The sequence below is a fragment of the Oreochromis niloticus genome, linkage group LG19 (genome assembly GCF_001858045.2).
Source record: "Oreochromis niloticus isolate F11D_XX linkage group LG19, O_niloticus_UMD_NMBU, whole genome shotgun sequence".
Taxonomy (NCBI): Eukaryota; Metazoa; Chordata; class Actinopteri; order Cichliformes; family Cichlidae; genus Oreochromis; species Oreochromis niloticus.
Genome location: NC_031983.2, coordinates 12,665,753 through 12,809,931, shown reverse-complemented (window position 1 = coordinate 12,809,931; position 144,179 = coordinate 12,665,753). Strand labels below are relative to the sequence as shown.

Genomic DNA, 144,179 nt, shown 5'->3' with positions numbered 1-144,179 from the left:
ATAAAACTTAACACGCATATTTTGGTAACATTTTTAATAACATCAGCGTAAATTCAGGTTTTGCAGCAACTCTAACGTGTCAAACTCAAAAGCACAATCTTCCCACTTCCCACAGGTGAGAAGAGATCCTGTGGGCCCACAACGGGTCCAACAGGTTCAGGCTGACAGTCAAACAACCTTCAGGCCCCCCTCGCCTTCACACCAGAAAAAGAATTCACGGATGCAAACAACACCTGTCCTGATGATGTCATGCTCTCACCAGTATCCCATACTCACCTGAAGACATGTTCTGCTTTTAACCTTTTTCTCCCCATCACCCCTCCCTTCCCGCCCCGAAACTAAATACATCCCGATCTCATTGTTTACCAACACAAAAAGTCACATGTATGAAATAAACGAATAATATTAACCCGTTAAATCCTTCTATCTAAACTTGCTTCTGTGAACAGAAGGTGTGTTGCGGTAGCAAGCCGGTCTTTCATTTGAGAGCACGGCGCTGTCAGTGGTGAGCACAACGACATCACACACTAAACGTGCTCGGCACACGCAAACACACACAGAGAAACGCACAACCCTAGCAGCGGGAAACAAGAGAGGAGCAGCTGTGAGTTGCACTCATCAGTTCAGATTGAGGGAGACACAGGCAGGCTGGTAAACAGACACAGATGTACGGAGCTGAGCAGAACAGAGAGTGGGAGAAAGAGGAAGGTCACCCTTTCACAATAGGAAGCTAGTGACAAAGTCAACAACACTGGCTGCGTGACTAAACTACTGTAAATAATAAAATAATAAAAACAGTCAAAGTTAAAAACTGTCTGTGATTGAGTTCGCTGTCATCTGAGATATCTGTCCTCTCAGATGTTTTAATAAATAATAAGTAAATAAGAACAATTAAAGTCTTGTCTTTAATTATGACTTCTTTTCCTAACTTTCCTATTTTTCCGCAACAGTGACCGCAGTTTGAATCACTCGGATGCATGTCAAATTGTCATAACGACGTCTCGCGAAACCCCAGAATCTGCGCAGCCTTCTAATGAGCAATACCTGAGGAAATTCACCTGTCAAGACCTTCTCATGTGATACGCACGCAGCTTTGTCAGCAATTGTTGCCTCCCCATGAGGGTGACACCCCACCTGGGAGCTCAATCCTGTCAATGCTCACTATCTCAGTTTCCCTTTCAGTATCGTGCACTTTCTCGAGTTACACCTGTTCCCAGAGTTCTCTCGCTCCACCCAGGGTGACTATCAGCGCCTAAATACATAAGAAGAGAGCAACAAAATGGCACAACCATTCCTTAACATGAATAACTCATTTTGGCGAGAAATGGAAGGATTGAAGATGTCTTTGTCACCTACATTATGGCTGAGATGGGGTGACTTGTTCTCCTCATAAAGCTATTTACAAAAAATGTACTAGTGATTTTGTGAATTTTGTTTGCCCATATTTCCAAACTAGGTTTATAATTTGTACCTTTGTTGGAGGACAGGCTACCAGCCAATCTCTGGCATTTGCTTTTTCTTTATATCAAAGAAAAGCACCACTGTAATTCTCTTCTCTCACATCTCTTTACATGAGATGAAACAAATCCCATGTTTTTACTGGAAGCACAATACTTTAGAGAGTGAATTCCATAAACTATCTTTCCTTTTAATCGTGGACTATAACAGATAGTTCCCAGAAATGTATTTGCTTTTGTTTCCCATAACACGGTGTGACAACATTTCCAAGAAACCGGTGCCATTTTCGTTCGCACTTTTTCCTTTGTTTAAACAAGCAAATGAGTAACTTGAATTAATAACTTGTTCCAAACTGTTACAAATACTTCCAGAAAAAGACTTAATGATCCAAGCCTCTAAGCTCACGTAACATGTAACCAGTCTGAGATAAACATTTACTTGCATAACCGACCAGACATTAAGAGCTGATCAGCACCTGGAGCCGATTCACTTTCCAGTTCCTGACTTAAAATGCTAATAAGTTATCTAGGTGTGTGCATGCGTACACACAAGCCTGGCTGTTTGTAGCCCGCGGGAGGTAGAAGTGAAAGACCACCAACTGAACAACAAACCAGGTGGTGAAATCAAAGAGAAGACAAGACGGTCCAGCAACTGTTATCCTCAAACAGCCAAACTAAAACTTCAGGGGGTTGAATCTTTGCAGCTGCAGCTAAAAACATCCGAGGTTCTCAGAGATAAACAGCGTTTGCAGGGTTTTCCACATATTTGATTAATTTGAGCAGCCCTTTTTGATTGTACAGATTTGTCATGATTTCGGATGTTTGGCATTTATGTGAAAAAGCGTTTGAATTTTTTTAAAAAGACTGAAAAATGTTTTCTGACATCTTCTATAGCTCTGGAAAGAGTCTAAAAAAGGAAACAGACAATGTAATTATTGTTATTTCTATTGAGTGGCTTTGTAAGCGTCCTGACCCAAGAGGTTTTCTGTCAGTTTTGACCGTTTTTTGTTTGTTTTTTAAATTCCCATTATTATTGAAATGCCAAAACTAAGTCTTAATTATTTAAATTTCTATTTTAATTATAGTTAAGATAATGCAGCATACAGTGCTTAGCAAATTAAGTTTGACCACCTGTCATAAAAATAGGAAAACACAAATATTTTAGAAATCTGTCAAAAACTTGTTAAAAACTAAAAGAATATTGAATTTTATACCCAATTTTGAGTCTGCTGGATTTCTCTGAGACGTCCGAAATTATTCGAGCATAACATTAACTGACACTAATATTTTCAGCTCAGGAATGTAAGTAAATAACTGTAATTGGGCATCTTACTCAAAAAAGAATTTTATTTTATACTTTCATAAGCTTTACTGCTTTTTTCTGCTTTTTTTTTGTATAAAATTAAAACTAATATTTTAAAATTCATGGCTAACAACAGTAATCATATTTTAGCATGAAAATGTCATTTTAATTAAAGACTGGTGGATTACCCATTACAGAAGCATAAAAAATTATGTTGGTAATTACCAATACTGTTAGTTTAGGGCAGCTTGTACCCTGACACTTGGTGATGGTTAAATAAATTTGTCAAACACTGTATGTACCAAGTAAGGTGCATACAAAAATATTAATACTCAGATACTAATCGATACAAAAATTTCTATCAGTTTAGATTGTCATTCACAATAGTATTGATACTAAGAGTCCCGTCTTCGCCTGTTGCAGTTGCACACAACTTCACACACAGCCCCTCCCCTCACTAGCACCTGAACACATGAACAGTAGCACAGCAAACACTGACAGTCTTTTCAAAGAATTGCATGATGTAAGTAAAGCTACATTTTCAGCAACACTGAAGTATTAAACAGTTGTCATAAATGTTAACCAGACCAGTGAATATGTTAATGTTAGCCATTTAACTTTTAGCAACTACCAATATTAGCCATCTGTTAGGCTATTGTTAAAGTAGCTGCTTATGGCTATGGCTAACAATAACATGATAACATTATTTATGAAGCTAAACAGCATCATCAGTCCTGCCCCTCTGTAACATTAATAAACAGTGTTATCTCCATTCTGAGATGGCTATTGAGCAGCTTTGTAGCCTAACCCAATTATTTGTGTCTAAAATGTTTTATGATTCTCTTAAAGTCTTGAAAAGAAGTTGAGAAAAATCTACAAGCAACTAGACAGAAACATTGGCAATCTACCTTAGCAACTCTGTGATTAGCAATGGATATATGGTACCAGGTTGTGACCTTTTCAGAGGTTACCTCTCTTCCACCATCTGATACAACTTATAGTCTAACCAAGAAGACAAGTAAACTTAATCTACGCTTTTTTAGCACCGGAAAGGAAGCACTAATTCTTTCCCGTTTGTGGTCAGGTAAAGATTAATGTTGCACACCTTAAACAAAATGTAATTACTAGCCTAAACTCTACAACATACTTGATAAATGAGCTTCAGAAGCTAAGTGAACACTGCAGGACTTTCTAATTCTATTGAGTTTTTCTTAACTTCCTGACAGTCTTTCATAACTAACACAATAGCACATCCTCACATTCATACCTACAGCTAATATAGAACCACAAATTAACCTCACCTGCATGTCTGCACTGTACTTCAATGATAACATTTAAATCCTCTTAGTATAGTCTGAATTCTAATTACAATACCAAGTGCTCAAGCTGTAAACGCTGATGATTACACCAGGAGTTGGACGGGAAATCCACACCTTTGCTTGAAAAATGTCAAGCATGTCAAGTCCTGAGGCATCCATTGAAATACTAGTACTAATTCCTAGGCTGGGACCACCATAAATTTCTAGAGTTCAAAAAACTCTGTTTTCAGTTGTCAAGACTGGACAAGTTAGCCAAGTTAGCTAAGAGAGGCAAGTTCTCCTTCACTCCTACCATCACCTTGAAAGCAAAACAAGCTTTGAGACTCTGGTGGACCCACAACATATTCTCATTTAGCAGCTTCACTGTTGTGGGATGTCATGGCTATTAATTCTATCTGAGCTTCATTAATCCACATTTTCCCATTCAGCCCCCTGTCCTTAATCATCATTTCAGCTTTTGCCAGCATGGCCTCTGGTGGCCAAATGCAACGAGGGTCACAATGTGTTCCCCCAGCACTCAGGGGGTATATTCATGCATGCACATACATAGAAAACACAGATAATAAAACAGGTCATCCATCTCAATCACACAGTATTGGACCCATGTCATTACATCCCTCTCAGTGGGTTGAGTCACATACACTTGCAGACAACAGCTACAGTGCAGAAACATTGATTAAAGTCATAACACTTGCCAGGTTTTGACATTCAGTAGACACAGTTCTTCTTGTATAGCACTTCTGAGTGGTATCTGATTTGCAAGGGAGCTGAAGGTCAATCAGCAATGAAGGGAGGCGAAAATGGAATCAGAGGAGACACTTTAGAAAAGCTAGCTTTGGAAGAAGGAAGGGCCTACCCTGTCAACTGACGAGCAGCAAAGCTCAGTCCAGGTGGGCGATTGGTTGGAAACTGCTTATTGTTCCAGTAGATCTGAGCTGTTTGCCATTATCTGAATACCAAATGGTTCCAATTTAGTCTGTATGTGTGAGTGTGTGTGTGGAGGGGGGGGGCATGAATACCAAGGAGGGAGCCAACACACACAATGGAAACTGGAGAGGGCAATCTGATGGAAATCTCTGAGTGTTCCTCTCCCTCCTCGCTAAAGGTTAGCTTGCTTAACTGCCTGTCTGCTGGGTGGTTGCTTGTTATTTATTCAGTAACACAGACACATGAGAATGAGCTTGTAAGAGGGAATTACACGGTCATGAGTGTTTTCATCAGTTTCAAATGGAAAAAAAATCATTTCGCCTTCTTTGTTTGATACCTAGGATTTGATTGTTGAAGGTCTTCCCTCTGTTTTTCTTTTTTAGACTTTTGACTCAACATCACAAGAACCTCTGACCTCCAGATCCAACAAAACCTCGAAACAACTCAGCCTACCTCTCCAATCAGATCTTCTACTTTTCTCTCGCTCACACACCAGCATGAACAAATCACCCCAGCATAAGGCTCCCACTCATATAAAAGCCATTTCATCTCTCCAATGCAGATAGCACATAAAGAGAGAAGGCGATGGCGGAGTGGTAGGGGGGATTGAGGGGGGATCTGTCTGCATCGCAGGACTGTAAGCACATAGAATAACTGTCGCACAGCCCAGCCAAAAGCCTTTAGCATTCTGACAGAGCAGATGTTAAGAGTAATGACAGTGGAGATTACCCAATAATTGTAGCAGCATAAATCATTTGAGAGAGGGTGAGAAAGAAGAAGAGAAGGGAAAAAGGGGAGGGATGGAACAAAGGAGGATAAACCCCAGCTAAAGCGAGGAACGCCGTATTGTTCGTGTGAAAATGTAAAATAGGGCAGTTTATGTGCTGCGTTAGTTCCTTTTCCTAAATGTTTTTCAGCAGATAGTTCATCTGTAGCTGCGTTTCAGAAACGAGCGAACGCCATGTTTTGCAGTGATGGTTTTTGGTGGTGGTGCTCATAGTCGGGGGGTAATGGCAATTATGACAATGTGGCTGCTGGTGTTACTGTCTATGTTCTGGAGTTAATCACTGTGATGCAAGCTGCTGCCCGAGGCCAAAGATAGAAGATAGAGGTTCCCTTCCATCTAAGAGTGTGATGATATATTTCTCTCTAACATCCTGTAACAATATTGTCTGACTCAGAGTTCAGCGAAGCTTGTACCGCGAGCCCTAACACCCACTACAACGAGCTCCTGTGTATATGTGTGTGCGTACGCACTTTTAAGTGTGTTCCTCTCACTCTGTTGATGCCTTGATTGTGTAATAAACTTTATTCAGTTAAGCGTGAATTATTGTTAATTGAACTAAAAAGTAATTTTCTTAATTGAAACAGAGGGGGGAGGGGCAGACCAGATTAACAATGTAAAGGAGCGTTTTGCTCCCTCGCTCGTACTCTCCCGCCGTCTTCAGACTTTTTTCTCACGTAATTCTTTTTCCCATTGCAGCTTTCACCTTTTTTGTTTTTTCATCCTGCAACTGCAGTAAAAGACCAGTAATCTACTTAGCCTCACGCCCATCATAAAATCAAGGGATGCCTGTGCTGAAATACTCAGGAATATATATCACTGTTTGTCTTCTGCCTGCGTTATAACAGAAACCAATTTCTCAAAAGCCAGAAATTAAAACTGTTAGCAATTAACACTTCTGTATGCAAGTGGTGGGCCGCTGTTGATCTTATTTACCATAACAGGAAGTGATACGTCATATGATATATTATTTGTGTGGTTTCTGACAAATGGGTCCATGCTAGGTAAGCTAAATGTAACAGGGTGGGCTTTGCCACCTATGTGTGGCTGAACACATGAGTGTGTGGTTGTATTACAAATACATTTCCACTAACACATCAGCAGTCCTGGGTTGTATTTGCAATGGCCAATAGGAAGCTTTCACCACAGTGAATAATTTTACTTGTGATAGGTCAATATTTTCCAAAAATTTGACCTAACTGATAATTGTTTGTTTTGTTCCAAATTCTAGGAAATTAAGGCTGAACGTGCATATTTGGCTCATGTACTCCTACAGGTAATAATGCATGCATCAGGATAGTCAGGATCATGCACTTAAGTAGTGCCCGTTGTAGACTGTTTAAATTCTCCCGCAACCCGCAATTCACCAACACTGACTAATTATTATTAACAGTTAATTAATGGATCCAGTTATTTTCAGTCTCTTGAGCATTCCTCCTACATCCTCCTGGGGCTGTTTCATATCATATCATCCACGATAATATTGGTATAGGTTTGTCTGTGATATAAAAATATTATATTGCGATATCATTGCCAAGAAAGTACAGTATTTTTTTTAAAAATGCAAGAAAATTGTTCCCAATAAAGGTGGAAACAAAAAATTTGCTCCACCACTCGAGACAAAAACACACCACTGAGTACCACCAGGAGGAGATGCTAAATACAGTTAGTGATTCGTGACCCAAATGTAAATGAATGACTCAACCAAGCATAGCTAGAGCACTGGCTAGCTGCACTCCATATGACAGGAAGAGCAAACGGTGGATGGAAGTGGGTGATTGAAAAGCAGGGCAACCATACTTGTATGCTTAGGTTGGAAAGTGTCCTTTGTTTATTTGCACTTCTGAATACTTCTGTCTGCAAGCATCGGTAAAATTTTGTTCACTATTTTTTGTCTGAATCATCAAAAATTATCGTGAATGCAAATTTTCTTGAAACACTGTGATATAATTTTGAGTCTATGTCACTGAGCCCTATGTGGGTTTTCTTTTATCCAAGCATTATTTATGTTTTACCTGATTTTAAATTTCATAACAGTTAAAGAAATTTAAAGTCACCCCCTTCGATTCCCTCTCCCTCTACCTGGGAGAGGGAAATACACCACAAAGAAGGGAGCAATGTTCTGGAATTTAACCAACATATCAAAGCTACTGCAGAGCTTCAGGAAACAGTCACATTCCACTAAACACACGTGGATTTACCAGAGCAAGAGCTCCTGGTCACACGCCTAGCCAAATATTATCTCATACAGAACAATATCACCATCCTACACAGCAGTTATTGGCTGAGAGGGAGGAAGTGATGTATATTGACTTTTCATTTGTGTCTTGCTGACTCTGCTGACAAAAGGACCAAACTACTTCCAGCTGCTGAAACTAGAGCAAACAGTCACATTCAGCTGAACATGATTCAGCTGCATTTTGTTTCCCAAATTAGGATTTTTGGTGTTTTTTTCCATCAAGCTCTTCTGTTTCCCAACAGCCACGATTGTGAGTCATCCACCGGTTAAAGCAGCTAAATGACACTTGCACTATTATCACAGTAATATTCCTCTAAAATGATTAGTACATTACATGTAATATAACCAAATGAGGCCTACAAATGGCATAGCCGCTCATGTTAATGAGATCCATGTACACAATAAAATAAACATTATCCATCTATTCCCGCTGATCTCCCTGCATTAACACATGACCTTTGTAACATGAACATTCTTGTCTAACAATGCTAGCCATCCTCCACTATTTGTCTATCTATAGAGAATGGCTGAGCCATCTAGCACCTTGTCAGTCATAAAAGCAGTGGGAGGGTGGAAGGAGAGGTGGGGGAGGGGCTAGGAAAAGTGCCATTACCAATGTTCTGGACCCGTGTGTTCCCAGGGTGAATAATTACTCGTGACATGTCGTGAATAGGAAAGGACATTATCGCAGTGATCCTCCAAACCCCCTTGGTGTGTTCCCTTGCACACACACACACACGCACACACACACACATTAGGGCCCCTCTGAATGATTTAGGGGGTCTGTTAATAATGCAGGGACTCCTAGAGCTAATTAGGTAAGTAGCAGAGGGCGCCGGCTGTGACGCCTCAGCTCACTGATACAAGCTGTAAAGGAATGAAGCATCAAATACGTGCACATACTCACACAGTGTTTACACTATGCACATGTCGCCATCCTCTAACTTCTTAAACTGTGTGTATTTTTAAATGGGATAGGTACAATGTGACAGTTACGCTTTGTTATTGATCTTGTCACAAACTGATGGGCTGATCCTGCAGTAACTCTGCTATTCTATGTATTTCACAGGCATAAATTATGTACTGCATGGTAATACGTAGCAGGTTGGTACGACGTGGCTCTGAGATATTTTGACAAGCAGTCTAAAGAGAGGTTGAAAGGTAACAGGGATATGTGCGCTCCAGGAAAATCAATAGAAAGTGATTATCTTGAGAGGGAACAAATGGAGAGCCAAGGTGGGCCTTGTCACGTGTACAATCTCTCCCTCCCTCTCCCTGGCGCCATAGCTGTCAGCCCTGTAAGTGCAGTGTCAGGGTGATTAGAGAGCATTGCAGCCCAGACGGAGCGCAGCCAGCCTTCAGACAAGCCCTCCAGAGACGCAGCGCCACAACAAGCCTCAGTCCAGGGTCAAGTCTACTTTGTCAAGCCTCCCTGCTTGCAAGACTTGCCCTTTTAGTGCATAACCAGGAATCATCTTGTTTGACTGCAGTCAGTGATATACAGCTGGTTTATGGAGCCTCTGGGCTAAAAGCAATCATATTTAAAAGGCTGGTTTACCCAAATTACAAAAACACAGATTTTCACAGTGGTATGTAGACATATAGGTTATATATTTGCCAAAGTTTGGGATCTCTGCCTCCAGCTAGATACTTTAAAGGTTAACTGCTCTCTACCGAGGAAATTATCGACGTGAAAACAGGTGAGCTCTGTGAATTATATGGAGTCCTTTCCCAAGTGCAATTGTTCAAAGCTGTTTGCAGAGCAGCTAAGCAGGTCTCAGCTCCACTTTATTGGAGTTTTGAATCTTGCAGCTTTTCTCAATCGATTCTCACAGCAGAAAAGTCATTCACATCACTCTTCATGCAGTTTTTCATAACACAGAGTCACCTATGCAACACAATCAAAACCTTTTTCCACATTTGTCAAAATGTATGTTTTATACTATTGCATTCACTTCACCTCTGTGATGAATGAAGTAAAACCTTTCAACACCCCTTAAAGAGTCATCAAAATGTTTGTTTTTTTCTCAAAACCTTACCGATTTACGATACTGTTCTATGTATAGTAAAAAAAAATCTGAAAAAATAGAAATGTAAAGAATTTTTTTTTGCCACTGATGAAATTGAGAAAAGCAAAATAATACTAGCGAATTTATATGGATCAGAAAACAGACAGAAAAATATACAGTTTGAGAACACAGCATCAGCTACTGTACAGTCCAGTAAAGTCACGCTGCATGCATTCAGCAACCACTTTATTAGGTACGCCTGTTCTACTGCACCTTACAGTAATCCAAATATCTAATCAGCCTTTCACATCAGCAGCAGTGCATTTAGGCATGTAGACATGGTCATAACAGCCTGATGAAGTTCAAACTGAGCATCAGAATGAGGAATAAAGATGACTGAACGCAGCACGATTGTTGATGTGAGACGGGCTGGTGTGAGTATTTCACACACTGTTCGTGTACTGGGATTTTCCAACACAACCATCTCCAGGTTTTACAGGGAAAGGTCTCCAGTGAGTGGGAGTTGTCTGGGTGAAAATACCTTGCTAATGTCAGAGGTCAGAGAAAAATGAACAGACTACTTTGAGCTGATAGGAAGGCAAGAATAGAAGAGCATCTTTAAAAGCACAACATACTTGACCTTGAAGCAGACAGCTACAGCAGCAGAAGACCACACATACATTTCACACACACTCACAAAAATTAGACAACATAACACTTAAAAAAAAACCTTTGATGGCCTCCACTGTCACCAGATCTCAGTCCAGTAGAGCTTCCTTGGGATGTGCTTGAAAGAGAAATTTTGATGAGCGGCTATGACGCAAAATTGAAAGTTTGTATTTCTATTTGTTGCAAGGGTAACTGTGACAGTGTGCTTACATACATATTTGAAAAAAGTGAAACAGTTTTCAGGAAAGTGAGAGATCTAGAGTTGTCAGCAACAAAAGTACAAACTGTTATAATGACTTGAAGTGCATCAGCACAGTAACAAATATCTTTAGCAGGGAAGTATGTGTAGAAACAACAGCAGTGTATGTGAAAACTATGAGAATATCTAATGTGAGTGGGGATAAGAGTGATGACAATGACTTTTCTTGCTGCGAGAAACTGCAGGTTTAAACCTTTTAGATAACTCAAACTTTTCACTTTTTTTTCCAAAATCTTGGCATTCAAAAAAAATTCTCAGTGGCAGAAACAAGCTTCCATAGCTCAAGCTTTGAACATTTAAGCCCATGTATAAGCAGAAATTGTACATTTGTTTCTGATTATGTGGATTAAATAAACACGACGGGTATCAGTCATCTCATTAAGCCTCTGGAGAAAAACAAATCAGTGCAGAACCAAAAAAAACTGACAGCCACCAGTAATCTTCACACTGAAACATAGAAGGCTTGTTAGCAAGAAAGAAGCATAACATCCCAAAACTACATTAGAAGAGGATTATTTTGGAATTTTTGTGTCTTGGGGGATGGTATACAAAAGGAGGGGAAGTCATGCAAGGATTTCCGCCATATACAATCTAGATTTTTTCAGTGGTGTCTTTTTTTCCTTCCCTGTAGCGCACACTTGTTGACAGACTGCTCATTAGTGTGACACAAACTTTCAGCACCGTCTGCGGTTTCTGGAGTTCAGCAGCTCTCTCCCGTCACACAGCAGAAGGGGAAAGCTATAGCCCGACTCTGCTCTACCTGTATGTGATAGTTGTGGCCTGAGGGTTAACGGTATCTAATCACAGCCTCAACAGGTGAGGAGAAGAGATGGTGCAGACAGCATGGCACCACATGGAATTCCTCCACTATCATCATGTAGATCAAACCACACACACACACACTGTATCCAGGATTTACAGTGACTGCATGCAGCCCTCTGCTCTGACTCGAAATCCGCTGAATAATGCACGTATATCCCGCCACGCATGTGTTTATATGTGTTATTGTGCATCATACTGTATTACATTACAGTGTGGAAGCATGTAGTGCCAATGTCTTACTAACAGCATCAAATCCACAGGGATTTTTAAAAGAGGCGGGACAAAAACCACAGTGTTCAGGCACTTGTTCAAGTGTAGTCAAACATTATTGAATTAATCTTCATTTACAGTGGGATGTTCTTGGGCACTGTTTGAAAGCGTTTGACCTCATCCTCACCTCAACCGCACCAAACCTCATCAGACATAAAAGCAGTCCGGGAGGGGCTGAAGAAGCCAAACCTCCCCCGGGGGAAGGAAAAGCAGAAGAGTGGGAGGAGACGGAGGAGGAGAAGGAGGAGGGTGGGTGTCACTGTCTCTACAAAGCCCTCTTATCCTCTTGATATCAAAGCGCTGCACTGTGTTCGCACCATAAAATATTGTCAGGATGATATGACTCATGACCAGAGAAGCTTGGAAAGAAAGAAACTGATGTTCTGATATCATGTAAAGAAGGTATTTTGCTAAATGAACTCAGTGTTGCACAAGTGATAAAGACAGAGAAGACAGGATGCAAAGCAACTGAATGTTGGTCTTTCCTCGCACAAACACCTAGATTGTGCCAGCAGTGCTCTCAAATGATGAATAAATGATGTGACAACTTCCTAAATAGTGGCCAATATGCTACAGATTCATTCCCGTAACTTTGCAGAGCAGTCACTTACTTCTGACGTGTTTGAAAGGAACAAGTGTTAGCGCTCATTTCTTTTTTTATTTGCTTTATAAAGAGGAAGTATTTAGGATCTAGGCCAGATGGGTACACAGCACTATTGTATAGTTGACAGAGAGATGACCTTGTTGCGCCTGTGTGTGTGTGTGTGTGTGTGTGTGTGTGTGTGTGTGTGTGTGTGTGTGTGTGTGTGTGTGTGTTTAATCAGACAGAGAGGGGGGATTAAAGGCACCTGGCAGGTGGAAACAGTCTGTACTCATCTGATGCCCTCCTGTCCTTCTGCACTCTCGCTCACAAACACATACGTGATGTGGAACTTGCCTAAAACCATATTCTGATGCCATAAATTGCCATCTTTGTTTTGGAGTGAGATGCTTTGCAGCTATTAGAAACGACACTGTACTGTTGAGAAACGTGTAGCAGGAACACTCAAAAGAAATGTTTCATTATTAACTTTACACTGCAGGCTGGGAGTTTCCTAATTTAAGAACTGCAGCAAATTATAAGTTGGGTAAGTTTTATGTAGGTCAGTGGCTCCCAATCTCAGAGTCAGGACTTCCACAACAAGTTTCAAGTCGAATGTAGTGCAATCCAAAGTAAAGTGTTACTGTAATCATGTTACACCAACAAAGTAATATAGCTTAATTCAGCAATCAGATAATGGGTTTTTCAGTAGTTACATCATGTCTTAAAACATATTTATTTAGCTTGGCTTTCAGCACAGCAGGACTTTAATTTTAAGATATTTTATATGTAATTTAAACTGTTTTCTCTCTGTTTTATATTTGTAGCACTTTGGTCAACATTGTTGGATGTAAAGTGCGTTATAAATAAAGATGCTGTGCTATAAGTTCTCCAATATGTGCAAGCTATGAGTGGATAAGAAAAATTATAAACGTGCCTTCTCATACACACTTCCATGATAATAACTTGATGTCAGATCATGTGGGACAACGGCAGAGCCATCTCCAACTTTTAAGGAGTGGCAATATGCAAATTAGTACTAAGGCATTGCATGAAGGGATGCAAATGTGAAATTCTGCAGAAACCCCTACAGACCCCTGTGAAAGATGCTCATCCTCCTTCATACACAACCTGTGTTGTGAACTTATATCTAGCAAAGAAGACACAATAACTGCAGAACTTATATCAACCAAGTACAGCCAGGTAGCCAAATGTCATATTTAATTGTGGTTACAACCCAGCCAAATTTGCCTTTGAAATAAAGCTATTTCTGGTTTACATTTGCCTATTTACATTAAGATCCTTTGTCCTTAAATGAAAATGTGTAGAACGAACTACAGTTAAGCAGTTTTGCAAGGTAAATTAGTCTGACAAATATGAAGCTCCAAAATCAGCTTCATCCTGATTCCTGTCAGCCTTCCCTAAAGAGTACTAAGCACCCCATCTGTTAGGGCCTCCTCAAAGATAGTAGCGCAAGTGGAGTCATCAGTGTTACGTTAAAAAACAAACACAGTAATTACCCTAATTGAGATCTGGCAGATTCCTTTAGATTAATAGTAGCCTCCGTGAAATGCTGGAGAGTTTATATCAGAGAAGAGAAAAGATGTTTAGAAACAAATGCTAAGAAAGAAAAATTTTAAAAAGAAGAGGAATGCTAAAAACAGAAATCGGGGACTAAAAATTGATCATTTGTAAAGCAAAAGAATAGTGGCACCTCAAAGAAATGTTTTGTAGAGGATGTAAGAAAAGGAGAGGAAGAAATTCTGGAGAAAGAATAAGGAAGTAAGGAAAGTATGCGATTGCATTGCCGTGTGAAAGACAATGATCGAGGAGGGCTTCTTTTGACTGCAGCAGGAGTAAATGGCTCTGCAGGCGCCTGTCACTCTAAGGGCCAGCATGGGATGATCAGCGATGATGACAGGGGCACAGACCTATGTCAAGATGCTGAACCCAGCTGTCAATCCAGCCACTCTGCCCTGTGGGATGACAAGAACGGGCCTTAATATCACTAAAGTGAGCCGGAGAGAAGACGAGGAGGAGAAGTAAGAGTGATGGACAGGCAGGGGAGAGAAATTAGACAGGGAAAAACGTAAGAAAACATGAGCGGGACAGGAAGGGTGTACTTATTTATTTATTCAACCGTTTAGATTTAGGGAAACTAAAGCCAACGGGTGGTTTTCCAACCTTGTGGGATGTGCACTGTTTTGCGTCGAACAGCGAAAAACTGCAGCCGCTCTTTTTTCATTTTGGGCTTCACTGTGGTAGCGTCTATCTTGGGAAATGAAAAGAAAATGATGTCCCTCTCCTTAGTAGGCAACATGAAACTGTGCGAACTTGTCATTTGACAGCCAGAATGAGTCATCTTCCAGCTATCTTGGACTGTAACCGCACAGGCCTCCTGGGATGTCAGAGGAATGACCAGAGAACCAGTGCATTAAAACACAATAGAATAAGAGCGTATCCCACAGTCGTATTCGCTGGAACTTTGGCAAGCTGTTTTCAATTAGTGCTTGCTGATTCTCAGTGTTGGTCTACCACATCATTTAAAGTAAATGCAGCTATAACTTAAAACCACAATGTTTGGTTTGGCCACGAGGAGGTTCGTGCTCCTCTCCTTTCGCTTGTCAGTGGTAGTCCTCTAACATGCTGTGAACTCTTTTGTTGAGCTGCATATATCCTTCAAAAGTAGTGAAAGTGTGATTCAAAACTCAAAACAACTACAAGACCACAGATGATGTCAGTGCCTAAAAGGAAGACAAATTACTTTGTGCTAAAAGCTCGGCAAATTTTAAAACTTCGGGGGGGGGGCTACCTACAGAAGTGCCGTAACTCTTCATGACATTGATTCAACAAGGTGCTGGAAACGTTTCACGGAGATTTTGGTCCATATTGATGTGATAGCTTCACACTGTTGCTGCAGATTTGGCAGCAGCACACCCATGATGTGAATCTCATATTTCACCACAATTCCAATGTGCTCTGCTAGACTGAGATCTGGCGACTGTGGAGGCCATTTGAGTACAGTGAACTTATTGTCATGTTTAACAACCCAGTTTGAGATGATCTGAGTTTTTTTGAGATGTTGAATCATGCAAATATGAAACATGAAAATATCCACCACACCTCCACCACCAATGTAAACTGTTAATACATGGCAAGATGTATCCATGCTTTCATGTTGCTTGCACCAAAATCTGATCATACCTTCAAGAATAATCAGATCCTTGGTGCCATTTTTCCAGTCTCCTGTTGTCCAGTTTGTAAGGTTCTCAGATGACAGGAGTGGCACCGGGTGTGGTCTTATGGTTGTCGTTGCATCAGTTCGAAACAGTCTGGCCTTTCTCCTTTGACCTCTGGTCTCATCAAGGCATTTTCACACAAAGAACTGAGCCTCACTGGATATTTTCTCTTCTTTCGGAAAAATTCTCTGTAAACCCTAAAGATAGTTGTGTGGGAAAATCCCAGTAAATCAACAATTTTTGAAATACTCAGACCAGCCTGTCTGACGCCAATAACCACACCACATTCAAAGTCTTTTTAATCGCCTTTCTTCTTCATTCTGAACCTCAGTTTAAACTTCAGAAGGTCTTCTTTGCCGTGTCAACATGTCCAAATGCATTGTCATTGGTTGATTAAATCTTTTTACTGATTAGATATTGGTTATATCTGTGATGACAAGCAGACAAATAGCTCTACCTAAGAAATAGGCCAGTGAGTGTACTTTTCTTGCATGCAATATAAATGGTCTGTATTTATATAAGGCTTTTTAGCCTATATATCATTACAAAGTTTTTAACAGTGTATGTTTCTAAATCACCTTTTATACATTCATGGTAAAGCACTGGCATACCATTGGGAGCAACTTAGGGTTTGATGTCTTGCATTCAGTATGTGGAGCAATTAGTGCACAACATGTATCATCCGAGTCCACATCTGACTGGACATTAAAACCCTAAAGTTATAACAGGATAACTCCCTGTGAATAAGCAGTTTTATCCTTGTACTGTAGGAGAAAGCCAGACTGCCTGGAGGAAAGTTCAAAGACTGTATGTAAAGTTAATGGATTATTCTAAATTTTCTGTTGGCGTCGATGTGAAAGTGTGTGTGGTTGTCTGGCTCTCAGTGCTCGCCCAGTGATGGGCTGGTTACCTGTCCAGACATCCAGACAACCTAAAAAGGACGGATCAGTGTGTGTTGCAAGGCCAAAAAACAATCAAAACAAAAAGATAAAATAGTTGGACAAAACAGAAATAATTTGAGATTATAAATGAGTCCCTTGTAAATGAAAATTATTCCCTGGAAGCTTGATTGTGTGTGTGTGTGTGTGTGTGTGTGTGTGTGTGTGTGTGTGTGTGTGTGTGTGTGTGTGTGTGTGTGTGTGTGTGTGTGTGGTTATTATTCAGACACTTTCAATTAACTGCTCTAAAGCTGACAATTCTCACACATTGGGTTCAGATCATTTCTAGTTTTAGATTAATTTAGATCTACTTATCAATAACATGTACATCTCCTAGATGTGCTCTCTGCAGCTCTAACTACATGCAGTATACTGCCATCGTGTACTGAGGTGACCTGAAAATGAATGGTATTCAGAACCCAGCTGCTTGCACAGAGAAGTGGGTTTAGAAATGGCAAAGATGCCACATACGCATAACTATAAGATTAGTGCAGATTGATATGCAACTCGTTTCCAGGGCTTCAGTTTGATATCCCTATCACAGTGCTGTAGAAATGAGCGTTCACATTTAGCCGTCCAAAAACTGGTCAGTCTGGGTCACAATCCAAAAGGGTAGTTTGGCCAAAACCTTTGATCTGGAGATCAGAGTCTGAAACTTGCACTTTATGCCAGAAATATTTGTATTTTGTACAAAGTGTGTATGTGTGTTATGAAAGCATGGTAGAGAGAGAGAGACGCGCAGGTAAAGAGTAAAAGAAGGCAGACACAGCTTTTAGAGGTAAAAGTGAACCAAGAGAAAAAGGCAGTGATCTTTCAGGGACGGAGACGTACAGCATCACTGAGGTGATCAGAGCCGTGACCTGACACGCCGATGTCCCAGCATGCTCGGCAGATGTGGGTCAACTGACATCTGTTTCTCACTGCAGCCTGGGCTCAGCTCAGCTCGGCCTGACCCAACCCTGCTGCCATATTCATCCTAATAACCACTCCCATAATCACCAGGGATTATTCTAATATTAGTGAGCGCGCACACACAAAAACACACAGGCTCTCTCTCTCTCTCTCACACACACACACACACACACACACACACACACAGACAGTGACTGCTCTGATTAAGGTATAGTGCTCCATATGGTTTTTCTGAAGGGTTTTGGGGGGGGATTTGTATGTTTTTAGCCTTTCAGTGAAAAGCCTTGAAAAAGCCAGCTTAGTGGGGACTAAAGAGAGCCTCTGCATAAATAATATTGGAAAATAGCCTGGGATGGTGTTTGGGGGGGTCAGGCTGGGGTGAGATGTGCTCCACAAGCAGAGGTGCTCTAACAATGACCATGCATCATGAGGTTACTGAAGCCTCGAGGTTAGGCACTGAAGAGAGACAGCGGTGCGCTGTTCGGTCTCCATAAAGGAGGGATTATGAACCACTGACAGGATGTGTGAATCAAGATGGCACACTCACCACACAACAGGACTAGAAAGAGACACTGCAGGGGGCTGTCAAGACAGAGCTAGAGTGAGCTGGGAGGATTACCATATAATGATGAAAGATGATGAAGACTGATGAATGGATTGTTGGCGTTTTAGCAATGGGGGGAGGGAGGACGGCGTGCTCCTGTGAGGTATTTCAAGGATGGATGCCAGAGCTCGGGATTTCCACTGCAAATTCTTTTAATTGCATAGATTTGTTTCAGTTTTACTTCTGTGTTTCTTTGATGTGAGCACATTTTTTTACTTGCCTCATAATATTACAGACGCATCGTGCGCATTTATGCGATACAAGTCTTTGTTGTGTGTGAAATAATCTTTCTCCCCTCTTTTGGAGGCTCTCATTTTTCTCTAAGAGGTCTATTTGTGGAAGTCATGGCCTGCTGGTGTTTATGGCTCTCCCTGGGCCCGTACTGCTGCTGTTTTTTTCCCCGCACAAACACACACACACACACACACACACACACACACAGTGGGCCCTTACTGCTGACACTCAACTTCATTCTTTGCTGCAGTTGCATCTGTTGTCACCATGGAGACCTTGTTTACGACTTAACCCCCCTTGCTCGCAAACACGCACACACTCACTGTAACAGAGAAATAGACAGGCTGCGTCTCCCTCTGTGTTTGATTTGGTGTTATAGGACCCATCGGATCACAGCCCCCAGCAAGCCCAGGCCCATATGCATAAACACACACACACAGCAGTTGGCCTGGATGGTTGCAGCAGACCCATGCTAAACACAGAGCCATAAGCGCCACACTACCTAATCACCTCCAGGCTGGTCTGGATAATGACATTTGTTAAGGCTTTGACTCAACCTGCGTGAGTCAGAAGGCCAGTCTGTCTACCTCTGCTCTCACACATCACTGGTATGAAAAGAGAAGCTAACAAATAGCCACACAAATTATGCAAATCAAAGCAGTAGAAGCATTTTGGTGAAGAGGCTTAACTTGAATGCGCAAAGTGTTGGGTGTGTTCATAGATACGTGTCTGTGTGTGAGTGTAGAGGCCGTCCTGCTTAGCAGGCGGCATCATGCAGGCAGGTTTTTCATGAGATGGGGGAATCTGTTATGCAACATGTGAGAGCCTGCTAATCTTGCTGAACAGCCTGCTCCTCCTGGCCACCTCTCGGCCCGTACACACACAAGCGTGCAATCGCTCACACACACACCTTCTGGCCATCTTTCTAGCCATGCATGGCTACACACCCAGGTGGCCTTAATGGGTTTAAGAGCAGTCTAAGATCCTCCTGCACTTGTGCCCAGACCTGAAACCTCCTGTCGCTGCATGTGACTGCGCAGAAAGGCGCGTGAGAAGTCAAGAAGCCAAGGAGGAAAAAAATGATACACATTATTGCAGTAGCATGTTTAAAGTTCAGTGGAATACACCTTAAATGAAATACTTAAACTTTACTCTCAGTCAGGGATAATAAATGATGGCTTGTGAGGGCAATGATAAAAGTATTTAAATGTTATGGTGTCCAAAAGGTTATCACATCACTGGCATTTGGCAATTTGCAATTTTGTTGTTTGTCTGCAGCTCAGCCTCTAAAGGTCAAAAGGTGGCCCATTGGGGTCAGGTGGCTTCACTCACTAAACTAATTCTGAGCAGCATTACTCAGCTTGCTGGCATATGTTCACAGGTTCCCAGCCGACTGGCTAAATCTGCAACAGACAAACACATGCACGTGGAACATGTACACACACCTATCAGCCGTGACGACACCAGCCAGAGGTCTTGCCTCAAATCACCTCCAGGGGGTAGGCATCCTGCTGTAATTCCCTGAACTCACATGTGCCGCTGCACGGGGCTCCTCTGATGAGCAGAGAAGTAGAGCAAGGCCCGAGTTTGTTATTATTCTTTTAGATTGGCAGAGGAATCATTCCAAGTTCAGCTTATTAATCAGTTGCTTATCATTGTTCTGCAATGCCAAGCTTCTTTCCAATTAGTTCACCCTTTGAACATGCGAATCACGCTAAACTCAGTTGTGCCGAAAAGTCACCAGAGTGATAGAAGTGTGAGAATATTAACCAGTAGCTCGAACTCGCAAGGCGCAATCAACAGTGAGAGAGCTTTTAAAAGTCGCTTCTTATCAGCTGCAGTTCTGGCTTATTTCATTTGTGCCCACAGCATTTCTTTCCATTTGGCCCCTGCTCCACATTTATGACAGCTTTGATGTGCTGCAAGGCTTCGGGCCCTCTCGGCATCCACAACTGCAGCGCAATGGTACAATAAATACTTTGATAACAGCGCAATCTGTAACTCAGGCAAAAACAAATAACACAGCGGTCCTTACAAGACTTCTTTTGTCAGGGTTTGGTTCTGGATTCATGAACCGAACAAAACAATTGGTTCCAGATTGAGGCGGGCTTCTGTTCTCCCCAGGGGGATGGTTTAAATATATCAGAGCAGAGAGGAGAAGGAATAACAGTGGAAATGGTGAGAAAGCAACTGAGAGAGGAGGAATGAGAGAAATGGAAAAGAATTCAACCGTGGTCAATGTGGGAACAATTAAAGGGGATGGATGGGAAGAAGCATTAATGGATGGTACATTAAATATATATACAATGAAACAAATCAAAATAGAAAATAGCAAAAAGAATTTACATGACGACTCATACGAAGTATAACACATCGCAAAAATGTGCTTAACCTGAAAATGAGTTCTGGGAGAAACGGAAAACATTTATAACAGCAAATTAAGTTCTGTTCACACCGAGGGACAACGACAATATTAATACAGATGAAAATATCTGAAATATCTTCCACTTTGCATTAATACCACTTCTATCCGATTACTGAATATCTTGGATGGAAAAACTTCCCAAACTGACTTGTTGCATCCTAGACGTCATGGCTAGGTACTCGATTTTCTACACCTGTGGCCACGGGACTGAAAACACCTGAATACACAGATAAAGCAGTGTGGTCCAGTGCCTTTATCCATGTAGTCCATGTGTAAATGCTTTAAAGCATTGAAAACCGTAATGAAAGCAAAAATTAGTCCATGTTGGATTTATGGATTGTATGGGAAAAGTAAATTGGGGGTTATACCTGTTGACTAACAGCTGCTGTGGCGGTGTGGATCCTTAAAAGAGTCTGTTAAATTGTGTCAGCAATGGAGGAAGTGATGAATATCATAGTTTAACCAAGTAAAGGCTCTTTTTTTAGCTTCATAAGTAAACTCCAACTATAAGAGGGGACTTGAGTGGTTTTAGTATATGCTGATTGGCTGACTTGAACACATGAAAACTTCATAAATGAAACAACTGCTACCACCCAGCTATTGGATCATTTCAGTGTTAGGCGTGTGTTCTCAGCTCTCCACAGTGTGGTTACCCTCACTGTGTCTACAGAATATTTTAGTCCGAAAACTGATTTCCTGTTTTGTCTCATTCACTTAGCGACCTATAAGGAAGTAAAGGAAATATGAATGGCTTCCAGACGGTTATGAGTTATGAATCAGTGACTTCTTCTTTTTCTTCTTCATTTGGCTGATCCCTTTAAGGGTCGCCACGGCAGATCATCTGCTTCCAGCTCACTCTATCCCTTACATCCTCTTATGTCACACCAGCCAGCTGCACGTCCTTCTTCACCGAACTTATCTAAATAAACTGAGTAAACTTATCACTTTAAGTGCTAGGCTAACTCGCTCGCCGAGCTTCTAGACTTGGTGGTTTTTCTCTGTTCTTCTTCACATGTGATGATTCATGTGATGACTCACCAAGAAAATGTTAGGGGTGGAGTAAACATCACAGTTGAGACCAAAGAACAAAGCTCAGGGAGCTACTAAAAGTACAGTGGCCTGCAAAAGTATTCGGCCCCCTTGAACTTTCCCACATTTTGTCACATTACAGCCACAAACATGAATCAATTTTATTGGAATTCCACGTGAAAGACCAACACAAAGTGGTGTACACGTGAGAAGTGGAACGAAAATCATACATGATTCCAAACATTTTTTACAAATAAATAACTGAAAAGTGGGCTGTGCGTAATTATTCAGCCCCCTGAGTCAATACTTTGTAGAACCACCTTTTGCTGCACTTACAGCTGCCAGTCTTTTAGGGTATGTCTCTACCAGCTTTGCACATCTAGAGACTGAAATCCTTGCCCATTCTTTGCAAAACAGCTCCAGCTCAGTCAGATTAGATGGACAGCGTTTGTGAACAGCAGTTTTCAGATCTTACCACAGATTCTCGATTGGATTTAGATCTGGACTTTGACTGGGCCATTCTAACACATGGATATGTTTTGTTTTAAACCATTCCATTGTTGCCCGGGCTTTATGTTTAGGGTCGTTGTCCCGCTGGAAGGTGAACCTCCGCCCCAGTCTCAAGTCTTTTGCAGACTCCAAGAGGTTTTCTTCCAAGATTGCCCTGTATTTGGCTCCATCCATCTTCCCATCAACTCTGACCAGCTTCCCTGTCCCTGCTGAAGAGAAGCACCCCCAGAGCATGATGCTGCCACCACCATATTTGACAGTGGGGATGGTGTGTTCAGAGTGATGTGCAGTGTTAGTTTTCCACCACACATAGCGTTTTGCATTTTGGCCAAAAAGTTCCATTTGGTCTCATCTGACCAGAGCACCTTCTTCCACATGTTTGCTGTGTCCCCCACATGGCTTGTGGCAAACTGCAAACAGGACTTCTTATGGTTTTCTGTTAACAATGGCTTTCTTCTTGCCACTCTTCCATAAAGGCCAACTTTGTGCAGTGCACGACTAATAGTTGTCCTATGGACAGATTCCCCCACCTGAGCTGTAGATCTCTGCAGCTTGTCCAGAGTCACCATGGGCCTCTTGGCTGCATTTCTGATCAGCGCTCTCCTTGTTCGGCCTGTGAGTTTAGGTGGACGGCCTTGTCTTGGTAGGTTTACAGTTGTGCCATACTCCTTCCATTTCTGAATGATGGCTTGAACAGTGCTCCGTGAGATGTTCAAGGCTTGGGAAATCTTTTTGTAGCCTAAGCCTGCTTTAAATTTCTCAATAACTTTATCCCTGACCTGTCTGGTGTGTTCTTTGGACTTCATGGTGTTGTTGCTCCCAATATTCTCTTAGACAACCTCTGAGGCCGTCACAGAGCAGCTGTATTTGTACTGAGATTAGATTACACACAGGTGCACTCTATTTAGTCATTAGCACTCATCAGGCAATGTCTATGGGCAACTGACTGCACTCAGACCAAAGGGGGCTGAATAATTACGCACACCCCACTTTGCAGTTATTTATTTGTAAAAAATGTTTGGAATCATGTATGATTTTCGTTCCACTTCTCACGTGTACACCACTTTGTATTGGTCTTTCACGTGGAATTCCAATAAAATTGATTCATGTTTGTGGCTGTAATGTGACAAAATGTGGAAAAGTTCAAGGGGGCCGAATACTTTTGCAAGCCACTGTATGTTTCTGACGTCACAAAACATTAGCCGCGAGCTTTCGAGCTACGGTAGTTCACCGCTACCTTTGGAAATCGACACTCTAGCACCAAAGGGAGGCCCACAGGTGAATTTCATCGTGTGAGTTTCTCATGCGGCGGGTGTTTACTGAAAGTGAAAATTAGAGCCAAAGTTTGTACATAAGGAATTTCTTTTAAGTCAGGGAAAAAGCCCCTGCCTGCAGACTGTGCTGACCTCTTGGCAACCCTTGGCAACACAGCTTACCATGAGTGCACAAGAGTGTCCTCTGCATTTTTGAACTGCTTCATCTATATGCTAGCTGGGTGCTGGAGGGGCAGAGAGTTGGTGCATAATAGGGTTCTGTAGGGGGGTACTTTCCCTTCTAGATCTATGCCTGTATTGGGCCTACTACAGTCAGTCACAAAAAGATCAACAAGGATTTCCTATTATCCAGCTCCACACCCACTCTCATCATTTAACAAAGCTGTGGCGTAGTAGTGTCAAATATGACAGGGGAAGAAGAGATGACATTTTCTTGATGTTAATTATAAGACTCTCAGTGCTCTCTCTCGCTCATACGCGCATACGCAGAATCACTCTAACAAGTGCGTGCTTCATTCTTGAGAGGACGTAGCAAAAAGGACCTGGCAAGGGTTTGGCTAAGGTCCAGCTGCCTTCACACACATGCAAACACATACACACACACTTAGTTCTCATCTTGGGTGATTACATAGCCTTTCAAACTCATTTACACATGCACGCAGTCAAGCTGAAAACTAATTTGTCCCAACATACGCAAATACAAGCACACACTCATGCCCTGACACACACATTCAACCCCAAAGCATAAACATAAAAAAACCCGAGCCAAACAAAAAGGTGGAACATTGTGAAGAAAGGCGAAAAAAAAAAAAGGACAACACACACATTCATGCTCACGCAAACATGCACCGTAACTATGCCCAATCTCAATTTCAGATGCTGAAAAGTGTGAAAAGTGACAATAATTTGACATGACAGCCGTGAATTGTAATATCAGACAAAAAGAATCTGATCCCATGAAAGGATTCATACACTGGATGATGAAAGAGGAAGTTTCCTGCTGTTCCATCCCTCCTTCCTCCCGGATTCAATACTGCAGCCTCAGTCATCAGGTGAAGCAGTACCTGTTTGGTCAGCTAATTACTCATCATCAAAGCTTTCACAGGTGTGGTTATGGATTTGCAAGTGTGTGTGTGTGTGTGTGCGTGTGCGTGTGCGTGTGTGTGCGCGCTCCTACAGATGCAAACAGAAGGCAAAGAGACACTCGGCAGGAAGGAGGCTGGTGTTGACTGAGCATCCATGCAGGGTGCAGAGGGAATGAAGACAAACTGCTGCTGTGACGTACAGATAAAAGTGTGCATGTGTGAAAGACAGTTCTCCAGTTGTTGTGTCCCAGAGATGCAACCTCAGGTCATCTGACACCTCTTCCATTTTGGACATAAGGGCCCTGAAGACACACACACACAAACACACCCCAGTGTCGTCTTATATCAGCCTTGTTGGTGACACATTCGGCTTTTCGTGTGTGACCAGCAGCCCGAGGTCACATGACGGATCTTACAGCAGCTGTGAGGGGAACATACAGAGGAGCATCTGTGTGTACACATGGGGGGTGGGGTGCGGTTTACATATATAAATGCATGCGTGCATCCTCCAGTCAGCTTAGTCAGAGCTAAGCAAGTTTCCTCTGACACCACCTTGTCATCGCTGTGAAACTGCGCTAACCATAAAAAGACTGCAGCATAAGAAAAGCAATAAATGAGTGCCAAACCACAGCTGAATCTCTGAGCAGGTGGGAATCAGCTGTCACAAAATATAGACACACACAAAAAAAGCTTCTTTAAAATGTCGTATGTTCTCCACCGTCTTCAGTGTTTTTAGCATCAGATGTGAAACTGATGCACATTTTATGGCCAAAAGCAGAAGCACTCCTGTCCACTTACTTTTGGTCTGTGGCTGTTCATCATGGTTCATGTCAAGTTCATCAGGTTTAAAAAAAAATAAAAATCATGATAACACCACATACTATGATATTTTAGACAGCTGTGTGCTTTGAAGTTTGGGGAAACCCAATTTCTGTTTCAACTTTGTAACAAATTGCCCGTGATGCACTTTTGAAGTCCATAACTGGGAGAAGGGGCCAAGAAACCATTGGAGGCTCCAGGAAAGTAAATGATCCTAAGCTGTTTTCACACATGAAATCTGGGCAATGCAGAGAAAATGAAGTCAGGTCATTGCCCATACTTGCCCTTTCTCTCATGTAGCATGCAGCAGGAGATAGTGCATATCGATACGAGCCGGGCTTGCTTCTTGTTTTCAGTCTGCACACTGAACAGTGCAACCAGCTCCTGGAGGCGGCTTCATATTTAGCATTGAGCTATGACATAGGTAGCAATCTAATCATTAAGAAAGAATGTCAGGTAACCGTTAAAGAAGCATGATGTAGCGTAACGTTTTGGGCAACTTCTTGATGATAAAAATCTCCTTGTTATTATATTGCTCTTGTCTTAGATTAATCCTCTTTAATAAACTGTGTTTGAGAATCTCTAATATACCTAACTGAACTCCAGGGTTCTCTGTTCACCTAAATAATAATAATAATAATAAAAATAAAACCTTTATGTCGGTAGGTTTTTTAGTATCTACGTACACTGTAGGCTTAAAAGTATTTAATTTAAGATAATTTTAGTTCATTTATAGGTTGTGAGCCCAGGTTTGGCTCTTTAGTTTTATCTGTTGTGACATCATAATGGCTACCCATATGATCATTTTAGGAAATAGCATGTCAGCAACAGCACTTTTACATTTTACAGCTTTGCACTGTAAAAAAATTGATTAAACTACTAAAACAAAGATCAAGTTATGGTTCTAGAAATTTTCCATAATTAAAATGCAGAATTATTTCTATATTTTTTACAGGAAGGTTAACTGAAATACAGTTGTGGTATGTTTAGATTTATATAAAATTTGTGTATTTCCACAATTTCGTTATGGAGTTTGTTTTTTTACAGTGTGAGAATACAAATATGAGCCGGTGCCTGTTCAGATTTACAAGAGCATTTCTGCCCAACTTCTGGTGTCAGCAAGCTTTGGTGTCGTTTTAGCCTTGGGCACTTTCTAGCATGCCGTAGCATTTTATCCCAGCCACACAAGCTCTGATAACAGAGAAGACATGGCGCATTAGTGTAGCATCCTAGCCACCAATGCTAGTAATTCCTGCTTCGATATGAGCGAACCTGAGAAAGATGAGTGAAATATCTTACCCAGCCATGCCTTGATACGGGACTTGACGTATGTGGGAGATAGAGGAAGAATACAGAGACTCTGCGCCTCATCTCTGGGCAGCAGGATTAGAATGTTTACCCACTAATGTGTTTAGCTACGCCGGGGCAAGTAACACACACAAATTCGTGCATACTCTACACATGATATACAGACATAAATGCAGGAACAAACATGTCTTGTGTGTGCCTAATTTCACATATATACACAAAAACACTCTCTCACACATGTATAGATCCAGTACATTCAGCTGGTCTGGCCTTGTTTTGTGTATTTGTGGGTGCTGAGGTCTGCACCCATCTGCTCTTGTGTGTGTGTAATCTGCCTCAGACAGGCTACAGTGCTTAGAGGGGCCAGACTGCAAACACTGCACTGGGATGAGACACCTGCCACAGGGCTAAGACCAGAGCCCTGACGCACAAACACACACACAGATGGAGAGGCCACGGTTACCAGGGACAAAGCTGTCCACAGTCACTCAATTACTGCCCAAGCGGTGTAGCATTCAGGTGCTTTGTGCCGTTTCAAACCATCGGTTGTTTTGTTTTTTTAATCACAAACTATGTTTTTTTTTTTATCCTGCAGTGTGTGGATTTTCTGTCCCTATGTTGCAACCATCAGTCTAATTGGTTGGTATTAATCGGAGGCACACTTGACAGTTCCATAACTACGGCGTTCATAATGCTCCTGTTGAGGAGGGAAAAATCTGTACTTATCCTCGTCTTGAAGTCTAGCTTTGAGCATCTGCTGTCAGAGTGTCACGTCTGAATTTAGCAAATGCCCAGGCACGAGGTGGCTGCGTTCTAAACGCCCAATGCTCAAAGGAGTGTCTGTCGTGCCGCGGCTCGGCGTGCCAAATCAGAGCTGGCTAGGAGCTCCCTATAGGCGAACAGATGGCCATTACTATCATTTATAACTTATTAGTGCCTATAATCCTACCTGCGTCAAACACGCCCCAACGCTTAGGACTGGCTCTCTTTTTTGCCTCATTTAAAACAGTTCTATGTGCCAGAAAAGTCCTTGTCACGATTTTCTCTTCAATCTTTCTGTATTTATAATCTGCAAACTGCGCGGATGACACACGTGCAGAAATATTATGATACGCGGCTATCTCTCGTTTAAAATCCACAGTCAACAGATTGCCCCGTGATGGCGCAGAGCTGGAAACCGACAGTACTGAATGGAAATGCAGGCACAACATGTGGTGTGCGGTAATTTTCACCAACTGTAAAGGCTTACAGTGATATTTATTTTCATAACAATGCACCGTTGTCGCCTATATAATGGAATCATTGGGCTAATACGCAGCTCTCCATTTGAAGGCATATGCTGCGAGTGTATGTTACGGATGCCTACAGACGCGCTCATTTCTGCTGATTGATGAATTAGCCGACGTTCATCTTTAACGTGGTGCTTATAGTGCTGAAAAAATTGCTTTCTAGCAGATAGCAGCATCCTAACAAAGTCCTTCCTCCTACTTTGTCAGTCTCTCAGTCTGGCTCCACCGAGGCAATCATCAGTGATGCCTCACATTCACCACCCAAGCAGGTGTGGGCATTGACGTTTCTACTGTGAACAGGCTGCATCTGTCATGTGGCAAAGAAGAAATAGCTCCAATCAATGTCCCCCTCGGACACACGCACACACACAGATACACGTTTGCGCGCGCGGAGATACGCACACACACGCTCCACATGCATACACCCCAGGCACCACTGTTCTCCAGCAAACAAGGATATGTGGAACAATCATTGTAAACCATCCCGGCCGGCGGTGTGGGCGATCGATGAGACCGCCGTGTATAGAAAGTCAACACGGCCCTTTGCTTCGTCCCTGGACTTCAAAACAGTCGCCGCCCGGAAAGGCCAGAGAAATGCCGAAACCTTTGACTCAGTGTCACACCTCCCATCTGTCGCCATTTTGAGTCAGACACTTTGTTGCAGCCATTTTGTGTCCCAGCCATTTAGCACTCTATTGAGCTTCAGATGGGGATGCCAAATGGCGCGTGTGAACCCCCTCCACCCCCCCTCCATCATTTGTGACCGGTTTGGATGACAGACAAATAGATGGGCAGACACGCAGGCAGACAGAGAGACAGAAGGAAGGCAGATGACTGGCTTTGATGAGCTTTATGGGGATGTGTGCGGAAAGACAGACAGACGAATGTGTGTCGGCAAACAGACAGACAGATAGACAGACAGAAGGTATACATACATGTGTGTTTGCGTGTGTGTGTGTGTGTGTGTGTGTGCACGTTGTGTGTGAGCGGATGTCAGACCAGGTTGTGTGTTCCTGCAGTGGCAGAGATGAGAGGGAGAGAACAGGAAGCTGCTCTCCTGGAGACAGATGGACTGCCATGCTGTGGACACTCTCTCACACACACACACACACACACACACACACACACACACACACACACACACAGTCGCACAAACTCACACACACTCAGAGTGACACACAACAGTACAGCCAACAAGAGAACATATCAGAGCACGACTGCTGAAAACAGAAAAACACACCAACATGCTAGCCTAAACAGGCATCGCGGACACAGATGACGCACATTTGAGATAAAACGGACGAAATATGCAAACTCTAGAAATTGACTTAACAATAAATCACCAGAATTAGCCGCAGCCATTGTCTATTTATGTAGCCAAGAACTTCTTCAAGGGAGTGAGCCTCGTTTGATTGGCTCGTTGGAAGTTTCTTCGCAGAAAAAAAAAAAAAAGACTCCCAATGAATGCAGTGAGATGCTCATTGACAAACATACATGACACACTCGAGCTCATAACAGGTGTTAATCCTGCGAGCTTCAGGTATGTGGTGACAACCTTCTCACACCCAACTTGAGAGCTCTGGCGGATCTAGGCTACGCCAGGTTGTCACACAGGATGTGTTGTGTGTACAGACACATGTACACACACACATTCTGCTTCTTCTCTTCACTTTTTTTCTGTCTCTCTTTTGAACAGCGACACACAGGAAAAGGAAGGAACAAGAGAGTGAGGGAGTGAAGATGAGAGAGAGTCTTCACAGACATCGACTCCAGCGGCGACAACAGCAGTATCACACCGTGTGTTTGGGTGTTTCTGCGAGTGTGTGTGTGTGAGCATCTGTGAATGTGTGTGTGTGTGTGTGTAACCGGGCGCGTGTGTTAGGTGTGTTTCACAGGATTGCCAACACATCTCCTCGCAGCGAGAGCCCTATAGGAACAGAGACATCTGTGGAGTGAAAGGACGCCAGCTTGCATGGTCGTCTCTGGAGAAAGGAAAAGATGGGGAGAGGAGAGGAGAGGAGAGGAAAGGAGAGGAGAGGAGAGGAGAGGAGAGGAGAGGAGTCAACAGGAGCTCCAAACCTTGTCTGTCAGCTGATAATTAGAGGCGAGACGCTGTCTAATATAAAATTGTTTAATCTGACCACATTCCTTAATCATGAATTGAGTCTTCCAATTAAGCAAGTGAGCAAATCTACTTTAAATCTGCACCTGCTAAGCCTCACACCAAATCTTTCAAGGGTAAAGTTGCAAAAAATCAGGTCAAAATCATGTTCTGCACTTTCTTCAAAGCTGATAGTGAGTGAGCTAATCTAAAGTCATGTGACATGTGTGGTGACTCAGCAGAGAACATCCTTACCATTAAAGCTAACCCTTGACTAAAAGAAGGTGCTGTGTCATTCTTTCAGGATAAAATTGCTCACGGTGAATATCAGCAGATCAGTGAATAAATATCGAAGGTGCTGGCCTTCTTCTGTGATTCATCCATAACCCTGCAGCCGGGGACTTCCACTGCAAATGGAGTTGATGACAATACAAGCAAATGTCCTCCTTGTGTGTACAAGCAAGAGCACTCAAGCAGATGTGCACTGCAGACCTTGGGAGTATGAGCCAGGGAACGGGACACAGGTGCACCTGCTCTCTGCTCTCGACGAAAGGTCAGCCAGATTCAGAGAGGGATGCAGCCTTCCAGTGTTCGGGAGCCAGTGACAAAAAAAGTCGGAGAGAGCGAGCTAGACTGACACAGGAATAATCACAGCAACGGTAAAGTCAAGGCAAGATGAAGAAATATTAAACTTTAATTTTTTGCAGAATTAGTGATACAAACTATTCGCTGTGGCCCTTTTTTTTTTTTTTCCAAACCCACTTTCAAAACCATCTTTTTTTTTCCTAAACAGCCATCATTGCCACACGTGGCTCCGTGTCGGTTGCCAAAGTGCATTTCCAGCGATCTGAGCAGGTATACAGGAGAAAACATGTGCAGCCGGACCGGTGCCAGAAGAGACAGAAGGTCCGCAATGATGTTTCACTACATAGATTATGCAGATACCGCGGTCAGAACGAGGAACAGACAGAGCGAGGGAAACAGAGAGAGCGAAAGAGAGGGAGGGAGAAAGGGAGCACGAAAAACAGAGAGTAGGCGACAAACAAATACAGACAGAAAGAGAGGACAGCGACGGCGGCGAACACAGAAAAACGGAGCAAGTGTAAGCATGAGAGGGGGAACATGAGAGACAGAGAGAGGGAAGTGAAGCAGGGAGGGGTGTGTGTGTGTGTGTGCAGGCTACAGCTGGCAGAGGGATTCCCAGAGCCAACTGCCAGTGTAGTGGAGCTCCTTAACAACTTCACAGGCCTCTCAGAAAGGAGCTTTAAAGTGGCCACATGGCCTGGCCAGCACAGCAGAGCAGAGCAGCAGGCTTTACTTGGGCTATGTGCACACACACATTTGTGCACATGCATTCATACACACACAAGCTCAAACAAGACTCAGCCCGCCAGCTGCTGACAGGGACAAGAGTGTCCAGAGCGATAAATCTGCAAGTGTGTGTGTGTGTGAGGGAAGGAGGGGTGGGGGGGTTAAGCAAGAAATAGCAGGAGAGCAAAAATCCTCATCTAGCTTTAGATACTCCACAGAAGTCGCTGCATAGTTTCAAGTCACACTTTTCAGTAAAAATATGAAGCCAGCCTCATATTTTGATATTCTGACCAAAGAGGCCATGTCAGGTTTTGCCTCATTCGCACCTGCAAGCTGATTTTATCTTTTACAGAGCTGCCTCTTTGCACAAATACAAAAATGCATTTCCCAGACTGCTGCGTTCATCCTCGTCCGTGCTCGTAGGGGTGAAAAAAAACGTGGTACACGCCACTCAGCAAAGCAGCTTTGCCTTTCGCCGTTTGATTCCTCCGATAACAGTAAGCACCAGCTCATTGTGAAATGTTCTCAACAAGTTAAGCCTCCTAATTTCAAAATCGTTCCCTGATCCTTTAAACGCTTGGTGCAAAGCAGAAATTGGTTCTTTTATCGCTCTCTTTATATGCACGATTATCATTATCCCTCTTTGGAGCTGAACTTTGAGGAAGGGATGGATGAGGTTTGGGGGAGGGAGTGGATGAGATGCCATCACACGACCCAGCTGTGTGTGTGGTGAGATGGATATCCCCCCTTTCTTGCTTTCTCTCTCTCGCACCTCCACTGGACGTTTGTCCGTCTGGATCGGCACAGTTGATTTTTCCAGGGGTTGTCCAGTCACAAAGGTTTTTCAGTCAGGATCGCGGTCTCTCCCTTTTTTCCCACCATCACTATGCTAGACCACCACTATACTAATGGTGGGGCATTAGCATTTCAAGGAGCCTCCATTAAGGAGGGCAAGAAAAGCTGCTCTCGGCGGGGGGAAATCCATTTTGTCCCAGGCTCCAACATCTGCTGCAGCCGTCCCAGCCAGAAGGACGCTCGGATAAAGCCCGAAGAGCCCTCTGATTTACTGTAATGACAGACAGACAGATAGACAGGCAGAACGGATGACCATATGCAGAAGAGAGGGAGAAAAAGGAAAAAGATAAAAACAACTTCTGTCTCACTGTCTGTCATTTTCTGGTGCTTTCTGTGTGCATGTGCCGGTGGTGGTGGGGAAGAGGGGAGGGGGCTGGGGGGGGTCATGGGAAAGGCAGGTTGCCAGATTAGGCTCTCTGGGTAAAATCCTTTATGCCCAAAGTAATGTGAAAAAAAAAAATTTTTTAATTCTTAGAAGCAGAATGTCATAGTATCATGGCCGTGGTATTATAATAACAGTTTAAGAGAAGCAGTAAGAGGACATCTGTAGTCATAATTAGAGGAGCTCACAGGCTGGTTGTCATCTGGCCCCACATAACGGCTGAAAGACCTGAACCAGAAACAGAAGACAAGTCAAGAGAGCGGCAGAGGGACGGAGGGACACGGGGCCTTGATCCCTTCCCCATCTGTCCCGTTTCTCGCGGCTCCTTCTAACTTCTTCATCCTGCCCTCCCTCTGTAGTGGTCTCCTGTTTGCGTTGGTCTAAACCTACTAAGTCCCTCAGAAGCCTAAAGCCCGAACAGCACGGAGGTGAGCTGAATCACACGCCGGCCAGCTGGGATGTCAAAGCTTTTAGCAGCTATACAGACAGGAAGCAGAAAACACGCGCAGTAGCAGCAGTAACATGAGGCCGAAGCAGGAGAAGAATGTGGGTTTGTTTTGGGTTTCTTTTTTTTAATCCTTACAATAACTCATGTAATATAATGACACCGTGCCCTTCTAATGATAGAGCATATTGCAATTACATGACTTTTTCCCCACCCAAAGGGAGCGTCTGTGATGTCATGGCGCCACAGTGCAGATATTTTTGTCCGTCTGCACCGAGCATGCTTGATAATGGCACATTCTCCGAGATGAACGCCGCAGCATTAGTGGCGGGCGTTTAACAACCTCTGGGTTGTTGTGACACAACACACCACCGCGATGATGGATACTGGCTGTTGCCGTGCACAAAAATAAGAAACTTGCTCCAGCTGATAAATGCTGTATTTTTTTATTTTTATTTTTTTACAGCAGCAGCACATCTGACTGTCTGGCAGGATAATAACACGAGTTCATCTGTCTCTTTTCTTGTACCATCTTCTAGGAGTAAAGACACAGATACAAAGTGTCTGCGGGAGTTTAAACAGATGGAGGGCCTCTACTGGGAAGGAGTTTCTCGCCATAAAAAAGAGGGGGAAAATGAGGCAAAAAATGTCTTAACAAGGCATTTATTCTCATATTCTGTCTTAAAATATTTATTGTTCCATCTCTAAATGTTTAATTTCGACATAAAACAGTACTATTAGGGGGAGAACATGGTTTCCAAAGCATTTTCTCTTCAGCAGGGGTGGAAATATGAAATGCTTCAAGATATCGTGAAGCTAATTTTTACGTATGCATATCAGAAAAAAATGAAATTATCTGTTAGTTAGCTTTTGGAAAAATTTCCAAAATGTCGGGTTTTTTTAATATTCTCGGTAGATTTAATGTCTTAGTTTTCGCACTGCAAACACACTCGCACACACATATGAGAAGTAGGGCGATGATGTCATCAAGTCAAGTCTGTGTCTCACATCATCAGCTGACCCGGTGATGTCGCCTGCGGTGAGCACCTGGCTGCTTTCACCACAAGAGAGCCATTACATGTCAGAAGGTTGTTTAGAGCGCAGTCATTATGCACAAATACACGCACACACATACAGTACATAGAGCCAGCAGCTGGTATGCAACTCCAACTGGACAAAACAATAAAACTTGGAACTCTGCAGCCCATTGGATGCTACAGAAACCTGGTGAATTTGGAAAGAGCTCTTTCTGGTTGACTGTCTGTCTGTCTGTGTTTCTGTCTGCTTCTCTCTCTCTTTATCTCTCTGTCGTTCTCTTACTTTGGTGCCACCCAGCCTTGACGCCATAGCTTTTATGCAACACCAGCCTGACGGATGCCTTTTGCTCTGTGTGGTCCAGACGTAAGCCATCCAGGCCACTTGGTTGACTGTGTTTGTGTGTGTGGGTTACTTTTCTCTCTCTCTCTTACACACACATATACACACACACACACACACACACACGTCATCTCTTGCTCTGTCTCCACAGGTCTGGTTCTGAGCTCCATCACTCCTAACAATTATCTTTGGCTCACAGATCAGGCACCTCAGAGTCTGGGGCTGTTACAGACGAAGCACATGCCGGCTTAGAGATGTGTTTACAAGAACTGGGGGGTAAAGTAAGAGTGTGCGTGCGTGTGTGTGTGAGTGTGTGTGTGTGTTCATGACAGAGAAAAGAAAGAAAATGTACGACGTTAGAGCAGAAGGCTAGCGTATAGTGCGCTACAGTCATCAAGACTCTAAAAGGAACGCTTGTAGTGCTCTTCCCACTACCGGATCATGTCCAGTGTGCGCACACATACACACACAAACACACACACACAGCCAAACATGCACATACACATGCGCAGAGCCAGATGGACAGCAGTGCTAAGGCTTAGTTTAATGACAAAAGGACCCTCAATCTGGACATGGATTTATCACTCACTTTAAAGTCCATCTGCGAGAAGTTTGGACAGAAAACACAACTGCTCAATCTCACTGCCTTCCCCAGCTTGTGTTTGAGCAACTTAGCAACTCTCTCTTTTAGACCGCACTCACACACTTCGCCACACAACGCGTCCCGCACCTCTCCTGTATCTTTAACAAATCTGAATGATAAATGTTTGAAGAGAGGGGCGGCTGCGCTACTTAGATTCCCGGGCCGGTGGCCCTATCGTACAGGCATGCAACCATAGGCTTTTATTTCCTGGGTTTAGTGGTGTCCAGGGGCCTGGCAGCATGTGGGGTGGTGTGAGGGGAAGCTGAGAGGCAGATAGACAAGAAGAGTGACAGCACGGAGATAGACTAGCTACCTATTTATAGCCCGGGCCATCTGCAGAGCTCCCTCTTGTCTTTGGTCATCCTGTTCACAAAGGCTTGGAGGCAGATTCCAGCAGCCCAGCGCCCAGCCGCTCCATTCACTATTCATTCCAGAGCCGGCAGCACCATATGGATCCGGCCCCACTGCTGGGCCCTGGCCGGCCTGTTTCTCCCTCTCTATCTCTCTCTCTTCAGATTGACATGGTAATGAAGCCTGGGTGGCTTGCAAAGCGTTCTCCTTTCTTTTCCCCCCTCTTTCTTCCAGTGTCTTTCCCCTCTTCTCTCTCAAAGACGCCGGGCTTGAGCATGACCGGACACCCCCTCCTCCTTCCCTCCTGTTCTCTTCCTATTACTCTCCCTCCTCCTCCTTTTGCAGCACTCGCCTTCTGTCTTTCTTTACAAGCAGCCCAGACACTCTCCTCTCCTCCCCGTAGCCACTCTCAGACATTCAAATGATCTCATTTGATTCCCTCACACCTGTGAGGAGCTAATGTGACCTTAAGTGGCCAAGATGTTCGCTTGCCAGTTTCGCGCTACACGTAGAGATCTCCATCTCTGTCAGGGCTGACGCTCAAACAGAAATGAGTCAAAGTGTGTCACTTTTAAATCACCAGTGTCACATGGCAGCAGGGACACTGGATACTCCCAGACACCACATCCTCTTTTTCAGCTCACATCCCTTTTCCAGCTTGACCATCTCACTTTAATGAGGCATAAAAGGCGATAAAGCGGAAATAGAATCAGAGAAGGGGATTCCACGCAAGGAAACTGTTAATGAAGCTACAAAACACAGCCCCTTGGGGGAAGTAAGACGACTGTGAAACTAAACCCAAACAGAGCTACTGTCAGGCTCTCGCAGCCCCGCTTGGTCCTTCGTCATTGGCCGATAGGAAACATAAAAGGCTTTAAAATGAAATGTCTTAGTCTATAAACACCACATGCTTTCAAAAAGCCCTACTGAACAACCTGACACCATACCGCTGCAAATTTTTCTCAGAGACTTTGTCTTGCAAATATTAACTACAATCACAAGACTTTTCATCTGCCTTTCCCAAACATAAGATCAGAGCTCTAAGGTACTCTACAGTACTATCATCCAGAGCAGTTTTATTTTGAAGTGGCCACTAACTGGTGCGTTTATAATCTGATATTCTGACTGCTACTTTCAGCTGTTATTACTGCTAGAAGAGCTAAAAAAAGAAGAACCTAATGATAGCAGAAAAAAGAAAAAGTTTAGCAGCTGTTTCATGCAAATATTTTTTAAGAGGATCTGTAACTCTGGTAGATCAAACTTTTGTGCTTTCTTGAGTGTTTCCCTCTAATTGCAGAAGGGCATGGAGAATAACGGTGTCCATGTGTATTTATTGCCGTAATATTTTTAGAAGATGGATAACGTTAAAAGTACATTAGTAGACCGAGGTATTATTCCCGCTGTAGTGTGCCAGTCACCTTGGGATCTGTGGAGCCCGAGGCCTAGGCCAGCCTAGTTAACCATGCATGCTGTGCTGGGCCTAACCTAATTAGGTGCCATCCCAATGTCAACACTGCTGCGTTCAGAGCATGATAAAAGACAAGGCTTCTCTTCCTCCTCTCAAACTGTGACAGGGCTACAAAGAGCCGGGTAGGAGAGACCCTACCATCTGCAAGCTCCGTGTGTGTATTTGTGTATGCATGACTTTGTGTGATACTCGCATGCTGTCATTTTGCTTTAAAACACTCGCTGGGAAAGAAAACAGCTACAGGTTCTCTGCGCAATTGCTTCATCTTATTGTGAAACTGGTGTGGACTGGTGGGTTTTTTCTTAATTAAATTTAGAGCTTTTTCTGTGATAAACCTTCAAAAGTGCATCCTGCAGCCAGCGGTGCTTCATACATACATCTACATACATCTGTAGGCCTTTCATCTGCAGTTTCATGAATCCACTTTTACTTTAGTCTAGCTGCACTATGATTTCAATGCCTTTGTTTTTTTTATTCTTTTTTGGGGGGGGATTTTTCATCACATCCAGAGCATCATTAAAGCAAAGACAGATTTTTGCACTGAAATCCCAATTAGGGTCGATCAAATATGGCTCCCCGAGCACAGAGGCGCGCACGCACACGAACTCAACGTTGCCTTTGTAATGTGTCGTCAAACCAGCCACTAATTCCATTTATACGGATAAAACACTCTCACAAATAGATTACCTGCTACATACGATCCTCTCTTTCACTGTGAAATTGTGGCACGGAGCCACATCCTCCCACTGCTTCTTAGTCCATTAAAATACAGATGAGAGCGTTTTACAGCCTGGGCCAACAGCAACGCCTCCCAGCTAATCCACCAACAAACACAAACATCAGATGAATTATCTGTAATGGAGAGGACTCTGTTCTGGCACAGCTGACGGAGAAATGAAACAAAACACGAGTTTATTTTGGTAAATATTTGGATTTCATTTTGATTCTGCTTTTCATGTACGTAATTAGCTGGCAAATATAGATCTGTATAGAAACCTTTGCTCGTCTATGGAGGGTGTTGGTGTCTTTAGGTGTGCTTCCAGCAGTTCCTTTCAGAGCCGCTTCGTGCCTTTGCGTTCTGAAAGCTACATGTGAGAGGAAAAGTTTCTTTGCTCTCAGCATTTGAAGAGTTTGTCAACTTCAGCTTCTAAAAATGCACTTTAAGAAGAGAAATCCGCTTTCTGAATCCTCCATCCATCCATCTATCCGTGGCCAGCAGCACACTTGACAGTTTCACTGGCTCAGGAGCCAAGCAAACAATGCTGCTCTGACAAGCGAATCTCTGCCGTGTCGGAATCTCATCTACTTAAAGCACTATTTATTCAGCACACATCCTTTTAATGCTGAATCTTGGCAACGGTGCATGAAATCCAGCACCTTAATTCCATTAGCTTGTTACTCCAATAAGTCCCAATAATCTAAACCTAACTGCAACACATACACAAACCCTGGAAATACACAAGCCATAGCTGCTCCCTCTGGGGCATTTTTAATAACAGTAATAGCCTTTAAAGGTTGATTCATTCTGCTGAGATAAAAGTAAATGGCCACATTAACCTGTTGGCTGGGACTAGCTGTGCTGGAGCTTGTCATATAGAGGAAGTAAAAACTAGTGGCAATGTGAAACACAGCAGGTTTTTTGAGGATTTAATGTAATTACATCACAAAGACGTAAAGATGCCACAGCTTAAGGAAGTTCTCATTCAAACGCTTTCTCTCGGCTGCTTTTTTTGGTTAGTTTCCCACCATCCTGAATGAAACGCCTTATGCTTGATCATAGTCGACACACAGGGGTGAAGCTATTGTCGATAAGAGACTGAAACTTCTCTTCAAATGGGGCTTAGCGAGTGTCATTCAAAGACTTTGCTCTTCATTTCAAAAGTGACTCAGCTTTTGTTAGTCAAAGGGTAAAGAGGGTCCTTTAAGACCCAGATGCCCTTGGTGGGAAAGAAGCGATAAAATTGTGAAAGAGAGAAAAAAGATTTTTTTCAAAAGGCGAAGACAGCGTCAGCGTCGCGAGATAGATAATCTAAGAGGAACGAGAACGAGAAAGTGATGGGGATATTAAGAGTACACCAAAAGAGAAAGGCATGAGAAAGTCCGCTGGTAGGTCTGATCCTGTGTGAGCCGATGAGATGGGTGACGGGTGAGGAGGGGTGAGAGATAAGAGCCAAAGAGGATTAGGGCTGTGAGAACCTTTGTTGTTGTGATCAGTTAAAAGCACTGGCTCTCAATGATCCACCTGACCACTTCAGTGTGCTTACAGCAGCAAATCTGCATGTGAGGCATGACAAGACAACGTCAGCAGCCCACTGAAACACGGGGACCCACGACCTCAGGTCCACAGCCCTGCAGACAGATGTTTAACACAGCTGACGTCTGCTTTCTTTAAGCATCTCTACAAATCTTAAATCAAAGCGTCAGATACCAATATGAGTGGAGAACACAAGCATGAGTTATGTGAATCCAAGATGTGTCCAAAAGCATTCGCCACATATTTTCCCATGTGTTGTCTACAGCATTGCTCACACTGTTTTATCAAAGTATGTGGACAATTATGACCTGTACCACAATATAATTGCCTCAAATATATACATACTGTGACAAAGTGGATGAGCAGTTGAAATACTCTCCACTTGTCCCAGAAGTGACTTTTTGCACATTATTCTCTCTATATATTTATTCGCTATGATTTGTTATTGTCAAAGTAACATTGCTGCACTTACTATCCCGGGTTTGTTTGTGTAAGCATTATGTTGCCAGCAAACCAAACTCAGTTACATGCTGCTTTATATTTTATTATGTTGTAGAATTTGTGCATACTCACGTTGTTTTTCGTTTTCAGTCTTCGTGTAGGTCAGGTGTGAGGAAAAGCCCGCCCAGCATTTCCTGATTTTTAAAGCACTGATGATGTCATGTCTGACATCAGCGGGTTAAACCAAGAGGAGGGGTTTCTTTTACCACAGGAATGCTTCCTTTTGGTTGTTTCGGGATACAAAGGGATTTGTTGAATATTTTTTCTTATATAGAGCAATTTAGTTGCATAAATGTGTTAATCAGACGAGTGGGGAGCTTTATGTAATTCTCAGTTATTTGTGTTGAGTTTTAGATTCCTCAGCTCAAGCTAGTGGTACTGGCTAGACTACCTGAAGGGAAATTGATAGCCCTATATATAGTCAGTCTCTGCTTGATTCAGAGGAGGAAGGAGAGAAGAGTTGTGTTACTAAATCTTTTGAGTTTTGTTAATTAAGTTATTTGGGGGGAGTTTTGTTAAGTTTTAAATATGATGGAGGTAACTGTAAATAAATTGCTTATCTCTGGGAACCCGAGATGTCTGCTGAGTCTGCTTACCTGCCACCTTCCTTGACGCTCGAGTCAGACTATTTCACGCATACATTCTTAAATCTTTTAAAAAATTATGCTAAACATGCTAAAATGTCTTTTGACTTGTCAAGGCCTATTCATTTCTCCTTAAAGATCATGATTGGCTAAAACTGCTAGTTTCTCTTTGCCAGCATAAAAAGGATTTGTTTGACACCACTCATTGGATTGATCAATGCTCAGAACAACAGGAAGGTTCAAGGACTACCTTCATCTTCACCTTAACGCAACAGCTAGATGGTTGAGACTTGGCTGTACCAACAGGTCAATGATCCCAAACACACATCAAGACTGGTTTTGAAATTGATAAAGCAGGCTAACATTAAGCTGACCTCCCAAAGCTCCAACCTCAAATCTGTGCATTACGCTTAAAAGCTGTGTCTGTGGCAGGAATCCAGCCAATTTAAATGAACTCTACCAATTCTGCCAAGAAGAGTGATCAAATATCCAGCCAGAATTATGCCATAAGCTTGATGATGGCTACAAAAAGCATCTGATTGAGGTTCAACTTATTACAGGACTGTATGACCCTGTGTGTAGTAGAGAAAATCCAGAATAAATCCAAACTTGTGCACCTAATTCTTGTTTTTAAAGTCATTAAAGATGAATGCTATAGTCCACCCTAGAAAAGGCTGAAAGAAATCATTAAAATCCTAAAATTACCATAACATTCATGCCCATGATGAGTGTATGTGGACTTCTAACCACAACTGTATTACAGATAGAGCCATCATGACATCATCTACTGGTTTGTAACTTTTGGGTTTATTAGCTGCAGTTTAGTATCATTACTACTGGCATGCTGGGGTTTTTACATTACGAAAAGTTACCATATTTGAGCTAGAGTATTGATGGACTGCTACATTACCAGGAAATGCAAACAAGCTTGATAGAAGTGCCCATCTATAGACTCTCTAGAAACAGATACCTGCTAATTGCCGCTAAACGACATGCAGACTTTTTGGGCAGTTTTTTTGTTTTTACCCTCAAAACAAGCCATTTATAATTTAACAGAGAATTTTGTTATTGCCATAGACGAGTCTGTAAGTGGGAGTCGAATAACTCACTTTTGGAGCCAGGGTCGAGTGGCCATTCGAGGTACTGCACTTTTTGGAATTGTTGTGTTTTGTCTGCCCTCCAGGTTGCAAATTAGGAAATTAGGGATTTTTTGGCGTGCTTGACGAAGGTGTTAACCACTACGCGATGGAGCCACTACATTCCATATGATGTAATTCTCCGTAGCAGCTTTAAAACGGACAACTTTGTGTTGTGTCAATAGACCTCTCTGCATCGAATCATATCTGTTATTAATCTCTGGCTCTCTTCCACAGCATGTCTTTATCCTGTTTTCCTTCTCTCACCCCAACTGGTCGCAGCAGATGGCCCCGCCCCTCCCTGAGCCTGGTTCTGCCGGAGGTTTCTTCCTGTTAAAAGGGAGTTTTTCCTTCCCACTGTCGCCAAAGTGCTTGCTCATAGGGGGTCATATGATTGTTGGGTTTTTCTCTGTATCTATTATTGTGCGATCTACTGTACAATATAAAGCGCCTTGAGGCGACTTTTGTTGTGATTTGGCGCTATATAAATAAAATTGAATTGAATTGAATTGAAGACAACAAAATGCAAACAGGAATTAACATCACTTTACTGGCATGAGAAGGTGGCATGGGGTGAGAGGTGGGGTACACAGGTCCATTGCAAATATGAATACATAGTCTACAACATCCTTTCAAAATGTATTTATGGTGGTGTACCGGTGGTCAGTGAATGTATAGGAGCATGTAATGTATCAAACAGGGCTGACCTGTTTTTACAGAAATAAGTGTGTTTCCTACATTAACTCTCTCTTCCTTCTCTGCTGTATAAATAGATAAAGATTGAGTAAGAGCAAGATGACTGTGGTTAGAAGGAAGTGGGCTTTGCTGCAACTAAGAGATACAGCTGAAGGAAACAGAGTTCTGCAAAAGACAGAAGTCAGTCCGAAATGTTTTCTTCTTGTGTTCCTGTCGGAGTGTGTCGCAGCAGTCAAGCATAAGGTCGTGTAACTTAAAAATATAAATCAAAAAGGAATCAGATTCTTTTGACTAAGTCTAAATCGCTATTTGATTCATGTTGCTTGGTGCAGTGTATTGAACACAAACAAGACTCCAGCTATGACTTTTTTCTTTTAACTAAAAAAAGACATTTTTGTAGAGTTTATATGCATGCGGTGGTCTGAGAATAAACCAAGCAAATTAAGGTTCTAAATATGCTCTTCATGGTTAAATATTGTGGTAAAGTAACCTACACGTCCCAGACAAATCTAGCATCCTGTCCAGCTGATGATCCTTGTAGAAGATGTGATGTTGAAACAACCTCCTTGATTGTCTTTTTTATTGAAAGGATTAAAAATGAACAATTTTAGACTGCTATTTTGTACCAACATGACCCTACATGGTTCAGTAAATATCTTTCAGCTTTAATCGTGGTAACATTTTTTACATTTTGTGTTATTGTATTATTTTTAGTTTTTAGTTGTTGGGGTTTTTTCGTTAATGATGTGCTTCCTGGCCCAAAATGTTAACAGCTGCAGCTCAGATGCCGAATCCATTTCTTAATGGTTTGCTCCAGTTTTGTTTTTCTTCTAGACTTATTTCAACAAACCCCTTTAAACTTTAACTGGGCTTTCTCTTGCATGCACATGCACATTGCTTCAGCATGTTTCCAAAGATTCGAAGACTTGCTTTTGCAATCCATAAAGAAAAAAAAACTTGAACTCTTGAACTCTTAAGGTCTGCTGAGGAAAAATGATATGATACAGTTGATAGCTCTCTGTCCACTATTAGAAATGGTCCCTGTGAAGAGATTGCTCTAGTTCCTGGAATGTCTTGCAAAACGGCAGTGATAACTTTACTGAAATTTGGTGTCGTGGATGAAAATAGGGGACCGCTTATGCAAGGCTAAAGCTTATTTAACCAAAATGGCTTTTTTGACACATATCATCTTCCAGACGAGCACGCACAACGGCATTACCACAGAATCCAAGAAGTCTGAGGGCTAGGTGGTATCAGAACCTAGTTTCAGGTCTCATATACATTCTCAATTCCCCTTGGAATAGAGGAACCTGACAAACTGAACCTTGGGATTGAAACAGCCCCAAACTTCATCAGTTTAAAAATGACGAACACAATGATATTACACTGTTCCCGCACCTGTCACATCCTAACAGTAACTGACTAGTGGTCATTAACGCCACACGTTGACGCTGACTTAAAAAAACATTTTTGTTACATGCGTGTAGGTGTGACAGATAAGCAATCCCAACTCCTAATTTCCACTCACACACCAGCTCACCTCTCTTCTCCCAGCTGCATTAAAAAAAAATCTCATTTCCACAATCATCTTTTAACAATATTCTACTAGAACCCACACTGTCATACTCCCTGTGTGAAAGTGGAGATATGCAGATATCTGATTACGGGGGTGCAGACTGCTAGCTGCAGTGACAGCTGTACCGCAGTGATAGGTGGGCGACACAGCAATGTTAGCGTGTGATTGTATGCCAACGGGCAATATTGCCTAAAAGTTAAACTGCAGCCAACTTTTTCACACTGCCAACTGGTTGGTGGTTGTTTCTCTGTCCAAAGGAGCCGAGCGGTTCAGCAGAAAATAAGTGGAGTTCTAACTTTACACGACTAGTTGCTTGAACGGTTTAAACTATAGATGTAGGTGGTAGCACAATGCACATCATATTGCTGCAGCTCAACTGTCCATCTCCATCCTCCACTTCTTCTCCTCCAGCCAGCTGTGTGTTGGGGAGAAGCAGAAGAGGAAGGCCGACCTCCAGGGAGGCTTGGAGTGGCCACTCCACCACCAGCCTGGAAGGCACTTGGACAGCCATGGTGCCTTTGTCTCCCAGACCAATCTGGCCACCATCTCTCCCAGTGCCTCCCGCTTGCATGTGATGCGGCCACAGCCTCTCACGTTACAGTAAAGCCAGGCATGGCCGTTGCTCAGAGAGCAGAGAGAGTCCCATCTGGACCACAGGACAGACTAAAAGATGGGCAGGAGGTGGACTGGAAGACAAGGAAAGCAACAGGCTGGAGGATTTTAGTCAGCTGCCAGTTAAATCAATGCAACAGTCTCTCTGATCTTAAAAAAATATCAAACATATCAGTATTTCATATAATCAAGTCACAAATGTGGGCTGACTACTTAGTGTGTCTCACATAACCTTTTAGTTAATCTACTGCACTGAGCTAAAACAATGAGTCCAGTGAATTTGAAAGAAAATGATTCAACAGCTCTTTTGATAATGAGTAAATCTGCTCTTGAGCAAAAATACCAACAAAAAATCACAATGGTGGTTTTTGTAAGCTGCTGTTGTCTTATTATTGATTAACAGGTTTACTGAAAAGCTAATGTGCAGATTTCTTGACGATGAGCCTGATCCCGGGTGGAGTCTGCAGTTCAGCTGCAATAAATGCAAAAGAAAGCCTTTACCCTGCTAGAGGTGACTCGGGGGCTGATCACGCTTCACCCCACCGCGTCACATCAGCGTTTGGGGGTGTGGGCCTATTTTAGCAAACCCCGCCCTGCAGAATAGACGCTGCTTAAAGAGTCACTGCACCACTGTTTGATGTGTACACTCCTCCACGCGACAGGCGCGTGGCAGCCCAACGAAGAAGAGTGTCGAAGGGGAGAGCGCTCGGTACTGAGGGACGGTGGAGAGCAAAGTGTTACTTGCGGTGTACTCGGCTGTTGTCACGTCGGAGGACTCGGAATTGCAAAAGGAGGAATTCAGTGTTAGGAAAGAAAAAAGAGAGCGCGCGGTTTGTACGATCAAACCCACATTTGAGAAATTACGAGTTTGAAAAAGAAAAAAAAAAGCTTTTTAATCATCGGCGTTTTCTCTGCGCTTTTAACCCTCTCCATCACACGGCTTGGGTCGATAATATCAGCCGTGGAGGGATATTATAACATTTTCTCCTATTTTGTTGTTGTAAATTATTGTTATTAGTATTATTATTATTATTACTGTTATTATTATTATTTGTGCTGTTATCACGAGAACTAAAGAACAGTCGCCGTTCTGGTTAACTTTTAGGCGCACGGGGAGGATACTCTGATAGCCTCCACTGTGATTCACTGCATCCAGCAAGGTCGAACAAAAAGTTCATTTCTTTGCGTTTCCCGTGATTAAAGTATTGGCACCAGGAGACGATTGGCACATCGTTTAGAGCCAGCTTCATCTTTTTACCCTGAGAGTTAGGTAGGGAGAGGGGAGCAGGATCAACAAGTTCACCGGAGCACAGTCTGCGTGACGCCGGGCTGTAGAGCGCACTCCAGCCCGGCCGAATCTCCGCTTTGGGTGCTGAACATTACTTTGTGATCCTCCTCTTGATATTTGAAAGAAAGTTGGTTATTGAGGATTTATTTATTTATTTATTTTTTTCATTATTTTTTTTACTATTCTGTTCGCTCAGATTGGATAATCTCTCTGAGTTACAACACTGTGTTATTTTAGAGAAATTTGAGAAAAGTTTTGCAGTACTGCTTGAGCCGAGAGGCATGTTTCTAAAAGTCTGACTGTGCGCTCACAAACTTCTGTGCAGGTTCTTGCCCTGCACTTCGCAAGGTGATGCATGAACTCTGACACTGTGGTTGAGAACAAGACATACAGCCACATATGGAAATAAGTATGAGCTTCATAGTAGAAAAAAAACAGAATACCTTAAAGTAAAAGAAAAAAGACTGGTTAGGTTTTGCAATTAAAAATCAATCAATCCAAACATAGGCCTGAATTTAGTTTCTTCCCACACACCCACACCTTATCACAGAAAACAGAAAGAAGATGCTGACCGTTTGTTACCATTAACAATATAAAGTTTGGTGCAAATGAAAATACAAAAAGAATTCATTTCATAAAGACACTCAGAAATAAAAAGAAAAAAGAAAAAAAGAAATTAAAATCTCCAATCATGCACTGAAATAGTCACTAAGGTCACAGCATGCATGAAGTCTTAGGAAAGTAAGAAGCATATTCATACTCCATAAAATATGCAAGTGTTCTTATTTAGCGGCATCCGTGGATCATTATGAGTGATTCATCTGTTATAAGATGAAGATTAATCAAGCTATTTTATATTCACTTGGGTTTTAATCTATCTTTGGCTTTAATGTTCCTGTGGAAAATCTTAATCCTTAAACTAGTGACTATAGATGTCAGATAAATATAGCCTAATGGAGTAAAAGTATGTCTACAGTATTTCCCTGTGGGTTGGGATGTAGTGGAGGAGAAGCAGCAGAAGTAGCATCAAATAAATACGGACCTGTAAGCTTATCCTCTATTAGCGAGTAAATGTAGGCTACTTAGTCACACTAGAGGCATTATAGGAGCGGACACGGCACTCGAAGAATCTCCAATTGAACTTTGCTTTATTTCGGGGGACAAATATAGATATTATTTTAAGAGTGTTTAAAATCAGATTTAATTGGTGATTCATCCATTTGGTTACAGAAAGTTAAAAATGGGCTATTTTAGATAATGCTTTAAAATAACCGCCCAAATAAGGGCCCAGATGTGTTTCAGCATGGCTGCGGAGTTACGAGACTTTCTTCTACATACTACAGAGGCTTTGGTCACATTCCTTTAGTGGTTTCTTCTTGTTCTTCTTCTTTAAGATTTGTAATGAGATAATCCGCTGGCCCCTCGAAGCACCACCACCAAAGCAGACTCCTCCGGAGACCCAAACCCGTCCCCGGTGTTAACGCTTCCCTGATTCGGGCCCCGGCTCGATCAGCTGAGAAACACCTCTGACTGACATCCCCGAAACCCCGTCTCTATGGAAACCGCCTCAGCGGCGCCGGGAGGGCTGGCTCGAGGGCTGCTGTGAATGGGGTGACGTCACGGCGCCGGCGCCAGAGAGTCTGCTCCAAAGACGGAGAGAGAGGGAGAGAGAGAGGAGAGAAAGGAGAAACAGGGAAGAGGGAAGGCAGGGTGAGGCTGCGGCTGCTGCTGCTCCTGCTGCCGGTGATTCGCTCGGCTTTGTACCGACGTGCTCTTGCGCCAATTCATCACCTGTCTGTCAGGCATCAGTCAGAGGCGCAGAGCGAAATGTACACAGCTGTGGGAGCGAAAGGATGAAGGGGAGAAAATGGAAAAATCCTATTGCACCAGATGTGGACGCAGACTGCAGGAGTTCCAGATTATATTAGAAATGAATAAAAAAAAAATCAGGCTCGTCAGACAGCTGAAGGAGAAGCTGTCCGTGAACTGAACCACGCGCAAAACAATGGCACAGATGGTGTTTCACCCGTTTTTGTGATCCCGGAAAACATTTCTCTGATATATATGTTTATATATATGTATATATATATTTTATAAGCATTTCAGGACTCAAACCCTTTGCATAGCTTCGACTATTATAGACTAGAGCGTCTTTCTTTGCCATGGGTGAACAGCCTTCTTGGGCTTTTTCATCAGGATCCACCCCTGAAATGCTTCTCTTGTGGTCCATTAAGCTGTAGAAAGTGGATTCTTTTGACTTTTGGGGGTTTCTTTGATTATTCCTTTCAACTAAATTGCCTTGCCAAATTACTAGGCCTATATTTCAATAAACTGAAAATACGAACGCTGACCGCTTCGTCGTCTTTTTAAAAGTACACTGAAACGCGTCATCTGGAGCAAATTTGATCCACAGTGCCAAAATCGCGCACATCACATTCAGCTGCCCCTGGGGGCAATTACTTAGTGCAGTATCAAGCAGCCCCCATCACCTCCAGCCGAAGAATGAAGCGTGTAATTCCTGCTAACAAATGACTCATTCAGAAAACATTAAAGTGTCAATTGTAGTTAATCGCCTCTTCACGTGTGTGGATGTAAAAGCTACATTTGCACTCTGCTGTGCCGAAGTGCACTGGGTCTTTACTAAAGACACATCTCCAACGTGAAAGTGGTCTAAACACGAGGCCTTGGATTACTACAGTTTAATAGAACTGTGGGGAAAAGTCGCTGAAGTAAATCGACTGATAATTTTCCCTCTGATTGCAACTGTCGCGCATCATGTCTAACGCACACACATGCACTTTATTGTGATATATTTTACAGACTCTTGGCGTCAGTGAATACAGTGAATGCATTTTAATCAGTTATTAAGTGCGTTAGTTAATTAAACTGTATATTTCTGCCACCAAAACAAAACAAACATCCATAATCTTTCGTGGACATGGATACGTTTCCTCATGCGTAAAAACAAACAAAACAATTAAAGGAAAGAAAGAAAAAAAAAACTTTGACTGGTCTGAACATTTTTTTTCTTTCTGGTGGTAGCTGTTTCAGTTCTCCACTTTTTAGTTTATTGTTCGCCTTCATGCAGGAACCTGCCTCCACGCCGGTCCGGGCTGGTGTGAATTAAGAATCATCAGGCGCGCCTGACACGGTCCCTATCATCACTGCTCCACACCTTCAAACCCACATGCGCTGATGCAGGAAGGAAAAATAAGTGCTGGCTGATGAGGACTTTGATGGTGTTCCGTGAATAGGATTAGCTGATAAACTCTTGCAAAGATCTCCTTTATTTATGTTTATGTTGAATTTTAAATACACCTTTCTAAACCCACTGAAGCTCGACGCCCATCGCAAATCTATAGGGTCAAATTTAAAACGTGCAGGCAAAGGTGCTCGAGCCTTGCCGTTGTCAACTGACATCCATGTGAATCATTAATTTTCTTGATCAGAAACAGGTAAGGGCTTAATTTTCCAAATTGCCCACCGGAGCTGCTGAAGCGCCCTCTGGGTTCCGCCTCCAACATGCGTTGCCACTGGTAACCTGGTGGAAAGGGGGTGGGGTTTGAATGAGAAGCGCCAATAGAGGGTATAAAGGAATTTGAGTGACATGTTAGCGGCTCCCAATCAGCGCGTTTGGCCCGCCCGTGCCGCATGCCCAGCCTACTGGCTATATAAACCACACTGACAGCTAGGTAATCCAGTCTGATCGCAGATCGTCTGGCAAATCACAGGACTTAATAGAAGCAAGACATCCGACACAAGCAAACCCTCTCGCTCAACACTTACAAAAATGAAAGCAATAAGCCCCGTGCGATCCTTCCGGAAAAACAGCGTGAATTTATCAGAGCACTCCTTGGGAATCTCTCGGAGCAAGACCCCGGTGGATGACCCGCTCAGCCTGCTGTACAACATGAACGACTGCTACTCCAAGCTGAAGGAGCTGGTGCCCAGCATCCCCCAGAACAAGAACGTCAGCAAGATGGAAATCCTGCAGCATGTCATCGACTACATCCTGGACCTGCAGATTGCGCTGGACTCCAGTGTCGCACTAACCAGCCTGCATCACCCTTCCCGGCCGGGGCAGACTCCGTCCAGGACTCCTTTGACCACCCTCAACACAGATATCAGCATCTTGTCGTTACAGGTAATTACACTGTAGCTGAGCGCGTATCCTAATTGAAAAGCGACAGTCCAGAGTGTTGTGAGAGAAAGATTTGGTGGATTTTTTTTCTTTTTTTCATGTGCGCGCAGTGCGCCTTTGTAGCCTATGCGTAACTCACAAAATGGCTTGTTGGAAAGGAGGAGGGGGGGGGGAAATGGCATGTTATATTTTTTTTTTCCTCCTTTTGTTCAGAATCAGATGAGGAAGAGATTTGACCTACATAACACTGTTGCAAACGCCAGACACATCATTCGGATACTGCGTAAAGAATTAACATTTGGTCGGTTTGTTTGTTTGTTTTCAGTCCCCGGAGTTGCCATCAGAGCTGATGACAGATGACAGCCGGACTCTGCATCGTTAAAGCGGTAAGTAGGCTGTCCTCATGTCTGCTGCTGCATTCTGTCCAGGGCTTTTAGGCTCCGCTACAGCCTGTCTCCCAGTCTGCTGGAGCAGAATGGGCTTGAATTACCATTTACCCATCCATTTGTTCCACCGCGAATGTCGTCTCACGTTGCTGTAATGGTCCCACTAATGTTTTTGTATGAGAATGCGATGCAACACTGGGGCGTCTGTTATGGCAAGCACGACTTGGGTACATTTTTATTATTATTATTATTATTATTATTATTATTATTATTATTTACAAGGCGCATCTGAAACAAAATTAAAGATCACATCACTGGTTTCTTCGAGACTTTAGTGTGTCACAGATTGATCGAACCGTTTCGTGTCTCATCTGCTGTGTGGAAAGACATAGCAGACTGATATTTCGCGCTGGAGTTTAGTGGCAAGGTATTCGCTCCAGGCTGCTTGGTTTACTGTATATAAGTAGCAATCGTCAGGGTTGTATTATACCCTCTTGTGTCTATAATGAAGAGCATCTGCAACAGGAAAATAATGGCTGTTTGGATTACTGCTACTACGATGTCTGCACATAATTGGTACAAGAAGTGGGTAGGCGCCAGCTGAGCGGCAATTACGCTGATTCTTCCCCAGATTGTAGGCTGAAGTTGTGCGAGAAGTGTGTGTGTGTGTGTGTGTGTGTGTCTGCCTGTGTGTGCGTGCGCCCTCTCCTTTCCCTCTCTCTCTTTCTGTGTGTGTACATCTGGAGCGCAGGGTTTGCTTAGTATTGGGAGTGTTTGGTTAAATGTTAAAAACTGCGGCTTCCTCCCTGGCGCCAGTCTGTCCGGATCTCTGCCCTGTTTGCATTTTCTAAACACGCCTCTCTTTCTCAATCTTTTGCAGGTGTTTGGTCAAGACGTAAAAACACACACAGGACCTGGGGAGCAGGACTTCTCTCCCCCCACCCCCTCTCTCTCCCTTCCCTCACCTCCAACCTCTGTCCTCCAGGCCTGGATTTTTTTCTTGTTTTTTTTCTCCTCTTCTGACGCTGAAATCAAGAGACTTTTGCTTATTATGGGACAATCTTTATGTGATGTGTTTTCTGTTTGGACACTTCATTATTATTTAACTTAAGACTTTTTTATTATTATTATTTGTGGGTCCTTTCTGGAAATGGAAGGCGCGTTACATTCCCGACAGCGGGAGGAAAAACGAGATTGTCACAAGGATTATCCCCCACCCCACCACCACTACCGACTTCACCCCATCCCTCCTCCTCCCTCTTCACCCCCCCCCCCTGTCCTTCTCCTCCTTGTTGAAGTCTTCGCTTTTTTTGCGGAGGTGGGAACGTAAATAGACAGCTTGGTTAGTTACTGTAAAAAGTTTAGTCTTGTCAGAATTGTTGGCACATGAAGGACTGGACGTTGTTTAAAAAAAAAAAAGTTAAAATGAAAAGAATGAAACCTTGTGAACTCTCATCAGGAGTTTATCTTGTATAGTTGCAGGAATTTGAAACTTCTGCAAAAGTGTAATGTTGTACTTAATTATGCTGAAACTTTTTATAAAAGTAATGTAAATTGTACCTTTTTTATACAAAATAAATCAAAAACGCCATTTGGATATGTTTCATTTGGGGGAAGAACCACTTCGGGTTGGGCTTAAATGTGGTGGGTTTTTGTTTGTTCAGGAGATATTAAACCAGTGCGTAAAATGATCTTGTCAGATACAGAACAAGCTGAGATTATCTGTGTTGGCTTTGGGTTGGATGTACAGAAAACATCTGAGATGCTTGAAAAACAAATCGTACAGAGTGTCCTTATCAGACCTGCAGTATGTGACCTATAATAGTCTTAAAACACAGCGTCAACACTTCTCCAAGGCAAACACGACCTGGAGGCACGGTTGCGTAAAAGCTTACTGAGGACGCACTGACTGCACTCTTACTTTCTCACATGCCACTGAAAGTAAAAGGGATTAACTGGTTTAGGTTGTGAGAGCCATCTATTGTTTTTTTTTTTTTAAATGGTAGACAATTGTGGGGAAAGGGGTGAAACTATAGGTCTGTGATGGGTTGGATTCCGTAAGTAGAGCTGTTAACTGCCCTTTCCCCCTTCTGCAAAACAGAAGTACGAGTCAGATCAAAACTTGCCAGAGGCATCTGTATTCAGATCAGATTTTGACTAATCAAACCCCACCGGTGTCCGCAGTTTGGACTTTATCAGCTTGATTCCTGTGAAATTAAACTATAAACCAAGTCAAACGATGGCGGGAGTTCAAAATCAAAAGGCCACGCTGAAACCTTAAAACGCCACCCATGGTTATTTGGCAGTCCACTGTTCTTTAAAGCAGGCATCAAAAGCGGACTGAGGTTAAAAAAAAAAAAAGGGGGGGACAGGGAGCGGCTAATGCGTGCTGGTGACATGATGGACCCCGCAGTGAGAACTGTCAGTCACGTCAACCCTCACCGTGTAGCAGGTTCTCAAATGTTTCCATACCACTGACCCGCCAAATAATCCTTGGCCTCCCATTAGGTGATTATTTTTTTTTTTTTTTAATAACCCCAAGGGACACTTAAAAATCTCCAAGTGTGGAAACAGTCACTCTTATACAAACCAGGAAAAATCTATTTATAAATAAAGCATGTATTCAAGTTAAGACTCATTTACAGTTAAATTTAGAAGTACCAGAAATAAAAACGGCTCCTTAAAGGACACTTTAAGAGTTACTGTGTTGAAGTTAGTCCTCAAACCTGACAGGCAGTGTCCGTACAACCAGGCAGCAACACGTTTGTATGAAGAGTGCGCCATCTATCGGTCAATACGAATCCTACCACTGGAGACCTCTCCTTGCCTTTCCTTACCACATCATTAGGTCAAATATGAAAGCTATTAAAAATGTGACTTAATGTGCGTATTCTGGCTTATTTACCAGCGAATTCCAATAATCTACTGCACAAGCAGCTGATTTAACTTGAAAAACAAACGAAAACCCGTCAGACTGATTTCAAGAGTCCACATACTGAGGATGTTTATTGATTCACAAAACACACTTACATATGACGCTTTGGAGTCTAGTTCATGCATTTCTATCACACAGAAAACAGCACCACTGTCTACACTTTGTTCTACCTGAAATATTCTAGCAACCTCGCAACATGCTTTGAAGGCCGAATGCCTCAGAAACACTAGACTTTTTTCTCTTCACAGTCATGGCTACCGTTCTATAAGCAACACTTTTTATTTTGTTGTATTTTTCGTTGTAACATTACCGTCGCTACACACAGCAATTCCAAACTAACGGCATAAACACACGGGACAAACAATCTATATTTGACCTTACAAACATTTTTTGGTATTTAACCATCAACTGTCAGATTTACCCTCTTCAAAAATCAAGGTGGCTGCTTTTTTAAACCTTAAAACTCTTCCTTGACTTTGTCCTTAACAACACAACATTCATCTACGCTAGTTCATCGCAACACGATACAAACATCAAGAACCACACTCCGCGTGACCCTTCTTAGCGTAACAAACACGTGGCTTCTTAGAGGACGCTCTCCCTCTCGTCACCAAGGCTGATGGTGCGCAGGTTCTGGTTGTGGTGGATGGTGGCTGCCGTGGTGTTGGCAGTGCTGCTGCCGGGGATGATGATGACATCTGGGGAGATGATGTTGGAGCAGGCGGACTCTGTGCCTGTGATGGTAGCCTGCTGCTGACGGCTGTTGTTGGTGTTAGTGTTGGTGTCGCTGGGGCTGCTTGTGTTGTTATTAAGGGTGGTGTTGCTGGCGCTGTGGTTGAGGTTGCTGACCCCGCTGGATGGCCACCCCTCATCTGGGCTGCTGGCCATAAGGCTGGCCTCAGATGGAGCTTCGGAGCAGATGGACATGCGGGCCACCGTGGCATCCTGCAGGCCGCTCAGGCTGCTGGGTAGGGGGCCTCTCTTCTTCACCAAGCCCTCCAGCTCCAGTTCAATCAGACTGGGCTTCAGTGCTTCTCTCTGTCTGCCAGTGTCTCCTTCAGTCTCTTCCAGGGAAGGGTCTGAGGAGCTTTCACTGGAGCGCATCCCCGAATCGGACGAGTCCTTCTTATCGATGAAGATTTCGGTGAGGAAGCCAGGCTTGGCAAGCAGCCCAGTTGGCTTGGAGCTGTGGGAAGACAGAGCACCAAATTTTGCCTCTTTATGGAGGAGAGGTGTGGTGTTGTCAGAGTCTTCTGGGCCCGAGTCTTCATCATTGGGCAGCTTGTGGTAATATGACCCAGCTCCTTTCTTCTTGGAGCCTGGAGTCCTGGAGGACGAGCTGTGATCCAGCTTTTCATCCTCCTCGCTGATGGGGTCTAACGCATCGGTCCCTGAGGCAAAGTCTGTGGCATCAGAAGTCTTGGAGCTTCTCTTGGTGAAAGACTTGCGGCTGTCTTGATCAGATCCTTCCTTGGCCTGAGAAGAGGGAAGAAGTTTCAATGAGGAGAACATAAAAATATACTGAATCCTCTGCTGCTGACCTCTGAGAGACCACTGACAAAAGGATTCCTATCTCTGCCTCTAGTGCCAAGACAAACAAAGAATATAAGCCAATAATGATGAAATGCAAGAAGCAGTGGTCTCCATTTTCTCAGCTCAGACTTCATGTCCTGCCATTTCTCAGTACAGCGAAATACAACATTTCAAAATCACAAGTTAACTACACGGTACTTTCCTCCAGTCATGACAGTAGGAACTTATTTGAACGAGCTATTTCTGCCATCAGCGATGCGGTGACAAAAACACGAGAGTGTACTTGTGACTGTCCACCCACCCCTTTGTCCTCTGAGCTGGCAGCCTGAAGGAATTGTCCAGGGTGGGGCTGAACAGGCCTCTCTCCCCCACTGCCGGACATCTCCAGCTGGGCCATCTGAGCGATGTACTCCCTGTAGGCATCATGATACTCAGCCTGCTGCTTGTCTGTCAGCTTGCAGATGTCATTAGAGGATTCCTGGGAATTCAGGCTAGACATGCTTGAAGTGCGGTGATTCGCCACCTGAAAAAATGAGGAAAAAAGTTGGGTTGGGGTGCAACATTTATCCGAGTCTGTCATGTGTTGAGCACAGATTCCCTTATGGTTCTGGGCTATTGACTTAAGAGTGCATAAAACAAGAGCGCAACAGCATTTATTCTGTGTGAAACTCAGTGCAATCAGACACATACAGCAGCATTCTAAACTGCATAAATATGTACATGAGCTTTTGTAGCTCAGATTGATTTTATTTGTAGAGTTTATTTTTTGCACATCTTATATTTCTACTGTATTTCTTACATACTGTTTGGCATCTGTCGTGTACAGCAAAGAAAGAGTTTCACTGTACAGGGAAACGGGTTTTTCTAATGTGCATATGACTAGAAAACTTTGAAACTTGAAACTGAAACTAATGATTACATTTGAAATATTCTAAATCTGAGAACTGAATAATGTTTCCAGCAAAGACCGCGTGTGGAGTGGCAACTGGATTTTTGATATGAGGTCATCTGAAACAGCAGCAGAGTCTATGTGTGTTCACTCTACGTGTGACCGTTTGCATGTGTCTCAGACATTTTGCACACTGGAAATACAGAAAGGTGAAAATACCAAATAGGGGCCCCTTTGACACCTTTTGGTTTGCAGCAGTGTCTAAGTATTTTTAATTCTGCAAATTTCAAGACCATCGTCAGCTTCCTCCGCTCTGCTCTTCTTTTTTTTTGGTTAAACCACATTTATGTGAAACTGCTGAGGCCATCAACACTCTGGCTTGGTGAAGTGGCCATTCAACAGTTTGAAGTCCGACTATTTCCAAGTGTAAAACGCTAACAGTTACGCTTAAAAGTAGCAACTTCAATACGGTTGCACATCTGCACGTGTTAAAATAATGTGCCCACGCACACACTGGCTGATAACACCGCAGTTGTGATATTTCTATAACAAGCTTGTGACAGGAAGACTAACCGGCCAGTGTGAGTTGTTGCTGCGTCTCACAGGCTCCTCCAGACCCACGCCGCTGAGTTCCTCAAAGCTGAGGTTGAGGCTGAAGGCGGCTGTTTCGCGCTGGGCTCCCCCTGAGCGTCTGCTGGGCTCCCTGAGGTGCACGCTGCTGCCCTGCTCGCTAGCAGCTCGGGACTCATCCTGAAGTGCTGCCTGGCTTTCAGCATGGCGCTGTTCTATGACCTTAAACAATACAGGACAATATATGTGATCAACAAGTCACTTAGCATGTTGGTTTTTGGGGTGTTTAAATGTAACAAGTACATCAGACGGCAGCGACAACAACAACAAAAGCTTGTGAGAACAGAATTGGGAGCTGTTCCTCAAGTAGATCTACTCAGCTGTCCCCTCCTCCCTGACAATACCCTCCCTTCATCCAGATATCAGTCAGCCATCTTGAACCAGATGGCTGTGCTGGCTGCATCCTGGCAACACAACACTGGTTTTTACATGGAGCTGCAAGGCCACTGCACTCTCCAGCTGCTTCTACCCAAGCCCTGCATAGGATCTCCGGTAAAACACGACCAATCTGGGGCTCTTGCCTTGGCATTAAGAGCACAGACTGACATTTGACGAAGTGGAGCCGGCTACATGTGTTAGTGATTTGAGCCGCGGCTCAGCCGACTAGACCTCTGGCTGGCTGACTAGCGCCTTTCTCGTAATACGGATTATAAAATCTCCATCCCAATATCTCAGCACAACACGAGATGTCTTATTATGAGATATTGTCTGGATTCTGGCACAAACCACAACTGAAACAAATATCACCAGCGGGGCCCTGGCATGGTTGGGTATACGTCAGAGTCACAGAGGGGCAGTTGATATTGTTTGTGGCGGACTAATGCTTTCCCTGACAGCCTACATATGACCACTTCTGTTAACAAGAGTTTGACTTTTCTTTTTAAAAACATTTATTTATCCAGGAAAGGAAAATCGTGAGATTTAGAGATTATTTTTTCTACAGTATCACAGACCCAGAAAGGCAAGATTGACCTAGGATCTTTTCTGGAGCATGAGAAACCAGAGCTTCTAGAGAAAACCCGCACAAGAATGGGGGAGAACATGCACACAATATTTAGCAAGATGTCGAGTTACACAATATTATTGCAGTAAAGGCACCTAAATGAAGCAATCTAGTCTCACCATTCCTCTGAAGAGCTGCCAGTCACCAAAGTTCATCTCCATCTCTTTCTTCAGCTCATCTAGGTTGCAATGCGTGAGCACCCGACCATTTATATTGGCCTGCAACGGATAAAGAAAAGGACTGGTTTGCTCACAGATTCAATGCAATTGCCTAGAAAAGCCCACAGAATAGCAAGAACTTCATGAAGGAAAACACTGCATTTATATGTTTCAATAAATGTGACCATTGAAAGAATGCCACACAAAGATGACAACAAGAAAAAATGAGGTGTTCACATAAACTTCTTTTAGTTTAAACGCGTACCTTCTTAATGGTGGAGGTGTACTGAGGCAGCATGGAGGGGTCGATTCCTTCTAGCTGCCTGAGACGCTCGCACACTGCGTCTGTGTTCAAAGAGCTGAGCAAGACTGCGGGACAGCCCTACATAATAACACACATAAACATATAATTGGAACATATTAAGACAGCTTTCATGGAGTTAAAGTCACCAGAGCAAACACACACACACATTCTGTTAGAGCAACTCATCACTCCTAACACACTGATTAGGGCAAACTGAGCAACAATTCCTGAGAAACAGACGTGCAGGGCTGTTAGCTGCGAGGCACACAGAGGTGCAAAACCACGATCTCACACTGTAATTCTTTCTATCAGTCACACAGTGTAAGTGTAAAAGTAAACATAAATGCCAACCTATCCAAATACGCTGTTACCTGCCCTTATTCTTTTTCCCTGTGTATATATAAGCGCATAATGTGTGTGCTCAACACTTAAGGGATGGAGTCTGTGAGTCTGTGAGCCGACCAACACCGAAGCGGCCTCCGCTGATGAGCAGCTACGTAGCTCGATGTGACTAACACCAGTTGCCTGTTGATGCAACTGGCTGTCTGTGAAGGCCTCACAGACAGCCAAAATGCCACCCGCTGGCACGGAGACCAAACAAACCTCATCCACCCTCCTTCAACCAACCAACCCCCCCCTCCTCCCGTCCCTTTTCTCACTCACCCCTCTCCCTCTGGCTCTGCTCGTCTTTGAGACAAGCAAAGTTCTCCTTTCTTCCTTCCTTCTCCCTCTTCTCTCCCTCCCTTCCTTCCTTCCTTCCTTTCACATTCCTCCCTGCTCAGCCTCCTGCACTGACCTCCTATCACTCTCTTTTCCATCACTGTCTTTCTCTCACCCCTCCACCCCTCCATCCTTCCCTCCTCCCGCTCCACTCGGCTATTAGCACTATTAAGACAAGGCTTCAGTCTAAGCCCCCCGGCTTTGTTTCTGGTTTCGAGGGACAGAAGAGCAGAGCTTAGCCGGACTGTGAGTGGTTGTTAGACAAAAAACCTAAGCAGCTCTTACAACACAGTACACAATAATAGGTGCCAACTTTCAGTAATGGCTAGGATGAAGCCTGGCACTAAGGGAGTTTAACTACTGTTCATATCCACACTCTAGAATGAAACTATGTTAGTGACTCTAATAACTATACTAGTTAAGTTGTGTTTTGCACTGACTTTAAAGCAACGAGTCCGTGTTTCTACAGCATGCAACGTACGCCGGTGCAAGTGTTAGGGATGAAGTAGAGATAGGTGGATGATGGAGATGGAAGTAGCTACGAAACCAAAGGTGTACCTGCTTGAATTTGTAAGGCAGCGACTTTAAATGCTTGATTAGGAGACAAAAAAAGAAGAAGCAGACGGACAAGATGTCAGACAAAAATACACACAGACATTTATAACAGTGTGAAACCAGGAGTGTACCTGTGAAAAAAGAAGGCGGGGAGGCAGAAATTTAGACAGACAAGCAGAGAGACTGTAGGACACATGTTAAACTCATCACCACGACAACAGTGCAGACATTTATCTGTCAAACAGTAGGAGGGGAGACAGCTAGCCAGCCAGTGTTGTCGGCCTGGAAAAGAGGAAGCTTTAGGAAGCAGAATTGTCAGAGAAAGAGATTTTGTTTTCGCTGGAGTCAGCTGGCTTTTACAGCCATAATCTTTGCAGACAGAGCGGACTGCGGAGGACATAGAGACAGAAAGAAAGATCCATCAAGAGAATGAGACGTTTCTCACTCTGCAAAGAAAAAGCAGAAGTTTCGATTCACTGAAGGCCTTGAATAAGGCTCCTTGATTCAGACACCGAGCGTGTCTTCTAAGAGCGTGAGTGAAAGCATGAATGTCTGCGGGTGTGTCCATGTGTGTGTGTGTTTGTGTGAACCCTCCCAGTGTGTGTGTGATAAGACTGTAATTACAGCTGGGCTGAGCTCAGGGCTGGGCAGAAGGATGGGGAAGAGGAAACAGAGCTCTGTGAGGGAGGAAGCGTCTTGGTAAGGAGATAAGCTCTACCAGCGCTGGGCTCATTGTCAGTATATATGTGTGTGTCTGTCTGTGCGTGTGTTGCCAGCCCCAACAGTTGCTCTGATGATAATCCCAGCAGCCAGAGGAATCCATACTCGCACTTACATCAGCTAGGCAATTACACTGGGATAGGGCTGCTTATATATCCCCACACTAGGAATTACACGCAAATGTACACATACACATTTGCAGATTTGTAGAAATGCAGGGACACATGAGCACGACACAAAGAGATTAAGTATGAACCAAAAAAGGGAAGGAAAATGTGAAAATTTATACTAAGGGGGAAAGAGCACAAGGGAGATACGAGGAACAAAAACTGGTATTAAAATATAAGAGACTGATGAAGGTATAAAGGATTTTTTTTAAATTAAAGACACAAAATACAGACAGATAAGCGATAGATGGAATGAACATTACTCAGTAATCTATATTTAAATCTTTCATACAGCTCCTCTAAATGCTTGCTGGCAGCAGCCTGATAAGTGGCTTTGTGAAGCAGAAATCTCCCGAGTAGCGTTATCATCAAATTGTTCTAATACTGGCTGATTTCTCTTCAAATGTGTGAATATCTGGATGCAGAGGCTCACTTCTTTTCAGTGCAACTCCAAGCATCCTTCATGTAAGTTCACAGGACCTCTACATCCATTTACAAGAAGAAGAAGAAAAAAAAAATCCAACCCGCTGTTGCTTTTTGTTTTTCAGTAATGCACACTGCCCATCACTTATGATGGGCACAAAATGAGCAATGGGCAGTGTGTGTTTTTGGCTTTCGTTTTAAGACAGACCATTTTTGATCCCACACACTTTTCACCAAGACTTCACAGTGTGAAATATCCATTTATAAGAGAAGTAGAGACTACAGCGTGCCAGAATCAGAATTAACTTCATTCAGCGTGTTATAATTACATGTGTTATTGCTTGCACACTCCTTAGTGGGGGGTAATAATCACACCGGATGCAGCTTACTATGAGTATTTAAGCAGTCTGCAGCACGCAGCAGGCGTGACAGCTTATTTTAGTTCTCCTGGCGTTTGTAAACCACTGCAACAAAATAAGTAGCCTGCCGCACAACGAGGCATGCATTTTATTCGTGCAGCATGTGAGATTTAAGCATCAGGCCTGCAGGCAGATAATGAAAGACTAATTTTTTTGTTGTTTTTTTGCATTAGTGTTGTGTTTGTATGTGCGTATTATACGTCCGCTAATGTCAGTCAGGTTACCATTGTGGGGTCAATGGGGCTCGTGTGGAAGGCTTCGCTGGCATCCTCTGCAATAACGTCCTGATATGGAGTGCAGAATGGAGACAAGGATTGTACAGGGAGACGTGTTAACGAGGGTTGGGGTTATAAGCATGCAGCCTACTGGGAGGACCTTAAACTTCTTAATTTGCAAGGGTGAGGCTTTACAAACACAGAAATACCCCCGCTAAGGTCAGGACCTGGACTGTGGCTGAGAACAGTGATAGTGAAAACAGGGAGTTATAAAATCATTGAGAGGAAATGAAGAAATTTAAAACTAAAGCATATAGAATCACTAACAGGACAAATGAGGTGTGCGAGAGAAAAGGAAGTATTAAAAAAGGAAAGAAGGTCATACTTTGCGGTTCATTCATGCACAGTGGACTTCACAGCACATTAAACACTGAGTGCTAAAACTCCACGCTGTCCTGAGCCTGAAACTTTACAAGTTTAATTGCTTTAATCTATTAACTTAATTCTGTGCATGTCTAATCGAATAAGACTTTTCTAGCTGCCAGGAAGCACTGCTCAGATGACATAAACTTAATAACAAAGTGAACCAGAAGATTAAAAAGTGTTTAAACTTTCAATCGATCCAGTCAAACAACATCCAACACACTATTAACACTTCTTCACGGTGTATGTGCTACAGTGAGATGACAGCATGTGTGAAATGCATTTAGCCCAACTTCTTTACTTACAAGTCCATTGGTGTCCTGGGGTTGACCGGGTGGTTTAATGGAAGGACGCGAGGATGAGGGGACATGGTGGGAGAAATGCCGTGGCAGGTGATACACGTGATGGGGGAAATAAGGCTACGAGGGGAGAAGGAAGGATTGTGGAGAGGCAGGCAGGAAGACAAAATAAAATAAAAATCATAAAATCATATAAAGGAGCATGAGCATGTGTACATATAACAGGAAAGGATGCTGAGAGGGGGAAATATCATGGTCATGCAGCACTGTCCAAATCTGCAATGTAGGTCAACTGATAAGGTGTAAAGGACTGGGCAGCTAAATCCAGTAACTCTTTGAAATCCATCTTTATTTCAATAGGCGCTTTCTGACCAAAGGAGCCAATCACAGTTCTCAAAAAAAACAATGAGTAAATATGAGTAGAGGTTGAAGGATATTGGCTGTGTGAGTCCACACTCAGTGAAAATGACAATCACAACAACCAAAGTAGATCTGAATCAGTATGATTTATTGGAGACTATCAATGGTCACCAATCAGATTTGGAGGCTACCATCAGCAGCAAGCAGCTGAAAGAAGCTTCTGTTTAAAGAAAACAGCTATTTGTAACACTACCTAAAAGAGCATCACATTGCTTTCAACTGTGTCCTTGCTGTATTTCCTTTCCGCCTACATTTTTCCTAATTCCCCAGTGGTATGTTCTCACATGGGACCTCCCCAGTGGGTAGTCCTTAGACCCGTTTGGCCTGAAAGCGCCTATTGTGTGCCATTTTTGGGTTGTTAGCATCGTCACTTGGCCATATGGACACCTTTAAGAGTGAGTAGTAGGCAGAGGATGTAAGTCATGTTTCCTCACCCGGTTGTAGAAAGGGTGCTGAGGGCCAGTCATTCCACTGAAGTAGGCACTGTGTGGCTGAGGAGGCAGGGATCCGGTGTAGGAGCCTGCTGGGGAGCAGGCGGCAGAGTGTTGGGTGTAAACTGACTGCGGACGGGCCGCTGCCTCTTGGAGGGGCAGTGTGGGATAGGTCACTCCTCCGATGTGCATCTGCTCCCTGGCCGCACGCACATCTAAGAGAGGGCAGAGGCAGGGAAGAACGTACAATGGAGAGAGTGAGAGAGAGAGGAAGTGTTTATCTGTGACGCTGATTATCATGTCTTGGCGATGACTATAAAGACCCTTCAGATCCACCCACACATCAATAATTTAGCTTTATTTCATAATCTCTGGAGAGTTTGGACAGTTGTGAATTCAGAAGAAAAAAAACTACATATCAAACAGCTGACGTACATGCCGGCAAAATTCTTTGACTCTCAAAGCACTGCAGGGAATACAACAAGAACATTGTTCATGAACATGTTCTCCTTATCCCAGTAAGAAGAGAGTCAAACAACTACAGACTGGAAAGAAAATTAGCGCAGATGTTACGATTACAGAGACCTTCAACTGTGAATTCCACTCTCACACTGATTCCTATTACTCTGTTTGCTCACAAACAGCAGGCGTGTTGATATTCTCTGTTTTCCAAATTATATGCCAGCCACGTGACGTTTTCTGGCACATGCAGCTCTTTGCTGTCCCCGACAAATAAATTCGCCCATGTAAACAAACAAAGCGGACCATGTGAACTCATAGACATCATCCCGTAAGTGCTTTGCTACAACCGCTTTCACACGAACCATTCTGACTTTGAGAGAAGTCGAGGAGGAGGTAAGTAGGGAGCTTTGGTTAAAGCTCCCAAATTAAAGTTAAATAAGCCCGAAGACAGAACAGAGTAGCTCTGTGCGGCTGGCAAGAAAGTAAGAACCAGAAACAGAAGCAGGCACCAGAATGTCTCCTGGTTATACAAGTGGCTGCTGAATGACACGCTGAGTGAGACCCAATCCAGCCTGTGAACACAATGGGGGCCTTATGATGTGAGTCAGGCTCATGGGCGGGTATCACTGACAGCACTGCCCACTGGCTGGCCACAGGACACTGGGCACCAAGTACCAACTGGTCAGGGAGGGGAGTGCAGGGAGTTCGATGACTGGGTAGGAGCGTTGGTCACCTTCCGTTTCGCTGTGGATAAGAGTGGAGGCGCAAACGCCCACAGTTTCGAGCACGTACAAACACAAACACATATGCATGGATGCATACACTACACGCACCTTTTTAGGAACAGAGTACTGTACTTGCAGACCGGGGCGTCTGGTTGTAGTACTTTGTCAGCTGCGCCCTCCATGACTCAAAGTTGTCTCAGTGGAACAGACTTTCTGTGTGTGCGAGTGTGTGTTTTCTGTGGTCTCATAACGCTATGATGCAGCAGCTTCACACCAGGCGTCATCCACACTCCTGTACGGGCCGAATGGACGCTGACGCACGGTAGCGAAAGTACAACTCCGCTCTGGCTTACAGATTAACAGTGATGCACTATTACGTCAGTGTAACTACAAAGTGTGAAATTTGGTGCTGCACTACGGCCAGATTGGAAACAGGGAGCGAAGGCATTGTCCTGATCGTACAGCGCTGGTCGACATTTGATTGTTTGGAAACGAGACGCACGCTGTGGGTTACTGAGAGCCCCTGCAGTGGGCGATTTTAGAGCAAACCCTGCTACAATGCTATGAGTAATGCCACTGCCAAATGAGCTGGCACTGCATCGGACACATTGCATAGAGGACAGTTTTCAGTGTCTCCATGCTATTGTATACCATTCAGTTTGGGGTTTTTTGTCCCTTCATAACAGCTAAATCATACACGTGCCAACTGAGCTTGTCCGTTTGCTGAAGATGTCCATGAGATGCGGCTTAAAGCTTCAGAGGCAACAACAGAGTTCATGCCCTTCATGCTCCCTTTCCTTTCCCCAGATTGCAACAAAATAAAACAGATTTTGATGTGGTAGACTGCACTCTCCAGCATTAGCATCAAAATACCAAATGAGGGAATATCTTTTGAAAGAATGTTAATCCCTGCAGGAGAGCACAGGAGACTGCCAAAGAGCACTGAAGTTGTTCTGACAGGATATTGCAACTCAAATATCTACTAACACTATGCTATTTATGGCAGGGGGTTTTTTTTTCTACCATCTGTAAAATATACCGTGTGTGTACAGACCTGCTATGATCTCCCGCAATTTGGGGTCCAAGTTGACAGTGCAGGGCAGAAACATCTCCACATCTCTGGCAGTAAGAACAGGCGTCCTGGAGGAGAGGAACACTTCAAAGCTGCGGATGTCTCCATCGATCTCCAGCAGAGGCTCCACGTCCTTTGTGGTCGGGATGTTCTTGGAGATTCTTTAGAGGAATGAAGAATTTTTGAAGGAGTTATTGTAGTGAATATTCACCTTAATTGATACTTATTAAGATGAAAATGCCAAGGACAAAAACACATGGCACCACTGACTATTTGAGGATGTTTAGAAATGTGATGTTTGCAACCACTGCTGGTATGACTTATCAGAATGCATGTATGACATTAGTTAACACCATTTTACTACATCTTGTATTGCACGTGAAAACTAAATTAGAAATCAGAAAGGTAAATTACCCTTTGGTCAAATACTTTAACAATACAAACAACAGAAATTTAAAAAACCTCATATCTGAAGTCCTAGTAATGATCAAAAATGACAATGAGAGTGGTAATTACCAGTGCGCAGACACACTTTTTATATATTTCAAATGGAGGCAGCTCTATGTAGTAGTTGTAATGTGGCCAGGTGCAGGTGTGGTAAATTTTATACACTTTTTAAATTCCTTCTCTACATTTTCTAGAGCAATCTAGTGATCATACTTGGCATTACTAAGAGTTTCTTGGCTTTACGTTCAGGTGTTTGCAATCCTGATGAAAAGAGGGGATGTTATGTGTTGTGGGCTAAATGCTTAAGAAGAATGCTTGTGGGTTTGAAAACAGCTCTATTTTAACATTTAAAAGCATGGTTTTAGAATTTCATCACACTCATCTGAATAAAAGCTTTTAAACATTTTACCAGAAGAGCACCTTTATATGTAACACCAGCACCAATTGGAAACAATGTTACAATTTGACACCTTTTCCTCCTCTTTACGAGTTAAGAACCAAAGAGAACAAGGATGATGACAAACTATTCTGTCTTACTGACAAATATGGCATAAATATGTAACTGTATGCTAAATTCTGACTTGTGGATTCATAGCAAAAAATAGAAATCATTAAATTCTGACAAAAAAAGAAAAGAGGAAACAACAAGCAGTTCTGTTAAGATTGAAAAGATATGACAACGGTCATCATCATCATGAGAGCAGAGAGATAACTGGATTTAGAAAAAGGCGAGATAGTGAAAGCGGGGATGTTCGAGTATAGATAGAGTGAGGGATGTTATCTTTTCTGAGCAGAGGAGGAAACCTGAGAAGATGACAATCAGGGTAATTTAGCAAGCAGCAGACGGAAGCGCGTCATGATGTGCTGCTACGGTTAACGTGATGTTTGTTATCACAGGCCCTAAGTAAACACCACGTTTGGAGGTTGTTCTGTTTCTGCGTGATTATAGTTTTCCTGGTCTATACAGCAGGGGGAAAAAAGCTGTACTACATGAAGAACTTTAGATGAGAACAATTTATCGGCACTGTGTTCAGCTTATGGAATATTCCATTCTAAAACACTAAAATTAAAACTGTATAAACCAAATTTTACACCCGGAAATGCTGCATATGGATTACAAATGCTTAAAGGTTATGAAGTGAGGACTTTTATTTAAGCTGAATAATGTTAAAAGTGCTATCACAAAATCACAGAAAGGCTAAAATGAGGCCAAGGATACACAGGATACAAACAACAACAAGCCACAGCAATCAGTACATCTCGACCGATCCTATCATTCAGACATGAAAATATGAAACTTGGAGTGACTTATGACACCGTCCATTCATCATGAGAGTATGCAGCTCTTATCAGATGAATGAGGAGACTTCGGTGGGGAGTAGACATTTTTCTCATCTCGGCTTCCATTTGTCATCCAAACCCTTCATCATTTTCTCAGTAGATGCTTTTCTCTCCCTACATCCCCCTTAACCTTCCCTCCTTACAGATCAACCTCAACTCACCCTCCTCTAATACATCATCCAGTCTGTCTAGTGGTGAGCTGTGCAGGGAATACAAGCTGGAAAAGTCGGGGTTTTTCTCAAAGACTGAGCTGTTTTCAACAGTGAACACAGACTCGTCTTTCTGTGACTTGATTGGATGATTAGTACGGCTGCTGCTGCTGCAGCATGCTAGCTAAGTCAGGATGAGGTCAGCATCTGGCCAGAGCTCAACACAGCAGACTGTTAGCTAATAATGCAAAATATAAACTAACTTAATCTGGTTAACACGGTGGCCTGAAATGTCCTCCATCAGCCCATTCCAGTGAAGTTCTCATACCTCAGTGATGGGTGGTCACAAACAAGTCCTTTAAAGGTGCAGAACACTCAGTTACAAGTTACATAATTTCCATTTCTGGCTGTTAGTTGACACTCCAGACTGCTTACAGTGAGTGAACAGGTAGGGCTCCAGTCCTCTGTTCAAGGACATTTCGACAGGACAGATGGCTGGTGATAGACAGGTCTGCTGTTGCAGCGCTAAAACCTGTGACCTTGTTGCAGGTTCATGTTCAAGTCTGACAAGAAATACTGACATTTGGGTATCTTAGAGAGACATTCTGGAGTGTTTGGTACTCATAATAAATGAAAAATAAATGTATGACATGCAAATCCTGCATGTTGATACCATATACATTATTTCAGTTGAATCAAGTGAATGTTTCTGTATTTATCTTCCCACTCAGGATCTTCTCTTAGAACAGCCCAGGTGGCTCACAGCAACCCTTTGTACCCACCCAACTGCTACTTAGAAAAGACAGTGAGGAGACAGAAAAGGCTGTGAGTAGAGAGGACAGAGCAGCACAGCTGGCTCCAGTGAACAAAGCCCTCTCAGTGTTTCTTCCATTAGAACCTTTAACAAGACCCAAAAGGTTGAGGAAGCTCAATGTTGGCACACAGACGAACCCTCTGCTGTGACCTAGCGGATGAGTGTGATTCTGAAGGCACAGCTGTTACCTGAGTGTACATGCACGTAAGCACCACCAGTGATGGTGTCAGCCTGAGTGCTGATTCAAATAACATTGACGAGAACAATTATGTAATATCCACCGCAGACACCTGGGCAGTCAGGATGGGAAAATTCAAAGGCACAGATGAAGGGTGGAGTGTGTGTTTAAGCGCATGCGCGAGTGTGTGTGTGTGTGTACTGTATGTGTGTGGGGGTGTTTGGTTCCTTTTCTCATGAACTGTATTAACCCATACACAGACTGAGAGAATCTTGTGCTTTTCCCCATTTCCAGCTGGCTTAGTGCTGTTTATTTGTGGGTCTGAAGACACAGACCAACAGGAGCCAGTGAGTCACACACACACAAACATGCACGCACACAGAGCACTTCCTTTCGCTATACAAAGAACATCCTCCAAAGACTTTCTAAGGAATCTTATATCTTTTTATAGGACCATCTAAAATAACTCTGTAATGTGTAAACAGGAAAAAAAATTAGAAAGGGCTCCGATTATGAAAGTATAACTGAGACTTATTATGCTGTAGATGTACACACAGACAGAAATTTTGGTCTACTACAGACTGTTTATATTCATAGATTTATTATAGCCCGAAGAGTCATATGTTAGATGATAAGTTACTAAGAATTATAACTGAAAATAACTCAATAACTCATTCATTTTGTCATATTTTCAGACACATTTGCTTTTGTTAAAACTGAGACAAGTTTCACAAACAAATAAAAAACCCTTAATTTATATTACTGGACAACATTGGCAACCAAGAAACTGGCTACAATTGTGCATAATTCACTGAGTTGTGTGTTTGCTCTTGGTAGTGCACAATGTGCAAGCATACAGGAGCACAGACAGATGTGTCTTCTAAATACAACTGTATTTGCTAAGAGCAAGTACATCCATCATGCCCAGACAAACTGTGAGAGAATAAGAAGACGATTCCTTAAGTTCCCAACTGCCTATTCAGACAAGAGAGGAAGGACCGACACTGAGTGGAAATCCTGTTTCAAGGAGGACCAAAACATGCCAGACAAAAACAAAACAAAACAATCAACAAATAGTGGAAAAGGAAAAAAAAAAAACACCAAATAAGCATAAACTGTACATAAAAGATGGATATAGCTACTGTGACCCATTGCCATATTGGCTTTCTGAAAAAGGACATGACGAGCAGCTGATTTAGACTTCTGCGGTAAAGCCTACAACGTAACCTACTTAAGCAGCCGACAGCATTGCCAGCATTCATGCTTCTGCATGCTGTATTATGTGTTAATCATCCTGTGGTTGTGTCCCGGTGTATTATATGCACTGGGACACAACCCAGCCAATTACAGTGGTGTGAAAAAGTGTTTGGAAGACTTGCTGTGGTAAATGAAATCATGAATTCTGCTTTCTACCAAAACATCCTGAAGGAGAATTCCCTGCCATCTGTTTGTGACCTCAAGCTCAAGTGCACTTGGGTTCTGCAGAAAATGGAGACGTTGGCGTAGCCTTCGCTTGAATCCGATTGAGATGCTGTGGCATGACCTTAAAAGGCAGTTTAGCTCGGCTTCATTTAGAAAATGCAAGTATAACAAACATACCAAAAAATAGGAAACGCTTTTTCACACTACTGTAAATCTGATGCAAGCTACGACTGAAACAAATGAAATGCTAAGACTTTTTTCCTTTCTCTATACATCCATTGACATCCATTCTGACAGTCTCAGCAATCTCCCTCCAGGAATTTGCCGACATGTGCGTGTTCCTATATTGAGGCTATGATTATTATACCTTATATAATAATATAAGGAATATACTGAATATAATAAATTACCATAAATGATATTTCAATACTAATGGACTGAGAGCTAACAACTTGACTGCAGGAGTCTGGGTAACACGCTGAAATGCATGTACCCATTAAATGACAAAAACACTTTTAAAATGAGATACGACCACTTAAAATGCCAATATCTAGAATTCCCATCGTTTGAGATGTTAGCTGCAAATCACTATGGACTAATTAGTCATTCTTATCAGAAACCAGTTGCTTAATGAGAAGTTGGATGTGTTGTTTGCAGTGTCCAAGAAGCCACTACACTACTTTCAAGCAGATGAAGAAAAACTTAGATAAAGGCCATCAAGGATTTCAGCAGCCATTTTTGTAGCACAATAGGCCCATTGACAGGATCAGGCTTATAGCTGCAGTCATGCAGGCGCACAGGTCCAACCACTTGCTGTGTGGCGTGGCTACTGGGAGCTTTCTGAGCTTATCCAAATGCTAATAGGTCCCAAAGCTGACTGGGGCATAGCCTTTCTTCTCCTCTCAACCTCCCACACACTGCAGCTGATGGGAAGGAGCAGAATTCATCTCGCTCTCTCTTCAGTACTCTCGCAGGGCACAGAAAGTATGAATGTGCCACTTGACTTTGCTTTATAGCTGCCCACTGTGCTTATGGGTGACATTCGCACACACGCCACAAAGAGGTGGTCTCTCTGCCAAACATTTCCATAAAGGGGCCCAAAGACAGAGAGATGCCGCAGAACAGACAACCGCCTGTGCGCATTGTGTTTGAGAAGCTCAAGAGTTTCGATGTCAGACACTGTGCGACCAGTACAACAATGTGTGGGTGAAGAAGTTAACCAGGCCCGGGTCCGGCACATTCCTCTCCTGGTCAGAGTCATGTCAGAGCTGCTGGCAGTGTCTGCCCAGCGTGTGGATGAAAACAGCGAGGCCCTCTCTGGGAAAACAGTGGACAGGCGAGTTGGCGCGTGGATTCGCAGCATCAAGGCTGAGGGAGGTTATTGTTACAATGGAAGCTGCCAAGACCTCCACCACCCAAAGGCAGAGGGGGAGAGCAAAAATATGTTTTCACTTTAGATGACGCCATGTTCTTTGTCTCCTTAAAAATCCAGACGCATTTCCTTGATTTAAATCAAATGCTTCAAGTACTGTGGACACCCCTGTCTCTGCTTTCCTCTCCGTCTCTAACTTTCTCTTCTCCTTGCTTCCTTGTCTTGGCAGTGCCAACTGACAACTTGAGGCAGCGTCTGCTTTCCATATACATTTGTGGCAAAGTTAAGTCCAGTAATTGAAACTCTCTTGTACTAAGCTGGACCTGTGCATCCCAAAGCAAACCACAGAGACAAGCAGGCTAATGGGAAACACACCATGCTGATAAAAACCAAGCAGTTTCGGAGCAAGCGGCCTCTCAGTGAAACGGGCTCAGGGCTCAGTGGTTCCGTGAAATGTTGATTAAACTCATGTGTAGCGCCGAAATGGAGCCTCCTTGTTCCAGACCCCAAAAACCTTAACTGAACCCTCCACTCAGAGCAACTAGGGCCTCATTCTTGACAAATATTAAAACAGTAAACCTCAACTTAGTGATTTACGCACAAGAAGAGAGTTTGGAGCATCCTTGGGTCATTACACAGTTTGTTCATTGTGACAGTAATTGCACCATGAAGCTCATATCAGCACATGTGGTTGTTTGATAGCTGTAATGGCCAGTTGATAGGCCATATGATGCTCGGTTAAGTGGGGTGGACTGCTAAAGTGAAGACAAATGGGCATCTGTAGATTATGCAGCTGGAATAAAAATGAATCTAAGATCCATACAGTGAAAAATTAATGTGACAAACAAACTTGGGAGTCTCAGACTGGACGAGTAATCCTGTTCAATGTCACTTAAAGGGATACATGTGTCAATAATAAGAGGAGAAATTGGAATGAGAAAAAGAAAAATCAATGAGAATGTGAGAGAAAGAAAAGGAAATTACTGTGGTAAAAGAAAAGCTTCTCCACTTCAATTTGCATCCAAGTTAGAGGCAAGGATGTAAAGCCTCGCGTGATTATTAAGGACTTTAAAAAAAAGCAGACTGTTTGAGCAACTACTACAGAGGCTGACAACAAGATCACAGAAAGTCAATGATAATGTAGAAAAAAGCACCTGTGAAACCTTTCAACACAGGCTAAATCCTCAATATGTTTCTCTGGGCTTCTTTGCAATTTCAGTGTGGTTTCTGCACACATATTCTAACAAGCCCTAACCTCCATTGACCTTTGAAGGGCCAGGATGTTAATGTCAGTTAAGAGCCGGATGTGTGTGTGTGCGTATCAAGATTGCCCGTGGCTCCCGCAGTGGCTGAGTGGTGAATCTCACTGTCCCCTTAAAGGTCAGCGCCGACCCTCTTGTAACCCTGTGCTGCTATTTATAATCAGCCCCCACCTTGTAGCAGTTCCAGCACAAAGACACGAGAAAGCACGAGAGAGATCAGTGATAATGCTCAACACTGCAGAAATACCAAAGTATCAGGCGGCTGTCAGCTTCTCAGACCTCTGCTCTTTTTCTTCCATCTAAGTGTCACATTTAAATGTTAACCCAACCTTGTGGTCTGATGGATGGGCTCTAAGACTGGAGCAGAGGTCAGCCAGAGGTGTAGCGGTGAGGCTTTTACTGCATTTAAAAATGATTATTTGTGCTTTGTACAAAAAGAGAACAGAGCAGCTCGCTTGTTTCTGACCAATTAGACTAATCCTTCAACCTCGGCTTACAGGCACAAATGAAAAGGGCTTTAAGGCTTTTCTAGCAAAGAATGCTGCACAACGTTCTTTCCGTCCTCACATGGTAGCCTCCCTGCACAAATACACACGAGAGCAGTCAAAAACTCCTCTTTCACATACATACACACACACACCTCCTCCTGTGTCACCTGTACACACTGGCCAGAGCTGTCTTTTTTTTTCCTTTTACATTTTAAGTAGCTCAGTAGGGGTTGGGTGGTGTTGGAGCTGGCTGAGGCTGATTCATGCCTTAGTCACCGCCAGCAAACACCTGAGGGATGGGAGAACGACAGAGCAGGCCAAATCGACCCACACGCATACACGCACTCAAGTGGAATCAGCAGAGGACCGGTTTCACTAATATAAACAGCCACGTGGGACCCAGGGGACATGTGCATGAATTTCTGTGTGTGTGTCCACCACCTGGACTATCTCACTTGGAGCAGCAGCATCACCTGAGGCTTTGAATACACCCGAGACGCTAGCACACCAATGGCAAACGTCTCATGCAGTAATCCTGCTGGTATCTGGTGTGATCCTCTGTAGTATTCACAAGCTTTGGTTCTGTTACCTTATTTTACCTCCAGAGACAGAACTCTTTCTTCTTGCTCTCTCTTTATGCCCTTTCTTATCTCCCCCCAACCCCCAACTGTTCTTCTTTTTCCATCTTTATCTCAAACCAACCCTAGTTTCGTTTTTGTCTTTGTCTGTCTTTATCTTTCCCTCAGTCAGGTGGTCTGTCAGCACACTAGTGTGTAGACTCAGTGGTGGTGTCCTATCAGCGATGGAGCCAGAACTCTATTGAGACACAGGTGACTTCACATTAGCCTTTACAAATTCACACACGTTTGGAGGCCTCTTGGCAAATGGCAGCGCAGTGAGCGATCGAATTACCAGTTTTACTCTGTATTTCACTGAAATACCTCCTGGGTACAGGGACAATGGGCTCTCTCAGAGGACAGAGAGAAGGAAGAAAACCATTTTGGGCATTTGTCGTGCAGCTAGATTATAGAAAGTGTTGCAAATGCAACAGAACTCCATATGAATGGGCTGTATGGTGAAGAATAAAGACTTTTTTTCTTCATTTGAGGGCAGGAAAAGTTCAGAAGTGCTCATTATAACAAAAGAACAGGGTCTCGCCATTTTTTGAGTCCAGATTTTTAAGAGCTTATTAAAAGGACTCCGCATAAAGGGAATCACCAGCGTGAGCTTTGGAATGGCGCTTTTATCCCTGCACATAATTGCAACCAAATTACAATAATTGTGCCAATTAAAGTAATCCCGAATGAAGAGAGTGTCATCTTAATGTTTCAGTACTTGGGATAAGAGTCTCCCTAATTAAGAGTGAATTGGTGGGCTGCATATTCATTCAGACTGTGATTAGTGGAAAAAAAAAAGTTTTTAAGTGTCCATCGAGTGGCTGGTTGTACATCACTGAAAGGGTGATTGTTTAGCGTATGAACGCTGGGTCAAGCCAACAAATCGGAGGTGAAAAGAAGATGAAAGGATGAGAGAAACAGTTCGTTATTCACAAGCCGTGACCTGGTGATTAAAAGCATAGAGGGCACAGAAAGTGGAAATTTTTTTTTGTGCACAATACTACAAAACATAGTGTCGCTGTGCTTCAAAATACAAATTCACCTGACAACAATTTCTCTGCTGTGTTCTGCTTCCTGCGCTGTGTGAATGTGTGTGAGTATGCATGTTTGTTGAACACAGCCTGCATCTCAGGGTCTGATTAATTACACCGATTCTCAGAGGAGTTGGGGGTGACATATGTTCTTGCACTGGTGTGAGAGCTAGCTGTGTGTGTGTGTGTGTGTGTGTGTGTGTGTGTGTGTGTGTGTGTGTGTGTGTGTGTGTGTGAGAGAGAGAATTTTTGTGAGTTTTCTATCAACCACATGCATAAGATTTGTATGTGATTTCATGTGTGCGCCTATGTAAATTGCAAAAACTTGTAGTGGCAAATGAGTTTCAGTTGAAACATGCACGCATGACAACTCCTGAGTGTCTATAAGTCCATGGCATGCAATAGTTTGTGTGTATATATGAGTGGGTGTGTAATGAACAGAAGATTCAGGTGCAACGCCAGAAACACACTCCTGAGTGCAGCAGGGGCATCCTGGCACACACAGGGTACCAGATGTCAGAGCAGTGCAGGAACCTGCTCAGTGGACCAGTGACACTTTTTTTTCTTTTTCTAGAGCTGAAAACTGGATCTAGGCGTCCAGGAATAAACTCTCTTAGGACCTGACTGAACCCGCCCTCACAGACGATTAGATCCAAGTATGTTAACCCTACATCCAAAATTACTTCACTGTGAAACAAATTATCACTAAAAAAAACAAGTACAAGTCATTTGAAAGTCCCTGAAGATCCTGCAGTTAGCATATTTAAATCCCATCCAAACCCAGTGTTTCAGAAACCAAAGAAAGCAGGAACTCCTTTGGTTCTGGTTCTAGCTACTTGAATGTCTGGAAGCAATATTTAATTTTTTCCACTAAAAAATAGCAACTTATCACATATTTTTGCCAACTGACTCATCCACTCACTATTTACATTCCATGTGTCTTCATTACTCGTCCTTTCTCGTTGTTCTTTGGGTTTTTCTCTTTGCTAATTAACAGAACTACTTTCTGTCAGCCATACTGCTACATTATAAAGAAAATTATTTGCTAACTTTGCTGGTATGCTTTTTATTTTGTCATTTAGACATTTAATATTTTTTTTAAATGCTGTTTATTGCCTAATTCTGCATAATTAATTGCTGAACACCATGTCCTTAACACCTATCCACTGTTTTTAATCTTCAACTAATGACAAAGACCAGAAAAAAGGACACAACTGTAGTTAAGTTTAGAAAATATATTCTGATCACTTATTTTAATTTTTTTTGCTTGTTATTCACAAATACAAACCCCCATGGAGACTAGTACCAACCGTTCACAACAATAATAACAGATGTGTATTCAACATCCTAAAACTACTTGTTCAGACATTTAAATTCACTCTACAGAAAAATTTCCATTAGATGGTAAAATGTAATATAATGATGCTGAAAAAGCTCAAGGAAATAAATATACAGCAATAACCGCAAAGCAGGAGAGGGCCAGGGTAGCTATAATCATCAAGTTTCTAATGGCAGCTAAGAAACAACTCCTGAGAAGAGACAATAACGAGGAGGAAGTAATGATGTAACCGAAAATGATAGTCATAATGCTGCAGGCTCCAGATCCAATTTACTAATGGAAAGAAAAAACTCAAAAGAAAGATTTGGGTTTGTTAATTTGACAACTACAAATTGAAGATTTGCAGATGTTGGTCTAAAGCATTTCATTTTTTGTTTTCTTCTCAGGTTCTGTCAGTGTTCTGGACAAACCACAATGCTGCCTCACTCGTCCAAGTGTTTTTTGCAATTTCCCCTGTGAAAGTAGGGATACAAACATTTTACCTATGCTTCGAGTAAAAGCTTGACTGCTTTGGACCAGTATCTTCTTCAGACAGTGCCGTCTTTGTTCCTCACACACTTCTTTCCCTCAGCTACCGTGCATGAGCCTGGGCGGCCCTCAGTCTTAGCATTAACGATAGAAATCGCTGAGGTTATTAACCGATTACGCATTCTCCATCAGATTAAGACGGCTGTACTAGCCTGTTCCTGCAACGGGAATCAGAAGTGAGCTTTTCTCTGCACGCCACGTCCTAAAACGACACTTCACAGCCCTTCGTTGATGCTTGTCAATGCAAAGCAAGTTAGTGAAAAACATTAACTGTTTCGAAATCCTGTCTGTTTGTGTGAGATAGGAGAGAAGGTGGGTAAGCATTTCTGTTTATTATTTCTTAAGAGTTCAGCTCACCCCCTTCACTGAAAGGCCTGTGTGTACTCCATAATAATTTACAGTGTGAGAGTTCATTTATTTTTAATGTATGGGGCATGCAATCTGAACTGAGACCAACTAATGGTGCTTAGCCCCATTTAAAGGGCTTTGGGCAAGGATGAAACCTGCACTTTTGTACTTATAAGTTGTATTTTTGATGCTGTGGTATACTTAGCTGTAGACACTTTTACAAAGAGAGGGGAGAGAAGAGGAAGAGCTGCTGCCTTGTGACTGAGATGCAGGGCGACAGTTGACCTATAAGGGGCTGACTCACCCCCCACGTTCACTTCACCACTAATATATTCACTTAGTAACGCTCAGGGGATGTGCAGTTTTGCTGTGTAAAAATGGCATGACAACTCGCACACATGTTTGCAAAATAAAACGCAACAAAGAATAGATGAGATCTGAACCACATGAGCAAAAGGATGCTAAGTATAAAATAAAGGAAATTATCAAACTGGTCAAAGTGAAGTTGTGAAATGAGACGTGGGTGGATGTGTGTATTTTTAAATGCTCTGAAAAGGAAAGCAAATAGAAGAAGCTATCTGCTTCTCAAACAGGCAGGCAATCCCCGAGACCCCGAGGTTCTTAGAGGTCAGTCAAGTGCCCATCCGTCGTTAAAGGGAATGAGACAGAATAACTCATCCAGAACGAAAAAAGGGCCTAAAGAGCCTCAGATCATATGAAAGAGGAAGAAAAGAGCAGAGACAGAAAAAGACAGACAGACAGAGGCCTGAGTCTTATCAGCGGAAGATTGGTGTAGGAGATAAGGCCTCTAGGCAAGGCGTTGTGTTTAGCCTGTTCGAGGCTTCCTGTCATCATCATTAAGCCAGCTTCTTCGACGGCCACTGCGGAACAGAGCAGCCATTTGGAAAGACACTCAGCGAGGAGGAAGATAAAGAAAGACAGGGCCGTTGGTCAAAAGCAAGATGATGGCTATATTAGGTCTAATGAGTAGTCTAAGTACAACCCCATGCTGCGGTAAGGGGACTTGAATCCAGGCCTTTTGTTAGATGTAGAAACATCAGTTTTTATGGCTCTCCTTTTTTCCACAATAATTACAGCAAAAGTAAGGATATTTCTTTTAGGGTCTGCAGTGAATGCGAGTAGAGTAAACATACACAGGAGGAAATGTAGTGATATTTTTTTCCCATAAAAGGCAGAGAGAAACGAGACATTTAAAAAATCTGCATTCTGTAGTGCCATATGGAAAAAGAAAAGGTAATAACTTTTGTCCTTTAAAAAAACCATAGAGCAAAAATCCAGTCTAATGAGGTAGTGGTTTGTGTTTGGAGATGGGGGATGGAGAGTTGTCGGCTGAATCTAGCTGGCTGAATAGCTGACAATAACCGTCTGTGACACTTCCCTGCCGCAGGAGTCGTGGGCGCTAGTGTATTGTGACAGAGTGCAACCTTTAAAGGCCAGCGATTGATGCACAACAGCGCCCAAACCCAGCGACTCAGCCTCTATCGGTCTCCTCCTCTCGTCTGCGGTGAGCACGCCTAAAAGCATTCATGACCTCACAGTATACACACACAGGGACAAGACTTTACTGCTCCTCTTGTACACTTTGAAGAATTAGTGGCCCTTTGTGAATCTCGAATCCGGGCAATAACTCAGTCATCATTCGCCTTGAACATTATGGTCAATTACAAAATCTGTCTGACAGTTGCCAATTAGTGTGGCACAGCCTTTGGCACTAAATGTGCACAGATTATCGAGCCTGCATGGAAAACAAAATCCTCTACTGCCACCTGCTGGTTAGGGTTACTTAGGGAGAAATAAAAGCAAATTCTTAGCAGACTTCTCAGGATTTTTATTCTGGCTTGAAGATGTGGAATTTTACTCATCCAAATACATCCATCACCTAATTTTCATTTAGATAATTTAGTTGATGATCAGTCTGCTAGTGCTGCCCTCAAGTTAGAAAGAGAATGAATAAAAGGCAATAAAACAACCCGGGAAAGAAAGGCAAGAAAGTCAATAAATCAGATCAGTAACTAATCAAAAGATGATGTTTCTGTGTGTGTGCACCTCTCATAGATGGTCTTGAGAGTAACCTGATCAGACATCCCATCAGCCTCTTCCAAGTACAGGATGATCCATGATGTCCTGTAAGGCCACTCTTCTGTCAGGTTTATCCATGATGCCAGTCGATCCCAGTTAAAGATGATGTGATTGGCGCGTAACAGACGACCTGCCAACAACGAATCAGAGGATTAGGGGCCACAGAAGTCACTTCCAATCTGCTTAATAACAAACATTTTCTTTTGGCTGCATCATTGAGTTGTATAACATATAATGGTTTTGCTCACAAGCACTAATCAGCTAAAGGGGCTTGTTGTGCCAACTTGCTTAAAAACAAACTGTCAGTGGTAGTGCCAACTGTTTTTAATCTTCTGCTCTGTTCTATTACTGTATCCCTTGTGTAATTTATTAAAATATATTTATAACCTTTAAATCCGAAGTCTGCCAAGCCTTTGTGGTTAAATTAAAATTACTGTTTAAGCTTACTAGCAAAATGTACTCTTCATTAAAACAGAACTCTTAAAGCGCGGATGTTGATGTAAAAAGAAAAATGGCTTTATTACTGTAATAATATGCACACAGTTCTAAAGCAGATCATGGTTAATTCCTCACCTGTGATAGAAACAATGTTGAGCAGCCTCCTCATGGTCTGTGGGCTGATGTCACAGAACCAGTCCTCGGTCACCAGCAGCTTGGTCAGGTCGAAGGACATCTGTCTGGTGAGGGTCCTCTGCATCTGGCGCCGTCGGTATGTGTCCTTAGCAGACAAACACTCACATTAGCATGAGGCTGGAGATGGTACATGCTTAATTTTACTTCACACTAAGTTACATAAAGCATTGCCAAAAAACACTTTACACCAGGGACGTGCAACTCATTTTATATCATGGGCCACAGTTTGATCTGAAGTGGACAGAACCGGTGAATGCATAAAATTACAGGAAAGGTTATTCTAAGGTTCTTCTATATTTATAAAAAGTCTTCATAAATACAGTTAAAAGCTTAAAATCTGTGCCCACCTTCACATTTTCTAAAGCTGTTTAGTGAGCCAGATTGGAGTCTTTGCCGGACCGACTTTGGCCCACGTGCCTTATATTTGACACCCCTGGTTTACAGTATATAACAAAGGAACCAGGAAAACAGGAAGTGTTTTCTAGCCACACATGGAAAAGAAATACATAAAGGAACCATAAAGAGCCATAAAATTTTCCTGTTTAATGTTAGACTTCTAAATTGAAGCAGCAGCAGTTATTGTGGACCCTGACTGATGTTTGTGAGAACGCACCCTTACTGTCCTGCTATGTGCATCATGAGACCAGACGAGAGGTTTCATGGTCACCATGTGATCTAAGACCATTTTAAGAACTTTTGCTTCATTAGACTATGACTACATCTAGATGTGATCATTTCTATATTATTCCACATATCCCATATTTGAGAGAGAGATTTTATTTTAAAGTATCAGCAGCACCACAACATTTTTAACAGCAAACACTACCTTACTCTCAACATAATCCAGTTAAGGTTTATACCGATAAGCCCTGTAAAAGAGATGTACATGGGTTTCATTCCTTCCATATAACCTGTCTCTTAATGGCCATGACATACACAGCACTAAATCTCTGTGACTGCACAGAAGAAATCAAAGAGCCGCTGTCCAACACTGAAAAGTCATGACACACAGGCAAGCTATTGACACAGATCTACCGGAGAACATCTGTGATGATTTCAGACAGCTGCAATGGTCATGAGCCAAGACAAGCCTTTTGGTTGACTTTGAAGTAGTAACACCAGTCTCATGACCTCTTTCTCAGAGAGATGAAACATATGGCCACCACTCAGTCAGAACCAAAAAGGTCTATCATAGAGACACCTCTTTGGGGCTAGCTTTTTGGTATATATTAACTTTTGCTGTAGCTTCACAGCTTCAATGGTTTATTTTCATGATTTGTTAAAGTGCTAAGAAATACTAAGCAGCAATTAGTTTCAATCCAATAAATGTCAAAATACTACAGAGATATTTACAGCGTCCCACTTAATTCAAGAAGTCACAGAATTTCAGTGTGGAGGGAGCTCATAGTCAATTTGCCCTCCTGCCCCCTCATTTTAATCTCCACTTCTAGAAATAGGGCCCTCCTGCCAAGTGCTAGCTAGCGGCATATAAAAAGAGAATGCTGCCCCGTATTAAAGGGGCCAACATCAATAATGGAGGATGCTGGGTAAACCCAAGGTACAACCAAATGTCAAACAAACAAACAAACAAGAAAGGAAAGTGGGAAGGAAAGGGGGGGTTAGGGGGAAGGTCTCATAGGAGGGTGGAAGGCATCAGCGACAGCAGCAGAGTCACTTAGCCTCCTGCCAGCAGACCTGGTGCCAGTGTTTTGTCACAGGGACCCACTGCTGCTAGGCCTTGTCATTAGGCTGTGGCAACGCAGCAGGAAGGATAAACAGCCATTACATCAATTACACCAGGAACCTTGGCCGCACACCGAGCACCTCTCTCTTTTTGTCTCTGTGTGTCTCCTTCTGTCCTCTGGCCTCTGCACCGCCTGCCAACACCACGCCTGTGCTGAACCCCCCTCCTCCTCCCTCCTTCAGGGAGGAGGCTGAAGAGAGAGGGAGCAGTAAAGGTTTCTCAGCCAGAATATCTCACACGAAGCCAATGTTTTCTGGTCAAAGAGCAGTGAACTGGCAGCTTTTTCATTTTGTTTGATTAATATGTAGAAATCAAACGTCAATATTAAGTACTTTCCTAAACAGCGTGGGTTCTGGGGAAATTACTGAAACAAAAAAAACCTGCCTGCTTTCATATTGTGTCCAAAGCTTCTTCAATGTGCTTTTGCAGCCTTTTTGATTTGGGTATTACAGGCTGCTGCAAGCAGTGAACAGTCCCTGCTTAAAGTAGAATTTGCACTAATGACACTTTGGGATTTTTTATTTGATTTTTCTTTTTATTAACAATCTGTTTTGAACTACCACGGCTCTTCCTCGTCTTCTTAACTTACAAACCTAAAGTTAGGAAATCAACCACTGATGTGTGTTTATAAATCCCACCAAAATATTACATGTAATACTTTTTTTATACAAACTTGACTTGAATAGCTGTTACCCTGCGGTTTAAGGCGTTCTTGCTGCCAAGTTTGGCCTGGTCTTGAGCCAGGCTGTTCTGAGACATCTTCCTGTCCGTGTCTTCATGCCATCCTAGAGAAGAGGATGAAGAGGAAGAGTCAAAGTGTCAACAGAGACGATCAAGCATCACCAAGTATTAGATGTAAAACAGTTTATGAAACTATGAGTTTAGAAAATGCCTCAAAACTCTTTGTAAACCTACTTGTATATATTAAAGTGACCATATTATGCACAGTTACAAGTTTATAACTTTAATTTGTGGGTTAACTAGAAGGCTGGATCATCGTTTTCCTTTTACTATACAGCACCACTTTTTATTATCTCACTGAAATGTATCATTTTAGCTGCTGCCTCTTTAAGACCCCACTTACAAAAATTCCAATCTACTCTAGATGGGTCAGCTTGCCTGGAGCGTTGGCTAATTAGCGTAGTTCTATGAGGAGGAGCTGCCTTCTTAGAGCTAATGGCTAACAAAATCCTGGGGTGTATCCAAGAATATGATCCAGAACAAAAAAGTTTTGCAGAAGTTGCTACCTTACATAAAGCATAACCTTGGTGCAGAGATGATCTTGAGCATAGGAATAACCTGTTAAAGACATTTGCGAATCTAGATTGCTTTCTTTAAAATAACAGGATCAAGTAAATCGTTTTACAAATGTACTATTAGGGAATTGCTAACAAAAAGCATTCACATCTACAAAAGCTTACAAATTTTGATGCCTCAGTGTGACAATTCCAATATACTATGGCTCTGGCTTATGAAATTAGCCGCACGCTGTGCTAACATTATTATGGGGACACTGCCAAAAGTAATCAATTGGTTATTCGGTTCCTCACATGGGGGGAGTGCACAATGTTTTTGCTCTTAGCTTTAGCGTGTTTGCACTTGGTGAGACATTTCAGAGTTAGCACGAGCTGCTTCAACAAGTAAGTAAAAATGGTGTGTCAAACTAGCTGCTGAGTGGAAATTTTTGTTTTATTGTGACATAGATGTGGGGGAAGTAACACTTGACCTACAAATGAGGTGCTTTAAACTGTTCAGGAGCAGCACTCTGCTGTGGGAGAGGTTAACTCCCTTTGTAGTAAACTTTGGGCGTAACTTTGCAGACTTTTTCATTCACAAAAAGCTATATAACACACTAAAAGAAAATAGTAAAGAAAAAAATAAAAGCACTTTAAAAGGAGAAGGTGTAGCCTTTGTCGGTTACCTTCACCAGACAGTGGCTCCCCGTTGGTGGGTGCTGCCATGCTCATCTTTTTAGCTGTGGTAAATCCTCTGCTGTTGAGGAATACGGGCAAGTGGACAATGTTTCTCATGTAGTCGTGTCCATTGATGTTTGAGTCTCTTAGCACACTGTTGAGGTTTTGGTTGATAGCTTTGATGATAATATGGGGGTCACTGGCAAAGATGGAGATAAAAGGGCCTTTCGAAAAGAGGACCCTTACCTGGAATGAAAAAGCAACACCATAAGAAAGTTTTTCAGTATCTTTCAGTTGCATTAAATATATGTTTACAATCTAATCACTCCATGACGCGACACCTCGAGGTAGTCAGCCAGCTGTAGTATTTAAACATAATGACTCCTGTGAGAGCTGACTGTCCACAGCACATGGGGCTGGGGAATTCCACTCGACTAACTAAGAGACATTGTCCAAGTGTCACAGGACATCAATTTGTGCTAGATGCAGTGCTGGTTTGTTAACCCGTAGCCAACAACCCTAAGGCTCGCCTGCAGGACGATGAACCTCCTGTCCAAAAGCAGCTGTCAGCAGAATCAAGTGAAAATGCTTTCACATGATGTCTGCATCTTTAATGCACATCATCTGTTAGCAAAAGTACACAGACTGAGAGAAAAAAATTACATTTAGTTAATTGACAAATGTGTTGTTTGAGTCTCTCTCAAAAGAAGATGGTTTTGGAGTGACTGGGACGTGCTTGCAGAGATGAGAAGATTGCATTAGCACACAGGAGGCTGCCATCTTCCCTGGGATTACTTCACCAAATAATAACATTTGGCTAAAGGAAATTATATTAGAGCAGCTGGGAAAAAGAATCTAAACTTGGAGGCAAGCTGAGGCAGCTGGGAACACCAAGGTGGCTGCGGTGCAACAGAGATGTGTGGTCTCTGTGTGCACAGGTGAAAGACCCACTTTGTGTTTAAACCACATGGCAGATGCTCTAAAACAGTCTGGCTCATAGTTGTAAATTCTCTTGAGCGGCAGATGTCAAAAAAATCTAATTATTTCATTATCTTGTTTTCAGTCAAGAGGAAGCTGCTCTAATCGTTAATCTGCTTGTACTGACGCACATGAAAACACGCACCGTGTCCAGCATCTGCAGCACTTTGTCCTGCTCGCAAGCATCTAGCCCATCAATGATAACCGCCATGCGTGTCTGGTTCTGGGTAAAGCCATCGATAGTTTTGGCCATTTTTGACATCAGCTCCACTTCATGTTTCAGAACCTGTGAGACATAAAAAACCCCAAAACAAATCAAAGCCAATTCATTTTCTATGAACTAAAGGAAATCAATTGAATTAGAAAGCACAACTTCATAATTTCATAAGCAAACTGAATGCCCCACTGTCATGGCAACAGGATGTCAGAGGATTTCCATTTTCTCTTGATTATGTACAATTACTAAATTACCTTCATAAACCCTTCACTCTTGAGTCTATGCAAGTTGTTGGCAGCGCTGTGCAGGCGTTTCCTCTGAGAGTTGAGGACAGAGTCAGCCACCTGCCACCAGGTCTTACAGTTGAGCAGCAGGGCCAGGCCAACCACGCTAGCCATCGCAATCAGCACTGCATTTATTGTCAGATTCCGAGGGTCCACCTGAGGAACCAGATAAAAAGTAGGACTGAAACTCTGACACATGCTGGGTAGGCTCTCTTCTTGTAAGGCTATTTCAGACCAGCATAAAATAAACAAAATACGCCTACACAGTCTTTTTTTCAGAGAACTAAAAACACCTACCTTAAAAATAGACAACAGTGCCACACCAGTGATCAAGCACCCTAGCGTCAATCCAAAGAGTACAAATGAGGGAAGACAACATGTTTTCTTCCATTTTTGACCTAAAGGGTTCACAGAAAGGAGACAGTAATATTACACAGATGCACGGAGGGCACAACAAACCTTCACATACTAAAAATACATCAAGAAGGATATAAAGACTTTTTAATAAAACAATGAATTAAAAAAAATCCTGCTACATCAGCCGCTACCAGTGTTTATACTGGGCTCACTGGGAGCTCTGGTCCCGAATTTACTCTGCAGCCTGCTCCTTTTTTCTGTTCATTTACTTTCAGCATCAATTTGCAAGTTTGTTTTGTTTATCATTTGTTGTTTGCTGTTGAAGCAGGTAAAAACCACTCCTGCATGACCAAACCAAATGTAGCTAGCTAAGAGGGAGACAGATGTCGGGAGATGATTTGCGCAGCTTTCTTAAAAGGTCTGTTTACTGCGACACAGGTATCTCTTGGTCTCTCGAGCGCTTTCTTTCATTTGTATCTCCGTCATATTTTTTGCCCACACTGACTCACCAGCACAATTTGTGCAGTGGTTCACCAAGAAAAGTCCACAATGCTTATAAGACTCCCACAGAATTCCCATCATTATAATGTTACATAGGTTCTGATTAATGATTAATGAAAATACATACATTTATATTATTTATCCTTTGCTGAACTGCAGCACGTTAGAAAAAACAGCATTTAGTTATATAGTGTGTTATTTGTAAATGTAATATTCTTTATTGTCTCAGTAAAATTTTTCTTTACGAGTCCTGACATGAATCATTAAAAAAAAGCCAGTAACATCACCTTGGATCTCATCACTCTTGAAAACCCTAAACAGCCTGGTGGCTAAGAAACCAAACTCCCTCTCGCAGGCATCTGACAGCGTTGCAATCATTTCAGCCATTGACGTCTCTCCTCCAACACTGGACAGGCGATTATAATCAGTAAACAAGAACCTGCATAAAGAGGGAGAGAATGCAGATCAGTGTTTAGTTTAATATCATCAGTACAGCAGACATATACAGAGTTGTGCTAACGAATGCATTAAGTTTTACAACTTACAACAAGAAAACTGTGAAGGTGTATTTTATTTGTTGACTACAATAAATCGAGTGGATGTAGTTCTGTGTCTGTGCCTCATTGTCACCTGACAGGAAGGGCGCGGGTGGTCTGCTCAGGGAGTTCACGAGGGTTGACAAACATCAGTTTGAGCAGCAGCTCCAGGTAACCGACATGACGAGCGAGCCGGGTGCTGATGACCCACGCCCAGTTCCAGCTTTCCCTCTCACGTCGGCTTCCGAAGTACACCAACACTAAATGCAGAAGACATATCACAGTCAACAAAGAAAAAAATAACATTATCCACCTTACTCCGCTATCTGTGATTATTTTATCTTCTTAAAACTCAAAAGGTTTGGCTCCTGAAATTCAGTAAGATTTTTACCAGGACCAAGCCTCAGTGACAAAAATAAAAGTAAAGAAAATGTAACAGGCACAAATTATTCAAATGCTGTCAAGCATGGCGTAACCAGGATGATGATGGAGTAGGATTGGTTGTACTTCTTGTTAAGATTTTACGAATTTAAGACACATTAAAGCATTCACCAAACACGCAAAAAAGCCCTGGTTCAAGACCAGGAGGAGACTTAAATCTCTGGGAGGGATGGGTCGCAAGCAGCATCCAGGATAAAAATCTACTAAATCAAATACACGCTGTGGTGCCCCCTTGTGAATATGAGAACAGCCGAAAGACGTTTCTTCACGCTTTAGTAAATTATGATTCAAACAATGGCTGATCTGTGAGCACTGAGCTGGATCTTTAAAGCATCCATTTTTTCTCTTTATTCTGTTCTTAATTGTTATTTTTCACTCATTGTTCATATTTGTTTTGCTTTAGTCAATATTTCTATACTGTCTGCAGTGGTTGCTTGACTATGTTTCTACTAGTAATTGTCTCTGTATTAGAATAATAGCAGACCCCAAAAGCCTAACCAGGGACAAGATCTGCAAATTAGTTTGGCTAGAAGTCCTAGCGTAGCAATGTTTACATGTAATGTCCATTAAAAGGAAATAAAATTTAATAGTAGCTAAGCTGGTAATTTTTTAAAAATGGGTTCATTACAACACTGTCACTGACTCATTATTAAAAGGCTGTTAAAAGGCTTTGATTTACAGTTTAGATTAAATGTTTTTGTACAGCATAGAAACATGCCACACTGAAACAGGGGTCAAAATATTTTCCAGTTAAAGAATTCTGCTCGACATTCTCTTTGGACAGCAGGACGGCACAGAAACAAAGCTCGAGCTGTGCTCCAGCCCTGAGCATCTGTTTTCTATAAGAGCCCCAACGCAAACCATTAAGTCCAAAATATGTCCAAATAGAGGCTGACCTTTTATTCTCATCTCACTGCAGAGCGATTCAAATCAAAGCAGAATTTTCCCACAATCATTCAGTACCCAGTATTCAAGCCGGGCTGTCTCCTCACCAAAAAAGATGTAGAGCAGGGCGAGGAGGCTGAGCGAGACCGCGATCGCCAGTTTGGGATTAACAGTAAAGCCCAAAACGACGGCCACTGAGCCGCAGAGCAGCAGGGTGAGGAAGACTACCAGCCATGAGAACTGGAACAATGGCTCTATCTGCTGGCCTGCAAATGTCTTCATCTCATCTGTTGAACAAGAGAAGAACGGAGAGGCGAAAACAAAAAAGAAATTTAAAATAACAATAAAAAGTACTTTCCACATCCCAGTACCACTTTATTTTCATTCAGGATGTTTTCCCAGTGCTGTGAGATTACATACCCTCCAGTTTCTTAAGAAGGAAAGACTTGCCACTGCCCCACTGAGCATACAGGCCAACGCAGATTGGCGGCTGCATCGTGGGCTCACTGAGGATGTCTGCTAAAGCGCTGCTATATAGGTCATAACCCAACATGTCTCCATCAGACTCAGTGGGGGACAGGTGCTCTGAGAGAAAGTTAAAAAAATATTCAGCAAAAATAAACAGCTTCTTTTCTCAAATTCTGAACTTAAATTCTCCTTTTTTATTTTGCAGCGTGAAATTTGTCGTACTCGCTCCAAATATCTGCGTCAGGATGCTTTTCTGGTGGGTGCAATCGATGTTGTACGGTGTTTCTCCAGCTTTGTTGGGACGGTACAACAGGCGGCCATCTTTCGGGTTTCTCAGCAGCAGCTCGGCCAACTTTCGGCTACGCCCTCGAATGGCGATGTGGAGAGGCGTGTCTCCTTTCTGAGAGGAAAAAAACACAGAGCTCAGTTAATTACTGTTCACTCCAAGCTGAGAACACAATCTAAAAACAGAAGCAAGACCAAGCGTGCTTTAAACACTACCTTGTCCACTGCAGACACCTTGGCTCCTTTATCCAGCAGCAGTTCCACGATCTCTATGTTCCTCATTTTCGTTGCTTTGATAAGCGGGGTCTCTCCCTCCTAAAACCCAAACAAACACAATCACTCAATTAACTTTACAATGATTTGAATGATATGAAAAAGATTGAGGGGTAAAGCTGTGAAATAAAGTACTATCCAGTCTTGAGACACCCCTCATTTCTTAATATTTGCTTGGAAAGTCTGAAATAGGTGTAGTGATTTCTCGAGTCATGTCCAAACACATATGGATACAGAGTATATGAAGTATAGACAGAGTTTGCGTAATTCTAACAAGCATAAAATATTTGGTGTGACCACCATTATTCTTCAAAACAGCCTGAACTATCTTAGGCAAGCGTTCTTGTAATTTCTTTAGGTAGTATTCAGCTGTAGCTCTCCAGGCTTCTTAAAGCTCTTCTTTGGATGTTGGCTGCCTTGTTATTTTGTTCTCTGTTAAGATGATCCCACACTGCTTTAACAATGTTGAGGTTCAGGCTCTGGGGAGGCCAAATGCATTTCTCTGTTCCTTGCTGCATTTGTTCCCATTTGTTAAGGAGATTACTTTACTGTTCACTTTATGCTCCATTTGTTCAGTTTCTTTGTTTTATTTATTTACTTATTTTCCTTTTGCACACCATGCTGAGATATGCTAAGTTTTTCAGCTCTCTTGAATCACCTTTTTGGTCCAAAAAATACAATTTAATGTTTGCGTAAATTGTGTTATTGTTGAGATTTTATACAGATAAAACTAAAAAAAAAACGGAACAAGTTATTTGTTTTTTGCAATAGGCTTATTGTAAGAAAATGCCTGAAGATACAATTTAAAATTGGGTCTTTGCTAAACTGCCTCATGTGTAGACATAACACTGTGTAGACAATGTGTTATGTGTAGACACAACACCGGTTCATCCTTGACTTAGGTGTCTTTTTTTGACCGATTTCTTGAATGACTCATAGGTCAGTGTTAAGTGGCTTAAACAAAAACAATGTCTCTGAAAATGCTGTGGTACAATGACTGGACTGAAAATGAGTGAAAAAGCAGCCAATGTACAAAGAAATACTTTGAAAGACCTTCACAATGCCTGGAAAACAACTGCCCAAGGTTACTTTTTTAAAAATGACAAGAATTCCTCTGGAAGCAAAATATAAAGATATGACGGTGACATTTGCACAGTATTGTATAAATCTCAGGTTTATTTTTATTTATTGTTATCCTTACCATTTGTTTAGTGAAATCCAGTTATAAAAGTGTTGCTATTTAGAAAACGCTCTGTAAAAGTGAAGGTTACAGCCTTTCAGATAATCATTTTTCCTCTTTCAACTTAACTAAATTCATTGTTTTTATTTATTTATTTGTTTGGAAACATATTTGCTGTTGCTGACTCTGAAAAATGGCCAAAATAAAAAAGAACAATGAATCAACATCACACATTTAAAATAAATAAATAAATATCATTATACATAAATACCAATACCACATTTTAAAATTTGATTTAGTGTATGAAAAATCTGGAGGACTTAAATTGCAACATAATCAAGAAATCAAATTAAAGAAGTTCAAAGGTCAAGAAAGATACCTTTGTGGCGCTCTCGGTGTCAGGGTTGCACTGCAGAATGTCTCTCACCATGGTAGCATTACCTTTCTCCACTGCCCAGTAGAGGGCAGTCTTCCCATCCTGATGAAAAATAAAGGCTTGTTTTGTACTAACAACAAATTGCATTAAAAAAATCCAAAATAAAATATATATGGTTTAATATGCATAGCTGGGAATGCAGCATATTTTTATGCACATTGGGTTAAGGTAGGTCTATACAACAACAACAAGAAATATCTGTAATTCTAACCCATGGGGAAAAGTTCACTTTACTGAGAAACAACAGTACTGATCAGTAGGGCAACATTTTACACCGAGCACATGAGAGGGCCTCCTGCCTTCTTTCAAACATCAGTAAGACAGAAGGAGAGGAGCTTCTACCTGGCCCCTGGCGTCAATATCAGCATATTTGTTCAACAGAGCTCGCACTATCTCCACATGACCTCCTCTAACTGCTCCTATCAGCATTGTTTCCCCACTCTGCAAGAGAGAAACCAGAGAAAACCAAACAGAGAAAAGTGAGTTGTATTTTATTTCCATTGTATTTCATATCAGCCACTGCTGCTGCTGCTGTCAAACATCTCACCCTGTCTGGAACATTGACGTAGGTGCCGGCGTCAAGCAGGTCCTGCACAATTTCTGTGTGTCCCTCCTTGGCAGCGATGGCGAGGGCTGTGTTGTGGTCTTTGTCTGTCTTGTTAACGTTTGGGTTTCTCTTCAGCAGCTCTTTGACCACCTCTGTGTAGCCGCCTTTCACGGCTACAATCAGAGCCGTCATTGAGTTCTGTGAAACCAAGAAAAGAAGCATATTTAGACATCATTCGAACCCCTTTTTGCTATACATTCCTATTATCAAACAAAAAATGTGCAGTTATCGGTAAAGATCATCCTTTCCCGCCTGCCTGGTTATTTCAGGAGCTTTTAAGAGACAATACACCCTTCTGTCAATTAACAATCTAGCTTAAAGAGCCTAATAACTCGGGTTTTGCAAACACCACAGAGTCTCTTAATCACTGCCTTTTAAACTGCTCTGAAACATTAGCTATGACAGTTCCATCCGATTACTGATGCAGCACGTAAAAAAAGCGCATCATTCACTTTGTGTTAGCACAGATGCAACATGACTTGAAGCAGCACAGATGCACTACATTACAGAAATCATCGGGGGGGTTCAGATTGCGTTTTGTTCGTGTGGAAATAAAATAAATAATGTTGCTACTCAAACATTCCAGACACAAAATAATTAAGAACACTATTTTTTTATGATTAATAAAAGTGACTCTGCTGAAACCGTTAGTGGCATCATCACAACTAATGCCAAATTAAGTTCTTGAGTAATTACATCTGTGAGGAGTACTCCTTGAAATAAGTGACAGTATTGTCTTGTTTATAGTTATGTGAACTAAGGCTGAGGTGCTGCCTAATGTACAGTTTGACTCGCAATCAAAATAATTTACACAGAAAGGAAAACACTCCCTTTGACACAGTGTGTCCACTTTTATATGAAACCATTAGCATCACTGCTGAATGCTACTGACAGTCTACTTACTGCTCCTTCCTGGTCTACATCAGCTCCATTGGCCAAGAGGTGCATCACACAGTCATAGTGGCCCTTCCGGGCTGCCCAGATCAAAGGAGTGGTGCCATACTACAAATAAAAAATGACAGAGTGCAAGAGATGATTCAATCATCAGCCTAGAGATTGATTAATCATGAAGGAAGGGCAATAAATAAGAAGCCCAGGACACAGGAAAGGCACTTGGGGAATAAGAATGTTCTTTTAGGCTGAGCCCTAACCACAAAGCACATCTTATGTGGGATTTAAAGCAAGTAAATAATGAGCATCTGTCAGTATGTAGTTACCTTGTCTGAGCAATTGACCTTGGCTCCGTGCTCCAGCAGGAGACGGACAATCTCTGCGTGGCCTCGACCTGCCGCCCAGATAATGGGGTAGACGCTGTACTGTTGGGGCAGAGGACAGCCGTGTAGTCATGCTGACAGTAACTAATGATCACTGTTAAGCCCACGGTCATACAAATGCTTCAAGCTGTAAAAGCAGATGATGGGGAGAGGCAAAGCACTGCGGTGCTTACCCCTTTATTTTTAATTCTTAAATTTACTGACTTTTACCACTTATTTAAAATGACACATTTCTCTCTATTTCCCTAGATTTACACAGAGTTTAAAATCATAACAAACAAACCAAATAATATCTTTATTCAGATTATCAGATCACACATGTCCAAAGATTTCAGAAGACACAGATAACATACAAATAAAAATGCTGTGTTGAGTTTTTATACCTGTCCAGTGATGTTAGGATTAGATCCTTTTTCCAAAAGCAGCTGGGCCACATCTGTACGACCTTTATAGGCTGCCCACATGAGAGCAGTCCAGCCTCCCTAAGTAGAAAACACAGATAATCTAGTTCAGCTAGTGAGGAGTTTAAGTGTACATGATCAGAAAACAGCAACACACACAACGCATGTAATACTCAGTTTATTTTATTATAATAAAGAGCAAGACAAACAACAGTACTGACCTTACAGGCTAGTACAGATCTAGACAGATTTTGTGGTTGGAAAATGTGCTATTTAAAGATGACGTGACCCAGTAAGTGAAGTATCACACAGTGTCGTTTATTATAATCCCACTGTGATGACTGACTGTGATCTCCCCTGTGCAGCTTAGACACACCATGAACGCCAATGAGTCAGCCCACCTCCTGACTCATTGCCATGGAGTTGCAGAGGCCAAGGATTTATAATGTACATGTCTGGTACATAATACGAAAGCAAATGTATCCTTTGATACACGGTGATACATAAAGACTGTTATTTTTCACTATCCTTACTGTGTTTTTTCACATTTCTCCCAGGATTTCAGCCCAGTTAGGAACAACATGTAGATCATATTTCCTAAGCATTGCTTTTAATCTTATTAATACAGAAAAAAGCTTCTATAGTTTGGTTACTGTCGAGTCTCTGCCTCTGACAAAGTAACTAAATCATATCACTGCCCCATGCCAAGACAACCAGAGCCCAGTAAATGGGATTACTACTAGAGAGGAGCCATCAGACAGAAAGTAATTTAATTTTAGGTCGATTTCCAAGCTAATGCATTACCCTGTTCAACCAGCACTGGAACTGGCACATCAAACAGAAAGCATTAATAAATATAAAAGGAATATATACCATTTCAGTAAATTCATAAGACTGATTTGGTGTGTTATTCTTTTCTGTTGTTTAGCTATCTTGTCATTTTGGTTGTGCTTGGAGCTTGTTCCAGCTCAACAATATACCCTAAATACATTTTTAGGATACATTTAAGACTTTATTTGGTAACACTAAGTGAAAGTAAGGGGAGTTAGTGAGGAGCTAAAGCAAAACAAAAGGCTATCGGCCAATACGTAACAGGTGTTGGATCACGTTTCACCCACAAGGCTAGCTAGATGTTTGGAGCCCAGTTTTCTAGCCTAATTTCATTTTTGCTCCTTTGTATTTGTAGTACAGTAAACACAAACTTTACATATTTTAAATGAGGAAAAATTCCACACTCTCTACATTCTCACCATGTCTCTGTGCTCAAGGTTAGCATTGTTCTCCAGCAAGTCCCTCACCACCTCGATGTGTCCCTCCTTAGCTGCCGAGATCAGCGCCGTCCAGCAGTCCTGTACACAGACACTACCTGTTACTTTGAGAACTCCCATTCTCTAAATCCAGTTGACAGAGCATCTGTCAGAGCAATAAATGGGACGCTCGAGGATGGTCAGAGAAAAAAAAGAAAACCGCACCTACCAGCTGGTCGTACCAGGTGCTCATGGGAACGCGGTGTCGCATCGAGAGACAAAGGTGTCACGGAGCGCGAGTGTGAGACACGGGAAGGACTACGAAATGGAAAACTTCCTCTCTCTTCTTTGACTTTGAGTGCGCCATGTGTAATAATAGGTTACATTACGTGAGATGTTAATAAGTGGTGTGAGGGCAATGCATGCGTGCGTCGAAGTAGGAGGCTGCATGCATGCGTGAGTGTGTGCTGGGATCTGAAGACGCAGGGTGTTGGCTAGCGAGTGGATCCTGTCATTTACTCAAATGAGCGAAGGTAAAAGTATGTAATAAGCTGTCATTATGGCTCATGACGGATCATAACAGCTGAGGGCTAAGCCCGAATGTGGTGAGTTCAGCAAGATGGAACATCAAGGCCACTAGTTATGTCTTCTTTGTCAAGTGGATGATGTGGTTTAAATGACCGCACTGTTTTTCACCTGTCCCTCCATTCTGCGTACATCGCGTTTACTCATGTTTGGGGCTGTGCTCTTTATTAAGAGATGACAAGTGCGTGTGCATTTGAAAACTTACAATATCGTCCAAGTTAACGTTGGCTCCTCTCTTAATGAGCTCCTGCACTATTTCCAGACTGCCCTGCTCTGCTGCCACCATGAGGGGAGTCTGTCCATTCTGAAACAAGGAGACGAGGAGTACAGGCAGTCGATTATCCAATACAAATTAAATAAGACGTCACTGGAACAAAATGACAGATAGGTCCAACGATTTTATGACTTCACGCTAATCATGTACAGTAACATAACTGATTACTGTCCCATACAAGTCTACACGTTGCTTAATATTTTCCACATTAAGGGAGAGGTCTGGAATTGTCTCAATTTTTCTTTGTCAACAAATTCATATAAAGCCTAAAATTACAAAATGTGCTCTACTCGGGTACCAGACTGTCTGTCGCCGCACAATTTTATTTCTTTAATCTTTTAATAACCTGCTATGCGCTCTATTTTTTTCTAGCAAATGCTCCTATATGTAACTCTGTAACTCATTTGCTGGAAATTTTGCACTTTGTGGTAATTACAGCAACAGCAGGAGAGTGTCCATACAAGCACTGTGTATAAACTACAACACCTATATAGACAAACATGGAAACAAACAGCAATGTGCAACAATCAGATTTTGGCTACATGAAAATACTTATTAGTAGTAGGATTGGTTCACTTTTGGAGTTCTGGTCTTTTTGTAGGATTTCTTGACAAAATATCATCTCACTGGCATTATCCTTTCATTTACAAAATAATAAGTGAATGTATATGTTGTAAATACAGGAATCAGGCTACTTACAGCTGCTATAATCGTACAATATACAGTACAGACAGTGTGGAGATACTACATTACCTTTTAATGGCCTTGGATGTTTATATTCCCTTCTAAGCTCTTTCCCCCTGTCTTTCAGGGTATACTGCAATAACGTCCTATGAGTACTAAGTGCACATAATAAACAATTTCTTTACTGTTGTAAAACAGTAGCTGACCTTTTAATTGCAGCGACAAGAGATATCTAAAATGTTATCTAAAATAATTAAGAACGCAATAGGTAATAACGTAATAATGTTTTATGAGTACTATATCTTCATCCATCCATTCATTTTCTTAGCTACTAGCTGGAGCCAATCCAAGCTGATTTTGGGTGAGAGATAGGAAACAGCCTGGAGAGGTCACCAGTCCATCATAAGGCTAGCACAGACAACCATTCATATTCTCACCTAAAGCCAAGAATCACCAATTAACCTAACAAGTATGTTTTTGAACAGGAAGAGGACGCAAACTCCACACAGAAGGATTTTAGTTTTCCTACATAACACCAACTAAAGTCATCTTAAAGAGCCTTTAATTACTGCCTATTCTTCCCTGAACTTCAAGAGCCAACATTAAGGCTGCTGTGATGTGGCTTACATCACTCCTGCTGTCCACATCTGTGAACATGTCCAAATGCGCTTTGACAGCAGCCAGGTTCTCCTCGTCCACATAGCTGAACAGACTCTGGACAGCCAGAGAGGTCATCTTCAGGGACGTACTGGTATCCATGGTTGACCGCTAACCAGCTATACACCCCTGCAGAATGAGAGCAAAAGCAGATGAGCATTCACAATGAGCTAAAGAGCACAACAATAGCTTTGTGGCCTGTGCAGCTAAATATACAGCACTTCTAAGAGACAAACAAGAAGTTAAAATCGTGACCGGGAAGAGATGTGGTGTGCCTTTGAAGTGATGCAGTGGAATAAATCACCACTGTCCAAACCCCAACTTGCATGCATAAGCTCTCCCATACAAACAGTAACAATACAGCAGAGACTAGATGGTGTACACATTAAACAAATGGAGTATAATATTTAAGAAACACACATATAAAAAGTGAAAAACAGTTTTTTTTTCTGCGTATGTGTGTTCGACGTGTTGCAATATGCACTCTAATGCAACTATATTATCAATCACAAATTATCAGGACAAATTTTTGTGAGCGTGCATTTCAGAGGTCATTACAAATCTTTTAATATCATGTTAAAGTCTCATTATAACCATACTTACAATCTATTAAACATGCTTATTACACAGGGATGAGCAGGGGCTGTTAGTTCTCTTCAGTTTCGTTCAGTCTGTCTGCTGAGGCTGAAAACACGGACTGAAATTTGTCCACTCAGTATAATGAAGGCTGAGCAATCACAAAGCTCTGCTCAAGATAGTTAACCAAGCCATCAAATACCAATGAAGACAAACAATAGCCTTTAAACTTTGACTCTCTGATGTAATAAGGGCTAGGACAATTGGTGCACTCGACTGTGTGCTCCAATTATATCAGAGCCAGCCTTTTCTACCCTCCTCCACTTCCTGAAATTGGACATTCTGGAACTTTTGTACACAAGAAAAAAGCAGAGTTCTCCCTAAAAGTACAAGAAGTACTTTGCACCCATAGGAAAAAAGCAGTAACTTTTTCTTCTCATAACCTGGATATAAACTAAAATACTATTTCAGCAATAAGGGCAGACAACAGATGCAAGAAGTATTCCCATGTGATGTATATGCTGTGAATGTCTGTTTCTGAATGTCAATGGAAAAATAAAAAATTATTTAAAAAAAAAGGAAAAAAGCAGTAAGACGCAGTGACTATATGACAAATCAATGCACATGACCCACTGGAGCGAGATTATCTATAATTGGAGTGAACCATTCTCAAGAATTATCCTAAACCCAGAGACAAGCATGTTTCTATATTTACTGAGTCATTTTAAGCCTTTTTACCTTAACTGGATGGCCAAGGTTTGTTTTTGTCTTTGACACTTTAACTACTGGGTAGTGACTTACTCTATATTTAGAAAAGATATTCCCAGTTTAAGATAAAATTGCACAAACCTCCCAGAAATGTATTGTATAATACATCTAGCCAAGAGAAAGCCCTTCAAATATGTTTTCTTTTGAAAGGGGTTTTTACAGGAATTAGGGATTCAGCCAATCGATAAAAGCACTCATTAATCATTCATCAAGTTGGGCTCTTTCCTAATGGTCAGACCTACTTCCTGCCACAGTAACAAAGAATTAATCAGCTCCATTCATTGCTTGTAAGTTGCCCTGGCAATGGGCTTTATATACGGCTCAATATTTCACCATAATCCTTCAGACAAGCAGCTCAAGCTCAGGTCAATAAACACTCAAATGTCACATGCCTCTTGGGCCGTCAGTACAAAGGCCTGGCAGTTTACTCAAATGCAGAGTAACCAATCAATGCAAATATTTAACCTTTTTTTCTGAATTGTTTATATATTCAGTCAGGGATCGCCTGGTAACCATTTGCCCATATTGGACAGTGCCAGGGAGAGGTGAGAAAAAAATCCTTTGTTTACAGTCAAAGCAATTGGAGCCTGTTGACACACCCTCCCCAGCTTCTTGCCTCTCAGCATAATGGGTGGACAAATACACCCAAGAACCAATCAGTAAACATTGAGCGCTCTCTCCCTGTTCAGCAGTGATCAGAGTGGAGCTCAGTCGCATCTTTTTCACAAAACACATGCACACTAAAGCTCAGAGACAATAAACCAGTAAAAAAGAAAGAAAGAAAAAACACAGCAAAAATAAGCTGCTGGAGAAAGAAGGGAAAATAAGACCTACAATCACCAGAAAACATTACTACAAAAGAAACTCTTACCTTCGTGAAGGGTAAAACTGGCAGTGGTTCTCTGCTCAGCTGCACACAGTTTCAACAAGCACTGCCGGGCTCAGGCTCAGCATCCCCCCTTTTTACAAACAGCTGAATATTAGATGAGGGGGCTGGCCTACGCCCATCCTCACCCAACACAATAGAGGCACACAACCAGATATTCATTCATTACATGCAATGGCTTGGCACCGACTGATAAAGATAAAAGGATGATAAAGCCAATTAGGATGTTTGGACTCAGTTGTATGACTTAATTTTAGGGATAATGCAATAAAGTAGCATGGGAGCTGTCACTTTAGTATCACTGTAATCACAGTGTTTAAAATGACTCAGGTGCTGATCAATTAAAATTAAATATTAAACTAACCCTTTGAATCACCCAACAATATAGTAGAAGACTAAACAATAAAGCTTTTTCTTTTACTGTTATTAATGAAAATGAACACAGTTCTTGTGAAAGTGAATTAGTGCTATAAAAATGATCTATACACAGGATTCTGGATACAAAAATAAAGAAAAACAAAGGATTACCTAATAAATCAGTCGATCACTGCAAGTTATTTTCTAACCCATTCTTAAATGTGACAATTTATTAAATAAATTGTGTTGTTGCCCTGACAAAACAAGAAACTGGCTTCAGAAATTCGGTTTTCTGGCATTTTAATGTCCAAAAGTGAAATCGACCAAGAAAATAATCAATTCTATTCAGTAATGAAAACACTTGTTACTTGCAGCCCAATTCTCTTTGTTTCCAGCTGGAAAACTGACATAAACATGACATTTGTAGTGTTTATGTAAAAACACAGAGCACTAGCTAACATCACAAACCATCAAATAAAACCCCAAGTCAGCTGTTTGGTTATCTGAACGCATTCAAATGTTAGAAGGGAACTAAGCAACACTGGATAGGGTCTCTAAATTTAACCCGTCAGCTTTTTTATGACCAGTCATGTGGGTATGAAACTGCTGAGGATTCAGTTCCCTAATGCATACCAGGGTCTGCTTATGTTATGTGCATAAGCAAAAACTGGCTCATGTTTTTGATACACACACAGCCTTAAACTGCTTGGCTGTGGGCTTTGCAACGTGCACAAAGTTCATGGACACAACAAACTGATAGGTTTGAACACCGTGTCAACATCGTGGCATTTAAACCAAGTCTATGGTGCGTTCACTGCTCTGACCCCCATGACTCTTAAAAAAAGAACATCTGTATGACGCGCATATAATCACATGGCTTTAAATGTGACGAGGAGAAGAAAAGTTTAGAAATAGTGTGGCTCGGTTTTTCCGGTGTCTTGACAAAGGTCTTTTGACAGCGATATTGCAAACACAGCAGCGACTTCCCGTTCACTATCACTAGGAAGCAACTTGAAAACACAGGCTAGCCAAACCTGGAAACAGGCTAACAGGCTAGGGCTAGCTTTCCAACAGGTCCGTACATTTTTTTTTTTTTTATCTTCTCTAAAAAGCTGGAGAAAATTACACCAACAATTTTTCAAGTAGTCTTACCTACGCTGGGTTGCTCTGTATTTTAATTCCGGTCCAGATAATCCAGTCAAAAAGTCTTCGTTTTATAAGCCATAATATCTTTGCTTCTGTTTGACAGAGGAGCCTCGACCTGCTACAGTAAGACTCCACCTCCTCGCACCCAAGAGTACAGCAGGGTAACATGTGGCAAGAAAACTAACAGGGGAAAAAAAAAAAAAGCATCTTATCTCACACGTTTACTGTGGGGAGGTGAGATTTGTTTTTACTGTACGACATTAATTTTACAGTTTTAACAGTAACTTTATAGGTTCTGAGTTTAAAAACACAACAAAATATTTTTCTGAATTCAAAAAGTAGTTAAAATAAGCTTACATGCTGTGGATTGCTTTTAAGTAATTCTGTTGCTATAAAACAAAATATTTAGCTTTTTCTTTGGTCGCCTATTAAAGTTATAATATAAATGCTGAACCTGAGTAAAGCATCTGGATACTCCCCCCAATTTATACTCAATTCCCATTATGATGTGCATGGAGCAGTAGATAGATAATCTAATGATGATGGCAATTTTGTTACACTACAAAGCAGAGCAAGCATTCCTTTTGTTTGTCCCATTTTTTTTTTTTTTTTTTACTTTGGGCAGATGAAGGATATATCCACACAAGTCAAGTATTATTTAAAAAAAGAGACAAAAATCAATAAAAGATAAAAACCCAATTGATAAATATATTTTAAATGGTCCTACTCGTGTTCCTCTTTAACATGCAAGAAGCTTAATGTTGTTATAAGCACATGTGATATATGCCGCTAAAGCCCTATTGTACTAGTGTTTGCATTCATTTAAAAACAAATTACTTCTTTCTTTTTTTTTGTAACCGGACAAAAACAAATCATTTATGACATAATGGCAGTGTTAGTGTTTAAAAATAAGTTCTCTTTATTCCCCCACATAAATCAGAATTGTAATGTACTGTTATACAAATCTTTCAATAAATTTCCTTCTGACACAAAAATAACCAATATGTTCCACAGGCACGCACACGCACACACGCAGGCCCACATATACACAAAAGAAAAAAACAAAATGCGCCATTTATGATTTGGCACTTTGGACATATGGAGCAGTTTGCATTGATCTGCTGGTTTGGGTGGCCATGCAGTGCAATAATCGCTATGTTTTTGAACAATGACATCCCTTTCCCCTTGGGTGGGCCGCTCTCGCCTACACAGGGCCCAGGCTACAAATATAGTTAAGTCGAGTTCACATCAACATCAACGGGTCACATGAATACTGGTACACACACACAAAGTTATGGCAGGAAAATGCGAGTGTTATTTTAGTCTTAAAAACAAAAAAAAGAAAGAAAACTCCCCAACTCATCTCTGCTGCTTTGTTACTACTTTACAGGAAACAAATGCATCAGTTTAACTTAAATTATTGAGAATGATTTTTGGAAAAAGAAAAAAAAAAGGAAGCATAATTTCAAATTGATGCTGTTGGCTTTGAAATCCCAAGATTATATCTAGGTACATTTATGTGTCACTATTATTCAAAGAGCAGCAAGGTGCCTTGTAAAAGGTCCTCTCTGCACCACGTTGTCATGAACTCCATCATTCATTAATCCGATCTAATGATTTCAGAAAAATATCACAGCAGTCGCTGTTATTAGGTCCAACTGGGGGACTCTAAAAGGCTAATAAGGCGAGCCACGGACCAAAACAACATGAGGAAACAGGAACACCATACAGCAAATGCTGAAACATCCCCTAGGCTAACATTAAGTGCACACAATATGAAATAAGACCATTTACCACAACAGCTGGCTTATGTGTTTGAAATTTGTACAATACTATAAAGTCACATACATATATAACTGTAACTGGTTTCTTTATGTGCTTTTATGCACTGTGCATGGACCATTTGACACTTTATTTCTAAGTCAGTGCGGTGATCTGATTAGATTTCTGTTGCGTTTGTAGGACTTAAGACAATTACTGCACAAATAACTCAAGAAGGATGTAAATTCTGTAGGAATTCTGGTAATTAAAATCATTTTGGATACTTGTTTTAACAACTGAACACAGAGGAAACCTGTCATGAGACAAATATCAGCAGAAATTTAAAAAAAATGAATTCTGAACCCCAAGTCAACAAGCCTTAAAAAGTATTCTAAGTTACCAGAGGGTAAACAAACTCCCTTTGAAACACACATTTATCAGATGAGTCTTGTTTGCCCAACAAAAAAAAGCAGCAGATATGAAAAATATAAAAAGATATCCAGTTATTAAATCTTTTAGACTGGAGAGGAATGAGATCTGAATTCCACTTTGAGATTCTCTCTTTCAGGCATAGTCGAGTCATCCCACAAAAAGCAAAAGAGCATTCAGAATGGATTTCAATTAGTGTCGTCACAAACATCTAAATACAAAACACACACGATGTGAATTCTTCTGGAATAGAGATTTAAAAAAAAAAGACAGAAATCAAACAATATTTTGAGGATCCTAAGGCCTGTTTGAAATTGGCAGCTGATGATAAAGGTTATGTTTCTTTTACATGTACACGGTTTTCTGTTGCCACCTAACAGAGGCTTGTACCCAGACAATGACAAAAACCCTCCACATACTGCGCTTTAAATCTGTTTACCTTACATGAAACCACACTGGTGTAACTGCATTTAGGTTCCTGCAGCGTGCCATTCAAACTGTTATTTCACCTTCAAAGTACATAGAGGGTTTAAGGCAGCTTGGAGGTGTTCGTTTTCACTAATGTATTGCAAAGTAACCACTACCGCTGATTAGTTTACACCTTGGCCATTTCTTCACCTTGGTCTCGTATCCATGTCAGAAGTGTGATTGCTGTCAGCCTTGCTACTGGAAGTTTTTGCCAGGATGTAGACTTGTGTTTTCTGTCTGATAGGAGATATTTGGTTCTTTGTCAGGTAAACAGACTCAACACACTCCAGGTCTCAGTAGTTTATAGTTCGTCTCAGTGTTTCTGCTGCTGAAGGGGCGGCGCGTCACCGTCCCGACCCTCATGTGGTCTTTTCTTTCTGGTTGCAGTTGTTGTCTGTGCTGTTGTGATCTGTCTGGTTGTCCTTCTGGAGGTCGTCCTGCTGCTCTTTGGCCTGCCGGCGTTTTGACTTGACAGGTAGGGCCAGGACCACCAGCAGACATAGAAGATGTAACCCAAAGTACCAAGACCTGCGAAGACATCGATGAGAGAGAATGTTGTTAACCATACAACGGTAAACCGCATCCTGCACATGTTACAACAACATGACTTTGTAGTAAAACAAACCAAAAAGAAGCCAGTTTAGCCTGCCTGCAGTCAGACCTTTCATCAACACAAAACATCTGGCGCATCACAGACATAAAATACAAAAATGAAGACCCAGGACTGAAAAATATGACACCAATCTTCTCCCAAAGTCCAGCCCGGCTCTCCTCAGTTCCAGGATATTCATAGACTGCTACAAGAAATGGCTCTACCAATTTTTTTTGAGAAATGTTGCTGCCATCAAATTGAAAACAAACTAATATTTTTCTTAAAAATGGTACATTTTCTCAGTTTAAACATTTGATATGTTTTCTGTACTCTATTGTGAATAAATTATGGGTTTATGACATTTTCAGCTCAGTGCATCTGTTTCAGTTTTACACAGTGTCCCAGCTTGTCTGGAGTTGGGTTTGTACTCTGAAGCTTTTTATCCAATTCCAACACAGGGCCAAAAAAATTCAAACCTGGATTTTGCCAATAGTTTGGTTTATGAACAAATAGCTACAGTGTGTCTGTTCTTTGCTGCCTGTCTAGCAGCTGTTGTTGATGTTTGGATCGTAATTTCTTTGCAGCGACTGGTCAATGTTAAGGTCACTTGTTTTATTTCCTCCTCATCCTTCAATCATAAAGCTGTCTCGTTAACCATTACTGTCTGCCAGGCTAATAAAAACATGTAAATTTGTATGTATTTTTTAAAATAAGAAAGGCTGACATTGTGTCTCCTACTCCACAGTGTATAAGAAGCTCATAGTGATACATGACAGACGTACCTGTAGAACTTGAGTGAGGGTCCTACTGCAAGTAGCACAAATGGCGCCACTGTATAACTAATGGCCACCTGAGTCCATGCCCACGTGATCACATCATAGATGCCCTTGTATGAGTCAGACACCAGGAAGTACGGCCTGATGTTGTGCCGTACCTGAAAGAGAGAGTATTTTTCTTACTGCTCTGACAAGTTCAACTTGACAATTTATACATTTTAGGTAAAAATGAAGCTGTAAAGTTTGAATTATACTCTACCCACTCTTCCATACAATAGACTAAAGTTGAGCTAACTGACCTAGTTCCAGAAATCTCCACATGACAGCAGGGATTACTGTCGGCTTCCACTCATTATCTGCCCATCTTTCTTTTGCGCCGTCTCTTTCTGTCCCTCATAGATCTTAGGAGGAATCTATCTCTGAAACAGCTTTGTGTGGCAAAGGCCAGAAGTTGGCATAACTAGGTCAATGCTCTGCTTGTCTTCCTTCAGATAAAGAAGTCGCTGCAGAAACTCACAACTCACTGCCCCACACACAAAATTGACCGTTTCTGCATTTTATCTCTTTTATCCAGAGACTTAATGCATTCCTAGTGTACTATCACTCCACTGTCTCTGCATAAATCTCCTCCTGTCTCCTCTTTTGACATAACTGGAATGAAGATGTCTGGCTTTGCCGAGATTAGTGGTAATGGCCTCACGCTCAAAATGAGGTTTAAGTGGCACACTACTTCATTATTATCCACTTGAAATCCATTAAGTGATTTTGTTGTGTGTTCGTTGGTCTGTTAAGTAGCTGTGGTAAATCTATAGAGGTCTTAAAGTCTAGTATGGCGGTGGAAAACAAATCAATTTTTGTAGCAGGATTTTAATGAAAGTTTTTTGAAAGTAAGTAATATACAAATTCAGAAGCTTTTCATCAATTGAACAGTGTGCACTGTGTGTACTCACTGCACGTGCAGCCATAGTCATGCCGATGCCGGTGAGGAAGGTCAGATAGTAGCCAGGGTACACCCCGTGCCACATGGCTGACAACAGGAAGGTGGCAGCAGTGGGGTTAATGGGACAGCGCTCGTAGCACACCCTGAGAAGAAAACATAATGCGTACATCTAGCGCTCAGTCCAAAAAAGTAGAAACAAATGAATCAAAATCTCATAAATGGGCAAAACTGTCTAATTTGCTTCAGATTATAGGTTCTGTAAAATTTCTCCACATATTTTATGCAGGTATCAAGCAAACATTTTTGCTTATGTGTCAAGGACACTATGCATGCACAACTTGTTCTCACGCAGACTAAGAAAGCTACAGCATTATAACCGAAATGCTCTTACCTCTTAAGCCAAAGAGCTGTTTGAATGTTCCAGTTGTCTAGGAACAACTTGAAACTGGTGGCGAACTGAAAACAAATACATAAAAAAATATTCTTTCAGGCTTTACTTAAAAAGGAGCTTTATCTGGAAATAAAATAATAAATGAGAACAAAGATCCAGACCTCAATGTCCAGAATTCTGAGATTTGATATCAGATCCCACCGTGGGGAGCCATCTTTGTTGTATCCGTTGAAGCCGAATCCGGCAGCATTGTTGATAGCATCAGCTGCGGGACAGAGGTACATGGGCTTCAGAGTAGAGTGACTATAGTAAAGAATGACAAGAGCTTCCCTCCCTGCAGTTTGTAAAGCAGTGACGGAAACAAATGGAGGATTGGATGCGCTCGTCTAAAATTAAGTGCAACACCTCTAGATCTTCACCACTAGATGGCACTGCTACCTCAAGAAATAGGAAAGCTTCTTCTTAGGTTGCATTTCACATTGACAACAGTCATATTCTCTGAACCAGCCCCTTTAAGTTCAATTATAAAACTTAAAGAGGCAGTGGGATTGAGCAATGTGATCTTAGTAACACTTATAGACAAACTTTTCATCAGACTGTCCATCTTATCACCAAATTCCCTCACTTTTAATACCTGCCTAACTCACATTAGACCAAATATGAAAATTTGAATGCCAGTAGGCATAAGGTATTTCCTCCCTCACCTGTCCCAGCTCTTCCTAACATTTTGTGCACGTTACACATGTTATTTAAAGACTGTTTCCTTTCCAGCATAAGGGAACCTCTGTATATACAGTGTTTATGCAAATGTTTAAAATCTGCATAAAATCAGAATATACAGATTTTATTTGTAAACACTCAAATGACAGATTCAAATCTCTGAATAACACATTTATGGGAGGAAATGTGTTATTCACTGATAAGAAAGCCAAGTCAAACTCACCGAGTGTCCAGACAAAGTAGTACTTTGGCCTCAGCGCCAGCATTGCCAAGTAAAGGTAGACAACCTGGAGATGGAAGGGTGTGGAGTTTACAAAGTCGTCGTCTATCGAGCGCTCCACTGGGAGTAGCTTATAGAGGGACAGATAGATGGCCAGCGAGATAGCACAGGTGCACAGCTTGGAGATGACATCATTCTGGACAGAGGTGGGAGACAATAAAATGAAGCAATCCAATTAAACTCGGTGCACTCTATTATATTCAAAAACGAACGCTGGCAACATGACGAGAGGTGATGTTATTCTACAGAAACCCGGTTAAGTTGATTTGAAGGTTAGTCGAGTCCTTGAGAATCCTTTCAGGTTTTATATTTAGCAACATCTGTTTTCACTTTGTTCCTTTCTTTTATGAAACACTTAAACACAAACGCTAATCTTGGACTGTCTTTAAATTATTAATGCATCAAGAATATATAAATAACCTTGAGGTTTCGATATTTGCGTCACAAATTCCCAGTAATGTCCCAGTTTCTGTCACGTAAATCAAAACCCTGTACGTGTATTACAATATATTATTCTTAGGACTGCTCCGCTCTGGGCCGTTAATCCAAATGTGCAATTTTACATCACAGTTATTATTATTGTGCATTCAAGATTCGAGATAGTACCTAAAAACTGCAATTTTGTATTGACCGTTTGGCTCATCTGCCTAACCAATCTAAATGGGACTTAACTGTGTCCACTAATGTGCTTTGTACCTTGGGCGAGGGTTCAGTCTGCTTGTACTTTCCATTCTCCTTGCCATTGGCGTTCTCCTGGTGCCGCGGCTGGTAGCACGTTCCTTCAATGAAGGCCTTGTAGTCGTTGTAGGAGCAGGTCGGCCCTGCCAGGATCCCCATGAAGTTACAGTTGTAGCTCAGGTATTCCAACAAGCTGGGCATACGACTTGAGGAGACACGGATTGAACATTAGAAAATATTCATCCATTCATTACAGAGTCCAGACCGAACATATATGAGTGACTAAACCCATGTTATAATGCCTTAGAGCAGTATTGTCCATATCGACTGAGAAGAAGTAGGATTTATTCGACTGAACAGTCCAAGCAAAGATGGAGAATCTCGACTGACCCTGGAGACTTTTTTGTCTCCTAGTTTTTCCTATTTAAATTTCATCTGCTAGGTGAAGCACAGTCTGACTGCTTGAACATGCAGGATGTCCTTCCCAGCAGCCATTTCGGAGTAAGCGGCTGACTCAGAGTAGCCCAGCGAAGGATTGTGATGTCTAGGGCCTTAAAGCTACAATGAGTAGGTCTTCTAGTGATCACTATGTTTGCTCTGTTTTATAACCATCTAGGCTGGTTTATGTGTAAGATTCACATGGAAAATGTGTTTTATTCTTTGCTGTGCATTTTTTTCTATTCTGTTCTTTTTATTGGCTAGTCTTTCCTAACCTTTTGCCACACATAAACTACCTGTTTATGTTGTTTTTGCTGCATAATGATCTCCAATAGGAATGACAAAGGGGGGGGGGGGATCACAGTTATACAGCAGGATAGATGGAGGGATAGGCATTCCCACAGTACAAGTCACCAGAGAGTAGTCAATGTGTTGTTTCCTAGATACAGAGTGCCTAACAACTGCTTGACAGCGCCAGAGAGACTGAAAGGGGAGGGCAGTGTGGCGATTGCCTATGCAGAAAGCAATAACGCCTTTATTAAAGAAAGGAGCATCATTGCTCTCAGACTGAATGCCAATTTAAAATCACAGCAGCTTTTTAATTCCACTTGATTCAGTGAACTCATCATTTGAAGCATCAAAAACATACCTGAGTCACATACCTGATAGCAAGGTATTTCTGACTGGGAGTCAGCTGCCCGTCTCGCTTGGTCAAACCTACAAATGTAGAGAGACACTTCAATGCTAACAGGTGACACGCATAACAGCTTCACAATACACACACACACACATTATTTTACGCTACGTTAAGGGCCACAAGCATTTTTCTAATACACTGTGCTATTTTAGCTCTTTATTCTGTCAACAGGATAGGAACTGAAATGGATTACGCTCCTGCCACAGCAGTTTAATACAATTTAAAACTATCAACAGAACATTTTGTACATTCTGTAGTGTTAATTGTAAAAGTTAGTGTAGGTGCTACACAGGGCCTGACCAGGGTGCATAACCTCACGTCCTATGAGGCTGCCCTAAACTGCAAACTTTTGGACATCGCTTCACGCCTTTATCCAGAAAGTTGCAGGCGCGTAAAATCCCCTTTCTATTTGTTTTTGTCCGCAGCCCTGTCCTTCCTTAATGACACAATTCCCTCTTCATATATGCTCATCAGCCACTTTATTAGGAACACCTGTTGGACTGGTTCTTAAGGCAAATATCTAATCTACAGGACAGGAACAGGAACTTGAGGTGACAATTCACAAGGGCTCACCAAAATTGCATAATAGAAGACTGGAAAATACATTTCCTGGTCTTGATTTGTTCAAGTGCCACAAGCTGCCTGAGTATTGTTGCTGACCCTGTGACCACAGTACCTTTTGATGGCTGGTAACATGCCATGATGCCACAAAGCTCAAACCATCGCAAACCAGTTTCTTGGAAATGATCATGAGTTCACTGTACTCTCATAGAATGGGTATAGAATGGGTTCAGACCACCATCATGTTGGTAAAGAGACCACCTGTCTAACAATGGAAATCAACTTACGCTCGATCAATTGCAGGCTGGTAAAATTTACTTGCCTGGCTGGCAGCATATAGCTGAGCGGGACACAACAATATCACTTGCTACAGGAGCGATTTCTTTACAATATTAACGACCGTTACATGGAAATTTATGGCTCACACACACCTGATCCTTTGTTACCTGATCCTAAACCAAACACACTCTCTTTTTTTTAATACTCATTCTTACATTCTCATCTCTCTCTATTCAGTGCTTCAGTGCTTGTTTTTTAAGATACCCATCACCCCTTGTCCCCATTTCACATTCATTAAGCTATTATGTTGTTTAAAAATTCAATACAATATCAATCACAGCTGAGTTAGCAGAGGACAGTGAGCGACGGAGAGCAAGAGCAAAGGGTGTAAAGAAAAGATGATGCAACAGAGCAAACAGGGTGTTGTGTGCATAACCTCGTACAAACTCATCGTCTAACACTGACTGTTCCAATTTGCAGTCTGCTCTTTGTAATGAAGACCAGTGGCTATGCAATTCATCATACTATGAGATTATATGCCTGTTGTGCAAGGTAATATTTAGTTAAACTTTCCTGCTCCTCTGGCTACAATTAAACCCTCTGACTCAATAAAAACTCAAATTAAATATTGACCTCTGAGACTGTAAACTGTGCCATCTACACATGTATTCTAACAAAGGGAGAGAATAAATATTGGGCAGGTAATCAGGATGTGGCACTTCGTTCATGACCAAATCATTTAGTTCATGGGCCATTTTATCTCAGTGGGCTGGACTTAACAGCACTATTGCATAGTAACCAACAGTAAAAGACATGTAAAGAATTTTGTGAAAATGTTCGCATTTAACGAGCTGCCCTGTTACAAAACAGATGAACAGTACAAAATATCTTTAAAAAAAAAAAAAAAAAAAAGAGTGCAATTTCAACAATATGTCTCTTTTGTTTTTTTTTTACAGAGACACATTACTGTCAAAAACTTAAAATAAAAACATGCTGGTACAGCTCCTTGGCTTAACCATCTCACTTCATTGTTGTATTGCAGGCCGTGGGAAATGTGTTGTCAGTAAGAAGGCTGTAAAACTGATGATGATTCAGAACTCTGGTTGCCCAACCTGTTAATTTTGTCCATGCCACTCATATGCCACATCGCGTTCTTAATGATTTGGCTTCCTACAAAATACAGTGAAATCTCCAGAAAACATGTACTCCTGTGAAAATAATCCAGTGACACCAATGCATTTGGCATAGTTGCAAAGAGAAGCAGTTAAAATCCTTATGTCACACTATTCAAGTAAACATCATCCAAATTGTTATTAGACTGATGACTGTGTTCAGTCAGTACACTGAGGTGACTTAAGCCTCCAAGTGGGAGCTAAAGAGCTGTGAGTACCTCTCTGATACCCGGTCATGTGTTCCTATTTTAAACATGATTTCATTTCTGGATCTTTATTTACTCCTCATTGGCACATGTGGTGTTTCAATTATATTAGCAAAGTCTCTATTTGTTCCAGGAGCGGAGGGAGAGTCAAATCCAGGTCAGCCACAGGAAGACAAATTGGACTTTTGCACGTCCACTAAAGTTGTGCTACCTTAAAAAAAACAAATAAATAATCACAGGCTCTGCGGTATGTCACAATGTAGCATGGGGCTGTTCCGTCACATGTCTTGTCTTGACTTTTTGGACAGCACAAAGTCTAGTTTAATTAGATTTGGGATTAAAGAAAGTCTTAACGGTTGAGGAGGGGAAAAAAAAAAAAGAATGCAAAGTTGGTCATTGCTCCATTATATAACTGTGTTTATGCTCTCCTTCTGGTTCAGTAGCCCATTGTAGGAACTGACAACTGGCTCAGAAATGTGGCCATCTGATCTGTTCTCACACTCCAAAGAGAATTGAACTGACATTTTCACTTCTGTCACATCTGCCACTTCTTTTTTTTAAAGTATGCACACACACGCACGCACACTACACTGGAGACACACGGGCTTTAACGACACTTGTTCTTACCATCATGGATTTCAAATGCCATGCTGGTGATCTTCTGTGTGATAACCATCATGGGCCTAAAGACAGAGTAAACATTAAAAAAAACCCAAACAGACAAAAAACAAAAACACAGCACATTTAAGTCTCAGTGTTCTGACTTTAGGATACATACATTTCCTCGCACACTAAACCTTTCGTCCCAAGTTTTCCTGGCTGCTATCCCGTATTCATTTAGCAACTATTGTTTGATATTTTATGTGGAATCTTCCAATAACAGTGCAAACACTGAGTGGTAGTATCTTCACAATGGCTAGTTTCCTCCAGGATAACGGCAGGCTTTTATTAAACTTCCTGTTGTTTTTTTTCTCCAGTTCTGTGCTGGTCAGCCCTCCTTATCCCGACTTAATGATATTCTCTATCAGTGCGGGATATGTATAAGCCTGAACTCAGAAAAACACAGCTCCTCTCCTGATGCTTGCATCAGCACATTCTGGATTAATTTTATACATGAAAGCTGCTGGTGGCATGAAGTTGAGCTACAAATGGAAGAATAAGCCACAGGGTAGAGATTATTCGCTCTTTAAAGGCGAATTGGGTAAAAGTTGCAACTATGGGATGTTACTATGAGACTTAAGCCAATTATTTTTTATCTTGCAAGTTTTAAGGATAAATATGTAAATGAGGCTTTATTTACCTATTTATAGTACTGTGCAAAAGTCTTGAGCCACCTGTCATTTTTTTATATTTTGGTAGGAAGAGAAATAGTTGCAGAGATTTATGGAAATGTAGTATATTAAATACAAACAGTTTGTATAATACTAACCAGCCTGAAAGTCGATATTTGATAAGACCACCTTTATTCTTTAATAATGCCTAAATTGTCTTAGGCAAGTTTTCTTGATAGGTTTTTTTTGCCCTCCACTTGTCCACACACACACACACACACACACACACACACTGACCACCATGCCAAAATATTTCAAGTTTTCAGCTAATAGCTCTTTAGGAATCACCTTATTGATGCAAAACTACTATTTTATGCCTATCAAACTGTCTCATCTTTTGGCATCTAGCATTTTTGCGGATTCAGCTAAGAAATTGGAAGAAATTGTATATATTTCTGCAAAAAGTCCCTAAAGACAGATTTTAAAATGTGTTCTTTGCCAAGTTGTATGTTATGTGTTGGCACAACACTAGTTCATGCCCTGAGTACGTGTCTTTTTTTCTGCCTGAATGACTCATAGGTCAGTGTTAAGTGACTTAAAGAAAAAAAAATGTATTTACTGTATATTAGTCATCTTTGAAATATAGTGTGGAGATATGTGGCTCAAGATATTTGAAAAAGAAAAAAACTTTCCTAACTGATTACACTGAGGGAATTATTTTTTTGTGTAGAAATGTTTTTGTAATATGCAAAAAATGGATTAACTCAATAAATATGCACTACTACTCTAATAAAATAAACACCTATCTTAGACATTTTCCCTATTAGCCTGAAAGAAACATAATAAGGAAACAAAATAGTCCAAAATCTGAATACTGGCCTTAAATAAAATTCACTTTTTCCGAAGCACATTTGGCTGGGGTGGGGGTACAGTGACATTTAGGAAAACATGTGATTTTGACATTTTGAGCGAAAACAGAGGGACAACAGATGTAGCTGAAGGAGTGAAATCTCACAGAGGAAGTATGGCTTTGCATTAGGTTGCTTAGTAACTAGCCACCCCCAACCTGCTGGGAGTGCGGGCTGTGTGCTCAAACTGTCAGACTGTCTGGAGAAATGGGAACCAGCCACTTGGAACTGCAGTCCCTGCCGACGTCCTCGTGCGGACACAGACGAGCAGTGGGACTCAGTCTTGTATCCATTTAGCTCGAGTCACATCCAATATTCGGCCGATTCTTATCGACGACTTCTCCTTTTAGCGTCATTTGTAGTCCATTTGGGATTCAAGCTCAATCAGTGGAGGTCTTTAATGTTAAATTAAGGTCCAAAATATCTTAAAAGTGCACTGATTATGCCTCATTTTCTGTCATTTGGCAAAGTCTCAAATGTTGAGGTCAGCACACAAGTAATCCCTGTGAGCCAAATGTTCAGGCTTCAGTTTACTCAAAACACACAGTTTCCCTCAGTGTTTAGAGAGGACAGAGAGGGGATTATTCTTATAATTTGGTCAGCTCAGGCATACAGTTCACAGATGCCCCACACACCTGATGTTTAAACACACTGTATATGTAACAGCTAGCCAATCAAACTGGGCTTACAGAGAGCGTGGTCTTAAAAGGAAAGCATTCAAAATAGCTCGTTTCAGAAAATGGATAAACTGATGGGCTGTACAAAGAAAAGCATTCTTTTGAAATGTGAAAAATGAGGATGAAAGAGTTCTAGTGTTAGCTTACCCTGTGAAATCTGCAGAGTACATGCCGTAGTCAAAAACGTAGACCCGTGTGATTTGACACAATATCAAATAGCCCAGTGTTACAATGAAGCAGTATCTACACAGAAAAGAAGCAGAGAAAAAAAAATTATTAGATTTTATCTGCATTTAAGTGACATTTAAAAAATTAATAAAATTAAAGTAGTAGTCACAAGAGTCGGACATGAAAACTGCTAAGAAACTTGGGTACAACTATTCAACACAGCAACAAGGAGCTTTTCAGACCAGCACCTTGATATGTGCAACATAAACAGTTAATTTTAGAGTTCTGGGGAGAAAAAAAATAAACTTTCATCTCTTTGTTTTTATCTCTGTGGCTGAACAAAGATATTTTTTTACAGTACAGCACAGTACGCAGTGGCCTCAGGAACAGGGCAGAACTATGCAGCAGGGGGGGAGGGAGTCGTAAACTGGACAAAAGGGCAGAGAAGGCTCCAGCAATGTGTCTCTGTCAGGGAGGGAAGACGGAGGACAACACGACCTTTCAAGACAAGGCCCAAAAACAGAGCAGCGCTAAAGGGTCTAACACAAAGCTGCTGCAGAGGCAGCTCAAGTCAAAGCTAGCCAGATAGCATCCCTCCGCTGTCAACAATAAGAGGAGTGTGCCTCTCTGAGAAGCAATACAGCATACCAGCTACAACAATGCTGTGTTGGAGATAAGCCACAACGGGACCTCTTGATTCTCACAGCCTACTGTATCCAAGACGTCACCTGATATCTGCTGCCAAGCACGTATGAAAAAATAAAAGAAGGCACTCGTACTTCTCCAGTATGAAACATTTGTATAGCTTTCAAGAGCCATTTCTCTAGAAGCAATCAAACACTACAATTGCACACTCCTATTAATCACAAAACCCTTAGAGGAGACAGATGAAGCACAGTAAACTGGTGATAATCACTGCGTAGTCCTTTTTTTATTCTCAGAGATTTGTATACAGCCCACACTTGGCATCTCATCCGAGGGTATAAGCAGTTTACACAATATTCTTTCAGCATTCTGCACATATAGGAGACCAAACGGCTCTTTGCAATGTTGCTAAGATTCCAACACCAGCAGCTTATTATAGTTATTAACCGCTGCCTGTAGCTTTTTCAAAGCTGGTTTCATTATTCTCTTGCATAAATTGACAATATTCTGTCCGTCAGACACTTTCACATAATATTTCTCAAGGCTTCATTCATACATGGTCCAAAATTAACACCCACTAAGCGGTGGATTAGTAGGAAGACTTTGCATTTGGTCAGTAAATATTGGAGGGCTATCTGTCCCACTGGCTGGTAAATACCGGTGGCAAGAAACAAATGCAATGAAATTATGTAATGACAAAACTCTTCACCAAAAGTGCACCAACTTGGGTGACACCACTGTTGCCTGAGCAGTCATCCAGCATTGAATTAAAAACACTGAAATCTGCATCTGCGACAATACTGCAGTCTGTCCTAGCTGGGGAAAAGAGGAGGGGTAAAACGTGAAGAGGTCGCCAGTCCATCACACAGCAAACACAAAGAGAATGACTACTAACGCTTACACTGACACTGAAAGCCGAGATAAAAATCACCAATTATCCGTGAGAGGCGGCAGGAGCACCTGGAGAAAGCCCACTTAAAACATATTACTGATGCGTTGGAGTGAGGTACATTGTTCTGTTGCACTGGCAGAAATTACACTCGCTTTTAACAAAAAGACTAGACTGTATGCCAGAAAGTGCACATTTAGTGATTTAGTGCAACACAAAAGAGTATTTTTCTTTTGACTAAACAAAAAATAAATAAAAAATTGAATCTTTATCAAAAACCCTAATTTTGCCAGGATCAGCACTCTGCAGTAGAAGTGTGCAGCCACATTTTATCGGTGAGGATGTGAACTATATATGCAGGACCGGCTATATTTGTACTGAGCCCAACGGGGATCCTGTCTTATCATCACCTGATTTGTATTTGTGTAATTTACAGCTCAGAAGGGGGTGTTTCATTTCCACTCAAGGCATCAGATGGAGCCTGGAGACTAAAGCAGGCTGGCCTCCCGCTGTGGGACAGCGGTAGACAGGTCAAGCCACACAGGAGGAGCAGGTATGGATACAGTACACGGTGTACATACAGAAATGAAAACTAAAAGCAGGCCAAGCAAATTTGAGGAAGTAATTCATACAAATGTCACCCTTAGATTTACAGTCAATTTAAAAAGAGATCAAATTTCCTTAACTCTGTTGGCTAGCACTGGAGCTACAGACGTTTAAAGGGTAGCAAAGTGGTTTCATGAACAGACGGATGCAACAGACTCGGATTCAGACCTTTTTTGGTATTAATGACCACTCAATGCATGCTACACTACATTCGCCTTTTCCACACATATTTATTCACTTAAGTGCTTTACCTAGCTTGCATTCACCCACGCCCAATTTAGAGTTACCAATTACTGTGCATGTCTTTGGACTGTGGGAGGAAGTGAGAGTATCCAGTAGAAACCTACAAGCACAGGGAGAATATGCATCCTGCCAGTATCTCTTTACCTTTATGTTTTCCCCAAACAAATGACACATAAGTTCCAGACTTTGTCCCGAACTTATGTGTCATTTGTTTGGTTTCGGTGAAGGTGCTGCCTGGGTGAAGAGTGTGCAGGTGGAAGGATACATTAAGTGCTCTTGGCTGGCTGTGAATTCTCTAGACTATGCTCTAGTCTCACATGGGTTCAAGGTGACATCAAACTAGGGAGCTGGCAGGGCAAAGACCATTTGATATCAAATCAAACTGAAGTGGAAAATTGCATTCTCACGTATAGCTCCGGCCCACAGCTCATGTGTGAAAGCGGCTCTTGAGGCCAATAAAACAAATGAAAAAAAGAAAAACACATAAAATAAAGACAAACAACCCAATTGATTAAACAGCTTTAAGTAGCTACATGCTGTAAAAGAGCCAATTAGATACAATTACCTCATTTTAAGGCTCAAAAGCTGAAAACTATAAAGATCGGGTACCAATATATTTGCATCAAGACAGCAGTTTTTCTCTAATTCCTGTATAAGTCTGACTTGTTACAACTCTTTTTTACTGCCAGTATCCCTGTAAGTGGGCTCTTTCATTACTCTGATAGCCTCTTTCATTAGTTACACCATATCTAACAATGTCACAGTTCTCCCTCTTTGCCGTCATCCAGCAGGCAGTGCTGTGTTCACACTCGAGGCGAGTTGGAACACATCTAGAACATTCCCCGTCTGCTTGCCACATCCAACAGGTGAGCCGTCAAAGACAGCGGGTAGCTGGGAGTGAAAGATCTGGAGCTCACGTGATGAATAGTACGAAATATGATGCCAACTACTAAACAAAGCACCCCTAGCCAGACTACAGCCAGACTTGGGTTCAATCCACACTTAGACCCAAAAAGCTGTCATGCTGTGCTCCCTGTATGCTTGACCTTCCTCACTGTATGTTGTGTATGGGTTCATTAGTTTTCCCCATCTGTCACAGATGGCAGGGGAAATCCAGGATGTCATATATGTCCCCTACTGTGGATTGGTACTTTTTTTTATACACTGGAGAATATGTTGATTTGCCCTCAGTGTTTTCATGGCAGCAAAAAAGAAAAAAGTTTCACAGTGGAAAAAAATAGTGTATTTAGCTTTATAATAATTCACTGCAAGCCTCCATTAAAGGGGACAAAAGATTATTTCGTTAGATTGATTACTGCAGACAACTTAAAAAAAAAAGAAAAGAGGGCGCTAAGGTAAAAGTTTTACCAGTGGCACACTTTTATGTGTTGAGATATTTTAAAGTCTACATAAGCTGCTATGTTAGAAATAGTTCAAAGAACAAAGGTTGCAGTCTAAAGTTCAGACTGACGTGTCCAGCCACTTGGCACAAACCCCCAGCTCGATCTCAGCTTATTAGACTGATAATAACTAATTTGTTATGTAAAAATATAATGCAGGTGAAGGTTTCATAAGCGTTACCGTAAGAAGGAGTGGACTGCGCTTATGTACAGACCTGCAAAGACAGAACACCGGGCTACAAAGGACAATAAGAGTTGAACCTCTTGCAAAAGGTGATGCATGTCAAAACGTGTTACTCATCTAGTTAACCAAAGTTGTCATTTCCATTCTGTCACTGGGTTTGGAGCCTTTTCTTTCTGAGAGCAGCTGTTGTGATGAATATTTCCTTAGTATCTATTTAGAGCGATCTTCCCAGCGGGAAACATCTAATGTTCACACCTGCACTCATAACCTTGAATTCTAGCAAAAATAACATCTAAGCCAATGTGAATATGCCTGTGCGCCTGAGTGTGTGCGTTTGTGTGTTTGTCTTCATGAGACATGGACACAGATGGAAGCCCGGGAGCAGAATCAGTATCAGTGGGACCCAGGCCTATGTGCCCTAAACAAATAAAGCACATGAAGCCTTAAAAAAGTCCAATATCTAATTAATGACAAGATTCGAGTGCAGCAAACTTCAAGTTTTGGTTTCAGGGTTTATTAAACCAAAAATTTTTTATAGGTTTGTGAGTTTTCTTCTTACTTGTGCATGTTCTCCAGCCCAGCAAACACCATCACACTGTAGGACAGGCCACTCTGGACCAGGAAATGAAGGGAATACCTGTAGAGAGACAGATACCACAAATAATAAACACCAGTGTTTATTTATCTACCTGTATAGTTGTAAGGAAGAGGAAATTACAGCATTACAAAGCACAGTCACACCAGCAACCATGTGAGGACAGACCTTTGTAACTAGTAATGTGTCATCTTTAGTCACAGGGCAGGGAATGTGACCATAACATCACACTATGTTCTTAATTAACATGTTAGTAACAGCACGTACTAACAAGATATTAAACCAACTCTGCCATATATCCACCACCTCTCTCCCTTTGTGCGAGGCGCACACAGTTCAGCAGCGGCAGCAGCTACCGGATGGATCTTTGAAGGGCGCAGTGTGTGATCCTACAGACGTCAAGCCCTCCAGGAGAGGAGAGATGTCACAGTGTGTTAGCTGTGACTCAACAAAGACAACACGTCTATCAGGGCTGGCGAGGAACAAGAGATCATAGGGGTGGGTAAATGGAATTGACTGAAAATACAAGGGTTAAGAGTCCGAGAGGGGAAAAGGCAATAAAATTCTTTTACAAAGAGACTCTAACCCGTTTGCCTGAAACGTACTAAACAGTCAGTTCCAAATGTTTGTCCGGCAGCATTGAGGAAAAAGCGTATGTTTCTGGCAAGGAGGAAATACAACCTAAAAGAAACCAGTCAGCCTGGAGCATTTGGAAGGAAGCTCCTTTAAGACCAGCAGTCGAGGGCTCTCTAACACAGAGCAGCAGCAGAATGTCTGTGTGCTATGAAAGACAACACGAAAGCCATCATATATGCCCCCTGAATAAAAGCATACACCAAAAAAAAAAAAAAAAAAAAAACCCCCAAAAAACTATTGATGCATTCATGCCCTTTCCTTCCTCTACATTACATGTTTATCGCCAATTCCACTTGTCAAGTTCAACCTTTTTATCCTGTGATTAGCGTCTAATTCAGTCTTTGCAACATAAAACACTTAACTAGGAATACTGAGCCAAGTACAATAAATGCCATATATTACCTCCATAAAATGTATCTTCTTAATGACATTTCTATGAGTGTATAGTCTTTTTATTACCTACTAATTACTGCAGACAATAAAACTCTTTGGCGGGCGCTCACAGAGGTAAATATCAAATAGTGATTATTTGGCCCCTTTGTGCTAAAATAGACGGCTGGTTTTGGCCAGACAGAATGAAGTTTGCTCACATCTCTTGTGTTGTCGGACTAAGTTGGTGTTTCACTTCCTTTATTAATACACTTCCCCTGTTGCCAGTATCTGATGATACGTTCCGCAGCCTTGCTTGAGCTGACTTTTCCAAGTAGCCTGTGGTTGAAGACATAGTCAAATGCTGTTCATTTACAAAAATAAATTTAAGCCCTGTCCACTTGGGACTGTTATTGCCACGGGACCTTGTGATTTAGAAATTGCAGTGCATCCACATGGATAACCACAGCCTGTGTTTTGCCTGAATTTAAACATCTGTGGTTGCCAGCTTCAAACCTTGCATTAAACTGATTAGGCTGCCAGATATTAACTGTTGAGCCTGTTTAAAGACAGACCAGCTATGGTAAATTGCTATCAAAACTTTTATTTGTAGTTGCCAAACCTGTAATTTTTAAAGAGGAAAGAATAAGTCACACAGGAGTAATATTATCCAACATATTATATTTGGCAAAAACAAATGGCAGGGAATTTCTCCTTCACAAATTACAGACACATGTAAAATTATGGTGCCCTCTACAAATTACTAGAGGTCCCCAGGTAACAATCGCCCTGTGCAAATTAGAAATACACTTCAGGAATATAAATAAGGAATAATTACTTTTATTAGCTGATTTTGCTTTTTTTGCACATCTGTCACACTTACACATTTCAGATCAAACTAATTTTAATACTAGACTAAGAGATAAACTGACTGATGTGTTTCTGCTGGATAGCCCAAATGTGCTTGAACATCAGGGCATGAACTGATGTCCGGACATTCTCCTTCAGGATTTTCTGGTACAGAGCAGAATTCATGAGTCTGTTAATTATAGCAAGTCATTCAGATCCTAAAGCATGAAAGCAGCTCCAGACCATCACACTACAACCACTGTGTTTGACTGTTGGAATGATGTTCTTTTTATGTTAGTTTTACTCCAGATATAACATGACATCTGTTCCATGGTTTCTCCACTTGTGTACAATGGCTCTCACTGTGGTTTGCTGGAGTCCCATATCTGTACAAATGGCTTTGTAACCCTTTCCAGACTGACAGATGTAGATGATTTTCAATTTTGGTTCTATTTTTGGATAACGTTTTTCCCTTAATAAATGAAATAATCATTTTAAAATACTAAAGCCCACTAGTGCTACCCCTCACCCTCCAAGTAGATGTACCTGTGGTCTAAGTTTGAAGTTTCTGGGTGACTTTCTTCTTGAGTTCTTGGATTCACAAGTGTTTTTAAGAAAACTTGACCTCTGACCTTGCAGTCATATGACCTTGACTTTGAAGTCAGGGTCACAGAGAATCAAACTCTGAGATTTCTAGTAGCGGCACCAATAGCATCGATTTGAGAATGTTCACAAAGTTGGGTTACCATGCCAACCACCCTCCCACCAGGGTGACAACAATACTCCATCAGCTTTGTAATCCCTTTGGTTATCCTTGTCTAACATTAACATTTGTTTGATGATGAAACATTTAAGTGTGGCAAATATGCAAAAGAAACTAAAACAAAAAAGATTTTAAAAAAAAAAACAAAACAAATACTTTTTCATGTCACTGTACATAAGGAGAGTGTTTCTGATACTATATGATTGACTATCATCCATCTGCAGCTTGGTGTCAGCTCAGTCATGCAGCATAAACAGTCTGTTGGTAAAGTGACATAAGACCCCATTGGTGTGATGATCAGATAACACTTTATCTGGCTATCACTTTCTCACTTGCTGTGCAGCTTGAAGTCTGATTAAGAGGAAACGAGTGTTTCCTGTGTTTGCTATATATACACACGCACACACACAGTGGCACTGTGCCAAAGATACAGTAGATGGTCTAATACAGGACAACAGCTTCCTAATGAGACAGCAGTTACTACCCAATCGATTGCTTTGGCATGAAGGGCTGTGAAGGTAGTGGCAGAAGTGACAAGGGAGAGCAAAGACGATGGCAGCCAAACAGCAGGCAAAAATGAGTACAGGATTAAAAAAAACAAACCAAAAAAAGCCCGGAAAAATGAATGAAGCAATCCTACCATCAAACCTAACCTAACCTGCTGAATCTGCTGGTTTCATTTGTTGGTATAGTAACATCAGCACAAATAAACTACAATAATCAGGCCATAGGCAGACCAAAGAGAAGTTTGTAGTATTTTCTTAAAGCAACAGAGCAATAACAGCAGTGACATTTTGTTTTTCACACCTATAGTTTGTTTACTCTAGTGTGAATCAGCTGATGAATTTGTTAACTTTCAATCTCTCTCTTGTTTGGTTTCTTTTCACACAAAGAAAAATATAAGTGCACTCCAAGTGAACCAAAAGTCATCACTACAAACCACGTGAGAACGTTCTAGACTACTGGAGAAGACGGAGAGTTTCCGTTCATTTTGTGGTTAGTTGGTAGCTCATACCAACCTTTGCACATCTGTAGTACCTTGCTGCATCTTAGAGGAAAAAGCATACGTGGCTTTGGGAAGTTGTTTTAGTTCAACCTTGTAACGTACACCTGGTAGCTCGTTAGGATCAAGGTCAAATCACATTCACGCCATAAATGAACCGCTGTGAAGTTCATTTTGAACCGCACTGAGACCACTTCCTCCGAAGGGTCTTGGTGTGATTACTGTGTTCACACCTGCATAAATGAAATGCACCAACAGGAAAATGAACCAGAGTTCAATTTAAACAGAATAAACACTGCAGGTGATTAAGAAATTCAAACAGACCAGAAAACGACAAAGGAAAGAAAGCCATCACAGAGGTTTCTGTATCTCCTTCTTTGCCATTTGGCACCGAGTGAAAATTTTTATATCTCTACACTCAAGTAGATTCTGACCTGCTTGCACAGATACAAAATGCCCTGGACACACCAGGTTAAAAAAAACTGTGTGTGTGTGTGTGTGTGTGTGTGTGTGTGTGTGCGTGTGCGCGTGCGCGTAGGGGGGTGCATGAAAAGCCAAAACAACGCCAAGGCGCACCACAAGTTGTGACTTAATTTTTGGCATGCATTCTTATTTACAAGGACAACAAAGGCGAGCATAAACTGCCAACGGAAACCATGACACTGGAAAATGGGTACTGCTGCACAGGGATGAAATCCAACATGGTTTGGGAGTCGAGCTGTTTTGGCTTAATATCTGTGACTGACGAAACCCAAACAAGAAGCAAATGTGGGTGTCTGTGTCACCATTTTTAAAAGCTGACTTTCTATCAAAACTACTTGTTTTGAGATCTATGTGTAAAAATGAATGCTAGTTTAGCAAAACCAGCAGAGGGTGAACTGTTCATGTACGTCCCGATTTAGGAAGAAACATTCTGGGAAATGTAGAAAAATAACTTAAGTAGAAATGGACACTTCATTACATAACATTTCTTGTATTATATAACATTACATAACATACTATATACTGATAATTGAACCATAAGTAAAATCAAATAAAAAACAAAGCACATTGCCATAGCTTGAAACTGGGACATGCCCTCTGTTTGCAGGAAGTCACTAACGTGATACTGTAGGAAGGAAGGTTGGAGAGAGTCTGAAAGCACACTGATGACAAGAACAGAGCTGCGGGATAAACAGAGGGGTGACTCACCAGCCAAAGCAGAAGAGAGCCAAGTAGAAGCCCAACAGAGTGGCCACCACATGTCTGATGAAGGGACTGGTCTTACTGGGATGGAGGTAGATCCGAAACCAAACAGCCATCAGCAGGGCAAACAGCTGACATGCCACAAAGTTAACCTGCGCACAGAGACACAGTAATGAATGATAAAAATGCACGCTTTTTCTGTGTATCACTTGCATTTGAAAGATTAATAGTAGAAGACACTGAGCATAAAACAAAGGTGTGGTCCACCTTGGCAATTAAATTGTCACTCATAGTGAAAAATAAGGCAAAAAATATTCATCTATTTATGAAAAAAAAATGAATATAATATGAGTCTGACAGGTCATAGCTGGGTTGGAGGGTGTTCGAGTGGGTGTTTGAGACCTTGTTTCATCTCCTAATGTCTCCAAATGGCACAGCAAAGAGGCTTTACACCAGTCAATAGTGAGATTGACTGAATCCAGTGGGAGGGGGCAAAGGAAACCTCTCTGTTTGATTAGTAACACCAAACACAGGTGGAAGATAGAAAAGAGATTCTTATACGGTATTGATCTGTCTGGATTTTGCTACAATTGTGACAACAGCCCAAGCTAACCTTGTAATAATTGTTTGACTCACACTGTCTGTCATCATTATATTTCAAGTAGTGTTGGCTATGTTGGCATGCCTTTAAGTATACAAAGTGGTGATTAAGGATCTATGATCATTTTAACATGCGCAGGCAACACTGAACTATTTTACGCAGTAGCACATAGTTTTTACCTTGCCAGGAAGTCAGGACAAAGTCCTTGTGTGTCATACACTGGTACAGGACACTAAATTATCTCTTCGTGTGTGCTGTAAAACCTCTAACCACACTACACAAATGCTACATGAACATGCCTAAAACATTATGAGAAAGGACATTTATTTTACTGACACATATCTTGCAAACATCTCATAGGGTTTTCCCTAAAATTACTATTGAGGCAGTGCATCTGAGCTAAATAAACAATAAAAAGCTAACTGCTCTCTATAATGTTTTGTTGTCCCACGCTAAAGCCTTTCCTCTTTCTCTGACACACGCAGCAGGGCAGCAAAGAGGCAAGCCCAGGTGAAATGAAGACTTTACAACACAGCTTAAGTACGTGCAATCGGCCTTCACAGCCGAGTCTTTTACAGTACTTTATTAAATCACCTTCATCAAGATTAAACAGAGAATATGAATTGTTCCGCACAAGTTATAAGAAAAGCTCTGCACGTAGTGTTACTGGTAACTTAATGTGCCAATTATCTTCACATAGCTGATTCTTCCAAAGCTAGTCGTGGGCCAAGGCAGCAGTCGATCCCCTCTGGCAAGGTGACAAAGAATGACTGATGCTCATGTAGCCTGCAGCGGCCATGTGTTTTGTGAAAAGACTTTCAGTCTAAAACCCCCTGGACTTGACCTCTGTTAATACTGATGAATTTATGGGCTCAGTCACACACTTCAAGGCATGTTAAAGAAATCTTTAGGTCCATTTTGTATAAGTTTCATAAAGCCATTTGCCATCAACACCAAGAGGACGATGGCGAAAACACTCATCAAGGCTTCATAAAGAGACTTCACTAACGGTGGGTAAACAGTGGGCGACATCATTTATATTGTCTATGGTTCTTCAATGTTTTTAAACTCAATGTTATTCCATGTCTTAAATATTACTGTGTTCATTGACATTTCAATTTTTTCTTTTTTTCTTTCCAATCATGTTTCTTTTTTTTTTCTAAACAGTGATTATCTTAAAAACTATTTTTAAAATCGAAATAAAGAAGAGGATGACAGCATAGCTAGCTAGAAGCTTTACTGTGAATATGGGGAGAAGAAAGAACCACCACACCCTCACCTCTGCAACCTCAGAACCTAACCTTATGATATCTTTAATAATAGTTTTTCCATAACGTCATACGTTTTCTGCAACATAGAAGCATGTCATTGCACATTGCGCATTTTCTTCATATTGTGCAGGCCTATTCCACATACCATACACCCTCACAAACGCAAAGCAGAAGGCTGCACGTTAACTTCCTTATTGCCTCTCCATCTCTGCCCTCAGCCTCCTTTGGCAGATGCAAATGAACTACAGATACAAAACAAATTTCAAACATCAGTACATTGTAAAGGGAAACAGACTGTTAAGCACTAAGCCCGCATTTGTTTGATGGCACGTTAGGCGATGCATGTCTGAATACATGAAAGCCCGCCAATGTATATAGGTCATGTTAACAGATCCGTCTGGCCAGTGAACGGTAAAAGACCAGTAACACCATGAGCGCCATCCATTATCTATGGATCCTGCATGATTGATGAGAGAGAAAGGGAGAGGGACAGATATAGCCCTAAGTACTAAAGCCCTCACGTCTGCAGGGCTACGTAGCCACAAATCATCTGCAGCATTAGCCTGAGAGTTTCATATCAGATGCTAGTTGGTTGAGAATATCAGGGCTTTTGTTTCTTCATGCGCACACAGACACATACACACAATGTATATGAGCCTCAACAATAGAAGCTACCCCGCTTTGTTCTTCTATTGTTACGAGTGATATTGTTTAAAAGGGGGAAACCAGTTGGGACTGAGATGAGTGTAATTAACAAATAATCAAGCAGGAGAAGCTAAAACAGATGGCTGTGTGCAGGTCCTGATGCTGCTACTCCCTGAGCTTAGCCCAAAAGCAAACAAATCCAAGCAATCCACTGGGAAGAAATGTGTCATTTTAGCTCCACGGCTGCCAAAAGAAGACTATGAGTCATTTATCTGTCTCATATGGATGAAAGACAAACAACCGCACCTAGCTGTGTGCCAATAAAGATAAGTTTTATTGACACTGTGAAAAGGCCCAGTTTCAATCTAAATCATCCCCTGACCTATAGTAATAACCGAGTGGCTTCTGTTTCTGTTGTTGCTCTTCTGCTCAGAAACTCTAGCGCAACAAATTTGGCAAAATTAAGCCGCAGTTCATTTGCAGATCGCTTCTAATTCTCTAAAGCTCAAGCGCTAAAAATAAAATAAGATGCCCTAATGTAATGACAAGAAATCACATTAAACCGACCTCCTCCGACTCCCTCTCCACCCACCCCTTCTCATGCAAGCCTCTTTCTTTACACAGTGTTTAGCCGGTCCACAGCTTCGGATGTCGCTTCACACTTTGATTACCTTCAAGCTGCTCACTTGCTGAATATGACTTGTGTGCCTGTACACCGGCCCACCGGGTAACAGGCTGATTTGCAAAGCAACAAACAGCCCACATTTTACTATAGTCACTGATTTATCCAAGTGTTCCAGTAAGGCAAAAATAGCAGGTAAAGTCAACTAGCTGAATGTTTCTGTGGGAACCCAACTAGTTTTAGGAGCGTTTAAATGTGCAAGACTCCAAAGAGCATTGAAAGTTTGTCAAACCACAGGTATGCATCTTAAATTAGATCTTAGATTAGTACAGCCACAACCCATCGACTCTGGATTTGAACTGAAGGAAGTACAACGTCCTTTGCTGCCTAGCTGGAAAATCAACGAGTGTGAATTGGCCCGTCCCCGGATATCAAAATATTGCTTTAAGAGCAAGGAAGGGGCGTGGCAGACAGACAGACAGACAGACAGCATTGTTTGAGTCAACAGCGAAGTGGAGCCGTGGGTGACTTTTTGTGGCGAAACCTCAAGTGGGGCAACTGACAACTGTCAATCATTTATTCTTAAACTGAAAACCGAGGAATGAGATTGCAGTTGTTCACTTATTACGCTTCCAAGCTGTTTAACTAGGACAAATAAAGATTTCTTATTGAAAATGAGAGCATTTGCATTCATATTCTCACAGCGTTTCTGCACCATATGTTAGTTAATCGGAATCCTTTTATAGACAAAAGCCACAGCTTGCAGTACCTCTCACCACTCAGTGCTGTGTGTTCAGCTCAGCGGGAAGATATATTATTATTGCTCACAGGTCAATTACAAGAGCTCCTGCAGAATCTGTGAAATCATGTAGGAGATTGACATTAGAAATTAATGCCAGCAGTTGAGAAATAAGCTGTCAGAGAAAACATAACCATTTTCGGAACGGTTCTTTCACCCGGGCAGCACTTACATAACGAGACCAGATGCCAAGCAAACTTGCTACATTTCACTCGCAGATGTGATTTCACACTGTGAACGGACACCGTAGCATCTGTGATTTTTTTTTTTCTTTGCTTTAAAAAGGTGCTTTCAACCAGAGCCCTCTGCCTTTGACATAAATCTTAGGAATTCTGGGATATGTAGGAACCAGTGTTCCCTCTGGGTTGCATGCAGTACTTTGCAACAAAGTTATATCGTTATAGAAGCCGCCACATGCCAAAAAGAAAAGAAAAGCAGTATCAGACTTGATAGTCACAGGATTTGTTAAAAGATTAGGCTAAATGTGTTTTCTCTCAGCCTGGGATGGTTGTTTATTGAATAAACACTTTGCAGAAAACAAGCTCCTGTGCCGAGGTACGTTGTTCCTTCATTCATAATACATGGATCCCCTCTTCCATTATTGATTCACTCTGAAGTCAACCTTACCCTGGGGTACAGCACTCTTATTGTTTCAGAAACTAAGGCAGAATATCTGTGCTGCAGAATCGTTCAAGATTCAAGGGGATGAAAGAGGAGAAAATGCTATTCTGGATAAATGCACTGCATTTATGACAAGAAAAAAAATGGGACACAGACCAGCTTGGGAAAAGGGGAGGAAGACCCCAAAAACAAAAAGTTGCAGATCTGGGATGCTGATAAGGTGCCATGTCCATGCCTGCCACTGACAGAATATTTACTTCTGAAGCTGAGAAGTGGCTCCAATGAGGCCCGGTGAGAACCACTGTGAAGCTAAAGCTCCTTCCATCCTTTGTCTTCAGCATACAATGCCAAACAGTGATGTCTCAGCAAATCAATCACATGTCATTACAGAGTGTACAGATCACAGAGACAGGCAACATACGGATGTTTTGATAGGTAGCAAGTGCCAGTGTGCAGCCAGCGCTTAGGGGCCATAAGCTGTCAGGCAGTTCCTCCTGGCAGCTGTGGCACAGGGCTCAGCTCAGCTCAGCTCAGCTTAAAGACGCTATATTATAGACTGACACAAACTGGCACAGGGAAAGAAGCTGAAGGGAAGGCAGGAAATCACTGTGAATGCTGAAGACAGATAAGCCTGTTTCCTGAAGCTCATTACTGAGTCAAACCCAGTGTCCATGTATGGGTGCCTGCGTGCATGTGAGGAAACATAAAGGCCTTCGAGGCTGATCTTTTTCCAGTTTTTCCAGTTCGTTTATCACCAAAATGATATCCTCACCCACAATCTGGATTTTAAAGCATGTCTATAAAGCAACTACTTCCCGCTCTGTTCAGGTTTTTATCTGTCTCATCAGCCAGGAATTTTGTGTTGGAGAGGAGCTGCAGCTGAGCAGGGAGGCTGTGAGGAAAGAAAGTAGGGATAGCACAGGAACGAAGGGATGGGCGGCAAGTCCTTTATACTCTGGGCAAAGATGATCTTTTTTCTATTTTCCACAAAAACAACAGTAAGAGACTGCAACCATGCTAACAGCAGTTTCACGCTGCCTTGAAACACAGTTATGCTTTGAGCTAAATGTTAACATTAAAACAATGATGTCACGCTCACAAGTTATGCAGCTATAGTGTTTACGGTCTTCACCATCTCAGTCACACAGACCTAGAAAACAGTCAGTGACACCATCGCAATGTCTGGTCCCCGAGGAAAATATCCACTTCCTGACTGCTTGACCAGTGGTTCCTGTTGACCATTCACTTTGACACTAAAAGTTCTTCCTCACCACTCAGCCAACATGCTTAAAAAGGTGCGAAATTTACTTTAGCCATTTCCTGCTTCTGTTTGCATTTTTCCCCCAAGTTTCACTGCTACTCAGTGAGGAGTTGGACACCTTTGCAGACTAGTCGGCATCTTCCATACAAACCGCGGGCATTCACAGTGCTCTAGCATTTAATGACCAAACCAATAACAAGAAGATTTTTGGTGCAGCACTTATTTTGTAACTAGTTTCACCAACTGCCGCAACCACTTGCCAACCATTTAGCAACCAGTAACTGCCAATGGGTCAAAAGGGTTCTGAGGTGTTACTGATTTAGCATGCTAACATTTGCCAAGTAATAGCACAGTCACACTAAAGAAAATAATGGCTGCAGACTGTAATGGAAAAAACTGACTTTTTAAAAAATTCAGAGCAACTGACTGACAGACCGACACTGACATCCATATCACCTGTGTGACTAACTGCGGATAAACTCAGGATGTGATTAGTAGTGTTTATGTGGAAATCTACATGTGGGCTATGAGGAAACCGATGACAGGCTCAAAAGGCTCACAATCACAGACACACGCCTCGGGTAAAAAGCACGAATGCTAAGCAGAAGTGAGAATTTGCATAGAGTCTACTAAAGTGCTTATTTGCCCACTTGTGTCAAACTGTGTGTTATGATAAGAGTGGGAAAAATGCAATACAAAAGGTTCCCGTGGGTTACCGTGAGAGATAAACATCTTAAGACTGGCTTGATGAGTTTGACCTGCTGTCTGTTGGTGCTAACACCTTTTCCATAGATGAGATCTTTGCTTAGGTAATGACAAAATTTCACTCTAGTAAGCCTAAGTAGCACAGGTACACACACACACACACACACACACACACATACACACTCACAGGGGTAATATCACTTTTCATGAAGAGTATTCCTGTCCTCTCCATGTGTGTAGTCCGTGTTTAACATCCAGGGACTAAAATAGTTCCTTCCTGCACAAAGCCTCCCTTTACTCGCTGTGACGGGTGAGTTCCCATCTCAGCATGTGTGTGCATCTGCTTGTGTGTGTCTACACACACTGAGAGATAAATTTAGACAGTCATTAGCATAAAACCCTTTTTTCCATGTCATTAAGTAAACCCACCCTTCCCCCCAAACACTCCTCCACCCATACAGCCTAAGCGACGCTACAGTCCCGCTCCGCACAGTCTCATTTGATTTCAATCAGCTGTAGTCCACAGTGACTCATGCAGATTCGAGGGGAGGGAGGGAACCAAAGCCTCGAAGTTAAACTCAACTAGTTCCACAGTCTGCATTCGATGCAAAGCTGTCTGCGGAGCATATATGGTGCACCACACATACACTGTCCTAATCCTCTTTAGAGAGTGGTGCAGTGCAAGCAGCAGTTTTGCAGCAGTTTTCATGTTAGGTGACAGCGAGGAAGAGCACTCATGTTTAATTCCCCGGAAGATTAAAAACAGCTGACGATAAGAGTGTTCGTAAACGTTACAGAAAGTGGGGACAACGAAAGGATGACAGAGGAAAAGAGACGAGGAATTTTCTTTCTGAAACGGAGGTAGGAAAATGAAGAGAAAGCGCTAAATATTATACAAGAACAAATGTTTCCTTGCAAATATGAGGCAGTAAATTTCAATAAGATGTAATACAGTGAGCGCCATCCTCTGCCACTCTGCCCTGTCTATACATGTAAGTTGTGCATCTACCAAACAAACTCTCTGCGGGCAAATACGTGGGAAATGTCATGACTACTTTAGCCTCTGCCAGTAAATGTGCCACAATTGGTCATGGCTCCCAGAGACAAACTAACGTGTGTGTGTGTTTGTGTATGCGTGTGTGTTTGCTCAGCGCAACGAGGTTGTGCTGACAGTATGAGAACAAAAGGGGTCTTGTTCTTTCAGCCAACAAAAACAAAGCTTTGACATGTTTTGTGACACTGGCTATGCCTCTTTGCTAACTCGAATTAAAAAAAAAAAAGAAGAAGGAAGGAAAAAAAAAAAAGTTTGACACTTTCACAAAGTCTCACTTAAGTCAGTTCAAAAGGCTGTCAGATGAATAAGATAGCCACTGAAAACTGTGGCATAGAGGCCTCACTCAGAGCCAAGCCCACTTTTTAGAACAACGCCATAAACTCACCGTGTTGCCCAAGGCTACATTATGTTGGAAATAATGAGGAAAGTGTCATGTGGATAAGGCTAGCCTAAAAGAAGTGTGCACTGGTGCACAAAGACACGCATAAACAGAGACGTGTTAAAGCCTGCAGTGTGGCGCTTTCCCCCTCGGAGCTGATCCACAGATCCCAGTCAGGCTCTATGGTCACTGCTATTAATAGTCGAACAATCAGACATTCCCCACAAGGTACAAAGCAGCACTGGGCCAGAACCATGCTCATGGTATGTGTGTGTGTGTCTTCAGGAAAGTGTTTGAACCTGTCCCAAGCAAAGATTATATGGCAGCTTTTAGTCATCAATGTCATCTGTGCCCTCCCAAAAAAATCATCGTGGATCGCTAAGGAGGTGTTACAATGAAGTTGTGCTTCCACAGAAGCACTGACCTTGAGCTCGACCTTCATGCCATCCATACTGTACACTGCTGAATCAATGCAAACTGAGGAAACAAGTCAAGTGCAGTCTATGGGTTAGATGTATTAAATGGGCCCAAATAGTGTGTGAGTGCAGTCCCCAAATAGGACTCATAGGTGTGGTTAGTTTTACGGGCAATTTACAAAAGTTGTGCTGTTTTCTAAACACAGGCGTAGTCAGTTCATTTCAAATCAAGCGCAAAACAAGACTTCTTTTTTTCTATGTTAAATATCGGCGCAATTTGGCGTAAATTGCACGTCGTAAACGTCAGTAAATCAGTTTGCATGCTTGATTTCTAATATTCTCCTCCCTATATTTTGCACCTTCAGAAAGGAACTCCCAAAAATGCATAAGCAACAAGGTCAGCTGCACAAAAGTTTGTTTTATGATTTTGAATTTGACAGACTTTTTAAAAGTATATTAACTCAGTTTTGTCAATGGTAGCTACAGCTTCCTTTCATTTAAAACATCAGTAAAAATAAACAACAGCAAACTGCAAGTTTATCAGAGTACACACGATGGTCACGTCACAGTCAGAGCAACCAGGCTGTAGCATTTATTCAGACATCAGGTATCCTATATGGTGCCCGGGTGTAAAAATTAAAAAATGCACACATAACCCTCCTTAAAAAATGCATGCAAATAATTATAATGATTAAATTTTGCTAGTTAAGAACTGCTGTAAGGGTTTAAAGAAGCTGTATTATTATCTTATCTCCGTCATATTACCTAAGGGACCGACTCCAGAGCCTGTTCTCTGGACGGCTGCTGTTTCACATGAGTGTGTGTACTGATTCATGAATGCAAAATTGTTGCAGTTTTTAAACAACAAAGTATATGCGATGAAAATATACATGAATACATTTTTTGGTGTAATTGATTGCATGTCAAGTTTTGGCCCAAGGGAAAAAAAAATACTGGGCTGTTGCCCACACAGGTCACCTCACTTTACTCACACAGAGCTGCTGGGGAATTACTAATAAAGATGAGCTAGTTATATCTCGAGCGTCTAAGCAAACTTTAATCACCACCCTCATGTTGTTCGAACATGAGGCCACAGCTGTGTACATGGAATGTGCAAAGACAGCATTTCAAAGGGAGGGCATGCTGCCATGTGTGATCAGCCTTGCTTTAATAAGCCCCTTTAACACTTTAAAAGTGAAGTAGAGGAGCTGGATCTAATCTTAAAGACGTCATATCAAGCCAGCAATTAAACTAAAGGTGGCTCTGTTGTCTCTGACTCAAGCTTTCCTTCAGTTTTTAGCTTGTAATCTGCATGTTTCTGAAATGCTTAATTGTGGAAAAAGTCCTTATAGAAATGCCTTATTTAAACTTCCCCACCCCCACCCGAGAGCTATAATAAATTCATCTACAAGAGCATGACAGCTTTGACAAACACTGTCTGAAGGCCTTTTTTTACTCAGTGAACCAGCTCTGCAAAGATTTCCTGTGTGTAACTTTTAAAGAAAGCCTTTTCTTCAGCCGACGAGGACCAATGTAGAGAGTAAAACAGCCTAAGAAAAGAGTGACCCTAAACTTGCCACAAATAGTCAAATGTATTCAAACCAGTAACTGCTTGATAACACTTTGCAAGTTAAAGGAAACTGGCACTGACCGCTGGCATCGCCACAAATAGTTCACAAGAATTTGCAGTTCATATCAGCAACAGAGGATGCAGGCTTTATTAGCTCGGCTATCGGACCTACCAGCACAAAAGACGGGTTTTTGTGTAAAGTTACAAAAGACTGTAAATGCAGGGATAATGTTACATAAGCAAGTTAAGTAACCGACATTAGCTGGATGGATGAATGTTCTGTGGTTGCTCTTCTGTGGCAATACATTTCTATTCTATTACTGATGGTCGCTGAAAGAAATATCATCTGAAACCACGTCCCCCTCCACAAGTGTACCCTACAGGAAAGTAGAAGTGGAGTTTGTGTGTAGACGCGCTTGTTCTAAAATTATCAACAGTGTGTCTTTGATATCTCTTTGTAACTGAGAGAGAGCAATCAAATGCTAGAGAAACCCAAGCAACTGCGGCCACTTTCTATATTAAAAATAGCAATAGGTGCAACTCAGCATGTGCAGAGTGGCAACTGCTAAAATGTTTCTGAATGGACAAATACGATCAGCCAGGGATCTTACAAGCAAAATGGATACAACGGCTCTTTCTAAATTCAAGGCTGTGCTATCCTTCAAAATGTATCTAGAACCTGTGTTACAATGCTCGGTCAATTGGTGCAGAAGTGACTGGCTATTAACAGAGGTTGGCAATGTGACAGGAAACACTCGAGACTGCTTTGATGCACATGTACATAATGTGGCGAAGCTTCAAGCACAATATGCTTTCATGTTTGCAAGGCGAGGGATGACAAATCTAGCAGACCATGGTAGACTAATTTGTAACTTTGTCAGCTGAAGTGTGCACATAGCATTGTTCACCTTTAAGTACAAATTAAAAAGCATCGTGTGGCACAGCTAATCAGGTTCAAGGGAATCGATAGCAGAAGGTGCTGAAGAGTGAACGTGATGAATCAAGTCCCACTTTTCAAATGACAATACAACTCATACTTTTTTAGTCAACATTTGTGTTGACTAGTTGGAATGTACAGCCAGACACAGGCCTGGTGAATGTGACTGTCTTCCAGTGACGGTCAATTCACTGTATGCCCACTGTGCAAAAGTCTTCAGCCACCCCTTAATGCTTTATTTTTTGAGGAAGATGGGGAAATAGGTACAACAACGTAATGAGATGTGCAAACATAGATGGAAATACAGTTTATAAGGGAAGAACAGAGTTTGTTCAGCTTACGAATAAACTCTCCTTGGCAAGTTTTCTTGTAAGTTCTTTAAGTAGTCTTCGGGACTAGTTCTCCAGGACATTCAAAGCTCTTCTTTGGATCTTGGCTGCCTTTTGTTCTATTCTCTGTCAAAAATGAGCTCACACAGCTTTAATAATGTTTAAGTCCGGGCTATGAAGAGGACAATACGTGACTGACAGTGTTCCATTTTGTGCTTTTTTCCAGGTGGTTGCTTGGTGGATCAAGTTTGACATGATCCCCAACACCAATGGCTTAAATACAGCCTCCAACTATGAGCCTCCACTGTGTCTTACAGGTGGCTATAACCAGTGTTGTACCTCACTCTTGACCACCTCTGCACTGTAGGTGATTTGAACCACAAATCTCTCATTTGGATTCATCACCCCACAAGACCTGTCGCCACTGATTTGCAGTCCAGTTCTTGTTTAATTTGGCATACCTAAGCCTTTTTTCTTTTTCTTTTTTTTAAACAGTTTACCTTACTTTCTTGGCATTATTGTCCCACTGAGACCAATAATGATGAGGTTTTGGTCTAGATAAATCAACTTAAAAGGTTTTCCTATTTCCTAAGGACATGAGTTTCACATACTCTTCATCTGCTGCCCTTTCAGGCAGGCCTGCCACTTGGCAAGAGAAAACAAACAGGTTAGGGTAAAAGGACTGGACTGGAAATGAGTAGAAAAAGCAGGCAACTTAAAATACAAGCTGGGATAACTATTGTTCAAGACTACTTTAATAAATTAAGAAAGTCTGACTCCCTAGAAGCAAAATATTAAGAAACATATGGTGCAAGACTTTTGCACAGTACTGTATGTTCTCTCATTTATATTTATATTGGATGCATCTCCTTCATCTTGTTTGACGAAATGAAAAAACTGGCTGTGGAATTAATTTGACATTTTATTTGTCCGAGGAAGCACTTGTACTTGATAAGCTTGCAGAGAATATATTTAGGCGCTGCTTCATGAGTTTTAAATTTGTTTATATGGGTAAAAAAAAAAAAATCCTTTTTTGCTGTGCACCACTGGATAAACTGACAACTATCATTTAATTACTTTAGGAAACTGAGAAAACTTTCCGAAGCTGCAAATTACAGCCTCGCTCACTGACACCCGAGTAAGACTGTGAACTTTGCCTTCACCATCATAACCTAAAGCAGATCTTCTCAGATGGGTCTTGCTTGGTCACATAAATTCACATTCAGCAACATCAAATTTATAGAAATTTGACAAGCCTGTAATTTGAAACAGCTAAAGCGAGTCCCTGAAAATATCTTCTCTGTGCCACCTATATGCTGTGCCACTCAAGTACTAAACTGGCACTCCAAGCCCGAGAGTGCAGGCTTTTTAGAAACCTAATCCACCCTCACAGCACCACACCATTACCAACAGAACTAATGAGTTAGTATAGCTGAGTCATGTGTACATCCACTTTTGTGGCGAGCACTTCAGACTGAAGAGGAGCGACAGCTGCACAGATTTCCCTCCCTTTCTCCATCTAAAACCTACCTGCTTTGCTCTACCATGCAAACAGCAAAACCAATAACAACAGGCATTAGTAGAAAAACTACATTACAGGATATACGGAAATCACTCGTGTGTGTGTGTGTGTGTGTGTGTGTGTGTGTGTGTGTGTGTGTGTGTGTGTGTGTGTGTGTGTGTGTGTGTGTGTGTGTGTTTGTCTCTGTGTGTGTAGGACATAAATGCCTTGTATCACACTTGACTGATGCTTTCAGCCTAATGGCTTTGCCGTTCCATGACTGCATTTATGGTTAGTAAGAAATACATCCATACCCATCAGAGTTATCACTTCAACCCTAACACAGGATGAGGTCATGGTGAATACTGAGAGTGGAAGAAAAAGGGAGGAGCTCCAAGTTTTGCTCAAAGATTACCAAAACCAGCTAACCAGCGAATCTCCAGACAACTTAAGAAGTTGGGAAAATGACTTGAAAGGGTAAATAAAAGGGTGACAAAGAAAGCATGTACTGCCATGCTATGATGATAGAACGCAGGTTTGCGCACAGTTTGGCTCTCTATAATGTAGCAGACTCAGTGAGGGAAAGAAATATATGAAAGGCAGCGGTAGAATATTAATCGCTGTTGAAAAGAAATTAAGAACAAATGGTCCAAAACTCACAAGAGGTCCAACAAATTTAATTTTCCCTAATAACATTTAATGGAACTTAATCAGGACATTACGGAGGAGAAGTACTACAAAATGCAGTTTTAGTAATTATACTGATTAAGATGTGTAAATTGGAAAGCTATGGGCTGATCCTTCCTCTATGGTCAGATCTTCTACTTCTCTGGATTTTGCTGTATGTCACACTTATAACAGATAAGTGTCATAAACACATAATCATTATGTCTAATCGCATTTAGAGGGAGCTTGTCTGCTTGTTATTATTACTGCGTCGCCTGTTATCAGCCACTAACAACAAAGCATTCCCATATTCCCAAGGAGGAATTACACATGCTTGTATAGTTGATAGCTAACCATAATAACGCACCAGCCGCTGGCACTGTGTTACAGAGAGCTAAGGGACCGAAATCAATTGAAGGGATACAACTCCCAAGAGGTCAGCCAATTAAAGACAAAGGGGAGGTAGGGAAACTCTAACAAGACCCAAGGGCTTAAAATGAAGACCAGAAGCCCCAAGGCAGGGGACTCTGGGAACTCAGTCAGTGGCAGGAGACTTTGGAGAGGAGCAAACATTGGATTTTTGAGGCAAGGCTTATCCAAGCTCTGCTATCACTTTGCTAAATGAACTGAAAGAAGCAAATGTTTGCTTTAAGGCTAATAAGAGGAACATTAAGTTCATTTTACAGGAAATCAGAGGTATCTGGAATGATTTCAAGTCCCCTTTCAAGATCCCGATTTCTACACTGTAGATGTGACTACTTTTATATGCTTTCAAGCCTCAGTTAAACGTATTTTAACCTAACCATTAAACTGAATTGTGCCACTGATTGCAGGGAATTGACAGTGGATAAAAGAAAAGTGGGAGTCAAACCCTCAAGCACTGTGTGGGCTCAAAGGCCTTACAGTACAGTAGCTGGGTAGGCAATTCAGCAGCAGCAACAAAAGAAAGCTTGTTATTGTGATAACAGACGTGTCCGTTGACTGTGACAGACTGCAATCCAATATGTCGCACAAACAGAAGATTGATTGTACAGCCGGGCCTTTTGGGAGCACAGGACACAGAGCAGAGCCGCCTGTACACCGTGAGCCGATACCCCAAAGACTATATCTTTATATCAGACGGTGCACAGTGAAATTACCACTGAGCTACAAAGCCTGCATGTTCACGGAATACCTCTCAGCACGGGTACAAATGTTCTGCTATTTCAAGATGAAACGACAAAGGTGAGAAATTGATACTTTTGTGGCTGATCCATCAAATCACTGGAGACTAGAGAGAGTACTGTGTAATCCATCAGACAGTATTTCTCTGCATCAAGAGGCAGGACCACTACGGTCTACTGACACACTCACGTCTGCAATAATCAGCTGAAATCTCAAAGCTGTCTCTGAACCTGAATATATGCAAGCTCCTGCCTCCCAGCTTTAAAGGTCACTGCTTACATTAAAAACATCTCATCCAAAATCTCCACTGAGTGTTCCACTGAATATTTGAGATCTATAAAGACCTTAAGTAAATGAGCAAAATGCCTTTCATTAGTGAAGTCATGCCAGTTGTGGCAGTGTAGCCTATGACTGCACCACCTGCAAAACACAACACGGTACAGTTGGAAATTTCCACACTGCCATGCTCCTCTGAGACATCCCACACACCTGCACAGGTGGTAGTGCCGTCAGCCTTTTGAATGCAAGTAAACTTTATCAAGTCACATCATGTTTACCCAGAACACTGAAAAGAAATGCAAAGTATATCATGCGTAAACTATGTAAACTTAACAATACAACAAGATGATTGGTTACAGACACAATCACCACCCTGTAGTTTTAGCCACTAGGCCTGAGCGCTGTAAGGAAACAAAACAATAACACGCTGTAATGGCTGCATCAACCATCTGTGTACCACAAAGATGGCATTTACCGATGGCAGTGGATGATATTTATCTGTTGCGTCACATCTTCTACTAGTTGGTGGGTTTGTGAAAAAAAATCTTCATTTACTCATTTTATGTTGAGCTTTTGTCGGTTGAGGCACCTTTTTTCTGATTTTACATGATGTGCATGGATTTGTTCCCGTTTTATATTAATAAAAAAAAAATCTATTAAATTCTAGAATTAGAATTAAATTCTATTATGGCATGGCCTCTACATGGAGTCTCTCACCAGGCCTCCAGCTGCTGCATATTGAAACAGCTGCAGAAGGAACATCACAGCTGATGCTGCAAGTTACAAAGGTCCCTTCTAGCTTCAGTGTCATCAAAAAGAGGAAAATTGAATTTGGCCATTACCGAAGTCGGTTCTGGTATGGAGTCATACATTTATAGATGGACTGCATAATTCATTCAACTGGGTTATTTTTGATTTTCTGTCACTGAGCTGAATGATGATATGGACCCACTGAGCCTTGATAACAAGCAAAGCAGCTGTGAGGTTATGTGAACTGGACATTTCAGACTGAAACTGGATCTGCGATGCCTCGACCTGTTTGACAAAAAAAACAAAACAAACAGGACATGCAAACATTACATCCAAGAGATTAGATTTGATTTATTTACCCACCAACTCTGAAAATGGCAGCTAAAGCAGCTCTGCTTAATTGTGCAAACACGTGATAGAACACTAAGTCCTAAAGGGAATAAGAGAGAGCAATAAGTGTCCAGCGTCTTAAAAGTGGATATCTGAAACTAAAACAGTTTTTCATGCTTCCTGATAAAAGGGTTCTGTAGACCAGTCGACATAAGAAGACTGAGTAGGAGGAAGATGGGATGGGGATGATTTCTTCATCTTTAAGACTAAGGGCATCAATTTGTACTAGATATGGCACAGTTTAGGATTTTGTAATGTAATTGTGTGTAATCTTTTCTCCTATAAAAACCCTTGAATCACAGTAGGTGAATAGTGTTTGTGTGGGCACACAAAATGCAGTGGGAGGTCTTATTCAAAGTAGTGCCGGCATGTTACTGACAGAAGGCGGGCAGTGTGTGATGGAGAGAAAAAGAAGAGAGAAGGAAAAACATAGTGTCATTTTAGATTTTACAGCTTCTGTTATAGCTCTGAGACGAGCCAGTGCCGAGTAGTGCTAAAATACAGGGAGGTGCTAGACCAAAGCAGGTGTCGATGTCCACGGGACCGCACGGAGTAGAAATGGAAATGTAGGTATTTTAATGCCAAACTCTGAGGTTGAAACATGCTAAATATTGCAGGATACAAGAGAATAAAAACCTCAACAGCTTAGCATGAGATTTGGTTCCAGTCAGCTACAGATTCCTTTAATAATTCTAAAACTTAAAATACAACTATTGTAATAAAAAACAAACAAATAAGTTTGGATCCCACGGATGTACATTCCTTACTTCATGTGACTGAGTTCTCAACACATGACACTCCCTCCAGAAACTGGTTCAGTTTAGAGATGAGAGAAATAATGGCACATTCCTGTCTCCACATGTAGCTTCAACTGAGGATGAAAGACTTGTTTACTGCTTGACACAGCAAGACAAGGAGTTAAACATTGGCTAAGCAGCTGTGTGCAGGGTCTGCCAATGGAGACGCAAACCACGTAGTTTATTCACAAGTGACACATTTCGTGATTCTGGACACACAACTAGTTTGTGTAACAAAGTTAAATTTTTACTTTTAAAATATGGTTAAGCACTAACACTACTGCTTGGCTGGGGAAACAAACATCCCCCACCAAAAACCTTCTATAATGACTTCAAGACTTGCATGTGAAGAAAAATGCATGGCATTAGGAGCATGCCAAGCTAGGAGGAGAACATTTTTGGGGAACTTTTTTTATGCTTTATACCACAAAGTGTTATTCAGAGTAGTTATGGCAAATGCCGAAAGCAATGTGGGGAATAAAAAGTGAATCGAGGTTTGATTTCAGATCACAATTAACAAAAAGAACATTACCTGACATTGACAAGGAAGGTAGCAAGGTAGTTATTTCGGTCAGTTGGACACCCTCACATGTGAGAACAACATCATAGTGTAGCTCAGGTGAAGCAATATTGTTCCTAGCCACAGTGGCACTTCAACGAATGACAGTACGAGTGGATGAGATTAGAAAAGACACAAAAATGGGCCTCATCTGACTCAGACTAGTCAGAAGCTTTTACAGACAACCACACCATCTCTGCTGTCCAGAGCTTTGAAACCACCATTACAGATCATTATGGACTGATCCACCAGAGTTAGTGGGTGTGGTGCATGTGGCCCCTTTTTTAAAAAGGGCTTCATGAGCTATGATTCCTACAGCTATGAACCTAAAATAAAGCCTGACATCATAATCACATGCCTGATTTTTTTTTAAAACAGCTCACCTTTAACTATACAGTGATAGACTGTGTATGTAAGAGTGAAAAAACAATGCAGCGGGTTAATCGTTGCTGCCTGCATACTGACTCTTTAAGGAATATTTAAGTGAAATTTAAATACATTTAAACTAGTAGACCTCAATTAGACTGGAGGACCCGATGGAATATTTAAGAGATACCAGTTTGGAAAAGACTGGATTAGGATCTGGGCATCGAAATAAAGACACAAAGGGCATTACCGCTAGTGTAGCTTGGCTAAGAACTAGCTGATGGTGACAGTGAACCACCAACTGTGATTTGTGTGTGTGTGTGTGTGTGTGTGTGTGTGTGTGTGTGTGTGTGTGTGTGTGTGTGTGTGTGTGTGTGTGTGTGTACTCGTTTTCAGTGAATCCGCAATGTATAAATGCTAAGCTAACGATTTGGTAGTGCGCATCACCAGCCTCTGCTAACCTCAGATCTACGGATGCTTCCTAACTGTGAGAAATATGTATCGTAACGTACCTTTCGCTTCACCGATCAATTTTTTTCTTCATCCAAACACATACCTGGTCAAGAGGGAGATTGATAATTTCACTGAGCGGCTGCAACAGAGTGGATCCAGTGCATGATGCTGTCGTTTGGGTAGCCATGCTTGGACGGTGTCCGTAAATCCTTTCTTTTCCTTTCCTCCCCTCGGTTCACTTCGCTCCCCTGGGCTGCTGCAATGACAAATACACTGCCGCCACCGCCGCTGTTCCTGCCGCTGCTGCTGTTGTTGCGACGAGCTGTACTGTTGTCATCCACGGCACACACTCAACGAAGAGTACACAGGCGGAACGAGAGAGTTACCCGTATGTTCTTTCTTGCAACTCGTAGCTATATATGTATTAGCTACGAGTTGCAAGAAAGGAGCACGTTTGAAGTTTTTTTTTATTGTATTTACGTTTGAAAACTAAATCACGTTTAAGTGTTAGCCCGCTCTCGCCTTACACAACATGCTAATTATTTGCATTGAAGAAAAGTGGCAAGAGCGGGCGCAGTTTAAGTTGTCCTAAAAAATGAATACCCACCGCTATTTATTCACGAACAGAGGGTTGTTTTTGTTTGTTTGTTTTATCTAACGTTTAATATAATCTTCGTTCAATTTCATTAGCTCAAATACGACACAGCGGTTGCTACTTTTGAAGGCTAGCGCGTGAACTATCTCGATTGTACAACACCTTTGATGACAATGAAATCGGTGTCGGTGTGGGTGGAGAGATGGCGACCCAGCCCTCCCTGACAACATTTTTTGACCCCTGTGTGCGGAGAACGTGAATCTCATCATCCAGTCCCACTGTTGTAAATCGACCCCGCATTTGGATTCGCGGTCCTCGAGGCAAATTTAATTTAAACGTGAGGGATGCTGCACGCGCCGCCCCCCTCCGTTCCACTGTCATTTACACCATTCCACACGCGGAGGGGGAGAAAAAAGCATGACGTAAGGGGTGTTTTTGGTAATAAAGACAAAAACGAAGCTGGTGTAAAAAAAAAAAATAGGAAAAAAAAGCAACACCTCTATCTCAAATATCAGCATTGGTCCTTTATAGCGACATAAAAGGAGGTAAACATGACTTTGTAAGCGGTCACCATCTGTATAACCTGAGGGTGGTTATAAAAAGATTATTATATTACACTTAAGTAACTCACGGGATATTTCTAACATCAAAATTATGTAATATAATATCGCTCAAATGTCAATATTTGCACATTTCCTTTTTATACATGCTAGATACCGTTTAAATGTATAGTGCCCCTATTACTTTTCACAATGTCAGTCATTATTTTCATGATGAACGTCATTGTTTTTATTTATTTTATCACTGTTGTGTATATAAACTTTTTTCCGCTTATAGATTATGAATTTTTTATTCTTTAGCCTGTGGCTGTAACAGTCATTTCCACTGCTCTATTTGATCTTTGTTTTCGATTTGAGAATGTAAGACAGGATGTTGTCTTTCACTTTCCACTGCATCATGAGGCTGAAAGGAAAACACAATTGAAGTCGAGCAATCTGAAAGGTGTGCAGGTGCAGCCTTGCACGTTATGAAAATGATGTGTTTTCCCAAAGGCTTTGTATATGCCTTTTGTATATGAAAATTAGCAAACCAGAAAAGTCACACAGCTACTTTTATTCTCCGTCTGCTATCAGCGCCATCTAGTGGTTCCCACTAAATTTTCCTTTTACCCTGCTTAGGTATAAAGTATCGGATATATATTTAAAATGGGTTTATAATTAACTCGTGTACATTTTCACTGAAGTGTTAATCATAGTGTATTGTTAAGTTTTCCTGAAATAATCCGGTTATGTTTTGTTTAAAGCGGTAAAGCTGGTGTCTGCACCTGGCCACAGTAGCCAATAGAGGGCAGCGCGTACTCATAAACAGCAGCTCATTCGCTTTTTCACTAGTCCTGCAGTATATGAAAACTTTAGGAGTTAAAGCTTATGTATAATCCCAGTATAGTAAACATATTACATTTTATTAAGTTTATAAAGACACAAAAACCATGTGCTTTTTGGTCTCTAAATAATAAAGGTAACTTTATATATAAGAAATACAAACATATCTTAATGACACTGGTACAAGGATCGGCTTGACTGAGTTAAATGCATTGCATAGCATTGATCAGATCAGACTCATTCAGCATGGCACAGCTCAGTGGACTCCTAAAGTGCTTCTTAATTAAAAGCAGGGTGAGGTGTAACACAACTCTCTGATCTTTTGTTCCACCCCAACACAAAATGCATCACCTTGGCACACATAACAGCACGACAGCTGCTGTGGAGATACAGACTAGAGGCCAAATGGAGGATGAAAAGATTAAGATGCAGAGGAGCAATAAACACGGAAGACTTTCAGTTTGCCTGGTGTACGGGCAGACAGATTAGGTATACTGTCACAACTTCCCGCTTCTTAGCAGGAGGGAACTGGAGGAAGAGGAAAAAGGGAGCAGAGAGGGAAAGTTAAAGGAAACATCTGCATCATCCAAAGGAGTCTTAGCAACTTAACAACTTACTGAAGATACTAAAACTGTCTGAAAATTGCTCTTAAATGACATTAAATTACACTTCTTATATTACATTAAATGTTACTTAAACATGTGCCCAGTGTGTGTGAATGCACACAAGTAGCTACTAAACGCATCCCAGACAATGCACGTAAATATTTTTTGCAGGTGTATGGATTAAAGTGGATTTAAAGCATCACATTTTATCAGATACATTTTATCTGCTGTCAGGGGTAGACGAGTCAGCTTGATTTATTTATTTTCTTCTATTTGTGAAGTTTTTTTTCTCTATTGACTCTAATATAAATACTGGCTCGCTGCCATGCATAATCTTAACTGAGACAATACAGCAGTGTAAATAAGCTCAACTGCTAAAGCATACTTATTAAAGCGTGTGTGTGTCATGAGGAGTGTTCTTGTTTAAGAGGCTTGTGGTTTTTCTCTCATACGCCTGTTTTCTACACTTGCATATGTTTTTGCTGGCAGCCTCGGTGGTCTTGTTTTGCATCACTCAGCTTTCAGTATCATTTTTACCTTGACTTTTGCTTTTAAAACTGTATTTTGCAGTTTTATTTGGAATCAGTCTGACTCCGTGGAAGAATGACTGGGCATATTTTTTTGTGTGTGCTATTGCTTGTGCGTGTCTGCCTGTGAGGATTGGGCATGCTCAATTATTTAACAATCGCTGGTGTATCATAAGGTTTTCTGACGCTGCGCATCATACTGGATGCTAAAGGAGTCCATGAAATGTTAAAGAAAAGCTCCATGTGCTAGAAAGAAAACGGCTTGCATAAGATTACACTTGAGAGCAGAACTGTAACTGTAGTGGGTGTAATGAATTGTCAGTTGATTCATTCACTTAGGAGTGTGTGAGACTGGATGGCATCAGTGCCTTTGTAATTGTCAGGTATTTATTTATACCGAGGCCCTCTGGAGATTGCACCTTCACTACACTATGCTCTCCTGGAACACTCATATACACTTCTTGTACCGCAGCTCTTACCTAATTACCGTTAATCATTCATAACTACACAAAGACAACTGTGCTTTTGTTCTTTACCGATGATATCCAATTAAATCGTGAAAAGAGACGCAGTTTGTTAACTTGACACTGTCATGGCAACGCCGTCCTATTTCTCACTGTGTCTCTCTTACAAACTGATGCTACCTAAAGAGCGTGGAGAAAAGAGGTGGTGAGAAAGAGCAGGGAGAAGCTTTCACTGGGCTGTTTAAAAGGTTGTAGCACGATGTGAATGGTGGTGGAGTTAATGGAAGTTCCCACTCACATACTAGGGAGGCCACATGCACACGTGTGATAATCCCTGCATTCAGTCTTCTATTTTTGCTACTACTTCTATTTCCAAAAAGTTCCCTTTCACCACGCTAATATTTGTTTATCAGCAAAGCTGTGCTGAGCGGTGGCAAAGCTCCTTATTTAGTCAATAGCTCATGTTTAGCTCAGGAGACATGCAGCCTTTTTCTTTACATATCAGAGAGGAAGTGCCTTTGTGTTTGGGGGTCAGGCCTCACTTCCAAAGCTGGACTAGGCTTCTTGAAATAGAACACAAGTCCTCAGAGATGGACATGTACTATTTACCACCACAATCGGCGATGTCTGAAGAGCCCGCTCTCTTCCTCACCCCTCCCCTCTCCTCCTTTTCCATTTTGGTTTAGCAGCAATGCCTGCAGACACAGACAGCTTACTTGGCACAGGAGAGTGTCGACGGTTTTAATGGT

At 41.8% G+C, this 144,179-nt stretch overlaps 3 protein-coding genes and 2 long non-coding RNA genes across 10 annotated transcripts; 2 read left to right on the top strand and 3 right to left on the bottom strand.

The window, feature by feature from the left end:
- Positions 1 to 31,076: 31,076 nt before the first annotated feature.
- On the bottom strand, positions 31,077 to 40,137 carry LOC102077714 (uncharacterized). The gene is made up of 2 exons (XR_270121.2): positions 40,065 to 40,137; positions 31,077 to 32,782 (listed from the first exon to the last, which is right to left on the bottom strand). It is a non-coding gene; the product is annotated as an uncharacterized LOC102077714 (long non-coding RNA).
- A 9,423-nt stretch (positions 40,138 to 49,560) lies between these two features.
- On the top strand, positions 49,561 to 52,002 carry id2a (inhibitor of DNA binding 2a). The gene is made up of 3 exons (XM_005477098.4): positions 49,561 to 50,028; positions 50,351 to 50,411; positions 51,292 to 52,002. Exons 1-2 carry the CDS (start codon positions 49,675 to 49,677, stop codon positions 50,405 to 50,407), a joined length of 411 nt encoding a protein of 136 aa, XP_005477155.1. The 5' UTR covers positions 49,561 to 49,674; the 3' UTR covers positions 50,408 to 50,411; positions 51,292 to 52,002.
- A 1,384-nt stretch (positions 52,003 to 53,386) lies between these two features.
- kidins220a (kinase D-interacting substrate 220a) lies at positions 53,387 to 99,084 on the bottom strand. 6 transcript variants are annotated; one of them, XM_005477092.4, is made up of 32 exons: positions 98,950 to 99,084; positions 95,181 to 95,339; positions 93,801 to 93,899; positions 93,014 to 93,112; positions 91,746 to 91,844; positions 91,306 to 91,404; positions 90,992 to 91,090; positions 90,029 to 90,226; positions 89,824 to 89,922; positions 89,425 to 89,523; positions 87,809 to 87,907; positions 87,530 to 87,707; positions 87,260 to 87,424; positions 86,947 to 87,126; positions 85,608 to 85,773; positions 85,265 to 85,416; positions 84,417 to 84,517; positions 84,090 to 84,275; positions 83,764 to 83,904; positions 82,649 to 82,886; positions 81,421 to 81,512; positions 78,924 to 79,068; positions 78,318 to 78,480; positions 64,897 to 65,075; positions 62,659 to 62,870; positions 61,811 to 61,924; positions 61,092 to 61,151; positions 57,825 to 57,941; positions 57,521 to 57,619; positions 56,342 to 56,560; positions 55,181 to 55,402; positions 53,387 to 54,822 (listed from the first exon to the last, which is right to left on the bottom strand). In XM_005477092.4, the coding sequence occupies exons 2-32, from the start codon at positions 95,310 to 95,312 to the stop codon at positions 53,932 to 53,934; spliced, it is 5,142 nt and encodes a 1,713-aa protein (XP_005477149.1). In that variant the 5' UTR covers positions 95,313 to 95,339; positions 98,950 to 99,084; the 3' UTR covers positions 53,387 to 53,931. The 6 variants fall into 6 exon arrangements, with proteins under 6 accessions (XP_005477149.1, XP_025756991.1, XP_005477150.1 ...); XM_025901206.1 differs by lacking the exon at positions 61,092 to 61,151 and adding an exon at positions 59,142 to 59,174; XM_005477093.4 differs by lacking the exon at positions 98,950 to 99,084 and adding an exon at positions 97,426 to 97,534.
- On the top strand, positions 98,031 to 100,385 carry LOC112843177 (uncharacterized). The gene is made up of 2 exons (XR_003215359.1): positions 98,031 to 98,871; positions 99,047 to 100,385. It is a non-coding gene; the product is annotated as an uncharacterized LOC112843177 (long non-coding RNA).
- On the bottom strand, positions 99,862 to 140,377 carry mboat2a (membrane bound O-acyltransferase domain containing 2a). The gene is made up of 13 exons (XM_005477089.4): positions 139,961 to 140,377; positions 121,729 to 121,874; positions 116,882 to 116,959; positions 112,335 to 112,430; positions 109,959 to 110,014; positions 107,079 to 107,133; positions 105,997 to 106,183; positions 105,244 to 105,436; positions 104,462 to 104,565; positions 104,301 to 104,365; positions 103,920 to 104,052; positions 102,976 to 103,127; positions 99,862 to 102,129 (listed from the first exon to the last, which is right to left on the bottom strand). The coding sequence occupies exons 1-13, from the start codon at positions 140,042 to 140,044 to the stop codon at positions 101,961 to 101,963; spliced, it is 1,518 nt and encodes a 505-aa protein (XP_005477146.1). The 5' UTR covers positions 140,045 to 140,377; the 3' UTR covers positions 99,862 to 101,960.
- Between the last annotated feature and the right edge of the window lie 3,802 nt (positions 140,378 to 144,179).

Coding starts and splice junctions, on each gene's coding strand:
- id2a (XM_005477098.4), top strand. CDS start 49,675: ATGAAAGCAATAAGCCCCGTGCGATCCTTCCGGAAAAACAGCGTGAAT. Junction 50,029..50,350: donor TCAGCATCTTGTCGTTACAG/GTAATTACACTG, acceptor GTTTGTTTTCAG/TCCCCGGAGTTGCCATCAGA.
- kidins220a (XM_005477092.4), bottom strand. CDS start 95,312: ATGGATACCAGTACGTCCCTGAAGATGACCTCTCTGGCTGTCCAGAGT. Junction 87,708..87,808: donor AGGTGTCTGCAGTGGACAAG/GTAGTGTTTAAA, acceptor TTTTCCTCTCAG/AAAGGAGACACGCCTCTCCA. Junction 54,823..55,180: donor CCAGCTCAGAGGACAAAGGG/GTGGGTGGACAG, acceptor CCCTCTTCTCAG/GCCAAGGAAGGATCTGATCA.
- mboat2a (XM_005477089.4), bottom strand. CDS start 140,044: ATGGCTACCCAAACGACAGCATCATGCACTGGATCCACTCTGTTGCAG. Junction 112,431..116,881: donor GGGCTGGAGAACATGCACAA/GTAAGAAGAAAA, acceptor TTTTCTGTGTAG/ATACTGCTTCATTGTAACAC. Junction 102,130..102,975: donor CCCTCACTCAAGTTCTACAG/GTACGTCTGTCA, acceptor ATGTCTTCGCAG/GTCTTGGTACTTTGGGTTAC.